General features: G+C 38.5%; 3 protein-coding genes and 3 non-coding genes across 7 annotated transcripts in view; 2 read left to right on the forward strand and 4 right to left on the reverse strand.

The window, feature by feature from the left end:
- Positions 1-5,703: 5,703 nt before the first annotated feature.
- Positions 5,704-99,207, forward strand: TARBP1 (TAR (HIV-1) RNA binding protein 1). The gene is made up of 32 exons (XM_049788091.1): positions 5,704-5,975; positions 9,235-9,293; positions 12,156-13,325; positions 15,889-15,986; positions 18,084-18,153; positions 22,675-22,823; positions 24,256-24,308; positions 32,914-33,011; positions 35,308-35,443; positions 36,857-36,953; positions 37,735-37,824; positions 41,889-42,030; positions 50,193-50,301; positions 50,994-51,166; positions 54,222-54,319; positions 59,325-59,486; positions 62,562-62,749; positions 63,357-63,618; positions 63,910-64,098; positions 66,226-66,416; positions 66,572-66,643; positions 69,121-69,241; positions 75,293-75,403; positions 77,475-77,624; positions 79,589-79,675; positions 84,044-84,240; positions 87,494-87,575; positions 90,765-90,936; positions 96,252-96,443; positions 96,627-96,751; positions 97,623-97,759; positions 98,816-99,207. Exons 1-32 carry the CDS (start codon positions 5,704-5,706, stop codon positions 98,979-98,981), a joined length of 5,418 nt encoding a protein of 1,805 aa, XP_049644048.1. The 3' UTR covers positions 98,982-99,207.
- On the reverse strand, positions 27,321-27,424 carry LOC126031790 (U6 spliceosomal RNA). Its single transcript, XR_007503619.1, has one exon. It is a non-coding gene; the product is annotated as a U6 spliceosomal RNA (small nuclear RNA).
- Positions 42,821-42,953, reverse strand: LOC126031945 (small nucleolar RNA SNORA51). Its single transcript, XR_007503750.1, has one exon. It is a non-coding gene; the product is annotated as a small nucleolar RNA SNORA51 (small nucleolar RNA).
- A 3,384-nt stretch (positions 99,208-102,591) lies between the features above and the next one.
- On the reverse strand, positions 102,592-108,958 carry LOC126030790 (cytochrome c oxidase assembly factor 6 homolog). Of its 2 annotated transcripts, none has more exons than XM_049789031.1 (3): positions 108,811-108,958; positions 107,996-108,152; positions 102,592-102,882 (listed from the first exon to the last, which is right to left on the reverse strand). In XM_049789031.1, exons 2-3 carry the CDS (start codon positions 108,137-108,139, stop codon positions 102,787-102,789), a joined length of 240 nt encoding a protein of 79 aa, XP_049644988.1. In that variant the 5' UTR covers positions 108,140-108,152; positions 108,811-108,958; the 3' UTR covers positions 102,592-102,786. The 2 variants fall into 2 exon arrangements, with proteins under 2 accessions (XP_049644988.1, XP_049644987.1); XM_049789030.1 differs by having other exon boundaries at positions 108,734-108,906.
- Positions 108,959-110,223: 1,265 nt separating this feature from the next.
- Positions 110,224-110,327, forward strand: LOC126031752 (U6 spliceosomal RNA). Its single transcript, XR_007503582.1, has one exon. It is a non-coding gene; the product is annotated as a U6 spliceosomal RNA (small nuclear RNA).
- Positions 110,328-142,475: 32,148 nt separating this feature from the next.
- Positions 142,476-144,179, reverse strand: part of SLC35F3 (solute carrier family 35 member F3) — a 143,528-nt gene continuing 141,824 nt past the window's right edge. Inside the window, exon 7 of the mRNA XM_049789003.1 lies at positions 142,476-143,941. Within this exon, the coding sequence (XP_049644960.1) occupies positions 143,706-143,941 (236 nt within the window). The 3' untranslated portion in view covers positions 142,476-143,705. The remainder of the gene's footprint in view (positions 143,942-144,179) is intronic.

Here is a 144,179-nt window from a genome sequence, read left to right on the forward strand (position 1 = left end):
ATTAACGTTGCTAATTCAACTTTCTGTGCAGACTTATATTTGGTTTCTATTGTTATGTTTATATTTTCTCCGGTTATTCCACCCCGTCCCCCACTTGATCCATCTACATAAAAAACTTTTGCATTGGGAATAGGAGAATCCCTCACAATTGAAGAGATAACAAACTGAGTCTTTTTCAAAAAGTCCCAGGTCTTTCCTTTTGGATAATGAGAAGAAATCTCTCCTGTAAAATCTGAGAGAGCCCTTTGTAGAGATTCATTAAGAGGCAATATTGACTCAATTTCCTTTTTTGGTATTGGCAATACTATTATATCTGGATCAAAACCTAACAAAGATATTGATCTGAGTCTTGCTTTGATAATCAATTCTGAGATTAGTTGCAGGTAAGATATCACAGACTGAGGCTGTTTGTTATGTAAATACACCCATTCCAAAGGACCAGCCTGTTGCATTAAAGCCGCAGTAGGTGTTTCTTTTGTAGGGAAAATTAATAAAAATACCTTCTCTCCAGGGATAAATCTTAAGAGAAATGATTTTTGCAGTCTGTTCAAAAAAATGTCCAATTCATTTTTAGCAGCTTGTGTTAAATTTCTGGGACTATCTAATGCAGGATTACCTTCCAAAGTTTTAAACAGATTAAACAGCTCTGCATTTGAGATTCCTAGTGCTGGGCGGAGCCAATTTACATCACCCAAAAGTTTCTGAAAGTCATTAAGCGTTTTAAGGTTCTCTTTTTTTATGGAAATTTTTTGTGGACGTATTGATGTTCTGTCCAAAATAAAGCCCAAGTATTGATATGGTGGCATGGTCTGTATTTTTTCTAAAGCTATTTTCAGTCCTGCCATTTGCAAACAATTGATCACATAAGCATATAATTTCTGTAAATCTGTTTCATTATTCATTGTAATTAAAATATCATCGGTGTAATGATAAATTATAGCTTGGGGAAATCTTTCACGAGCAGGGCTCAAAATTTTGTCCACAAAATATTGACACATAGTTGGTGAATTTAGCATGCCCTGAGGGAGAACAGTCCACTGAAAACGCCTGCAAGGGTGAGTATTATTAATAGAAGGAACTGAGAATGCAAAACGGTGTTTATCATCTGGGTGAATAGGAATATGATAGAAACAGTCTTTTAGGTCAATTATAATTAGTGGCCATTCCTTAGGGATTACTACAGGTGATGGTAAACCTGTCTGTAATTTTCCCATAGGTACCATAGATAAATTCACAGCTCTCAGATCCATTAACAATCTCCATTTACCAGATTTCTTTTTTATGGTAAATACAGGTGAATTCCATTGAGAAAACGAAGGCTCAATATGTCCTAATTTTAGCTGTTCTTCCACTAATTCTGTCAGCACCTTTAATTTATCAGTTTTAAGGGGCCACTGGCCTATCCAAATTGGTTCATCAGATTTCCATTTTATTTTTATTGGTGCTGGGGTTTTACTAGCAGTGGCCCCTACCAAAAATTTTGGGTTTTTAATTCAGAAGAAGGTTCAGGCTCACCTTGAGCTAATGGAATATGGAATTCTGCCTTCCATTGTTTATGCAAATCACGGCCCCACAGGGATGGTGAGAATGGGCCCACATGAGGTCTGATTATAGCCTTTTGATTTTCTGGGCCATAAAATACCATGGTTCTTGTGCTTAACAAGCAAGAACTCAGGCCTCCTATTCCTTTTAACGAATATGGAATTTCTTGCAGAGACCAATTTTTTGGCCATTCTTTATCAGAAATTACAGTGACCTGAGCACCTGTGTCTATCATGCCATTAAAGACTTGCCCTTCTATATTAAGTTTAATCATTGGATTTTCATCTTTACATTTAGTAATCAAAGCCACTAATGGGTTTTTGGCAGCCCCTGGATCTGTGCTTCCAAAACCTTCAGTTCTTATCTTATCTGAAGTCCCAAATTTAACATAAGGTATTATTACTATTTGGGCAATTGTCTCCCCTTTTTTGAAAGTCCAAGTAACAGGCACATTGATAACTACAATAATTTCTCCCTTTGAGTCTGAATCAATAACACCTGTGATTACTGATATACCTTTTACATTAAGGGAACTTCTGCCCAGAATCAAACCCATTGTATCTGGGGGTGGTGGTCCCACTATGCCTGTGTGTAGCATGTAAGGGCATTCTCCTGGATAAATTGTAATGTCCACTGGGCAAGTTATATCAAGCCCAGCACTGCCCACAGTGGCATGTGTTAATTCACTGATTGAAATTAATCTTCTTGGGCTGGGCTGGGGAGAATTATGGTTTGATGACTTTGCCCCTGATTTGTAAGGGCCTGGGGATGGGCCCTGTAGGAGTTTCCCTGTTTTTTAATTGTAGATCCTGGAGGAACTGAATTTAACAAAAGATGGCAATTCCTTTTAATATGTCCTTGTTTTCCACAATGGTAACAGGCAAATTGTCTCCTAGGGTTTGTATTAAAAGTTCTTCCTATGTTATTACTATGGGGATTTCCAGATCTACAGTCTTTTGCCCAGTGGTAACCCTTATTACATTTTGGGCAGAGACCTGGTTTTCGGGCAAGTTTTTGTCCCCTTTGGTAAAGAGGTATATTTCCTTTAGTAATTGCAAAGGTTTGCACCTGATCTGAATTTGCTAATGAATGGGGTATATCATAAACATTCCTACAGGCATATAAAAATTCATTTAAATCAGCTTTTTCCTGCAACGGAGCCAATACCAATTTGCAAGCTGAATTAGCATTATGATAAGCCAAACATTTTTCTAGAAATTTCCTCACCTCATCATTTTTAACTTGTATTTTTAAAGCATCTTTGAGTTTAGCCACAAATTCTACATAAGGCTCTTGGGGACCTTGGATGATTCTTAAAAAGGTTCCCTCACCAGTACTGTTAGTATCAATTCTTTCCCATGCAGATAATGCAATGTCTTTAATTATTTTTGAGATTTCCTTGGGTAAAGCTGCTTGTGTCTGTATATCTGAATATTGATTTTCTCCCATTAATAATTCATATGAGAGATTAACCCCTGCCACTCGTTTTTTGGTTCCATCTGGACTATATAGTTTGGATTTCACACCCTCTGCATATAACATTTCCCATTCAGTTCGCTGTTTAGATGGCAGGCATATTTCAGCAAGTTTTTTAAAGTCATGCAGAGTCCAAATTGATTTTCGACACCACATGCTTAGCACCTCCTGACAATATGGAGAGGTAGCCCCATATTCTTTACATGCTTTCTTAAACCGTTCTACATCCTCCATTTCAAGAGGTTCATATTTTGAAACATATACTGTTTGAAATGGAGTTGAGGCTGGATTAGCAGAAGTACCTTGCACAGGACTCTGATGTCTGAGGTGTGGAATACTAGAATGTGGTTCATTGTCTGAGTTGGCATTAACATGTGAGTCCATACTGTGAACAGAATCAGGACTCTCTTGTGGACTTAGCACTGGAGGCTGATCATCAGTGTCAAGATCTTGATTTGGATTATGAGTATCTAAATTACGTGTCCGAGTTGATTTTTTACCGGCAAAAATACCTATACTTTTGCTGCCAGTGTTAGATTTATCAGCCTGTATCTTAGTCTGAATTTTCGTAGGAAAAATTTTTTTATTGTCCATACTGGTCATCACTTTACAATTTCCACATTGTCTATTTCCTAACCACCAGCCAATGACTATGCATATGGTAGTCATATTAGCCAACACAGAAATTCCACAAACTATGACTAATGGAGACCACTCAAGCAATGCAAATATTGGAGTAGAAATTTTTGATTGAATTATAAGCAGCAACCATCCAATGACAATGATATTTACTAGTATCAAACCAAGTGGTTTATATCCAAGCAGAGTAATGCACTTGAGTAATGCCGAACCGATGTATTTAATAACAGTTGGCATAGTGAGCGTGAGTATCCATAATAACCAGCCAAGGATCTCCAGAGGTGATTTCCAATAAAACATGTCACTTACAGTTCCAGAGGGTCCAGATTCACCTGTTCCGGGCGCCAAATGTTGGGGGAGGTCAAACCCCTTGTTGATGGTCTCCAAGTCAAAGAATGATTCCCAAAAAGATAAATTGAATCCCATTCTTCTGTCCCCCCTTTTGGGGGAGACTTTGATAATAATATCCGACGTGAATAATCAACGAATGCAAAAGATTAGGGGGCCAAAGGTTCAGCAAGGAAAGTCTTTTGTCAGTTGCAGCCAGCTCCAAAAAGCAAACCGAACCAGCAGTCAGTTCTGGCAAAAGAGCTCCCTATGCCTCCCCAACAAGCTTTTTATTTCATTCCTTAATCACCCCCACCTGGAAAATCCAGGTGGGATGACAGGCAAAAACAATATTACAACAATTATTCAACAAGCAAGAACCACTTAACTTATCACATGTCTAATAATGCTCTGTCCTTGTCCATGGCTTGACCTTGCCTTGCAGAGAAACATGTCTCTCCAGTCCCAGACAATTGCAACTTCCCTTTTTCCAGGCTCTTCCTTTTTTCCAGGGTATTGAGAGGAAGTAGACAGTGGGCACCAGAGGCTCTCCTGGAACTCTGTGCTTTGTGGCAACACACCACTGTTCTGCCACCCTTTCCCATCCCACTAACCCGATCCAAACTAGCTCTCCAAACCCTCCATCGGGGTTCAGGGCATAAGAGTTTGACACTAGGCTCCAGGTCCAAGAAGAGTGACAATTCGGCTTTCCCCTGGGTGTATTCTCTCATTGTGGCCTCCACTGACCTTTCTCAACTACATGTGTGTGCCCTGGGGAGAAAGTTCGTTGTGCCCTTGGGTGCTGAGGCAAGAGCCACTCTCCTAGAGCACCACCAGGAAACGGGTTCCCAGGAGCTTTTCTGAATTGACATCTTCCATGGTGTGGCTGTGCCCACGGTTCCACGCTCCTGTGCGGGCTTTTCTGTGGGTGATTGGCCACAAGATAGGAGCCACCTGACTAGGTTGCATGGCCACAAGATAGGAGCCATCTGTCTAGTTGCATGGGAAGGAGGTCAGGTCAGGGCAGACAGGCCAGGGGCTAGGCTGTGTCGAGGAGTGCGGTGTGAGGCTTCACCAGTGGAAGGCAGGATGGTTCCAGTAGGAGAAGGTTTGCCATGGATTGTGCTCACCCCTTCCTCCAACCAGAAAAGGAGCCCATAGACAGAGTGTGTCTGGGCACTGAAGCCAAACTCTGGGCCCTATCCCCAAATGGCTGCAGGCACCAGTGTTTGCCTGCGAGCATAAACTGCTTTGGCCCACTGCAAGCAATAGGGCTTCACCAAACGCCAACATGTCTTTCTATCTGCAGGAGCCCACCTTGCCGGGAAGCGTATTTTCTGGGTCTCAAATCGCAACTGAGGGCGACAGCGCCAGAAACGGATTGACAACATCACCGTCACCAACCTATGCCGGGTCACCTGCCTGGCCACTTGCACTAGATTCGCGGATCGGTGAGTTGATCTCTGGAGCCGTGTTTCCTAGCATCTCTTCCATTGGTCATAGACTGAGGAAGAGTCATGAGTTCGCTGAGTTCCCAGAGAGGCAATGTCTGATGATGTGCGTTGATGGAGGTAGAAATACCTTGGCCAGCCGCTCAGCCGCAGTGAACTCTAGAGAGGGAAAGGGCAGGTGTCGTAAAGGGCCCAAAGGGTCCCTCTTCAGGAGTGCACCTCCCACAGTGAGAGGCCACCTTGGACAACACACAGATCCATGGGTGCAATGGAGCTTCTGGTATCTAGAGGCACAGACAGGCCCCATGCCGAGAGCTGTTGTCTGAAGAAAGTTGTAAAGCAAGCATCTGGTTTCTTAGGTATATCTAACAATAATAATAAAAAGGGGTCACCAGCTCTGTGTCCAGTCCCTATCCGTCTACAACTGAAACTCCACCAGTCCTCTGGTCAACTGCCGGTCAACTGCCAGTCAACTGCCCCAACAGACCCCAGCTCAGAGCTTCGCCCACTAATTATCTCTCAACAGTTCCCCTACAGGTCGTAGGTGGAACAACAGGCAGACATTTCCTATAGCAATACTTCCTCCTTCTTTCTTAAAGCAACAATACCCTAAAGCAGGGGTCTCAAACTCAATTTACCTGGGGGCCGCAGGAGGCAAAGTCGGGGTGAGGCAGGGCCGCATAAGGAATTTCACAAAAAAAAAAGTCCTCAAACGTCATTATTAACAGTTTTAATTATTTCTTCTGATCATGAATAGAACATTGAGTGAAGATCATGAACAGTTCTTCTGAACATGGCATCTTTTGCCTATTCCTTGCTGCCAGAGACTTGACAGCGCTTCTTCTCACAAATCTGAACCACATTTGGCTTTAGAGAGGAAGCAGTTGAGACCCTCAATATGGCTTGAAGATGATCATCATTATGTCACCAGTGCAACATTCCCATCACCAATGTCCCAAATCTCCCTCCTCCCCAATCAACGCCCCCTGTACTCTAGACAGACTTTCTATTTCCCTCGTACATTCTCTTTATTAGGATAATTCAAAACGTAGTTATTTCTTTAACTAAACTCATCCCTGTTTGTGGTGAGCTTTATGAGGTGAGCTGTAACTTCCAGCTCTTTTCTCTTTTGTGTCTGAAAGTTATTATTGCAAGAATGTCTTTCATTTTTCTTAAAACCCATAGATGAGTGAGACCATTCTGCGTCTTTCTCTCTGACTTATTTCACTCAGCATAATAGATTATATATACATCCATGTCTAGGAAAATTTCATGACTTCATCTCTCCTGATGGCTGCATAATATTCCATTGTGTACCACAGTTTCTTTAGCCATTCATCTGTTGAAGGGTATCTTGGCTGTTTCCAGAGTCTTGCTATGGTAAATAGTGCTGCAATGAATATAGGTGTAAGGAAGGGATTCTTGAAGAAATCTTGTTGCCTCATTAGACATGCTTTAAGACTGGCAACCTGCTTGGCTCTCTCATTTCCTTGATATTTTGCACATTCCTCAGCATGTTTAGTTGAATAATGGCTTTTCAAGTTGTATTCCTTGTACACTGCAACTTTCTCTGAGCAAATAAGACATGTGGGGATGCCCCTGTGCTCAACAAAGAAATACTGCATCTCCCACTTTTCCTGAAATTGTGCTCATCATCAATCTTTCTCTTCACTGCAGGCTTTGATGAAGTCATGACGAAGGTATGACAAAAAAAAAAAAAAAAGAAGAAGAAATGCAAAGGTCCAAAAGGCACATGAAAAGATGCTCAACATCACTAATCGTCAGGGAGATGCAAATCAAAACTACTATGAGGTACCACCTCACGCCACTGAGATTGGCACACATCACAAAGAAGGAAAACAAGCAAGACTGGCGGGGATGTGGAGAGAAAGGAACTCTTTTTCACTGCTGGTGGGAATGCCGTCTAGTCCAACTGTCTAGTGATATGGAGATTCCTCCACAAACTGGAAATTGAGCTCCCATATGATCTAGCTATACCACTCCTAGGAATATACCTGAGGAACCCAAAAATACAATACAAAAATCCCTTCCTCACACCTATATTTATTGCAGCGCTATTTACAATAGCAAGACTCTGGAAACAACCAAGATGCCCTTCAACAGATGAGTGGCTAAAGAAACTGTGGTACATATACACAATGGAATACTATGCAGCCATCAGGAGAGATGAAGTCATGACATTTTCCTATACATGGATGTACATGGAATCTATTATGCTGAGTGAAGTAAGTCAAAGGGAGAAAGAAAGATGCAGAATGCTTTCACTCATCTATGGGTTTTAAGAAAAATGAAAGACATTTTTAACAGTATCTCAGAGACAAGAGAGATGAGGGCTGGTAGGTGCAGCTCATGACATGAAGCTCACCACATAGAGTGATGAGTGCAGTTAGAGAAATAACTACACTGAGAACTATCATAACAATGTGAATGAATGAGGGAAGTAGAAAGCCTGTCTCGAGTACAGGTGTGGGTGGTGTGGGGAGGAAGGAGATCTGGGAAATTGGTGGTGGGAATCTTGCACTGGTGAAGAGGGGTGTTCTTTACATGACTATAATAATACAACTACAATCATATTTGTAATCATGGTGTTTAAATAAAGATAATTTAACAATAAAAATAATAACAACTAATGAATGTATGTTGTATTATATGTGTATAAATTTAAGATAAATTTATCTTTATTTTATTTATCTTTATAATTTATTTATATATATTATTTATGATGTTAAGTGATAAAAACATTCTAGCACCATTTTTATATTTATATTAATAGCAAGAAGTGCAACTGCCTGGTAAATTTTGCTGCCTACTAAGTTGAGATTAAGATTAAAAAAAATTCCTTCTAGTGTTGCAGTTATTGCAATGAACTTTGTTGTTGTCTCTTAACTCTTCTTCTTTGGAAAATTCAGAGTCATTCCTGTAATGTACATTTATCTGTAGATATGACAGCCAGGGACAAATGAACAAACATGTCAGAAACCTCAGACTGAAGTACAGATTGAACTGTCCTTGAAAGAGATAATAAATAATAGACTCATGAGCCTTTTGGTGTTCTTGCCCAGATTGTTCATAATTTTCATTGTCCATAAGGTGTTTAGCTTTATCTGTCATCAAATTTTTAAGCTAATTTTGGTGTAAGCCCTCTATGAGAAACATCAATCATGACTTCATCTCTCCTGATGGCTGCAGAATATTCCAATATGTATATGTACCACAGTTTCTTTAGCCATTCATCTGTTGAAGGGCATCTTGGTTGTTTCCAGAGTCTTTCTATGGTAAAGAGTGCTGCAATGAATATAGGTTTAAGGAAGGGATTTTTGTATTGCATTTTTGTATATTCCTAGGTATACTCCTAGGAGTGGTATAGCTGGATTATATGGGAGCTTGATTTCCAGTTTTTGGAGGAATCTCCATATTGCTTTCCATAAACAACCTACCTACTTCTAAGGTGATTTGAATCTAATGGAAATGTACAGGCAGGAACAGATGTGTATAAAAGTGTACTTGTGATGTTGAATCGTGGCTCAATGGTGAGCTTATTTTGTTTCTGGCATATATTTAAAATGAAATGGGAGTTTAGGAAATTAAAGAATGGTTTCTGTTGCTATTATCTCTAACAAATTTTGGTTCTATTTTGTGAAAATGCCCCACATGCTATATTTCCAACCTTGGGTGAGCGGGTCTAAAGCAGTGTTGTCTTGTGAAATAATATATCAAGACAGTCATGAGGGAGAAAATCATGGAGTCAGGTGGCTCTTGCTTCATGGTTTGTTTCCAGGTCTGCCAAACCTAAACCTCTTTTTATTGACCAGCACAAATCCAACTTGGAGGAGAAGGGTTGAGTGATAGTCAAAAGTACCTATCTAGCTAATCCAATCTAGGTGGATTTTGTCAAAGGGATTGATGAAATGTAAAGAAGCAGTTAGGGTACACTTACTTTTATTTTGAATAAGAACAGTGTTCCAACACTATTTGATTTTTCCCCCCCATGGCAATTACTTCTAATTACTTCTAATGTGCTTTTAGTTTCTAATTACTTCTAATGTGCTTTTAGTTTCTTGATAGGAGTAATCTCAGAAAAAAAATACAGGAGTATTTTGCTTAGAACTAGTTTGAATTGTACTTAAATAAAAATAGCTCTTTGATTTTGTAAGTTTTATTATTTTATTCTTTATTTCCTTTATATTTTTTTGTGGGAAGATTTCTAAGAGCAGAAATGTAGGGGCCAGAGAGAGATAATAGAGGTTAATGCACTCATATGGTTTAAATGCCTGGCACCTGCTCAGGTCTCCTGAGCCCTGCCAAGGGTCACTTCTGAGAACAGATCTGTGAACAGCCTCTGAGAACTTCCAGGTGCGTTTCTAAAATAAAGAAACAAAGAGACCAAATAAAAGTTTTTTTTTAAAACATATCTTTATTTAATAAAAGCTTTTGTTAAAGTAGAAATGTAAACATTTCCTTCTGGAAATATGACTATGAATAGTTTAAGAAGAGAAAGAGAAATTTTTCTTCAACAAGAAGAAGAAATAGCTGGTAAAGAAGGACAAGGAAAAACAAACAGGAAAGAACTATTTGATGAAAACCAGAGAAAGACATTATTTGAAAAACATCTTCAAAGGTGTCAGTCTGATAAAATCCAAGGGAAAACATAAAATCAGATGCAAGAGAGCTCTGCAGTTAAGAGACCACTTCCCTCCTGGCTGAGCCAGGAAAGTGGTAGCTGTGAGAAATATTCAGATAGAAGAAGAAATCTGTGTAGACATGTAGGGAAAAAAAAAAGGGTGGTGTGCCTGGCATACAGGTTAGAGAATAAGAGGAATTAGGTCATGAAACTTGTTGGAATTCACCACATTCTGAGCAACCTCATTGTGCTCTCTCTAACAGGCTTTATTCTCTAGATAAAGGGATCACAATGCACAGGCCAACTATTTTTATAACTATTTTTTAAATGGAAGTAAATGTCACACACCCCGAAAAGCCTAGATCATGAAATTTCAATTTATAGGTGTGAAGTCTGTAAAATTAATACCCTGAAAAAATAAATTATTCCCACCATCTCCTAAATTTCCTTTGTGCCCTAATTGAATCAATCTTCACAGACTACAGACAACTAATATTCTCATTTTAATTCAATAGATTATTTTGTCTATTCTTGACTTACCTAGATATACTCATACAGTATGTATATTTTATCTCTGCCTTCTTTAGAGCCATGTAATGTTTTGCATATATGGTGTTATATGACTTTACATTAAATAAATTTATATAAAACTCAAAATGTGTAAACTACTTTGAACTATATAGACTACCTTCCAATGGTTGAAGCATATGCTCTGCATGTAGGAGTTTGATGTCCTCACACCACATGGTCCCCTGATCACTGCAGGAATTCAAAATACCTGCCACCACCTTAATCACTGCTGGGTGTGATCCTAGAAGAAAGTAGTCTTAAAGTAAATCATACCTTATTTAGGGCTGGAGATAATACAGGCTTTAGGGCACATGCCTTTGGTACTTTTATTTTGGGGGCACACTGCCCGCGGTGCTCAGGGGTTGTTACTCCTGGCTCAGTGTTCAGAAGTCACTCCTGTCAGGCTTGGGGGACCCTATGGGATGTCGGGGATTGAACCTGGGTCCATCCCAGGTCGTCTGTGTGCAAGGCAAATGCCCTACCACAGTGCTATCATTCTGGCCCGACTGTCATACTTCTGACCCAAGTTTGATCCTCTAGCTCGGTTGAACCAGATAGTAGATAAGGTGCTTGCACATGGCTGATCAGTATCTCTAGTTCTGCATGTGGTTCCAGGAGAGATCTCAGAGCCCAAAGCCAAGAAGCAAGATCTGAACACTGCCCAGTGTGACCCAGAAACTCAAAAGACAAGAAGCCAGTAGGAAACTGTGAGCTAGTTTGATTTGGGGCCATCCTGGAAGTGCTCAAGAGTTACTGCTAGCTCTGCACTTCACTTAGGAAGTCACTCTAGGTGAACAGGGGAGAATGAGGGGCATAGGAGGACTATATGGAATGTGAGAAATTGAATGAACACCCATAGGCCACATTCCAGTGGGCCTGGCAGCTCTGGCACAGGAACGGGGTAATCGTTTTTGCTTTTTTTTTTTTTGTTTGTGGTTTTTGGGTCACACCCAGCAGTGCTCAGGGGAAACTCCTGGCTCCATGCTCAGAAATAGCTCCTGGCAGGCACAGGGGACCATATGGGAAGCTGGATTCGAACTGATGACCTTCTGCATGAAAGGCAAACGCCTTACCTCCATGCTATCTCTCCGGCCCCATGTACGAGGGGGGGGAGGGGTAATCGTGATGCACACTTTCTATGTGTACCTTGGGCTCGTGTTCCTAGGTAGGCCTGACTGAGGAAGGAAACCTTGGGGCAGCTAGTCTGCAACTCGACTAGATGAAGTGGTTGACAGCTGAACGTTAGTCAGAGCTATTTTGTGAATTCCTCCATTCTACTCTTTAAAGAAAATTAGAGAAGAGAGAAAAGAAAAGGAGAAGAGAAGAAAAAAAGAGAAGAAATTTCTTGAAAGAAAAGGAAAGAGAAGCAAAGAAAAGAAAAAATGAAAAGAGAACAAAGAGAGAAAAGAAAAGAGAAAAGAAAAGAGAAAAAAGGACTACGAGAAAGAAGCCTACTAGGGTGGTGGAGCCAGTTCAAAGACCGCCCATCAATCAGCAAAACCTCGCAGGCTGGGCGCGCGCCGGGCTAGCCGCGCACGCGCACACGCCGGCGCATTTCTCCGTCTCCCTCGCGCGCGTGCGGACGCGCCGTGGGCGGCCAATGGAGGGGGTGCTGGCCGAGGCGCTGCTCTCGCAGCTCCCGGACCCGCGGGCCCTGCTGGGCTCACTGTGCCGCGGGGAGGCCTCGGCGGCGCGCGTGGAGGCGCTGCAGCTGCTCCTGCGGCGGCTGGAGGAGCGGGAGCCGCGGGGCGGCGCGGTCCGGGAGGCGGCGCGCGAGGTGGCCGCGGGCTACCTGCTGCCGCTGCTGCGGGGCCCGCCGAGCCGCCCGGACGGGGATCCGGGGCCGCCGGCGCGCCCGGGCCGGCGCGTGCTGAGGTCGGCGGGCGCCGCCCTGGCCTCCTGCGCCCGCCTGGCCGGGAGCCCGCAGCTGGTGGCGGGGCTGGCGGAGGAGGCGCTGCGCGAGCTGCTGCAGGCCGGCGGCGGCGCGGAGGCGGCCGCGGAGGTGCTGGCGGCCGTGGCGCCGTGCCTGCGGCCCCGGGAGGACGGCGCGCTGCTGGAGCGCGTGGCGCGGGCCGCCCTCGGCCTGGCCCTGGCCGGCGACGAGGCGGGGCCCGCCGAGGAGGCCTTGGCGACGCTGGCGGCCGGCCGGCTGCTGCCCGCGCTGGGCCGGGGCGGCTGCGCGGCCGTGTGGGCCGGCCTGGTGGCCCCCGGCGCGCCTGCCCCGGGCCCGGAGCGCGTCGGGCCGCGACTGCTGGTGCTGAGCGCCCTGGCCGACGAGCTGCTGCCCGGGCCCGGCTCCGAAGGCGGCGCCGCGGACGCCCGCACCAGCGCGCGCTTCTGGACGACGGTGCAAGCCGGCCTGGCCCGGGCCCCGAGCGCGCTGACGCGCAAGCGAGCGCGGTACCTGCTGCGGCGCGCCCTGGAGGTGTCGGCCCAGCTGGGCGCCGACTGCGCGTCCGGGCCGCCCGAGGGAGGACACGGTACTTGCTGCGCCGGCCCCGGCCCCGTCCCGAGTGGCCTTCTGGGCGGGGGCTCGGCTCCTGCGCCCGCCCCGACCCCGCCCATCGCGGGGCTTCTCTGCCACCTGCAGCCCATTAATTCGGCCACGCCTTTGGCCCGCCCTGGGGTTCTTCCCCCGCGAGGGTGGCACCGGTCTCTTGAATCGCGAGCCCAGGACTGTCTGCATCCCGGCACCTGGCGAGGGGGGATCGGGATGGCTCACTGCACCCCCAGGACTTAATCTGGGAGCCTGATGGAGTCCCAAGGGATGAGGCCCAGTTTGTACTAGAGGGCGGTGGGAAGGGTCTGTCCTGGGAAGGGTCGACAGAACTCTCTCTGTGTCTGTCTGTCTGTCTGTCTGTCTGTCTGTCTGTCTTTTTGTTTTTGGGTCACACCCAGCAGCGCTCAGGGCTTACTCCTGTCTACGCTCAGAAATCGCTCCTGGCAGGCTTGGGGGACCATATGGGATGCTGGGATTCGAACCACTGTCCTTCTGCATGCAAGGCAAACGCCTTACTTCCATGCTATCTCTCAGGACCCTGAAAGGAACTCTTGACCTGATTCAGTTCTCGGAAGTCTGACATGGAAATCTTGCCATTCTCTTGACTTTTCACTTTTCCCATTTCAAGTCCCAGTTGCGCAGTAGTCAGGTCTCTTAGGAGCAGGATTTGCTGATATTCCTAAGACATTCTCAGGACGACCTCCTGAAGGCATTTTTGCCATTGGTTCAGTAGAATATCGGGGTTTAGATCATTGAAAGGTATTTTTGGATCGAATCTGTGCTTCTTGTTAACTGTCAGAACATCAGTCTGTATTGTAACAAGGCCTCTCTAGAGTTGGTTGGTTACTATTAACTGGTTCACAGTAGCGTTGGAAGTACGGATCCTCTGAAGTTCATTTTGGAGCTCAGTCCAAAATGGGATGATTTAAATGGTCATTATTGATAAGAATTTCTTATTCAATTTTAGCCAAAATTTTTGTTTTATTTTTATTTTTATTTTATTTTATTTATTTTTTTTGGTTTTTGGGCCACACCCGGTAACGCTCAGGGGTTACTCCTGGCTATGTGCTCAGAAGTTGCTCCTGGCTTGGGGGATCATATTGGACACCGGGGGATCGAACTGCGGTCCGTCCAAGGCTAGTGCAGGCAAGGCAGGCACCTTACCTTTAGCGCCACCGCCGGGCCCCTTATTTTTATTTTTAATTACTTTTTTGTTCGGTTTGTTTTGGTTTGGTTTGGGGCCACACCCTGCTGTCGCTCTGGGGTTACTTCTGGCTCTGCGCTCAAAATTGCTCCTGGCAGGCTCGGGGGACTATGTCGGATGTTAGGAATCGAACCAGGGTCCATCCCTGGTCTTCCCTGTGCAAGGCAAAAGCCCTACAGCGGTACTATCTCTCCGCCCCTACCCCTTTTTGGTGGGAGGGTATGAAGTAGGGTGTAAATTATTTAAACTCCAGGATTTGGCCATTATTCCATGAGCTGTTTCACTGGGAAATGGCCTAAATTAAACTTTTTCTTGGGGGGTGGTGGTGTTGGTTACACTTGGCAATGCTCAGGGATTATTCCTCGAGGTGTTTGGGGACCATATGGGATGCTGGGAAGTGAAGCCTTTTGCAAGACAAGCGCCCTACTCTCTTGGCCCTAACATTTATTTTAAAGAGTCATTCATTATTCAGTGACTATAATAATAGTGATCTTTTTATGCTTGCTCCTTCCTTCCTTCCTTTCTGATAGTTTTATCTCTTAGCCATTTTTTGGGGGAATTTGTCCCTATGGTTTGAACTAATAGAGTTATAGACATCATTGCCATAGTTACTCATTTAAGAATTATAACAGAATTATGACAGAATTATAACAGAATTATGACAGAATTATAACTTGAAATTTTTTCGCAACTGGTATGTATATTGATTTGTAATTTTCTTTCTGCAAGTTTTCCCTTCCCTACCATTAAGCTCACTTTATAATCTATTTTTAGGAGCTACCTGGGTGTGACTGACACACTCCCACCTATTTTTTGGTGGGGGGCTTGGTTGGTGGTTCTACTTTACATTAATTAGTTCCCAGTTCCTAGCCAGTTGTCTACATATTTCCTGTACGTCATCAGGTCATCTGGTATTTTATGCATTTTTCTCGAGAAGTTTCCCTTAGAGCCCTCTTTCAGGTGCAGTTTTGTGCACAGCTGACGATGTCAGATTGGTTTAGACTTCATCCCATTCTTGGATTCATTCCCTTTACCTGAGTCCTGTATAGGAATGCCTACTTCCTGGAGTTCTTAGCTTTTTCTTCTCATTTACTTTCATCACTAAGTGAATGCAATGTTTCTTAACCTGATTTTGACTCTGGTCCCCTTCCAGCCTTGTTTCCCTCCAGTGGCCCCTGTCCTATCTGTTGGCATTGTGCTGTGGTCCATCATTTATGCAGTTTTCACCCGTGACCCACTTGGAATACTGGTAGACTGTATTTTCCAGTAGTTCATCCTATCATTTCCATCTGACACAGTTTCCATCAACTGAAAATGGCATTTGTTCCTGCATTCTATTTACCTTTTCTGCCAGCTTCTTTATTAATCATAGTTTTGTAACATTCCTCTATGTGGGCAATCTCTAAATCTTGTTTAGTTCTTTGTCTGTATATCTTTGGGATCACTTTTTCTTTTCTGGTGGAAACTGACGTAAAGATGCCTAGAGAAGCTTTATTTTCAAAAGGAGGAACTAATTTTCTGTTTTAAACCATCTCAGGTCCTAGTCTATTTTGGTGGTCTGAGAAGAAAAAAGATAAGCTGTTAAAGTTTTGGGAAAACTACATTTTAATTATGGAAACCTTAGAAGGAAATCAGGTAAGTGTTTTCTTATCTTAACAGACCCTTTTTGGTGCAGTTCTAATTTTTTTCAAGCAAGCATTCTGTAATAGCAGTTCTAAAAGACATATCTCAATAAATATAATGCAGGTATGCAATTATCCTTGACCAGCTGGAGCTGATCACAGATCCCTCTACTTGGCCCCAGATTCATTTTTCTTTTTTGCCCTCTATTTGTGGTTGGGTATCCTTGGATTCAACCAATCTACTTCTAAGGTGTTTGAATCTAAATGGAAATGTACAGGTAGAAACAGATGTGTGTAAAAGTGTACTTGTGATGTTGAATCATGGCTCAATGGTGAGCTTATTTTGTTTCTGAAATATATTTAAAATGGAATGGGAGTTTAGGAAATTAGAAAATGGTTTCAGTTGTTATTATCTCTAAAAAATTTTGGTTCTATTTTGTGAAAATGCCCTACATGCCATATTTCCAACCCTGGGTGAGCAGGTCTGAAGCAGTGTCATGTTGTGAAATAATATTCTGGTTATACCCTTAGAGAATCTCTATGGTACTGTTCTGGGGTTGCACTTGGAAAATCCCTAGGATGAGGTTGCCTGCCTGTAAGCTGCATGTCCCTAAGGAATTGACCATCTATACTGAGTTATTTTTGAGTTGTTTTTGATTTTGCGCCACACCTCAAAGGTATGGCTTACTTAGGTTTCTTCTTGGCTCTGTGCTTAGGGATCACTCCTGGTAGTGTTGGGGCACTGTGGGTGGTGTTTAAGGTCAAGTAAGGCTCAGCTGTGCAAGGCAAGCGTTTTAACCGCTGTATTGTTTCTTTGGTCCATATGATAGTGAGTTTTGAATGCATTGAGTTTTTATGAAGTATCATTCTAAATGTGTATCAAACATTGTGAACTAAAATAATTACTCCTTGCAAGCACAAAGAATAAAGAAAAAGCATTTCTAAATTCAAATCAGTTTTAATGATTTTCTTTAATGAGCACTATTTCTTTTTTTTTTTTTCTTTTTTTTTTTTTTTTTGGTTTTTGGGTCACACCCAGTGGTGCTCAGGGGTTACTCCTGGCTGTCTGCTCAGAAATAGCTCCTGGCAGGCACAGGGGACCATATGGGACACCGGGATTCGAACCAACCACCTTTGGTCCTGGATCAGCTGCTTGCAAGGCAAATGCTGCTGTACTATCTCTCCGGGCCTGAGCACTATTTCTTTAGAAACAAAAAGGAAAAGGAAAACTCTGCTTTACGTATATTGTGAGGTATAATAATGCCAGAGGTATCTGCAACATAGTCAACGTTGTATTAACTTTGAACTGACTCTATTTCTAAATGTGCAGTTCTGATAATGGGAGTTATTTAAGGAAATATTTGTTATGTTTTTTTCCTATAGAAACGGATATTATTTGTTGCATTGGTGAAGGGTGTGTGTGTTCTCTTTTGGAACTAAAACCCAACCACAAACATGTTTAACCAAGGTGCTTAAATAAAGATATTTAAAAATACATATATAAACAAAAATGAATTATTATACATATATATATTTGTTTTGGTTTATGGGTCACACCTAGCAGTGCTCAGGGGTTACTCCTGACTCTCTGTTCAGAAATCGCTCTTGGCAGGCATGGGGGACCATATTGGATGCTGGGCTTCGAACCATCCTCCATCCTGGGTCGGCTGCATGTAAGGCAAATGGTCGTCCGCTGCGATATATCTCTGTCCCTATTTTTTTGGTTTTTGGGCCACACCCAGTGACGCTCAGGGGTTAATCCTGGCCATGCATTCAGAAATTGCTCCTGCCAGGGGATCGAACCGAACTGCGGTCCTAGGTTAGAGTGCGCAAGGCACACGCCTTAAGGCTTGCGCCTTAAGGCTTGCGCCGCCGCTCTGGCCCCTAATTATTATATATTTTAATAAAATTTATACATTAAAATTTCTTTAACTGGAAAAATCAAGGCATTTTAAACAAATTTTTTAGATGGGGAAATGAAAAGCTATTATGAGATATATATACACACACATATACATATATACATATACATATATATATAAATAGATGAAAAATTCCCAGTATTTAAAAGTGAATTTTTATTTCTTTGTTTTTCTGTTCTTATTTTCAGATACATGTTATAAAACCGGTTTTACCAAAGCTAAACAATTTGTTCGAATATGCAGTGTCAGAGGAAAATGGTAACAATTACTTTGATTTCGATATTTTTTAAATATCACTTTCAGTTCCCCTTTCTTGATTTGTAACTTGTTTATTTTATAGAATTTTGAGGGAATATGAAAGCCTTGAGAAGAATTTCTAAACCTGTTGCCAATAAGAAGTGCCTTTGAACATTTAATATGTATACCTTTTGGAGTGATATCCACTTATCTATATCTTTAAATGGTCTTTGAAGATAACATTTTGAATAGCTACAGAGTTTTCTTTAATACTTTAGATGCAGGGGTCTCAAACTCAATTAACCTGGGGGCCACAGGAGGCAAAGTCGGGGTGATCCTTGAGTGCAAAGTCAGTAGTAAGCCTTGAACATGGGGATGTGTGTGTGTGTGACCCAAACAACTAAAACAAAACAAAACAAAAATGATTCCTCTAGGGAAGGGCCACAAAATGTTGTACGGAGGGCTGTTTGCGGCCTGTTCGAGTTTGACACCCCTGCTTTAGAGGTATGATTAATTTTTATACACTATTTATTATGAAAGATTAAAAAATTGTAGAAGAATTATATCATCCAACCATACCCGTGATTGACTTGTAGCCAGCCTGTTTTGAGATGTAGCTTCTTCCCTAGTAGGTAATTTTAGCATATCCCTAAACAGCATAACATTTCCTCTAATTGGGCCCGGAGAGATAGCACAGCGGCGTTTGCCTTGCAAGCAGCCGATCCAGGACCAAAGGTGGTTGGTTTGAATCCCGGTGTCCCATATGGTCCCCCATGCCTGCCAGGAGCTATTTCTGAGCAGACAGCCAGGAGTAACCCCTGAGCATTGCCGGGTGTGGCCCAAAAAAAAAACAAAAAAAAACAACAAACATTTCCTCTAATTACTTTAGCATCTATCCTTAAAGGGTAAGGATTTCGGTACTATTCAAGTGATGATTTAGTCTGTCTTTTTATAATAGTATAAGTATATATATATATATATATATAAGTATTTTAACTGCTCTCAATTTTTTCTACTGTTACTTTCATTTGTTTGTTTGTTTGATTGTATGTTTTGTCATACCTGGCAGCGCTCAGCGTTTACTTCTGGTTCTGTGCTCAGAAATCGCCCCTGGCAGGCATATAGGATGCTGGGATTCGAACCATTCTCCATCCTGGGTCGGCTGCATGCAAGGCAAATGCGCACTGCTGTGCTATATCTCTGGCCCCATTTTTTACTATTACTTTTGATGTTGTTCTGTTTCTTGGACTTTGCAGGAGAAAATTCCAATATATGATTTTTTTTACTTATTTTTATTTTTGGCTTTGGGCAAAATACCTGGCAGTGTTCCCAAGTAATTTCTGGCTCTGCTCTTAGGAATTATTCTTGGTGAACTCTGGACCATATGTGGTGCTAGGAATCAAAACTGGGTTGACTGTGTGCAAGGCAAACACCCTCTTCACTCTGTGATTTCACTATTCACTCTGTACCATCACTCTGGCCCCCATCAAGAAATAAATTTTTTTTTGTCTTTTTTTGGGTCATACCCATTTGATGCTCAGGGATTACTCCTGGCTACGTACGTACTCAGAAATCGCCCCTGGCTTGGGGGGACCACATGGGATGCCAGGGGATCGAACCGGGGGGATCGAACCATGGTCCATCCTAGGTAAGGCAGATGCCTTACCTCTAGCTTTACCTCTCTGGCCCCATCAAGATATAATTTAAAATAAGGAAGGGCTTGGGCTGAAGAGATAGCACAGGGGTAGGGCATTTGCCTTACATGGGGCTGACCCGGGATGGACCTGAGTTTGATTACTGGCATCCCATTTGGTCCCCTGAGCCTGCCAGGAACAATTTCTGAGTGCAGAACCAGGAGTAACCCTTGAGTGTTGCCTAGTGTGGCCCAAAATGCCAGAACAAAACAAAAAAATCATGAATCAGTATTTTATTATAAGACTATTTTTGGATAAATAAAATGATGCTTTCTAACATTACTTTATGAAATTAAGTTTAAATCAGTGTCATGGGTATATGTAGCACGTTCATATGAATGATAAAATACTATAGTAGCATATATAGTAGTATGTTTACACACGAGAATTAACCGAGATAAATGAGTTTTAGTGTCTTTTCTAGATAATTATGCTTCAAAATTTTGACACCTTAAGAATTGACGTTTATTCAACTGATTGCTGTAGTTATTTTGATACATTGAAAATTTTTCACAGATCATAATAATCTATAGTTCTACCTGGAGCAAGAATTTAAATCCTCTTGTGACTTTACTTTTGCATTTACTTTTAAAAATGATTCTCTTAGGGGCCAGAGTGGTGGTGCTAGAGGTGAGGTTTCTGCCTTGCAAGCATTAGCCTAGGATGGACCCCATATGGTCCCCCAAGCCAGGAGCGATTTCTGAGCTCATAGCCAGGAGTAACCCATGAGCGTCAACAGGTGTGCCCCCCCAAAAAAACAAAAACAAAAATGATTCTCTTAGTAGATTTTGCCCTCAACTCTTAGCAAACCCAAATATGGTGACAGAATTTTGGGAAAAAATTGCCCTTGCTAAAGATTTGATTAAGTATATTTCTACATATTATAAAAAAGTACAATAAATAAACTACAAATTTCTACATATTACAAATGTTATGGGTTATTCATAGAGTGTCAGGAATTAAAAATGCTGACTCTAATAGAAATGAAAGGCATTTGAAAAGACTTAATCTCAAAAGGATAGTTTTTATGGTTAGTGAGGGGAGGGATAGGTTTGGGCCAAATCTGGCAGTGCTAGAGAGTGCTCTGGGCTCTGGTCATTTCTAGTGACACTTGGGACTGCAGTGTTGGGGATCAGCTCAGCCTAGGTTTCCATTCAGCCCTTTGAGCAGTGTTTTACCATAGTTACTTGATGCCTCTATTGTACAATATATGTTAAGAATCAGGCATCAAATGATGAGGCATATCCTACTTCTTTGCTTTGAGGCCACACTCAGTGACATATATATATATATATATATATATATATATATATACACACATATATATATGTATATATGTGTATATATATGTGTATATGTATATATATATAAATACATATAAATATATACACACACACACACACATATACACACAGAGCTTCCTTTTGACTCTTATGTTTAGGGATCACCCTTGGCTGGTAGACCATTTGTTGGGCTGGAGATCTAATCACAGTTGGCAGCTTCTAAGACAAGTGCACCATCTCATTGACCTTTGATAAATACTGTTTTTCACTTCTTTCTTTTTGTATGCTTTCTATGGAAAAAAAGAAAGTTTTGATTCTAAGTTTATGAGGACAACTAATAGGCAACTGAAATGGAGTATATAGTGAATGGGGTCATACCTGAGAGCAGGGCGGCTTACACTTTTTCCACTTGGCACCTCTTCTACCTGAGAAATACAACATGGATTAATGCAGCCAGAACTACCTTGGATTTGTGACAGTGTTTGATTTTTGAGTTTGTGGTTATTGAACATTTGGAAATATATTGCCAACATGTTTGCAACCCCACAGTTTAAGGAACTATTAGTCAGGGAAGGAGTTAGGGAATATCTGCTTTAGAGAACTGAGAACTGAGAAGATAGCATCTGAGAAGGGAACAGCATGGTGAGATAGAGGATCAAAAGGACCTGTATGGTACAGGGGATTCCTACCAGAGTAGGATATTATCTATGAGAATTCATTCAAGGGTTCTTTTTTTTTTTTTTTGGTCACACAGGCAGCACTCAGGGCTCTATGCTTATACTCCTGGCTCTATGCTTAGAAATCGCTTGGAGGACCACATGGGATGCTGGGATTTGAACCACCGTCCTGCATGCAAGGCAAATGCCCTACTTCTATGCTATCTCTCTGGCCCCATTCAAGGGGTTTAAGTAGAACAGTGAGGGTTTGAGATTTCTGTGTGAAAAATGGAATGAAGTAGAGTGAGAGAAGAATTTGCTGAAATCCAAGATTTCAACCTGTGGGGCTGGAGTGACTAGGGTGTTTGCTTTGCATGTGGCTGATGCAGGTTCGATCCCCGACATCCCATATGGTCCCCTGAACATGTTAAGAGTGGTTCCTGAGCACAGAACCAGGAGTAACTGCTGCGAACAGTTGGGTGTTCCCCCAAACCAAAACTAAAACAAACAACAAATTTCAACCTGCAGGAATTTAATTTATTTAGTTTTTAATTTCCCCCCTTCCCCAGCTAATTTATGTAATTTTTGTACATTATAGCACTTGCTTGTGGCAGGCTTGGGAGACAGTATGAATGTATGCAGAGTATTGAACTTGGGTTTGCCAGTTGGAAGGCAGATGCATTACCTCTGTACTCTCTGATGTCATGCTTGTGGTCTTTCTTAAAAAAATTCTGAATATGGAATACTGAAAACCAATAATATTTTGCGCATTCAATAATCAAATATTCTTATGTGATTAAAAACAAACTTTTGTAGTGTAATGTTATTTTTGTGTTTTTGAAAATAAAGTTTTCGTGAATTACTATAATGTCAGAATCAGCTGCCCACTTTGCACATTTATTTCCATAGGATGTTGGCTATTTCACCCATCCTGGCTTATGTGTATTTATAAAAGAATGTTTGAAAGTGAAAACAAAATCCTGACCAAGGAAGGCGTTATCCATTTTCTGGAGCTGTATGAAACAAAAGTGCTTCCATTTTCACAAGAGTTTTCTGAGGTAAAAACAGCCTTTTCTTTTCCTCCCTTTATTAAAAGATGAACTTTAAAGGAATTTATTGTATAATATGTAAGTTAAAAAATGATTGAGTGGATTTTCATACTATAAAAGCACTTTCTCTGTACCACACTGTCATATTTGAAAAAAGCTTACTGAAATGTGGTCTGTCAATAAGCTAACCAAATTTTGAAGTTCTTCTCTGGTACCAGTATCATAAACAACATGAGACAAGAATATAAAAAGTGTGGTGCAGAAGCTTGTTAGTAAAACTGTTTCCTTAATCTCTGAACTTATTCTCCAGCGGCCAGTGGTCCTCAAACTATGGCCCGTGGGCCACATATTGTATTTGTATCTGTTTTGTTTTTTCATTGCAAAATAAGATATATGCAGTGTGCATAAGAATTAGTTCATAAGTTTTGTTTTTACTATAGTCAAACCCTCCAGTGGTCTGAGGGACAGTGAACTGACCCCCTGTTTAAAAAGTTTGAGGACCCCTGCTCCAGCCCAATAGCTTTCTGTGGTTTTACTTCCATAGTGCCAGATGTGTCACGTGATTAGACAGTAGTTTTTCATTCAATTAGAGGTGACCTGAGTAAACATCTTAATTGTCTTCTATTGTGTTCTGTTGCACAGAATTTTCTACATTTTTCTACCTTTCTTGTATTTCCTGTAAGCTTCAACCTCTAGTAATATTTTTGGCTCCAGTTTTCTTCTAGGCATAGGGTCTTACATTTTAATTTTTCTCTTGGTTTTATATATATATATATTTGTGACTATCTTTATTTTCTATATTTGTTCTTTCTTTGGGTTCTTTTTTTGTTTTTGTTTTGTTTTGTTTTTGGGCCACACCCGGTGGCGCTCAGGGATTACTCCTGTTGCTCCTGGCTTGGGGGACCATATGGGATACCAGGGGATCGAACCACGGTCCGAGGCTAGTGCAGGCAAGGCAGATGCCTTACCACTTGCGCCACTGCTCCGGCCCCTCTTTTGGGTCATTCTTGACCTCAATATTAACTCTCTTCTTTGAATACTGTAAATTTTTTAGTTTTATCATATGGAAAAATTATGGTCATTTTGGTGGAATTAAGTTCCTTCCAAAACCTGAATTAGCTTATTGTGTAAGAGGTTAGCTTTACTTAAAATTCTTCTGTAGCGGGGCCGGCGAGGTGGCGTTAGAGGCAAGGTGTCTGCCTTGCAAGCGCTAGCCAAGGAAGGACAGCGGTTCGATCCCCAGCGTCCCATATGGTCCCCCTAAGCCTGGGGCAATTTCTGAGCGCTTAGCCAGGAGTAACCCCTGAGCATCAAACAAGTGTGGCCTGAAAAACCAGAAAAAAATTATTCTGCAGCTCTGTGGAGGATGTGTTGTTAGGGCAAAGTGACTTTCCAGTTTTGCTTACAGCTCAACATCATATACATGTATTTCTTTTTTTAGTTTATTATTGGACCCTTAATGGATGCCCTTTCTGAAAGTTCATTATATAGCAGGTAAGCAGATATTATATTTTAAAAACCATGTCATTTAGCATTTGTTATATAAATTTCACATTTATGAAATGTGAGCAGATTTGATATGTTTGGTATATGATCACATGTTGCTTAATAGATATTAAACTTTCCTTTATGTAGCTCCTATGTTTAACTTTTAAAATATGCATTACTTTATTTAAAGACCATAAATCACATAGTTGATCATAATACATTTGGTTCCAGGTAAATGACAGTGAAATTAGTAAAAAAAAAAAAAAAGAAAAAAAGAAAAGAAAAGAAGAAAACAGTATGATAGCAAAAAAAAAAAAAAAAAAAAAAAAAAAAAAAGAAAATTATTGTATCTCACATTGAGGTCATTAAATTATTGTCCAAAGGTTTAATTAATAAGCACTTAACTGCTAATTGATCATTTTGTTACTTCTCTTTTCTTTCTGAACATTAAGTGGCTTCAGAAACATCCAGATTGGTGTCCAAATTGATGTGTTTCTTTGCAGTTGACAGTAATAAAAAAAAAAGTTTACGGTTGTTGTGTGCAGCATTTGTTGTCATGTCATCCAGAATTCTAAGCACTAATTCTGATACTGCAGCTATTATGGGGTGTGTTTTGACTACCAGGTGTTCTAGAAGTATGAGAAGATGGGGATGGATTTAGGAAGAGGGAGAAGGTACTACACTCACTCAAAGTCGTGGCGATATTAGTCCAAATACTGGCTTACCTGGAGTTTTATTCAAATTGTTGTCTATAGAGGGCCATTAGAGGAGTGCTGAAGCAGAACCATTGGCAAAGTGGTGATTGTGGGTGGTAGGTGCAGCAGATGTGGCTTTGGAGGAGTGGGGCCTTGGCCTGCCCTTTTCTCCTGAGATTGTCAGCTCTCAGTTGCATGGCTGGTGTACCTATCATTTTCATGGTTTGGTATACATCTCTTTTGAGAACAGAGTGAATCTGTGTAGCTGTCAGAATGCACACATGGTAACTACATTTGCTACATTTGTGGGTGTGGTTTTTGGCTGCTAAGGACTTCTGAGGGTGGTGCCCGCAATAACCCCCAAAAAGTCCTGGTTGATATCAAGTCCAAATACTGGCATACCTGGAGTTTTGGTCATATTGGTGTTTGCAGAGAGCTATAGAGAAGTGGTGAAGCAGGGCCATAGATGAAGTAAGTGGTGATTGGTGCAGCAGACTGTTCATTAACTTTGTACAGAATTCTTTTTTTTTTTTAAGCTTTCTCTCTTGTACTATCTTGTACTGTTATAAATAGCAGTTTTTATTTGGAAGTCCTGAGAAAGGGGAGGGAGAAAGTAAGACAGGGAAAGAGTAAACTGCTCAAGGGCGAGTGCAGGCTTCTCCGAAGGTGATGAGAATCCAGTGTAGGATTTTACTCCCATGACCTTCTGCCATAGCCTCTCTTCTTCCTTTAATTGAAGTCTGTTAGTTAATGGACTTCCCCTAACAGTAAACTGCCTTCTTGGGGCAGTTGGACCTAGCCTATAATAGGCCCAGGTGAAGAGTTCTAAATAGAACCTGCCTGCTGATCTGGGGGAGCCTGCTGGCCTGGGTGCCCAGAGGGCCTGCTGGCCTTGTACTATTTTGTACTGTTATAAATAACAGTATTATTTTCTATTATATTATTTATTATTATCTATCATCTATTATCCTGCTGGCCTGGGTGCCCAGAGGGCCTGGCTGGCCTGTCCTCTTGCCAGCCTGATGCTGCAGTGGATCAAATCCAGAGAGAGCCTGCCTTCCAGTTTACCTGACTTTGTGCTTAGCTGTGCTCTTCTGTTGCTGTTGTTCTGTGCCCCAGATTTGTATGGTATCTTGTTTGCTTTCTCTGGCTCTCTGTGTGTTTCTTGCTCTAGACTCATTAAATGTTTAAATGTGGATAATCCTGCCCAGATCCCTTTACTTGAGGATTACTTAGCCCCAACATTTGTTGGGACTTCCTGGAAACATGAGAATGAAGAGATGAATTATCAGAATTTGTGTGACACAGCAAAAGTGGTAGTATGAGGAAAATTTACACCGTATTTGCTGGCGTATAAGACGACTGGGCATATAAGTTAAAACATAGGTTTGCATTTAAAACATAGGTTTAGGCCTATATTTGCTGTAACAGCAGAACGTTCCTGTGCTGCAACTGTATGTAGCACAGTGAGCCAACCACAACAAGCAAAGGTTCAAAGGTTATACTGGAATAGACTTCCTCTCTGACTCTGGCCAATCTGAGCAGTGTAGATTTGGGTCCAGAACATTGTCTAATTTGCATGCATAAAAAGCCTGCTTGCATTGGCTGAGTCAGAGAGGCGGTCAGAGCAGCCTTCCAATGATTGGTGCAGAACAGTGTCTAATTTGCATGCATAAAAAGCCTGCTTGGATTGGCTGAGTTCTAGAGGCGGTCAGAGCAGCCTGGCAGTGATTGGTGCAGGATCGAGTTGGAAAATTCGTTTTGTGGCAATATTCAGACAATTTTCGTTTAGCGGGATATACGTATAAGATGACCTCCGATTTTCGGTTGGCTTTTTTTTTTTGTTTCAAAAGTCGTCTTATACGCCAGAAAATACGGTAGCTTTGCAGGTATTCATCAGGAGGGAAAAACGGCCTACATAAATAACTTAATGGCACAGTTTTGGAAATTGGAAAATGATCAACAAGAGAGCCAAAAGAGGCAGGAGGAAGGAAATAATAAAATGTTCAGAGCAGAAATTGCTAAACTGAAAACAATATAAGACATTGTTCAAAAGATCAATGAAAGTAAGAGCTGGTTCTTTTTAAAATTAAACAAGCTGAAAAAACCAAACAAACTGGGTGGAGCAGTGGCTCAAGCAGTAGCGCGTCTGCCTTGCGTGCGGTAACCTAAGATAGACTACGGAGTCCCATATGGTCCCACAAGCCAGGAGCGATTTCTGAGTTCATAGCCAGGAGTAACCCCCGAGTGTCACTGGGTGTGACCCAAAAAGCCCTCCCCCCCAATTTTCTTTTTTACATATTTTTCAAATTTTCAAAATTTACAAATTTTACAAATTTTCACAAATTTGCATGTCATCCTTGCACCAGGGCCATGCTAATCTCTGTATCGTTCCAATTTTAGTATATGTGCTGCCGAAGTGAGCACCCAAAAATTTTTTTAAACAAGCTCCATATACAATTATCTAGAATTGCAAAAAGAGAGAGCTCTAATCAACTGAATTAGAAATGAAAGGCTGGATGTCACAACAGATGCTATAGAGATTAAGGGTTAATCAGAGATTAATTTGAGAATCTTCATGTTACAAAACGAGATGAATTGGAAAAATGGATAAATTATGTTTTGTTTTGTTTCTGTTTTTTGGGGCCACATCTGGTAGCACTCAGGGCTTACTACTGGCTCCGTGCTCAGAAGTCGTTCTTGGCTCAGGGAACATATGGGATGCTGGGGATTGAACCCACATTTGTTTTTAAGGCAAATGCCTTACCACTGTGCTACCACTCTGGCCCCAGAAATGGATTAATTCTTCTTTATTTTTTAATTAATTCTTGAGTTCATCTAAACTCCCAGGTTTGAACAAGATGATAATAGAATACCTGGACAGACTTATCATTATTGAGTAAATAGTAATGGTAACACAAGTCTTTCAAAAACCAAAGCCTAGGGGCCTGAGAGGTGGCTCAAGCAGTAGGGCATTTACTTTGCATGTGGCTGATTAAGGAAGGACCGTGGTTTGATCACCCGGCATCCCATACGGTCCCCAAGCCAGGAGTAATTTCTGAGTGCATAACCACTGAGAATCACCGGGTATGGCCCCAAAAGAACAAAACAAAACAAAACAAAACAAAAAAATATAGACCTAGATGGATTCACTTGTAAATTCTTTCAAATTTTTTTTTTTTGTTTGTTTTTTGGGTCACACCTGGTAGCGCTCAGGGATTACTCCTGGCTCTACACTCAGAAATTGCTTCTGGCAGGCCTGAGGGACCACCATATGGAATGCTGGGATTCGAACCAACGTCCTTCTGCATGCAAGGCAAATGCTCTACCTCCATACTATTTCTCCAGCCCCAATTCTTTCAAACTTTTAACAAGTACCCATTACCAGTTTTTCCATGCTCTTCTAGAAATTTAAAATCCAGAAACACTCCCAGTTTCTGTGAAGCTATCATCATCCTGATATCCAAAGCAGACAGACACCACAAAACAAACAGAAACAAAAAAATAATTACAGGACGATATTCTTGATGAACACAGGTACAAACAAAGATCCTTAACAAAATACTAGCAGATATACAGTTCATCAATTGGTTAAATTAGTCATCCAATTCAACAATTCATCAAGCCAACATTTTTTTTTGGGGGGGGGAGGGTCACACTTGGCAGTGCTCAGGGTTTACTCCTGGCTCTACGCTCAGAAATCACTCCTTGCAGGCTCAGGGGACCATATGGGATGTCGGAATTCGAACAACTGTCCTTCTGCATGTAAGGCAAATAAATGCTTACCTCCTTGCTATTTCTCTGGCCCCCATTCCAATGTTTTATCAAAAAGTTCATACTGTATAACCAAGTAGGATTTATTTGAAAAATGAAAGAATGGTTTAATATATACAGGCCAATCATCATCATGCGTTGATTAGAGGAAGCCTTATACCCCAATCCTGGGGGATTGGGGAACACGAGTTTGGAAGCAGTGCTAACACAGGAAATAATCCTCACCAGGTTAGGGAGATGAAACAATTTCAGGAACTTCTACCACAGGTTAGCTGCAAACAGGCGAAAGGGCACTGGCAGGCAGACAGGCAAGCTGCAGAACCAAAACTGCAGAAAATCTCTCTGACCTGAAGTATTTATTGAGAAGACTAGGACCAACAACAACAAAAAAATACAGTGACTACTTAGTGCAAGGGTCTCAAACTCAATTTACCTGGTGGCCGCAGGAGGCAAAGTCGGGGTGATCCTTGAGTGCAAAATAAGTAGTAATCCTTGAACATTGGGGGGTGTGACCCAAACAACTAAAACAAAGCAAAACAAAAAAAGATTCCTCTAGGGCAGGGCCACAAAGTGTTGTACGGAGAGTTTGAGACCCCTGACTTAGAGTAATACCAGAATGACTAATATACAAAATACCATTCCTATATAGGGTATTGTGAATGTTGGAGAAAAGAAGGTGGCAAGATATGTGAAGAGGGTCGAGGGTCCCTTGATTCACATGATCATAGCCTTGAGCTAATTAGGAACTAGATATTTTTAGCCAAGGTGAAATTATCCACTTTAGTAACCACAGAATCTACCCAGGAAACATCTCACCCATTGTTGAAGAGATCCTTAATTGGGTGCAAGATGTAGAGGAAGCCTCTTACCCCAATCCTGAGGGAGATTGGGGAACATGGATGCAACACCAACACAGGAAATAATCCATAGCAGGTTAGGGAGCTGGAAACAGGTTCAGTAATTTCCACCACAAGCTAGTTGCAAGCAGACAAGAGGATATCGGCAGGTAGACAGGCAAACTGTGGAACCAAAACCGAAGGAAGTCTCTCTGACCTGAAGTCTTTTTGGGAAGAGTAGGCCCATCTCCATGGGTGGAGAACAGGTTGGGGTAGGGGGCCAATCTAGAGGTATTTCCTGCACATTTGGGACAAGCACATGCATATGCAAAGAAGAAATATCCTGAAGGATGTTTTTTAAAGCGTTCTATCTTGTATTTACTTCAATAATGTCATATTGAGAGGCAAAATAAAATCATGATCATATCAGTAGATGCAGAGAAAGCAATTGACAAGATCCAGTACATGTTCATGATAAAAACTCAACAAATGGGCTTTGAAGGAACTCTACTCAATATAATTCCAGTCATTTACCACAAGCCCACTGCAAACATCATGCTCAATGGGGGAACACTAAAACTTTCCTCTTAGATCTGGTACAAAATTAGGTTGCCCACTCTTATCCCTTCTATTTTCAATATAGTACTGGAAGAACTGGCCTTAGAATTTAGCAAGAAAAGATATCAAGTGCACCCATATAGGAAAGAAAGAAGTCAAGCTCTGTTTGTCGATGGCATGATACTATATTTAGAAAATTCTGAAGTCTACAATAAAAGGTTCTGGAAACAATTATAAAGTGACAGTCTATAAAATTATATGCAAAATCCCATGGCTTTTCTATCTACAACTATTGAAAGACAAGAAAGATATTAAAAACAGCCATCCCATTCACAGTTGTGTCTCAAAATCAACTATCTTGGAATCAAATTAGGAGGTGAAAGACCTATACTACAAAACATTGCTTCAAGAAATAAAAGAGGATATAAGAAAATGGGAACATATCCTCTACTCATAGATAAGGGGGATTAACATCATTAAAATGGTAATATTTCCCAAAGCATCGTAGAGATTCAATGAAGTGTCTATTAGGATACTCATGACATTTTTCAAAAAAATAGATCAATATTTTTGAAATTTATATGTAACAATAAACTGAATAGTTAAAGCAATCCTTGGTAAAATGAAGATGTGAAATCTCACTTTTCCAATTTCAAACTGTACTATATAAGGTAACATGATATTAAAACACCATGGTATATGAATAAAAAGAGACCCTCAGATCAATGGAATATCCTGAGACTTGAATATCCTGAGACTGACTCTCATGATTTGAAACCATAGGTATATAGAAGAAATCTTAGGCAGTTTCCACTTCATGTCATTGAAGCTAACGACATCTTCAAGGGTGAAACACCACTGTCCAGGCAAGTGGAAGCAAATATAAATAGGACTACATCAAACTGAAAAGCTTTTGCACTTCAAAGAAAACAGTGACTAGGATACAAAGACTACCCATAGAATGGGAGAAACTATTCACCCAGTAACCATCAGATAAGGGATTTATATCTAAGATATATAAAGCAAGGTTTAGCAAGAAAAAAAATCTAAGCCCATCCAAAAATGGGAAGAAAGATGAACACATATATCCTTGAAGAAATACAGATGGCCAAAGGCACGTGAAGAGATGTTCTACATCATTAATCATCAGGGTGATGCAAATTAAAACAACTAGAGATATCTCACACCATAAAGACTGGCACACATCACAAAAAGCAAGAACAACCAGTGCTGGTATGGATGTGTGGAGAAAGGAACTCTCGTTCACTGCTTGTGGGAATGTTGGGTGGTCCAATCTTTTTTGGGAAAAAAATATGGATATTCCTTAAAAATCTGGAAATTGTCTTCCACATGACTCAGCAATACTATAGGAGCCCAATAATCAGTAATATGACCCAGCAATACTACTAGGAGCCAAATAATATACCCTAGGAGCCCAAAACACGATGCAGAAAAGGTATCTGCACTCTTGTTATCTACAGAACTGTTAACAAGAGCCTCTGGAAACGAGTAACTCAAGTGCCCAAGAACAGATTAGTGATTTGCAAAAAAGGTACATCTATATAATGAAGTATTATGCAACTGTTAGGAAAAATGAAGTCATGAAATATGTACATGGATGAATATGGAGAGTATTATGCTGAAAGAAGTTAGAGGTTGGGAGATAGATATGTAATGATCATTTATCAAAATAGAGTATGGTATTAATATCCAGAGAAAATAGAAATGAGGGCCAGGAGGACCATTTCGTGGTGGGACACTTGCCACAAAAGGGGAGTGCAGTTAGATTTCTTCTCTACAGAAGGAATCACTATGACAATGATAGTTGGAAATGGTCACTCTGTATAATAACTGGCTGTTGAAAGAAGATGAAGTGATATCCATGACACCCTTCAATAACAGTATTGTAAATCAGTGTCTGAGAGAGAGAGAGAGAGGAGAGAGAGAGAGAGAGAGAGAGAGAGAGAGAGAGAGAGAGAGAGAGAGAGAGAGAGAGAGAGAGAGAGAGAGAGAGAGAGAAAGGAAGGAAAATTGTCAGCTACAGTGGTAGACTGGGCAGAGAATGGCAGGAGGTCAATTGGGGACATTGTTGGCAGGAAATGTACATTGGTGAATGAATGAGTTTTGGACATTGTATGATTGAAACTCATTCATGAACAACATTGTAACTGTATCTCATGGTGATTTAATTAAAAATTACTAAAAAGGACCGGAGAGATAGCATGGAGGTAAGGTGTTTGCCTTGCATGCCGAAGGACAGTGGTTTGAATCCTGGTATCCCATATGCCAGTATCGATTTCTGAGCGTAAAGCCAGGAGTAACCCCTGAGCAGTGCTGGGTGTGATCCAAAAACCAAATAAATAAATAAATAAAAAAAGACAAAAAGTGCTGTTTCAAGATTCATATATGTGTATCTGAGAAAGTATCATGAAAAGGAAGTCCATGCCTACATAGTGTAGTATGCTACTAACACATGTATGTTTTCCTACATCACCCTGACATCTTGTAGTTAGAAAGAAGGCTTTTCATAATTTCTTCTGAAAAATAAAATGTAGGGTGCCAGAACAATAGCACAGTGGATAACCAGCCAGAAGTATTTTCTGAGTGCAGAGCTAGAAAAACAAACAAAACAAATAAAATGTAGGTTCAGATAAGTATTAAAATTTTTTATTGTTTAAAAATTTAAATATAGTTAGTTTGGTAATAGATTATAAATGTTCATTTTTTTCCCTGTTCTCCTTTTTGTAGGTTCCCAGGCCAGCAGATAGGAAGTGGTTCTCCATTGGGGCTGAAATTACAGAAGTTTTTAGTTACCTACACTTCTCTTCTTACAGAAGAAATAAAGAGTATGTATCATAGAATTTTTTTGGTTATTTTTTTTTTGATTTTGGGTCACACCCGGCAGCGCTCAGGGGTTCCTCCTGGCTCTGCACTCAGAAATCACTCCTGGCAGGCTCGGGGGACCATATGGGATGCCGGGATTCGAACTACCATCCTGCATGCAAAGCAAACATACTACTACCTCCATGCTATCTCTCCGACCTCCTCATAGAGTTTTTTTTTTTTTTAAGAATTATTAGCTTAATTTTTAAAATTTTTAATTTATAGTTATAAACAACACCATCCTTTTAAAAATTTTTATAATCAGTATTTTAAATTAATTTCCTTTTTTCCAGTATAAGAATATTTTTTCCAATATCAAATAAATAGGGCTTCTTTATAATCTAGTGTATACCTTTGCAATTTTTTGTAATACCATATCAGTATTGATTAAAATATTGTGGAAAAAGTTTTATACTGTGTGCTATAAATTACTAATATCTCATTGTTTAATTTTAAGAATTAGTAAAATCTTTTGATGAAAGATAACATGAATGTAGAGAAAAGTTGTAAACAAAATATTTTGGTTCTGAAGAGATTGTATAGGGAGTAAGGCACTTGCTTTTTATGTGGCCAACCCCAGTTCATCCCAGTATCTCCACCAGGCCCCACCCACTGCAGAGGAAGCCACGCCCACCCGTCCCACTGCCCCCTCCATCCCAGTTTTTCCTATGTTCCCTTGTATCTGACAGGAGTGATTTCCTGAACAGTGTTGGGTATGGCGCAAGTGTTCTCTCTCTCTCTCTCTCTCTCTCTCTCTCTCTCTCTCTCTCTCTCTCTGGCGCAAGCGTTCTCTCTCTCTCTCTCTCTCTCTCCCTCTCTCTCTCCCTCCCTCTCTCTCTCTCTTTCTCTCTCTCTCACTCTCTCTGTCTGTCTCTCTCACACACTCTCTCACTTTCTCTCTCACTCTTTCTTGTGGCAGTTATCTCTATAGAAATTGATAAGAAAAACATGTTTAGTTTAATACTTTGTGTCTTAGAGACATTCCTTAGGTCTTCAGATAAGGATTTATTTCATGCAATAACTTGCTAAGAAACTTACACTAAAAAAAAAAAAAGAAACTTGTACTAAAAACTTGTGATATTTTGTTTGCTGATTAGCAGGAGGATTTTTCTTTTTTTTTTTTGTTTGTTTTTTGGTTTTTGGGCCACACCCGGCAGTGCTCAGGGGTTACTCCTGGCTGTCTGCTCAGAAATAGCTCCTGGCAGGCACGGGGGACCATATGGGACACCGGGATTCGAACCAATCACCTTTGGCCCTGGATCAGCTGCTTGCAAGGCAAATGCCGCTGTGCTAGCTCTCCGGGCCCAGGAGGATTTTTCATTCCTGGCTTAGAGCAGCAATGGATGTGAAGTATAAATTTTTCTTTTGTATTTAATATCCAAGTAGGATGAGATAATTACAAAAGTTTACTCAAAATTTACTAAAAATTATTCAAAAGTTAGAAAAGAAAGGGAAAAGATGACCTATATTTTACAACCCTAGATTTATAGAAAGTTGTTTAAGTTACCTTAAAAATTAATGAAGAAGACAACTGTCGTCATTCTTTAGTTTACTGGAATTCAGTGGTTTGAACAGTATGAGTTAATTTATTGACTGCTTTCCCTGTGTCTCTTCAGAGGTACGCTTTGAGTGGAGATGATAACATCTGTCCCTGTTAAATCTTGTGCCTTGCTTGAAGCCCAGTGTTAGACAGTCTATAATTGTATTGAATGAATGTGCACTGCAAACTTGGCTGTTGCCATTTTTCTTTTCATGATCTGAGGCATCAGGAAAAGATAGACACTTAATTGGTCCAACAGAAGAAAGGACAAGTAAAATACGTTTTTAAAAATAGTTTTTCAGTCAACAGTTTTCAGTGCGTGTCTTAATTTATCTGATTTTGTTCAAAGTACTTTGGAAGATATGAAATATAAGCTCCTTTCTGATATTTCTAAGGATACCTTAAAAATAATTGTGTTGTAATACTCTGAGTATACACTTAGACCTTATCACTCACTTAGGGTCCTTAAGAAATCATCCCTCCTTCCCTCCCTCCCTCCCTCCCTCCCTCCCTCCCTCCCTCCCTCCCTCCCTCCCTCCCTCCCTCCCTCCCTCCCTCCTTCCTTCCTTCCTTCCTTCCTTCCTTCCTTCCTTCCTTCCTTCCTTCCTTCCTGCTATTTTTATGGTTTTTGATTTGTATTTACTCAAATAAAATGTCAGTGATGGTATTTTTTCTCATGTGTATTGGCAACAATTACATCTAAAGTTCTTTTCTTCCAGGTAGTTTCCTTTTAAAGTTTATTCAGAAGATGACAAGTAGACAGTGGTGTGCTATTCCTATTTTGTTTATATCTAAAGCTTTGGCAGGTGTCCTAAGATGTAAAGTTCTGGGTCTAGAAGGACTTCTTGCTCTCAGGTAATTTACTATGTTATGTTCACATATAGTTATTTTGTGTAATTCTCTATTGATTTTGTTTTGTTCTACATCTTACTTTTTAGTGTGTCGTTTAGTTATATTGGCACTGGGAATTTTAAGCTCTTAAGCTTTTGTAAAAAAAAGCTAATAAAAATCTATTCCTAAATATGAGCATATTTTCTTTTTTGAGTTACTTATTTGAATTTGAATTGTATTATGTAGTATTATTGGATTTTGACTACTTTAAATCAATGCTAATTTTTTTACATTGATATGTAGAAAATTGGAGATAAAATATCAAACAGAAATACTGACTAAAGATTCTTTTGATGGGGTCACACCTGGCAGTGCTCAGAGTTTATTCCTGTCTCTCTGCTCAGGAATACTCCTGTTGGGAATTAGAAGAAACACATAGGATGCCAGGGATTGAACCTGGGTCAGCCACATGCAAGACATGCTTTACTATCTCTTTAACTCCTAAAGAATTATTTAAGAATGTAAAATTATTACTTGCATTGATCTTTATTTATGGTCATTATTATTTTTCCTGTCATTAAATTGTCCAGGGCCCTCTCCCAGTAATACCTGGTCAGCAGGACTGTTGGTTCAATGCTAGGATCTGAGCATATGAAGTTGCTTGGATTTATGCTACTGGAAAAGAAACTGGTTTCAAATTATAATTTACCTCTACTGGAGGTTTTAATGAAAGATAATTACTTTGAAATTCTATTGACGGACCTAAGAGGTAGTACAGGATTTACTTACTTCTCTTCCATGTATGGTTCAATTTCCAGCCCTATATATAGTCCCCTGATCACCACCAGGTATATATAGGGTGTGATCCATACACCTTCGCCCACAAAAATACACCTTCCCCCACAAAAATAAACATGTTACTGACAGTGATGCTCCATTAGAAATTGTAGTGTTGTAGATCAATATCAGTTAAAACTTTTTTTTTTTTTTTTTTTTTTTTTGTGTTTTTTGGGTCACACTCGGCAGTGCTCAGGGGTTATTTCTGGCTCCAGGCTCAGAAATTGCTCCTGGCAGGCACAGGGGACCATATGGGGCGCCGGGATTCGAACCGATGACCTCCTGCATGAAAGGCAAACGCCTTACCTCCATGCTATCTCTCCGGCCCCTAAAACTTTTTTTAAAATATCAAAGTTAGAGGCTGGAGTGATCGCACAGCAGTAGGGCATTTGCCTTGCATGCGGCTAACCCAGGACAGACCTGGGTTTGATCCCCGGCATCCCATATGGTCCCCCAAGCCAGGAGCGATTCCGGAGTGCATAGGCAGGAGTTGTAACCCCTGAGCATCATTGGGTGTGACCCAAAAATAAAAAAAAATTTTTATATCAAAGTTAACAGAATTTTGTAACATGTGAATGATGTTTTGTATTTTAATGTCAGGGGTGTTCTTCAGTGTACCATGATCACACATCAGATTCTATTGAGAGGGGCAGCTCAATGCTATCTTCTTCAAACAGCTATGAATCTGGTTGATGTGGTAAGTTTACTCAGCCTACTTTTCATTTTACCTATCTAATTTAGGAGGAGCAAGTGTGCAAAAAGCATAACATAGAGGCTTGCCCTGTAATTCAAAAGCCTTGCTTGCAGGATTGGTGCAGACTGGTATCTGGAAGCTACATTGACTACTAAGATAGTCTTATTGTGTCTACTTACTGTGTCTTAAGTATTTATACAGAAAATGTGGTTTATAGTGAACACTTCTTTTCTCCAGGGAGTTTGGAATTTTAGTACGTGCCATGCAGAGTGTGTGTGTCTGACCAGCTTGTAATAAGAATGCTGTGTGGTGAATCTGGTGACTGTCTCTCATACATATATTTCACAAAGGTTGTCACAGGTCCTTCCTGGAGAAATTAGGCATATTCTGACTGACCTTGTAAGGAGTGGATTCTTGGAAGTTTTTGCTGCTTTTCCTTTGCCTTTTTTGGCATTTCTTTCCAAAAATTGACATCCAAGGAACATGTATTATTTTTGTTCATCTTTTTTAAATATTGAAGTTCAAGTAGTATTAGTGTTAAGAGAAGGAGCTGCAAACATTTTCTGTAAAAATGTGCACATTAATGCATATTTTAGACTCTGACCACTGTGACTTTGAGTGCTTTTGACTTTGACTGTCTAACCTTAATCGTTAGCTGCTGGGTCGATAAAAATACAACTTCATTTAAACTAACAGCATTTTATTTTAAATAGTATACTTTTCTTTCACAGAGATTTTATTTTTTTCAATTTAAAACTAAAAAAATATAAACTTTTATCCCCAGGAAAAAGTGTCACTTTCTGATGTCTCAACGTTTCTCATGTCTCTGAAACAAGAGGAGTCCTTAGCACGAGGAACTTCATTGTGGACAGAGGTGAGATAGAAAGCAGCTTATTGATAATGATAAGGGCTTTGAAAACTTTATTTAAAACAATATCTAGTTGATTATTTAGATATGTAAATATAATGATTACTTTGTTATCTACCAACAGAAATTTTAAGTATATTTGAATATATTTGCTATGAGTGGACCTACACTGCTAATAAGAATCTTATAGGGGTAGTGGGAGTTGGGAAAATATTTGGAATAGAGAGATAGACGTATTTAGAAGAGAAGATAGTGCTAGTAGACAGATATCAATTCTGAATGACACGTATTAGGAGTAGTAGTGATGTTAGACTCAAAAAAGTAAGTTACATATTCCTTCTCTTTGTCTTTATCCTGTCAGTAATTGCCAGTTTTCATTTACAGAGTTGCCCAAACCTTATATTTTAATATTTTGTGATTCTTTTTTTTTGGTTTTTCGGGCCACACTCGTTTAATGTTACTTCTGGCTAAGTGCTCAGAAATTGCCCCTGGCTTGGGGAGACCATGTGGGACGCTGGGGGATCGAACCGTGGTCCTTCCTTGGCTAGAGCTTGCAAGGCAGACACCTTACCTCTAGTGCCACCTCGCCGGCCCCATACTTTGTGATTCTTATTGTCTGCTTCTAATTTATCCTGAAAACCTAAACATTTCTTCTTTTCATTACTCTAGTGGAGATTTTTCATTAATTCTTGCTTCTACTGTGATGATTCTTATTGCTTTCTGGTGTTTCTGTTACATGCTTTAGGGCTTTTCAGTCCAACTATGTCTGATGGCTCTACTCTTCTCTGTGAGGGACCTTTATGGTTTGATTCTTTTTCCACACATATGTGTGTGTGTGTGTGTGTGTGTATAATTTTTTTTTCTGTTAATTCTGGGAGTCAGGTCTGATTATAGACCTTTTCCATTATATAGTAGTTGACTTTTAATCTGTATTCTTTAAGGTTTTTTTTGGAGGTCAGGGACTAATTAAAAAAATATTTTTACTGTGATTTTTTTTGTTTGTTTGTTTGTTTGTTTTTGGATCACAGCCGGCAGCGCTCAGGGGTTAATCCTGGCTCTACACTCAGAAAGTGCTCCTGATGGTTTTTAAACGTTATTAATGCTAAGGGTGTAACTTTTTCTTTTCTATCTTTTCTCTCTGTTTTTCTTTTTTCTTGGTTTTTGGGCCATACCCAGTGATGCTCAGGGGTTACTCCTGGCTATGTGCTCAGAAATTGCTTCTGGCTTGGGGGACCATATGGGACACCAAGGGATGGAACAGTGGTCCATCCTAGGCTAGCACGGGCAAGGCAGACACCTTACTGCGTGTGACACCGCTCCAGTCCCAAGGGTGTAACTTTTATTTTTATAAAATCTTCTGGTTATGTATATTTTTGTGTAGATAGGGAAATGAGAAATCACCTTGAACTGATTAAAAATTAGAAGTTCATTTATATTTTTTTTTGAGGAAATGTCTGTTCCTTTCTTCTCCCCATTTTTGGATGGGGTTATATGTTTTTTCTTGCTAAGTTCTATCAGTGCCTTTTATATCTAAGATATTAATCCCTTGTCTAATGGGTATTGGGTGAATAGTTTCTCCCATTCTATGGATAGTCTTTGTATCCTGGTCACTGTTACCTTTGAGGTGCAGAAGCTTCTCAGTTTAATGTAGTCCCACATGTTTATCTTGTTTCCACTTGCTTGGCCAAGTGGTGGTTCATCCTCGAAGATGACTTTAACTTAAATGCCATGCGCCCATGTTTTCCTCTATTTACCTTATGGTTTCAGGTCTGATATCAAGGTCTCTTTAATCCATTTTGATTTGACTTTAGTGTATGGCATTAAAGAGAGGTCTGAGTTCATTTTTTAAGTAGCTGGCCAGTTTTCCCAGCACCACTTGTTGAAGATGCTTTTCTTGCTCCCCTTTGCATTTCTTACTTAATTGATTATAAACCTGTGGGTACATCTCTGAATATTCAAGTCTATTCTATTGATCTGAGGATCTTTTTTATTTCAGTACCATGCTGTTTTAATATTACTGTTTTATAGTATAGTTTAAAGTTTGACAAAGTGATTTTTACTAGTTTCTTTTTGCCAAGGATTGCTTTAGCTATTTGTGGATGCTTATTGCTCTATTTGAATTTCAGGAGTTGTCTGATCCACTTTGAAATATGTCACGGTGTTCTTTGGGGGTTTGCATTAAATCTGTACAATGATTTTGGAAGTATTGGACATTTTAATGATGTTAATCCTCCCAACCCACGAGCAGGGTTTATGTTTTCATTTCTTCCTGTCCTCTTTTATGACTTGAAGCAGTGTTTTGTAGTTTTCTTTGTATGTATTTCACCTCTTTATTTAAATTGACTCCAGGAAACTTGATTTTCTGAAGCACTATCTTTTTTTTTTTTTTTTTTTTTTTGGTCACACCGGGCAGTGCTCAGGGGTTACTCCTGGCTCTATGCTCAGAAATCTCCCCTGGCAGGCACAGGGGACCATATGGGATGCCGGAATTCAAACCACTGTCCTTCTGCATGAAAGGCAAATGCCTTACCTTCATGCTATCTCTCCGGCCCCTGAAGCACTATTCTGATTGGTATTACTTTTTATCCTTTTCTTTCATTATTTGTGTATAGAAAAGCCATGGATTTTTGTTCATTAATTTTTTTAGCCTGTCACTTCACTGTACAAATCTGTTGCTGCTAGAAGCTTTTTTGTAGACGCTCAGATTTTCTAGTTACAATATCATGTCATCTGCAGATAGTTAGAGCATGACTTCTTCCTTTCCTATATAGATGCCCTTTGTATCTTTTTCTTGCCTAATTGCTATGGCAAGAACTTCTAGTACTAGATTGAGTAGAATTGGTGAGAGGAACAATTTTGACTTGTGCCAGATTGTAGAGAAAAGACTTTTAGTTAGATTGATTCATACGTCAGTTTTCTATTTTAATACATAATTTTGAACTATCTTGGTAAATGTGATATTTTTAGTAATATTCTTATATTTTAGAACAGTTTATTTCATAATTACTTGGTATTTAAATTCATGTGTTGATGGGGCTGGAGTGACAGCACAGTTGGTAAGTCACTTGCATTGCATTTGTTTGACCTAGGGTCAGTACCTGGTCCCTAAGCCAGCCAGGGATGATCCTAGAAGAGTATAGTGCTGAAAGAAAGTTCTGAGCACAGCTGTGTGTGGCCCCAAAACCCAATAAAGCCACGCTTTTCATTTTCATGTTAAAAGAAAAAAATGAAAATAGGATTTCAAAGCAAAATTCTCATTACTTATGATCAGTCTGAAATTCTGACTTTATTGTACATACTTAGAAGAATAGGAACTTTATAACATTTTTCAAATTATTCTAAAAAATAGAAATGCTTATTTAATATATGAAGCTAGTGTTCTTTTTTAAGGTGATAGCTTTTGTTTAATGTGTTAGTTTTTATGAAGATGTTCTTTAGAATACCTTATCAAAATTAGCAGTTAAAATTTATGCTTAATAAAGTATATAATTTTTTTTGATTAAATATAATATCTGTTGATAACTAGGTGACTCTGTCTTTTTGTTTGTTTGGTTTTAGTTTTTAGGCCACACCTGGCAATGCGTAGGAGTTGCTTCTGGCTCTGCACTTAGGCTTGCTACTGGCAGTGCTTGGGGAACGATATGATATGCCTGGAATGGAACCCAGGTCAGCCACATGCAAAGCAAGCGCCCTACCCACTTACTAGCTTTCCAGTGATGTTGTCTTTCATTTTTTTTTGAGACACTTTGATTTACATTCTGTTAATGATAGATTTTCATGTATGTCCTGTTCTAGTACCATCTGACCACTAGTTTTCCCTTCTCTCTATTAGTATTTTCATGTACCCTATCTCCAGCTGCTGGTGTTTATAAATTCTGGAAAGAGATTAGAAAACATACACATGTTTGTGTTATGCATTTTCTTTACTGTCTGCATTGTGGAAGCAGTCTTGGCAACCAATTTTTTTTTGTGTTTAGTTTATTGTGAAAGAAAGAAAATTGATTATGGAAAATTAGAAACCCTTTGTTCAGTTAGGCTTTTAAAATAAAGTCATTATTTTTCTTTTCCAGCTCTGTGATTGGTTATGTGTTAATGAAAGCAATTTTAGGCAATCTTCATCTTCTAGCTCCATTGAACTTCATGAGACATCTTATTTAAATACTTACGTAAAAAACCTAGTTCAAGAATATATTAAGTCACCTGCTTGGGAAGGTAAGTAAAATAAATTTTATGAATATTTCTTTTATTCTTTTGGTTTTTGGGTCACACTGGGTGGCACTCAGGGATTACTCCTGGCTCTACGCTCAGAAATCACTCCCGGCAGGCTCAGGGAACCATATGGTATGCCGGAATTCGAACCACTGCCCTTCCACATGCAAGGCAAACACCTTACCTCCATGCTATTTCTCCAGCTCCAAATTTTATGAATTTTTCAAGATAAGCAAGATATTTCAAAATAACTTCCAACCAGTGTTTCAGGTCAAGATAAAGACTTAATGCCAGCTTATTGATGTGAAACTTGTATTTCAATTAAATAATATGAATAACACTTTTAAATAATTTTATGTTTTAAGAAAGCAAGATTAGACACAAATTAATAGTTTATCCTATAGTTCCTGAATCTTGTGGAATAAATAAGAACATATGAATATTCTTTTTGCGTGTGTTTTTTTTGTTTTTGTTTTTGTTTTTGTTTTTGATGACGCTAACGGGTTACTCTTGCTAGGCGCTCAGAAATTGCTTCTGGCTTGGGGGACCGTCAGGGACACTGGGGATTGAACTGAGGTCTGTCCTGTATCAGCACGTGAAAGACAAACGTGCTACTGCCACACTATTGCTCTTGCCCATGAAGAGCATATGAATATTCTATAGTGAAAATGAGTAGATAAATCTATTCATCTTCTGTTTGCATTCAAACTACTATTACAATTAGTGTGAACTAATTATGAAAAGTGCTTAAAATATTTTATTGAATGGATGATTTATATATATATATATTTTTTTTTGTCCCCCAATTCACAATACATACCCGGCAAGGGGCCTGTGTTGAGGTGTATATGGGGTGCCTTTACTGTACCTCCTCTTTCTATACAGCCAGTGTAAAGAACACAGCCTGTGGTAAGAATTGGGAGGCCTTATTTTATCTTTTATTTTTTTTTTTCCTTCAGGGCAAACTAAAGTTGTTTTTTTTTTTTTTTTTTAAGTAAGAATTCATTTAAAGGACAAAATTGATTAACATAATAAGGTAAACTAATATAACATAATATAGTGACATAACATAACATATAATATAATTAATATAATAATAATACATGTAAGTCAAAGAAAATTTCTGATTAAAAACACAATTTTTTTTTTTTCCATAATGGCTTACATATCTTTCACTGTAGTATTTTGGGTACATATTCACATTAAATCAGGGGAATACCCATCACCTAATATGTCCTCTTCTCAATCAAAAATCAATTATACTGAAAAATAGGCAGAGTCCTGTCTAGAGGCTTCCAAACTCAGTTTGAGAGAGGATGTGAAAAAAGTAATTAAAATACCACAACAATACACACACACACACAAAAAAAATATCGAATTAAATAACCGATAAGCACCACAACAATAAAGACAGGCACCACACAATAATCTCGGTTCTGAAATCAAATCATACTCAAGTGCAAAAAGAAAGAGAAAGACAAAACAAAATAAAATAAAATAATATTGGAGACATCAACCGTAATCTCCACACCAAAATAAAGATGTCAAAAAAATAGATCATTTATTCTCCTCTTGCTGCTTTCGTGGTATGTGGAAGACTTCTACTTTATCTTGGATGGTAAAATCCTGTTTCTAGAGATCTTGGTGGCTGTGAGGATCAGGGAATGGAATTTATGAAGTCTTTCTTTGTGGTTCTAGCAGTTATGCTTCTTCAATGTCCTTTTTTTGTTTTTTATGTATTCTAGGTGTTTCAGAATAGTGCTACCATTCTGTGTTTTTCTTTTGTCTTCTGACTTACTTCGTTTAACATAACATGATCTAGGTCCATCCACGTTGCTGCAAAGTCTGTGATTGTATCATTTCTAACTGCCATGTAATATTCCATTGTATATATGTACCACATTTTAATGATCCATTCATCTGTTGTTGGACATCGAGGTTGGTTCCAAGATTTGGCTATTATACTGAGTGCTGCAATAAATAGTGGGGTGCATACATATTTTGGAATGAATGTCCTTCCATCTTGGGGATATATGCCTAGGAGAGCAATTGCTGGGTCAAATGGCAGCTCAATTCTGAGTTCTTTGAGCACTCTCCAGACTTTTCTCCATAGATGTTGGACCAAAGGGCATTCCCACCAGCAATGAATGAGAGTTCCTTTCATACCACATCCTCTCCAACAAAGGTTGTTCCCATTATTTTTGATGTGAGCCAACCTCACTGGTGTGAGGTGGTATCTCATTGTTGTCTTGATTTGGATCTCCCTTATGATGAGTGAAGGTGAGCATGTTTTCATGTGTTTGTTGGCCATCCTTCTCTCTTCCTCAGAGAAATGTCTATTCATTTCGTCTCCCCATTTTTTTATGGCTTCGTTTGGTTTTGAAGGACTCAGGTTTCTGAGCGCTTTGTATGTTCTAGATATCAGCCCTTTATCTGATATATCAAGTGAAAAGATTTTTTCCCATTCTGTTAGCTGTCTTCTTGCATTAAGTAGGGTTTCTTTTGCCATGCAGAAGCTTTTTAGTTTGATATAGTCCCATTTGTTTATAGTTGATGCTAACGTTTTTGCCATTGGTGCTCCATTCTCAAAGACCCTTTTAATATAAAGGTCTTCGAGTGTTCTGCCTATTTTATTCTCGATAAACTTTATAGATTCAGGTCTGATTTCCAGATCTTTGATCCATTTTGAGTTGACTTTTGTATAAGGAGTGAGATATGGGTCGATTTTCACTTTCGTGCATATGAGTTTCCAGTTGTACCAACACCATTTGTTGAATAGGCTTTCTTTGTTCCATTTCATATTCTTGCCTCTTTTATCAAATATTAGTTGGCTATATATCTGGGGGTTTATGTCTGGGAATTCTGTTCTAATCCACTGGTCTGAGGTCCTGTCTCTGTTCCAGTACCATGCTGTTTTTATTACTATGGCTTTATAGTATAGTTTCAAGTTAGGTAAGGAGATACCTCCCAACTTCTCATTTTTCAGAATGTGTTTAGCTATCCTGGGTCTTCTATGGTTCCAAATGAATTTTATAATTGATTGTTCTATTTCTTTAAAGAATTGTGTCTGGATTTGGATACGGATTGCATTAAATCTATATAGCAATTTGGGTAAAATAGTCATTTTGACTATGTTAATTCTACCTATCCATGAGGATGGGATGTTCTTCCATTTCTTTAGATCGTCTTCAATTTCTTTCTGAAGTGTTTTGAAGTTTCCCTGGTATAGATCTTTCACTTCTCTTGTAAGGTTGATTCCTAGGTATTTGATATTTTTTGATACTATCTTAAATGGAATTGTATTTTTAATCTCTCTCTCCTCAACTTCATTGTTTGTATATAAAAATGCTACTGTCTTTTGTGTATTGACTTTGTATCCAGCCACTTTACTGTATTGGTTGATTGTTTCTAGGAGTTTTTCTGTGGATTCTTTAGGGTTTTTGATGTATATCATCATATCATCAGCAAATAGAGCTAGCTTGTGTTCCTCTTTCCCTACTTGAATTCCTTTGATTCCCTTCTCTTGCTAATAGACTTATATAGAACCCTCCATCCCCAGAAAGTAGAATACACATTCTTCTCAAACCCACATGGAACCTTCTCCAGAATAGATCATGTCTTAGGATACAAAGCCAACCTATATAAGACCACAAAGGTAAGGATCATTAGAAGTACCCTTTCAGATCACTATGCAACAGAGCTTATAATTGATGTCAAGAAGAAGCAATGGAGGAAAACTAATACCTGGAGATTGAACAACATACTGCTTAACAACAGCTGGATCAAAGAACAACTCAAGGAGGAAATAAAAAGATTCCTTGAGACGAATGACAATGAAGAGACAACATGTCAGAATTTATGGGATACAGCAAAAGCAGTACTTAGGGGGAAACTCATAGCATTACAGGCCTATGTTAAGAAACAGGAAAATAACAAAACCAACAGTTTAAAAGATCACCTCAAAGAATTGGAACAACAGCAACAGAGAAATCCAACCACAACCAGAAGGCAAGAAATCATAAAAACCAGAGCAGAAATAAACAACATAGAGACTAAGAAAACAATACAAAAAATCAATGAGACCAGTAGTTGGTTTTTCGAAAAAATAAATAAGATAGACAAACCATTGGCAAAACTTACCAAAAAAAAGAGGGAAAACACCCAAATCACTAGGATCATGAATGAAAGGGGAGAGATTACAACAGAACCCCAAGAAATACAACATATCATGAGAACATATTATGAACAACTATATTCAACTAGACTAGAGAACCCACCAGAAATCGACAGATTCTTGGACAAACACCCTCTTCCAAGACTGGAAAAGGAAGACCTAGAAACTCTAAACAGTCCAATCACTTCAGAGGAAATTGAAGACGTAATTAAAAGACTCCCTAAGAACAAATGCCCAGGCCCAGATGGATATACAGGTGAATTCTATCAAACATTTCAAGAAGACTTATTACCACTGTTCCATAGGCTTTTCAAAACCATAGAAAAAACAGGAATCCTCCCCAACTCCTTTTATGAGGCTAATATCACACTCATTCCTAAAGAAGGCAAAGACACCACCAAAAAAGAAAACTATAGACCAATCTCACTAATGAACATTGATGCAAAGATACTTAACAAAATCTTAGCAAACCGAATCCAACACCTCATTAAAAAGATCATACATCATGATCAAGTGGGATTCATCCCAGGAATGCAAGGTTGGTTCAACATACGCAAATCAATCAACATTATACACCACATCAACAACATGAAGGACAAAAACCACATGATCATATCAATCGATGCAGAGAAGGTGTTTGACAAAATCCAACATCCGTTCATGTTAAAGACACTCAGCAAAATAGGGTTAGAAGGCACCTTCCTTAAGATAGTTACAGCTATTTATGAAAAGCCTACAGCCAACATTATACTTAATGGCGAGAAGCTAGAAGCATTCCCACTAAGGTCAGGAACTAGGCAAGGCTGTCCACTCTCTCCACTCTTATTCAATATAACCTTAGAAGTCCTAGCAATAGCAATCCGACAAGAGAAGGGAATCAAAGGATGATTTATATTTTAATTTTTTTCAACTAGCACAGATCTGTTTTGCAACTTCTTTCGATAAATTGTAATATTGCATGAAGGAATTATATTTATTAATTAGAATTCTTTTACATTTCTAATGCTTCTTCTTCTTAAAGTCATTAATGATGGGCCGGAGCAGTGTCGCAGGTGGTTGGGCATTTGCCTTGCAGGTGCTAAACTAGGACAAACCGTGGTTCGATCTCCTGACATGCCATATGTTTCCTCAAGCCAGGGGCGATTTCTGAGAGCATAGCTGGGAGTAACCCCTGAGTGTCACTGGGTATGACCCCCCAAAACAAAAAAATATTCATTAATGATAATTTGGGTAAATTGCTTCCCTGAACTTGATATACCCTAGCACTGTCACAGATTATGTGGTTTTCATCTTTTGATTTATCTGATTAAGGAATGGGTTGAAATGATCAGATAATTATCTCCCCCAAATACATGCATTTATCTGCTATCCTCAGAACATTTCTCTTTTGTATTTATTCTATTGTCCAGTACATTGTGTAATTACTTGGAAGGTTCTGTGAAACTTGTTTCTATAATTCAGAGCATATAACAGCAGCAGATATGATTAAAATTCAAAATGAGATTATATAAGAATTTAACATATCTAGCTTAGAAACTAGTAAATACAGGCCTGGAGAGATAGCACAGCGGCGTTTGCCTTGCAAGCAGCCAATTCAGGACCAAAGGTGGTTGGTTCGAATCCCGGTGTCCCATATGGTCCCCCGTGCCTGCCAGGAGCTATTTCTGAGCAGACAGCCAGGAGTAACCCCTGAGCACTGCCGGGTGTGGTGTGGCCCAAAAAAAAAAAAAAAAAAAAAAAAAAGATAAATAAATAAATAAATAAAATAAATTTCAAGTACATAGGGGCCAGAGTGGTGGTGCAGCGGTAGGGCATTTGCCTTGCACGTGACTGACCTATGATAGATTGTGGTTTGATCTCTGGCATCCCATGTGGTCCCCTGAGCCAGGAGTGATTTCTGAGCTTATAGCCAGGAGTAACCCCTGAGTGTCAAAGGGTGTGGCCCAAAAAGCAAAAAAAAAAATAAAATAAAAAAAAAAATTCGAGTATAATGGAGATTTTATTTAAATTCTTGTTTGACTAGCTTTATGCCTTTTTTTTTTAAATTTCACTATCAATTAACTGGCAGTTTTAAGAACAAACTAATTCTAAAGCAAAGAGTCTTTAGTTTGAAATTTTAAAGCCTAAAAACATTTAATAATCAAGACATTTTTAATATAAAGATGAATTTGCCAAAATAATATTTTTCATTATATTTTTCCTCTACAGTGGACTTTTGGGGTTTTGATATAGCTTTATTTTTTAAAGCAAATATTTTTCTAAGTCTTTTCTAAGTGTCAGACAGTGAAATTACAGAAATACTAAATATCTTGAGGTCAGAGAGATAGTACAGCAGTAGGGCGTTTGCCTGGCACGTGGCCGATCTAGGATGAACCTCGGTTAGATTCTCGGCATCCTATATGGTCCCCCAAGCCTGCCAGGAGCAATTTCTGAGCATAGAGCCAGGATTAACCCCTGAATGTTGCCGGGTGTAAACCAAAAACCAAAAACTTTTTTAAAAAAATGCAAATTTTAATCTTACAAATTTCTCCTCTCCTTTGTTTACACTGTAGCTTTCAGTGGCTTTCTTTTGCCTTTTCATAAAGATAGAAATTTCTTACATGATCTAAAAAGTCTCCTGGTATTTATTTCTTTTTGTTTGTGTAGTCTCATCTTTGTTGCTCTGACTTGTATACTCCAGTAATATAGGCATGCTTCCATTTCTGGAATATGAAATATTCTCTTCCCCTGACATTCTCTTTTTGCCTTCTTTTTTTTTCTCAGCATAATTGTCTTTTCTTCAGGGTGAGTTTTTTTTACTCCTCATATCAGGGTGTATTAGTATATATGTATATCTATGTATTCCCCTAGCATCATTTATAACACTCAATCATCATTTAATCTGCCTTTATATATTGCTTGATGAGTGCTTTCATCATCTTTGTACTTCAAATTCAGATTCAGACACAGAAAACATTGGATCTGTAGACCTATCCTGGTACATGACTTGTAACTGGCATGCAATGATTTGTATTTATATTTAACTGTGTTAACAGTAAGCTATAGATGATCTACTAAATCATCCTAGCTGTATTTATTTATTTTTGATTTTTTGGACCCTCCCAGTGACACTCAGGGGTTACTCCTGGCTATATGTTCAGAAATCGTTCCTGGCTTGGGGAACCATATGGGATGCCAGGGGATCGAATTGCAGTCTGTCCTACGTCAGCTGTGTGCAAGGCAAATGCCCTACCACTGTGCCACTGCTTCCGCCCCAGCTGTATTTATTTTTATTGAATCACTGTGAATTACAAAATTATTCAGGATCAAGTTTCAGACATACAATGTTCCAACACCAAATCCTTCATCAGTGTTCACCTCCTTTCACCATTGGCCCCTTTTTATTTATTCCTTCCTTTTAAGTTTTTTAATGTCCCCTTTTTCTTTCTCACCTCCATTCCTGCTTCAATGTCAGAAAAAATTCTTTATTCCCTTTTAAGCATTATGGTATACACTACTGTTACTGATAGGGTATCATACTTATCACCTTGCTCTTTTTTTTAGCAATTCATCCAGTGACAGCTTCCATCTATCATTGTTGTAGTGTGTTTCCTTCCTTACCCCTTCTCAACAGTAACCATCTTTATTCTAAGGGTCAGTTCTGTTCTTTGTTTTTATTGTCTTTGGCATTATTATTTACCTACTATTTTTTTATATTTCTCATAAATGAGATTCATTTTGTCCGTACCTCTCCCTCCTACTTACTTTTGTATTAGCAAATTCCATAACTTCATCTTTTACAGCTGAGTATTATTCAATTGTGTATATATGTACCACAGCTTCATTATCCATTAATCTGTACTTGGGCACTTAGATTGTTTCCAGATTTTGTCTATTGTGAATTGTATCATTTAATTATATTTTTCTAGTAGTATGATATTTAGTAGTTTTCTTGAAACATTCTTTTTGAAGGACTGTGTTAATAGTTTGAAAACCTTTATTATTACTTAAGCAGGAGAAAACTGCTTAATGCCTGATTGGTTTGAAGCCAAGCTTGTTGCTATGATGGTCTTATTGGCAGTTGATGTGGATAAAATGAAAATGAAAATGATTCAGCACAGGTGAGTATTTCGAGAGAGAAAAAATATTTTAAAGTAAAAGAATTTAGAGAGTAAAAACTAATGTATTAATCAGTTGGTTTTATCTAATAATACTAGAGGGATGAGTTTTTTGTTTTTAAATTATTTTTGGACAAGACCTGGTAGTGCTCAGGGTTTGCTTCTGGTACCTGGCGGGCTCAGGAGCAATATCGGGTGCCTGGGATTGAACCCAGGCAATTCACTTGCCCTGTCAGCTATACTATCGCTCCAGCCCTTAAATAATGAGTTTTAAGATCTGACATTGATTAGGTAAAAATATTTACTAGATTTGAATTATATATCAGTTCTCAGCAGTTTAAATGTTTCCAGAAGCAGCTTCCTTTAAATAATATATCTTCATAATGTATAGTTATGGCATCAGATCTTAGTATCTTAATGCATGAATATATTAGATACAGACTTTGCTCCATATTTGTCAGAGTTGAATACAGTTATTTTTCTTGGTGATTTCTTCCCTAGTGAATCACTATACTCACTGAGAAAGCATAACCTGAATAGTTAGTATGAAGATTGCAGTGAATAGGTGCTAGGTTTTTGAGCCATAAGAATAATTTATATTGGTATCCATGAGCTAATCACTTCCACAAATTATAAATAGAAAATTTCTTTATGCTTTTGAAATATTTAATTTGATCATGTCTTTTAATATCTAGTGAAAAGCAGAGAACACAGAATATTTTGAAGATATTCTTAGATCCTCTATTGGATGCCCTTATGAAGTTTGGTACAAATGCCTACATGCCCTTACTGAAAACTGACAGATGCCTCCAGTTGCTATTGAAGCTACTGCATACTTGCTTGTTGAAAGGTTCCGGAACCCGAGATGGTGAGAAAAAGCAGTTTCTATCGGTATTGTGGTATATCTTTTGCATTTAGACTGAGAAAATTCCTGACCTTTGCAAATAGAAAGACTACTTCATGGATTCAGCAAGAATTTGCTGCGTAAATCCTTGTGTTGCTGAGAGTATGCAGAGAAGGAACTATGGAATTTGTTTCATTAGTTACTCTCGACTTTATAATGTGATTTTGTTACATACATGCATAGATTTTGGCATGCATGATGTCTTGTTTTCTAAACCATTAAAACTGATCGGGTTCGAATCCCGGTGTCCCATATGGTCCCCCGTGCCTGCCAGGAGCTATTTCTGAGCAGACAGCCAGGAGTAACCCCTGAGCACCGCCGGGAGTGGCCCAAAAACCAAAACAAAAAAAAAAAACTGATCGGTTTCATATGTCTTAATCAAGCGCCATTTCTAACTATGACTTGATAGATGTTGCATAAGGTAAGTTAGCATGGGAATGGCAGTATTTGTATGACTTGTTTTAAATTTCTGAACAAATGTTAAGTAGAAAATTTTTCATACAGTTAGAAATAAGTAGAAAGTAGAAGCATTGAGCTTTTTTCTCCTTAAGATATATTTACACAGGGGCCGGAGAGATAGCATGGAGGTAAGGTGTTTGCCTTTCATGCAGGAGGTCATCGGTTCAAATCCCGGCGTCCCATATGGTCCCCCGTGCCTGCCAGGAGCAATTTCTGAGCCTGGAGCCAGGAATAACCCCTGAGCACTGCCGGGTGTGATCCAAAAACCACAAAAAAAAACCAAACAAGATATATTTACACAGCAGTTGAAAATAGATGTGATTAGACATGAAACTATTAGTAGTTAAGCCTTATTTATCAATCCTGATCAGTTCCACTTGGAATTAAAAAGATAATGAAATTTTTGTTGTTTTTACATACTTTTTTAACCACATGCAAAAAGAAGAAACATGCAAGTAAATTATTATATAATGTTTTGAAATTATAAGAATTAGAACCCAGATCATGCCTACATGCTCTAGATCTTGTTTTAGTTGGAGAATGTTCTTATTTTTGTTTAGCTGTTAACCAGCCTGTTTAGATTTAGACCTTAGTTCAAATACAGCTTTTGTGGGGTCAGAGCAATAGCATAGCAGCAGGGTGTTTGCCTTGCACATGGCTGATCCTGGACGGACCTTGGTTCGATCTCAGTCTCTGGAATCCCATATGGTCCCCCAACCCAGAAGTGATTTCTGAGTGCATAGCTAGGAGTAACCCCTGAGTGGGTATGGCCCCAAAACAAAAACAAACAAACAAAAAATACAAATTTTGTTGTGGTGGCTGCATTTAACAGCTTGTTTCCCAGTCCTTTGCAAGAGTCATCTTTTATCTATATTAAATGTATTTGCTCCATTCAGTGACCAGTCTAGGTTTTGGGCAGTTGTTCAGTTCAAAAAGTTTTTTTTTGCGGGGGGTGGCGCGGAGCAGTGGTACAAGCGGTAGGGCGTTTGCCTTGCACACACTAACCTAAGATGGACTGCAGTTCAGTTACTGATGTCCTATATAGTCCCCCAAGCCAGGAATGATTTCTGAATGCATAGCCAGGAGTAACTCCTGAGCGGCAGTGGGTGTGGCCCAAAAACCCCAAAGAATTGTTTTTGGTATGTTTATTTCTTCATTGTAAAAGTTTGTAAAGGTGAACTGAAGGGTTTATAAACCATTTTTTGTTTTTTGCTTGCTTGCTTGTTTGTTTTCTGAGCTATGTGCTCAGAAGTCACTTCTTTTTGGGGGGACCATATAGGATGCAGGGGGATCGAAACTGCGGTCTGTCCTAGGCTAGCACTGACAAGGCAGATGACTTACTGCTCTGCACCAATACTCTGGCCCCTGTCCCCTCACTGAGACTCTGAATAAAATATTTATTAGAAGCTTTTCTTTTTGCCCATCCCTATCTCTGGGAGCAGAAGTTAGGGGCTTTCTGATACCCTTTTCTTGAGTACTGCTGTATGTGGTTCCCATCTGCAAGGATAATCAGAGTAAACTCACTGCTATTCAGTATCACTTTTTTTTAATTATCTTTATTTAAACACTGTGATTACAAATATGATTGTAGTTGTATGATTTCAGTCATGTAAAGAGCACCCCCCTTCACCAGTGCAACATTTCTACCACCAATGTCCCAGATCTCCCTCCTCCCCACCTCACCCACACCTGTACTGGAGACAGGCTTTCTACTTCCCTCATTCATTCACATTGTTAGGATAGTTCTCAATGTAGTTATTTCTCTAACTGCACTCATCACTCTTTGTGGTGAGCTTCATGTCATGAGCTTCACCTTCCAGCCCTCAAGTATCACTTTTTTTCCTTTCCTGAAACTACTGCTTCGAATTTTGCTGAGTTTATTCAGTTTAGGTTTTCTGTCAGTGATTAATTAGGTTATTCAGTCATGTAATGAGAGCATCTGGCTTAGCCTTATTCTACATTTCCCAAATCTAGAAATCCTAAATGAATGTTCAGAATTATAGATTTCTTCATGCTTTGGACATGTATTTGTTTGTTTGTTTGTTTGTTTTGGGGTCACACTCAGCAGCGCTCAGGGGTTACACCTGACTCTGCTCAAAAATCGCTCCTGGCAGGATCAGGGGACCATATGGGATGCCGGGATTCGAACCATTGTCCTGCATGCAAGGCAAACGCGCTACCTCCATGCTATCCCTCTGGCCCCAGACATGCATTATTGTTTAGAATTTGTTTTTGGTAAATGGTTCACTCATCTGTATAATTATCAGAGTTGTACTGTAATAGAATATTTGGTTTTTGTTTGTTAATTTGTTTGGTTTGAATTTTGGGCCAAAAATGCTCAAGGGTTACTCCTGGCTCTGCATACAGAGATCACTCCTGGCACTGTTCTGGAGACCATATGGGATGCTGGTATAGAATTCAGATTGTATGTCTAAGGCAAGATCTTGGCTTTAAGGAAGCCATAGTACTATCTTTTTAGCCTCAAATGTCGTATTACTTTGTACTGAAGAACTTCTGTCATTTAGCTTCATGTGTTACTTCATGTATTTACCCTATACAGATGAAATATATACTGTTCTTCGGAATTTTGTCTTGTCTACTTCAGAGAGTGTTTCTCTATTTATACTAAGAAGACTTACTATGAAAGAACTAACTAGTGTAAGTATTCTTTGAAGTAACTTCATTAATATTTGAGTAATTTTAAAGACTGTTAGGAATTGTGTTATAAGAAAATTACTTTTTACTTAATCTATGGAGTTTCCTAGTTCCACTTCCAGACTGATATGACCCGAGATTTTGATTTAGCAGATGTGAAATGAAATCAGGTGTCAGTAAAAATAAAATTTTAAAGCTTCATAAGAGATTTTTGAAATCAGTTATTGTTATAAACAAATATGTCTGAGGCAAAGCAGGTGCTCTGTATGTACCTAACTTTGTTACTTTATTTTAGATTGTTTGTTCTTTGTGTCATTGTTAAAAACCTTCACCCTTCAGTAATATTTTAAAACTAGCAAAATTTATTAAGTTCTTTTTTGTTGTTGTTTTGTTTTTTGGGCTACACCTGTGGCACTCAGGAGTCAGTCCTGGCTGTGTGCTCAGAAATTGCTCCCGGCTTGGGGGACCATATGGATCGAATCATGGTCCGTCCTAGGTTAGCGTGGGCAAGGCAGACGCCTTACCACTATCGGCACTGTTCTGTCCCCAAGTTCTTTAAGTATTACTATTTTTGTTATTTTGGGAATTCTGTACAAGAGATATTGAAGGTTTTAGAATCATTAAATTGGCAGAAAAGTGAGAAAGATAAATGTTTGCTAGTTAGCTGACAAGTTATAAAAAGTTATGAGAAGACTTGATAGAATAGGAGGGTATGGAAATAGAAAGGAAAAGCCCTCTGGAGTAAGCCTTTTGCTTTTTATTTTATTTTATTTTTATTCTTTTTTTGTTTTGTTTTGGGGCCACACCTAGCAGCAGTGCTTGGGTTATTCCTGGCTCTGTGCTCAGAAATTGCTCCTTATAGGCTTGGAGGACCATGTGGGATGCTAGGGCTCAAACCTGGGTCAGTTACTTGCAAGGCAGATGCCCTACCCAATGTGCTATCACTCTAGCCCTAGCTTTTAGATTTGGGGTGTGTGTGGTCACACTTGGCAGCGCTCAGGGGTTACTCCTGGTTCTACGCTCAAAAATTGCTGCTGGCAGGCTCGGGAAACCATATGGGATGCCGGGATTTGAACCACCGTCCTTCTGTATGCAAGGCACCTCCATGATACTTCTCAGGCCCCATAGCTTTTAGATTTTTGCCTTTTTTTTTTTTTTTGGTTTTTTTTTGGGCCACACCCGTTTGATGCTCAGGGGTTACTCCTGGCTAAGGCACTCAGAAATTGTCCCTGGCTTGGTGGGGGGGGGGGGGACCATATGGGATGCTGGGGGATTGAACTGCGGTCCTTCCTTGGCTAGCACTTGCAAAGCAGACACCTTATCTCACGGGCCCCAGCTTTTAGATTTTTTTTTTTCTTCTTGTGGGGCATGTGACCAGGGGTAGGTGTGAACTAAAAGGAGAGGAGCGAGCACTCAGAGAGGGCCCAGGGCTGTCTTCCTGGTGGGCAGGGAAAGAGGAGTCTGAAACCTAACTGCAGTCATATTTGTAATCAAGGTACTTAAATAAAGATATAATAAAAAAGCAACCAAAGTGAATGGAAGGAAAGGAAGGAAAGGAAGGAAGGAAGGAAGGAAGGAAGGAAGGAAGGAGGGAGGGAGGGAGGGAGGGAGGGAGGGAGGGAGGGAGGGAGGGAGGGAGGGAGGGAGGAAGGAAGGAAGGAAGGAAGGAAGGAAGGAAGGAAGGAAGGAAGGAAGGAAGGAAGGAAGGAAAGCTTTTAGATTTTAAACAAGTAACTGTTAACACTATTTCTGCTAGTGCCTAAATATTTTTTCTTGGTATTTGGTTTTTGGGTCACACTTGGTGACGTTCAGGGGTTACTCCTTGGCTATGCACTTAGAAATTGCTCCTGGCTTGGGGGACCATATGGGATGCTTGGGAATTGAACCGAGGTCCATCCTGGGTCAGCCGTGTCCAAGGCATATGCCTTATAGTTGCGTTATTACTCTGGCCCCATAGTGTGTAAATTTGTAAGAAACATTTATTTGTTTTGTATTAATATCATTTTATTATCATCAGTTTTATTTTTGTTATTTTTTTTATTTTTTGTGGTTTTTAGGTCATACCCGGCAGCACTTAGGGGTTACTCCTGGCTTTTACGCTTAGAAATCGCTCGTGGCAGGCTCGGGGGACCATATGGGATGCTGGGATTCGAACCACAATCCTTCTGCATGAAAGGCAAATGCCTTTCCTCCATGCTATCTCTCCGGCCCCAGTTTTATTTTTTTTAATCTTTTATATTTGGAGGTTTTCAGACATACACAAATGCATAGTAACTTTTTATATACATATTATAAAACAAATGATTTTGGTTTGGGCAGTAAGAGCTACTTGTAGCTTAAGAAAAGAAAAGGTTATAGAAAAAATATAAAACTATAGATAAAATCCATACAAATAATAGGTTATTTTATATGGTTTTTTTGTTTTGTATTGTGGTTATATTTAGTAGTACTTAGGGTCTACTCCTGACTCTGTAATTTTGTATATTTATTTTGAAACATTTATTTTTACTGAGTTCAGTATAAAATTCACAACTAAATACATCTACTTGGTAGTTCAAAGTTTAATAATTTTTTCCTATATTTTATCTCACTTCAAGCAGTGTAATGATGATTTAATAGTTTGCTTTGGTTGGGGAGTGATTTTTAGTATTCATCAATTTTGCATGCGTGATTTTAGTAACCAACAAGAGGCCACTGAGTTAGGGAGAGGAACTCTCATCCTTGCAGTTCTGTTTGGCTTCAGCATCCTGCTGCCTCTCACTTTACAGAGTAACTAGCTGCTTGTATAAAATTGCCAATTGCTGAATAATTAGAGCTTACCTATACCTGAATTTATCCTCCTTCTCTCTGTTACAGATCAAGTAGTCTGGATTTCATTTTCTTTCATTTGCTAAAGTACTTTTCACTTTCTTATATTTGCAACGTCTCTTTTCTTCAGACATTTCAACAGTCTAATTGCTTTTAGAATTTCTATTATAAAATACCCCTTTTTAATTTTCTTTTTTTAGCACCCTATTTCTTTCATTTTATAGACAAATCTTTAAAGGCCTCCAGCACCATTTAATCTGCTTTCTACCTCTATCTGAACACAGATGGCTTTCTCTGAAGATGACAGTGACCCCTGGTCATAAACCTAATGGTTTAAAACCATATTTTCTTAACCCCTTTTCCTTTGAATATTCATTCTCTACTATCTAGCCTTTGAAGTGGGAATTTTTATAATTGTTTTGTTTTGCAGTTTGAATTCAGAGCTTTATACATGTGAGGCAGTCTTTAGCACTGAGCTGCATTTCTGGCCCCACACTTGATTGGTCTTCTTTGGTGCCTTTCTCATTCTGTTCTCTTTCAGTGATCTTATCTGCAGCTTCAGAATCAGTTATGCCAGAGATCATCATATTTTTGTCTTTATCTCATATCAGTAGTCTGAGTTGAAATTTATCTCTTTAGTTGCTACTTGAAAAATTGTGTTGAATCTATCACACATAAACACAGCATTCTTACAGGAGGTTCTCCTGGTTTCCTACTTAGTGAATATACCACCATTTAATCAGTTTCTCAAGTTCCAATTTAGGAATCCTCCCTGACATCTTTTTTTTTTTTTTTTTTTTTTTTTTTTAGTTTTTGGGCCACTCCCAGCGTTGCTAAGGGGTTACTCCTGGCTGTCTGCTCAGAAATAGCTCCTGGCAGGCATGGGGGACCATATGGGACACCGGGATTCGAACCAACCACCTTTGGTCCTGGATTGGCTGCTTGCAAGGCAAACACCGCTGTGCTATCTCTCCGGGCCCCTCCCTGACATCTTTATTCCTCAATATCAACCTTTTTATTATAAACTTTGATCCATATGGGATGCTGGGCATGGAACCCAGGTTGGCCACCTACAGGGTAAACGCCCTACCTGCTGTGGTTTTGCTCCAGCCCAAAATATGTACATATATCTTCTTTTTATTTATTTATTTTTTTTTATGGCCACACAAAATGACACTCAGGGGTTACTCATGGCTATGCATTCAGAAATCACTCCTGGCTTGGGGGACCATATGAGACTCTAGGGAATTCAACTGTGGTCCATCCTAGGCTAGCGTGTGCAAGGCAGATGCCTTACCGCTTGTGCCACTGCTCTGGCCCCTACATGTATCTTCTATATCTGTGTGTACTCTTTTTAGTTTTTTTTTTTTTTTTTTTTTGGTTTTTGGGTCACATCTGGTGACACTCAGGAGTTACTCCTGGCTATGTGCTCAGAAGTTGCTCCTGGCTTGGGGGATCATATGGGACGCCAGGGGATTGAACCGTGGTCTATCCTAGGCTAGCGCTGGCAAGGCAGATACCTTACCTCTAGTGCCACCATGCTGGCCCCAATCTTTTTTTTTTATTTTTTAATGTCTTTATTTAAACACCTTGATTACAAATATGATTGTAGTTGGGTTTCAGTCATGTAAGGAATGTGAAGCATTCCCATCATCAGTGTCCCAAATCTCCCTCCTCCCCACCCCACCCCTGCCTGTACTCTAGACAGGCTTTCTACTTCCCTCATTCATTCACATTGTTATGATAGTTCTCTATGTAGTTATTTCTCTAACTGCACTCATTACTCTTTGTGGTGAGCTTTATGTCGTGAACTGGACCTTCCAGCCCTCCTCTCTTTTGACTGAGAATTATTGCAAGAATGTCTTTTATTTTTCTTAAAACCCATAGATGAGTGAGACTTTTCTGTGTGTCTCTCTCTCCCCCTCTGACTTATTTCACTCAGCATAATAGATTCCATGTACAACCATGTATAGAAAGATTTCATGACTTCATCTCTCCTATAACTGCTAAATACAAACTCAGTGTAAACAGAAAAAAAAATCCTTCTCTTCTCATGGGGACATTATGGAAGGCTTCTTGAAACAGATGACTTTATCAGCATATTTTTAGGGCTTTTAAATACATTTATTTTCTATCTGACTCTTAGTTTTATAAAAATCATGAACCTTGCTCGTTAAGTGTTTCTTGTTGTTTGTCTTAGGTTTCAGATCTGGATCGTTGTCATTTATACCTGATGATACTAACTGAGCTTCTAAATCTCCACTTCAAGGCTGGGTGGAAAGGAGATAACCCCATTTGGAGAGTTATTTCTCCTTTGAAAAATATATCTATTCAACATCTTCAAGAGATGGATAGTGGACAGGTAATTTTTCTTTCAGGGTTGAATGTATTTTGAATAAGTTTATTCAAAATAAACTTATTTTGAATAAGTATATGTGGAATAGATACAGTTGATTATTACAATTTTTGATATAAGCATCTGCTAAGGGGCTGAAGAAATTGTAAGGTACTTGGCTTTGCGTTTGACTGACCTCATTTCAATCTCTAGAACCACATACAGGCCATCTCTGAGTAAAGAGACAAGAGTAAGGCCTGTGCACTTCCACGTGTGCCTTTCCCCAGACACTCCCCCTCCCCAATCTGCTGAAATTTAACTTTTAAAATAATGGTCTGTATCTATATTTGCTAAATGTGGGAGTTCTTATGCTATTAATTGTATTACAAAAATGCTTAAATATTAAAATTATTTACACTTTTATCCATGGACCAGTACAGGACACTTTAATATGTCCAGATTCATCTGTCAGACTTCTCATAACCCTCAATTCATAACTTTCTGTCTCATTTTGTTTCCTACTTATTTACTTCCTTTACCACAGTATCCCTCTCTATGTTCCATTCCCATAAGATTGATGCTCACAGTTATACAGATTATAAGTGTATGTCACCTTTCCCATCTAAGTCTTTCCTTTGATAATATCCTGTTTCCAAAAAAAAAAAAAAAAAAGAGAAAAATACCTGCCAGTGTCTGGGTGTCCCTTCTAGTGACTTTCTGAAAACTGGGCCAGCAAGTCAATGTAAAGGCCAGAGGATGCATTAGTCTTGGACTCTGTGCTGACAAAGGATTATTTAAGCTACCTTGACAGTGCTCACAGGCCTCTAGGACTGCAATTGGTGATACTTGGGGGATTATGTGGTGTAAGAAATCAAATTTAGAGTCAGCTGCATGCAAGGCATGAGCATTACTCCTATACTATTCTCTTTAGCTGCTTTGGGGTGCTCATCATCTGCAAATCACATTTTCTTCCAATGTGAGATCAGTGGTTCATTCTTTCCTTAATTTTCCTATTGCTCTTTTAGTTTCTGTTGTAATGTTTATTTCCATTTTACTTTGTTTTGGAGTGATTATTTTCTCCATTAAACTTTAGCATTTTGAGGTGCTAGGACATGATACAAAAGAGATAGCACAGTAACTTCAGGCACTGTCTGGCACTCCCAAGCTTGTGAGTTCAAACCCTGGTGCCATCTGCAATAACTGAGGTAGTCCTAACAACTTTGTGGTTGTCAGCAAAGAAAGGGCCTGAACTTTGGCTTAGTGTCCTGAGTTTAATCCTTGTTATCATACTATGGGAAGGCAATTTATCTGTCCCATGCTCTTGAGTTTTTTGAAAGGAGGAAAATTAGCATGACAATAAAATGTATTGTCTAAACACAAAGTCTTTAGAGCTAGACTATGTGAGTATGAGTGCTGATTTTATCCTTGCTACCTGTGTGAGAAATTACTGTATCTTGACAGTAAAAATAAGCGCTTTCATGTTAAAACTAAAACAGTGTCTAAATAAATTGGAAACAATGAGCTCTCAAGTGTTACCAGTTTTCACTTACACATGGAAAAATATTTGATAAAGTTGAACTGAGCTGTAATTTAGTCTAGGCCAAATAAAGCCATATGATTGCCTTCATAGTCTAATTTGTAGGGAGCAGGGATATAGCTCAGTGGTAGAGCACATGTGTGAGGCTCTGAGTTCAGTCCCTGATACTAATACAAAAATCTGAATTTTTAAAATGGTTACTATAGATCAAACTAAAAGAAGACAAAAGGGACTGATAAATAGCTTAGCATTCTCTCATTCTCTCTGGTTCATATTCGTCTTTTAGTATTCTGAAAATATGGTGAGTCTTAAATGTAGAATAAAATTTAGCCATAGTATTTCTTCTCTCCCTCCCTCCCTCCCACCCCTGTCCATTCTCCTCATTTCCTCCCAGTCTCTTCCTCCCTCTCCCCCTTGTGCTGCTGGGGACTGAACTAGGTTGGTTACCTGCAAGGCAAGCACCATACCCACTGTATTATCTCTCTGGTCAGGTCATAGTAATTCTTAAAGATTATTCCCCCTGCCCCCTTTTTTAAGAAACTCATTGAATTAATTAGTTAACTGGGATCATATTGGCTAAAAATACAAACACTAAAGTTTACTTCATGTATTGGCGGTCTTTCAATATGAAATTTATTTGTAGAGTTACAATATCTATTTTGTTGGTTAGGGGATGGCAAGAAATATAATAGAAAGTTACTTTCTGATAGGGAGGATTGATAGTATTTGAGAAACATACTTTTTTTTAGTGTAGCTATTTTCTATGATTAGCTTCTTGGTTAGAGATGGTTGATCTTTCTAAGTATGAAACCAGCCTTTCCTATTTTTCCTTCCTTTGTGCTCCTACATTTAGAGTTCATAGTACTTTATATGAACTGTCCATTTAATCATTTCAGTAACCTTGTGAGGTAGATTCTGTTATGCTTCACAGAGGAGTTACTAAAGCACAGTGTGTCCACACTGTAAATGCAGCAATGCCAGAATTCTGGGTATGGGTAACGAACAGTTCTTAAGTGCTACACTGTGTTACTTCTCCAAAAGGAGCTTTTAATTGATTTAATTTTATATCTTCCTGAAAACCTATCTTCTTTTTCTTTTTTCCTACTCCCCCCCCCCTTTTTTTTTCCCCACAGTCCTATTTTAAACATTCTTTACCCAGCACGTAAAATAAGAAGGACCTACAGGAATGTTGTATCCAGTTGCATATGCAAGTAGGAAAAATTGAGAAGTGCTGATTGGTGTGCATCTTTGGGTTCTCTGTCTAGCTAGTTTATTGTGTACTACTTCTAGACATCCACCTGCATAATGAAGATATTAAACTGTTTTCTCAGTTTGAAATGTGTGCTGACTTTTTCTCACTAGTTGATACATTTGTTGCCAGTATGCAGAGAAATGATAAAAAAAATAGTATGCATTGATTTATCTTTTAGTTCCTCTGATGTTTCTTAGCCTTCAGAAAAAGAAAGGTATGAGATTTTCATAGATGATGGCTAAGGCCCTTACTGTGTATTTTGGCTTTTAATGCAGACTTGCTTCTGTTAAAGATTGTCCTGTCTCCTCCTTAGGAGCCAACCCTTGATAGACAGATTCAGAGAGTCATTAGTATGTCTTCCTTGGCCATGTTGTGTGAGGCCATTGAGCAGAAGCCTGACCTGCAGCCAGAATCTCTTGATCCAGGACCCACTGAGAGGTTCCTTTCTTCTCTTCAGTTCAATCAGACACTGCAAAAGCCGCTTAGAGAGGAACAAAGCAGGTTTGTTTGTACCCTTTTGTGCACAGCATAGACATGAAAGGCAGCTTATTATTAATGCTTTAAGATACATTTTTGTGTCAGTAATTGGATTGTTTAGTATTGATCTAACATTACTTCTAGGGCTATGGATATTTGATAAAGTGTTATGACATTACTCACTTTTAACTATTAAACGCATTAACTTTTTTTGTTTAGGCTTCACCATTTAAATTGAGTGAAAATAACTTATTAGAGTAATTAGAAAATTGAATTATTTTTCTTTCTTGATTTTTTTTTTGTGTGCGTATGTTGTGCTGGAATCTTGACTAATAATGATTCTCTTTTAAAAGATAGTTCAAAAGAAATTAAGAATACTTACAGAACAATGTCAATGAGTGAGAGAAGTGCAAGGCCTTTCTTGAATACAGGCAGGGGGATGGGAGATGGGGGGTATTGTCGGTGGGAATGTTGCACTGGTGAAGTTCTTTATATAACTGATACCCAACTACAATTATGTCTGTAATCAAGGTGCTTAAATAAAAATATTATTTAAAAAATAAAGTATTAAACTTAAAAGAAAAAAGAATACTTATGGAAACTAGGGTAGTGACTTTCTTGTTTGTTCCAGTTTTTTTGAAGAATCATCACCTTCCCGAGGATGGGGGAAAATAGTTTCACAGTATATGCATGATCAGTGGGTCTGCCTCTCTTTTCTGTTGAAAAGATACCACACCCTTATTCCAACAACAGAAGGTGAAATTGTGGAACCCATTTTACCTGCTGTTCAAATGCCAGTAAGGACTTTGCAATCTGCACTAGAAGCCCTCACAGTTCTTCGTCATGATCAAGTTTTACCTGTGTTCCAGTGCATGAAAATTTTGGTTCCCAAGGTAAGATAAAATTAGATAAAAATTGAAGAGAGGTTGGAGTACAGCAGGCAGGTTGCTTGCCTTGTATATGCCAACCCAGGTTCAATGTCTGGGACCACATATAGTCACTAAGGCTTTAGGAGTGATCCTTGATCTCTGAGTGAGGAGTAAGCCTTGAGAACTGCAGTGTCTCCCTAAAGGAGAAAGGGAAGGAGGGAGGGAGTGAGGGAAGATGGGGAAGGAGGAAGGGACGGAGAGAGGAAAAAGAAAGACATCTCAGAAGTTAAATGGATTTTCTTCTCCCCCTGCTAGCTTCTGGCCTCCTCTGAATCACTCTGCATAGAATCTTTTGACATGGCTTGGAAAATTTTATCTTCTTCAAGCAACACTCAGTTGATATTCTGGTCTAATTTAAAAGCTTTTGTTGAGTTTGTTTTTGATGCCCAAATCCTTACCATCGCTGCAAAAATAAAGGGCCAGGCATATTTCAAATTAAAAGAGGTAACTTTTAACATTGGGGGGAAAACATAATGTGAAATTTATTATCTCTGCCAATTTTTTGTGTGCACTCATATTAATTTTTATGTTTATTTTTATTAAAGCGTTATGATTTACAAAGCTATTCATAGTTGGTTTTAAACATACTATGTTCTAGCACCAATCCCAGCAACAGTGTCTTCTCCCTTTATCAGGGTTCCCAGATTCTCTCCCACTTATTCCCTGCTTCCCAGCCTTTCCCCTTGACGGGCACGTTTTTTCATTTTGGCAGTTGAAACTTGGTTCTCAGTGATGTTGACTATGATTTGTATAGAGTATTACTCCTCTACACCACCAATATACTCAGATCCCCTGAACTGCTCACTGTTACTTCCCATCTATTCCTTCTTACCCCCTCATTAAGCATTTTTAGTATACATTTCAATAGTGTAAATATATTCACTTTGTTGTAACAGAGTGCCAGAACCTTTTATTTTTCAGAATTGAAACTGATTACCCCATCAAAAAAAAAATTTCCCCTTTACATCCTAGCATCCTAAAAAAAAAAAAAAACTCATTCCCCAGTCCCTGTTAACTATCATTTTTCTTTCTCTTTCTGAGTTTGAATTTGGACATGAAATTTGGACCCCTGAGATATGGTGGAGGAATGCTGACATGAGAGTGGAGTGGTGGTGTTAGAACTTTGCGTGTGAAACTATTATTAAATATATTATAAATGACCATGCTTATATAAAAATTAGGGGGAAAAGTTGCAACTAATAACTATAATCTATAGTTAATCTAGTTATATGCTAAATTGATTATTCCTTAGTCAATACATGTTTTTGAATCTTCTTCAATACTAGGCATTAGAAAATTTGTTAAACTACACAAGTAGATGCATATCCATAAACCATGAGACACAAATGCCTTAAAAACTTATTTGGTTTTGGGGCTGGAGAGATAACATGGAGGTAGGGTGTTTGCCTTGCATGCAGAAGGATGGTGGCATTCGAATCCCGGCATTCCCTATGGTCCCCGAGCCTGCCAGGAGCGATTTCTGAGTGTAGAGCCAGGAGTAACCCCTGAGTGCTGCCAGGTGTGACCCAAAAACAAAACAAAACAAAAATCTTATTTGGTTTAAAGTGGTTAAAAAAATTTAATTAGTTGTTAGTTTTAAAGAATTGGGAAATCTTCATGAAAACATGGAACATGGGACAGCACTAGCCATTCCTATGTAAGAACCCTGTATGGCGAGACTTTAAGTAGGAGCTGGCCTACCTATATAGGACATGTCCTCTCCACTCCACAAATATTGTGATTTCTCCTGGATACTGAAGGCACATGTCACCTGTTGTTGCAATTGTACTTTTCTAGAAAAACATTTCTCTGAATATAACTTTACTAAAAGGTCTTTATCATTTTTGGAGACATTGTCAAGTGATCTACCTTTACAGCAATTGATATATATGTATATTTCAGCATGATATATGCTGAAGTAATATGCTTAGAAATTTCTATGTGCTTTGTTACCCAAAGAGGAGATGGAAAGTAAATCCCCTTATTTTGTTGTCTGCACTACTTGCAATTTTATCCTGCCTCATAGTGCATACCAGAAACTGGTCTTTGTTGCCTCTGGAAAAGGAGGGCATTGGCAAAATGCAGAGAAAGCTGAAAATATAAAGGGTGAGACATTTTCTTTCCCTTTCATTCTCTTAAGTGGTACAGTTCTTTCTCTTAGAGTTTTCAAAATATTACTGGGCAAATATCACTGTCATTAAAATCTTATTCTTGAGGGCCGGAGTGATAGCACAGGGTAGGGCATTTGCCTTGCACACTGCCAACCTGGGACAGACCCTGGTTTGAACCCATATGGTCCCCCGAGCCCACAGGAGTGATTTTTGAGGGCAGAGTCAGAAGTTATCCCAGAGCAACACTGGGTGTGGCCCCCTCCCAAAAATCTTATTCTTGAGAAATGAAAAATTAGCATTCTTCACTTTGCAACATTCTAGCAATATTTTTATTTTTAAAAATTACTCACTCATGACTATGTTGAAAATAATTTAAATCTCCTTATACATTTTAGTAATACTTTTTTACTTTTTAAACAATCTGGCCAAAGAATAAAATGACCATTGCTTTTCATTACAGATTATGCTCAATTTAATTGAAATGTCTGCTATAAAAACTGGAGTCTTCAACATACTGATAAATTATTGTTGCCAGTCTTGGATAGTTTCTGCTTCTAATGTGTCTCAAGTATCGTTATCAGTTGCTACAAATTATAGTGAACTTGTCCTTGAGGCTTGTTTATTTGGAACTGTGTTTAGACGTGATCAAAGGTAAAATAAAAAGATACTGTTATTTCAGCCTGTTATAACTTAATTAAACCTTTCAATTAGCAGATTATTAAGTATTAGTTAGCTTTAAACTGAAAACTAATTATTTAAACTGAAAACTCATACCTATTCTTTGTCAAATGCTTTCTTATGGACAGGCTCATTCAGGATATACAGACCTTCATAGAAAATTTTGGATATGAATGTGCAGCTAATGTTGTTATTGAAAAGTAAGTATTACAGCTTTTCCATGTCTTAACATCAAGAAATATATAAAATCTAACAACTTGTGAGACATTTAACTATAAGAAGTGCTTATAAGTGATACCTAAGATATTGAATGAACTTTGAATATTATCTTAGAAATTAGATTCTCGAGCTAGTAAAATTTTTTCAGATTTATCACTACTAATATTTGTTAACCTTTATATAAACTGCATCACCATTGTAAAAACTTTAACTATAATAAATTAAAAATTAATCTTTGTAAGAAGGAATATTAATTCAAATTCCAGCATAAATAAGGACATAGCAAAGGGTATATAATCTTTGGAGTGATGAGATGATTGTCAGCACACTTTTTTCCCCTAAAATTCACCTTATAGTTGGTATACTACATACAAAAATTAAACCACTGTAAGAACAGACCCTGAAGTTATGCTGTCCAAAATAAAACTAATCTCTAAATTTATTTGGTGTTTGCTGTCATTTTTCATGTACCTTTAAAAAATTGTGTACACGTTTATAGAGATGTTTTAGTTTGATATTAAACTTTAGTACAAGTGATAATTGTATATAGTTATCAAGGTATATTATTTTGAATCTTAGCTATCATTTTATATCACCTGCCACCCCACTTAATATATCCATATTTCTGTTGTTGGCGGGTTTTTTTGGGGGGGATTTTGGGCCACACCCAATGATGCTCAAGGGTTGCTCCTGGCTATGCACTCAGAAATTGCTCCTGGCTTGGGGGACCTTATGGGGTGCTGAGGGATCCAACAGTGGTCTGTCCTGGGTCAACTGCATGCAAGGCAAATGCCCTACCACTGCGCCTTTACTCCAGCCCCTATTTCAGTTGTTTTAATTGGAATTTTATTTATTTATTTATTTGGTTTTGGGTCACACCTGACAGCATTCAGAGGTTACTCCTGGCTCTGTGCTCAGAACTCACTTCTGGCAGGCTTGGGGACCATATGGGATGCCGGGATTTGAACCACTGTCCTTCTGCATGCAAGGCAAATGCCTTACCTCCATGCTGTCTCTCTGGCCCTGGGATTTTATTTTTTGACTGTTTTGTTGTAACAGTCAATGTGATATTACTTGATAGTTTCTAAATTCTAATATTTCTGTAGACAGATATTCTGTTGTTAAAATTATATTCGCATGCACTTGGAAATGGTTTGTAACAATTTGACCTAATTTATCTTTTCACATTTGGATATTGATAATGCTAGAAGAAATAGAACATCCTATGTTTTTGAGTTTGCCCTTCTCTCTTTCTCTCTCTCTCCCTTCTCCCCTTTCTCCCTTTTCTCTCTCTCTCCTTCCCTCCCCCATCTCCATCTCCTTTCTTCCAAATCTCCAGTATTTCACCATCTCTCTTTTCTCTACTTCCCAATCTTTCCTTCCTTCCCTTCCACTATTATTCTCATCTCTTTCTCTCCTCCCTTCTTCCCCTCCTCTCCTTTTCCTTTCTCTGTTGTTGGAATGACCAGGCTTTGCATACACATTTGACTTGCACTTGCTCATTTTTTCAGCCAAGTTGCACACTGGGGGTTGGTTGCACATCAGATTGCATCACACTTAGCCAAAGTGCTCTCAGAGGTTTGCACTTCTTTAATCGTGCAATCATGTGTTTACTAGGATTGCACTTAGTTGAGGCATACGAATTATGGCTTTACCTGATCGTGCTTGCCACAGCTCAACCTATGTTCTGCACATTGTTTTTATTTTTATTTTTATTCTTTGGTTTTTGGGCCACTCTCAGTGACGCTCAGGGGTTATCCCTGGCTATGTGCTCAGAAATCGCTTCTGGCTTGGGGGACCATATGGGACACCGGGGGATCAAACTGAACCGAGGTCTGCCCGCTGTATGCAAGACAAACACTACTAACTGTGCTATCATTCCAGCCCCATGTTCTGCACATCTTTTAAATTTTTAAAATTTATTATTTCTTTTGTTTGTACTTTTTTTTTAAAGTTATGTACTTTTTTTTTTGGGGGGGGGAGTGTCATACTCGGCAGTGCTCCAGAGTTGCTTGTGGCTCTGTGCTCAGAAATTGCTCCTGGCAGGCACAGGGGAATCATATGAGATGCCTGGATTTGAACTACCATCCTGGATAGGCTTTTTGCAAGGCAAGTGCCCTACTGCTGTGCTATCTCTCCGGCCAAGTTATGTACATTTTAAAAGTTATTTAAGTTGTGATGCTTGGGATCACAAGAAAGCTGCCAGGATAACTCATTGCATGTAGAAAACAACAGGGATTTGAGCTTGCAAGAGTAAGTTTGTAAGGCAGGCACCCTAAGCCACTGCACTGTTCCTCTGAGCCAGGGATTCTCTCTTCATCACCTTTGTCTATCCATAGTATAAACCCATTTAACTTTAAACCCGTGAAAGGTTTTGATATTTCTGTACTTAAAATCTAACAATGAATATTTTTTTTGTTTTGAAAACATTAACACAGCCATATTCTTTATTTTTTAGCACTAAAAGAGAGGACCATTATGTGAGAATTTGTGCTGTCAAATTCCTGTGTTTATTGGATGGCTCAAATATGTCTCATAAATTGTTTATGGAAGATCTTGCAATCAAGCTCTTAGATAAAGTAAATATGCTTTTATTTTCAAGTGTCTTTGCTTTTATATAGTTAACAAGTCAAACTCCAATACTTGTTTTTCACATTGACAAAATTTGTATTTCTAATTTTTGCTAGGAACAAACATGAGGGGCCGGAGAGATAGCATGGAGGTAAGGCATTTATTTGCCTTGCATACAGAAGGACAGTGGTTTGAATCCTGGCATCTCCTATAGTCCCCTGATCCAGCTAGGAGTGATTTCTGAACATAGAGCCAGGAGTCACTCCTGAGCACTGCTGGGTGTGACCCAAAAACCAAAGAAAAAAAAAAAAAAGAAAGAAAGAAAAGAAATATGAGGGGGCAGGAGCAATAGCACAGTGGATAGGGCATTTGCCTTGCATGTATCTAATCCGGGTTTGATGCCCGGCATCCCATATGGTTCCCTGAGCCTGTCAGAAGTGATTCTTGAGCCAGGAATCACACCAGAGCGCCACCAAGTGTGACCCCAAAACAAAACAAAAACAAACAAAAAAAACAAGCCTGAGGCTTATGTTCCACATTGTATGGGCCCGATGAGACAGTACTTAATGATCAGGCCTTGTGGTATTAGAGGTTACCAGGAAATACCAGGGTGGCCATTTATTCCTTGGGGATTGAATCCAGTTTATGGGACAGTACTGGACATCAATTTTCTTACCTCATACTTGGAAAGAAGGTATAAATAACCTGAGTGGTATAACCCTTATAATAATCCCATTTCCCCCAACACACATTATTGTGAAGCAAAACCCAGACACCAGTTTCATTTGTAAATATTTCTGTAAGTACTGTATCTTAAAAATGATAAGGACTAAGTAGTTTTTGTTTTAGCTTTTATTTTTTTTTTGAGGCTGTGAAGTGGTTTGGGCCACACCTGGAGGGTTTGGAGACCTCTTCCAGGATCTGTGCTCTGGGGAGTAATCCTGAATTGCTCTCATTGCAAGGAAAGTGCTTTAATCCATTGTTCTCTCCTGACAGTCATTCCTTAGTTTTATCAGTTATTGAGACAATATTTAAACTTGTCTAGTTGTCTTTCTTTGAAATATGGCCCTAGTAAGATGCATATACAACAATTGCTTGAGATGTCTCTTACATCTCTTCAGTCTGTAGATTCACTCTGCCATTTAAAAAAAATTCTGTTTTGGTGCATGGGGAACATATGGTCCCTGGCCTCCTACCTACAAAGCTTGCACTTCATTCCTATAAGCTCTCTCCCCAAGCCTTTCACCCATATTTTAAAACTTGAAACATGAGGTTTTAAGAAAAGCAGATTTTTAATCTTACAGATATTCACATCTGAGTTATGCTCTTTGAATTCCTGTATCATTCAGTATATTCATCTGAACTGATTTATTTTGTCATTTTGTGACATTGAAAAGATAGTTTCATTTATTTTTTAGAACTTACAAAATGATGCTAATTCTAATACCATTAGTCCTTTTTTGTTTTGTTTTAGCTCGAGGCTCAATGGAGCATATCAGGTGCCAGGGATTAAACCTGGATCATCCACATTCAAGGCAGGTGCCTTAACCCCTTCTATTATCTCTCAAGTCCCTCCATTTTTATTTATGTATTTATTTTTTGGCCACATCTGGTGATGCTCAGGGGTTACTCCTGACTCTGCACTCAGAAATCACTCCTGGCTCGGGGGACCATATGGGAGACTGGGGGATTGAACCGTGGTCCATCCTTGATTAGCACATGCAAGGCAGATGTCCTACTGCTTGTGCCACTGCTCTGGCCCCCTTTTTAATTTTTTTAAATGAAATACTTTGACATTTAAATATAAAATATTTTATTGTCCTGAGTTAATTTTCCTTTAGGAAAGACAGTATAAGGGATTGTTCTTTTTCTGTTAATAGTTATTATAATAGTGAATTGGCATTTTAAATGTAGTCAGTGAATTTTTTGATTTTCATTTTGGCATAGGTATATTGTATTTCAGTCCATTGTACTTATTATAATCAATGCTAAAAATTTATCAGCTTTCACCAGGTGAAAGAGAAAATTGGCCAAACATTATTTAATTTTATATATATTAAATGTGATTTTTTTGTGGACTGTTAATATGGTATTTAGGAAAGATGGATGGCATCATACCCAGTGGTAGTTGAAACCATGAATGTGAACAAGATCCTAGAAAGAGACCATTAATGGGCATTTCAGAAGTAACTGATAGAAAAAGAACCAAATAATAATTAAAAGGAGTTGTTAGTGAAGTGGTGACAGAACCAAAATTGGAGGGTGATAGGGCAAAAATGTCTGATATTGATAATTGTACCACTTGTTTTATTACGTAAACTTGATTAGAATATTTGGCATCAATACCATTACTAGTTTATTCATTGTTTCAAGTTCAACTCTCATTATAAATTTTTTACTGAGATTCTATTTTCTATCATAAACTCCCTTTTAAATGGGAGAGAGATTTACCGTTGCTGTTAGTTGTAGTAGGAAATCAATGGAGAACCAGCTCATAGAACTGGCTTCAGATAATATATTCTGAAGTAAGGTTAGTTCACAGTAATAATGGCAAAATGTGGAGGTACTTGGCCACACCTGGCAGCGGTGCTGTTGGGGCAGGTGTTTTTCTTTGCTTTATCAGTGCCTATCAATTTAAAGGTAGAACAGACAACACAAGGTTGATTCAGAAGTAGGGAATTTGCAAATGGGTTTGCATTTTATTTCTAAAAAAGTACATTTGAAGATATTGTAGAGATTCTAGAGGCCATAAGGTACACAACGCTAAAAAGTGCTGATACACTTGTAGTGAAAAAGTACCTTTCTAAATTAACGAGTACATTGAGTGTAACAAGTGAAAGGACAAGTTTGAGTTGGAAAGGAATTTTACACATCTGCTCATGAATTCGAAGCTTAGCATAATTAAAATAGCAATACTTCCCAAAGCATTATACGGGTTTTATGTAATCCCTATAAAGATACTTATGGCTTTTTTCAAAGAAGTATATCAAGCACTCCTGAAATTCCTATGGAACAATAAATTTCCTTGAATAGTTAAAGTGATGGGAGGCATCAATTTCCCCAACATCAGTGTGTACTATAAAACAGCATGGTATTAGAATAAAGGCACATCTTCAGATTAGTGGAATAGACTTGAATATACTGCGACTGACCCTCAGATATACCATCAGTTAATCTTTGATAAAGGAGCAAAGAAATTCAAAGCGAGCAAGGAAAGTCTTTTCAACAAGTGGTTTTGGGAACACTGATCAATTACTTTGCAAAAAAGTGAATTCAGACCTCTCTGGAATGCCATTCGCAAAAGTCAAATCAAAATAGATTAAAGATCCTGATACCAGACTTGAAATCATAGGTATATAGTGGAAAATGTAGGCAAAACACCCCATGATATTGAAGCTAAAGGCATCTTCAAGGATAAAATACTACTGACCAAGCAGATGGAAGCAAAGATTAAAAAAAGGGACTTCATTAAACTAAGAAGCTTCTGCACCTCAAATGAGTTGGTGACTAGGAAACAAATCCCTCAGAATGGGAGAAACTATTCACCCAATACCATCTGATAAGTTAATATCCAAAATACACCAGGTACTGGTAGAGTTTAACAAGAAAAGTACATCTAACCCCATCCAAAAATGGAAAGAAGAGATGAACCAACATTTCCTGAAAGAAGAAATACATATGGCTAAGAAACATAGGAAAAAATGCTCCTCATTATTAATCATCTAGTAAATGCAAATTAAACAACATTGAGATGCCACCTCATACCACAGAGACAGGCACACATCATAAGAATAGCCTATGCTGGCGTGAATGCAGGGAGAAAATTCACTGCTATTGGAAATTATGACATTTCAAGCCTTTTTAGAAAACTATATGGATACTCCTCAAAAAATTAGAAAGATTCCATATGACCCAGCAATACCACTCCTAGGAATATACTCTAAGGGGGGCTGGAAGGATAGCATTGTATGTAAGGTGTTTGCCTTGCACGCAGCTGACCTGGGTCTGATCCTTGGCATCCCATATGGTCCCATGAACCTGCCAGGAGTGATTCCTGACTGTCAGGAGAAACTCCTGAATGCTACCAGATGTGACCCCCAAACCAAGGGAAAATAAAAAGGAATATACACTAGGAACCCATAAATAACAATGTAGAAAAGCCTCTGCATTCATATATTCATCACAATACTATTCACAATAGCCTGAATCTGGAAACAACCCAAGTGCTCAAGAACAGATGAGTGGCTAAAGAAACTGGTATATCTACACAATGTAATACTATGCAGCTATTAGGAAAAATGAAGTCATGAAATTTGCATATACATGGATGGATATGGAGAGTATTATGATGAGTAAAATGAGTCAGAGGGATATAGAATGATAACTCATTTGTTGTGCATATATAAATATATATGAATATATGAATCTAATATGAATCTATATGAATAAATATATTATGATAATAATATCTAGCAACACTAGAGATGAGGGCCAAGAGGACCAGTCCATGGTAGGAAGCTTGCCACAAATAGGGGAGGAGTGCAGTAAGGGCAGAGAAAAAACATGACATCGATAGTTGAGAATGGTCACTTTGAACAGGAATTGGGTGCTGAAAGGAGATAGTGATAGGCATGCTACCCCTCAGCAAAAATATTAGAAAATGTATAGTGTTTAAAAGTTGGGTCGGGAGGAAGAGAGAGTGTGAGAAAAAGCAACTATTTGCCCTAGATGGCAGATAAGGGGAGGGAGGAACTGGAGACACTGATGAAGTGTATTGTACATTGGATGATTCAAATCCATTCATGGTCAACTTTGTATCTGTGGAGGGAAAAAATACCCACTGTATTATGAACAGCCTTGTAACCATGGCATTTAAATAAATAATTAAAAAATAACAAAAACAAAAGAATAGCAACTTAATTGAAACCCTAGTGTACATATATTGTGGTGAAGAGGCTTCTCCTCGATATTTGTATGATCTTCCCTGAAGCAAAGTAGAAATTTGAAAAGATCTATGTTAAAAGATATTTCTTCCCATAATTATTATATTATGATCAAAATGGTCATTATTACGTGTTATTTAAATCAATAATAATCTAGCTATTCATAGCATTCTTATACGCATTTAAATGCATGGAATGGGATTACAGAGATGATTCCTTAGTTTAAAAAGTAAGTAAAGATCTGTATTACATAAAAAACCCAGTTTTCAAGATGTTGAATGACATCTTTATTTTTAAGACATCTAAAAATGTTGATAAACTCTTTAGCATAATCTTAACACCTAAAGCACTGGCCACATAACAAATAATTAAGTAGTTGGTGGAATCTAGGCAGCCCAACTCAGTACTGCCATTTTCTTGTGATGACATTGCAGTGTTTCTGTGGTGTTCCTACCTATCTTCACATTTATATCACTTTGTAGATTCCATTATTCTAGACTTACACAAGTCAAAGAAGCATAAAATAAAAAGTGACTGTATTGGTACAGTGATACATATGTCTAAAGTCCAGTCACCCCATGACTGTTTCTCCCCCATTGACCATGAAGAAATAAACTGGATTTCCAAATACTTTTTGTACTCAATACAGGTTTATATTATTGGCTTTTATAATCCTAAAAGCACGTAAGTTAAAAACAGCTAACATTTTAAACCTATTTGATAATGGTTTGAAACATTAAATAGGAAAGGAAATGAAAATAGTGTTCCGGGGGCCGGAGAGATGGCATGGAGGTAAGGCGTTTGCCTTTCATGCAGGAGGTCATCGGTTCAAATCCCGGCGCCCCATATGGTCCCCTGTGCCTGCCAGGAGCAATTTCTGAGCCCGGAGCCAGGAATAACCCCTGAGCACTGCCAGGTGTGACCCAAAAACCAAAAAAAAAAAAAAAAAAGAAAATAGTGTTCCAAGAAAGTCTCTTCTCTTTTCTACCTTTTGCAGAAAGCCAGTTATTATGACATGTTGAAGCTTTGAAACTTAAAATTGTGACTGGTTTTGTTATTAATCATAAATTCAGTTTGTGATTTCATATTGATTTACTCTTCTACCCCCACTCCCAGGATGAATTGGTATCTAAGTCTAGAACACGATACTATATAAACTCTCAGCAGCATCGAGTGAAAAATCGAATTTGGCAGACTCTGCTAGTACTTTTCTCGAGATTTGATCAGGTATGATATTTATTATAGTTTTAAGCAGAATTTTTAAAATTTCAGTGCTTTATATTTTTCTCTTTTTTTGAAGCAAGAAACTTATATTTTTATTAGAACTTAGGTAGAAAGATGTGAGGAGAGGAGATAGGAAGGAAGGAAGGTAAGAAGGTAGGAAGGAAGGAAGGAAGGTAGGCAGGCAGGCTGGCTTTACTCATTTACTTGTAATAGTAGCTTTTTCCTGGAAATAGAGTGCAAGAAAGGAATAACAATGTGAGGAAAGGATGTGGTGGTGGGAAATGTCTAGAACAGGGGTCTCAAACTCAATTTACCTGTGGGCCGCAGGAGGCAAAGTCGGGGTGATCCTTGAGTGCAAAGTCAGTAGTAAGCCTTGAACATTGGGGTGGTGACCCAAACGACTAAAACAAAAGAAAACAAAAGAGATTCCTCTAGGGCAGGGCCACAAAATGTTGTACGGAGGGCCGTTTGCAGCCCGCAAGTTTGAGACCCCCCGGTCTAGAAGAAAGAAAAAGAAAAAACATGGGCTAACTCGTGGCTTCATGCTCAGGGATCACTTCTGGTGTGGTTTGGGGGACCACATCTATGCTGGAGAAAGAACCAAGGTCAATGGAATGCAAGACAAATGCCCTACCTACTATACTATTGCTCCGGCCTATGATATATAGTTTTGGAAAGAAAATTTGAGGCAATTATTTTTAGAGCTTATGAAAACACTACAGGGCAGGAGGAAAAGCAGTCTATATTGAATTAGCATCTGTTGTCCTTTTAAGTCCATGGCATCTTGGCTCATTTTGTTTTGAATCTAAAATATGTCACTTATGGGGCCAGAGCGGTGGTGCCAGTGGTAAGGCGTCTGCCTTGCATGAGCTAACCTGGAACAGATCGCAGTTCCATCCCCAGGTGTCCATCTGGTCCCCCTAGCCAGGAGCGATTTCTGAGTGCATAGCCAGGAGTAACCCCTGAGTGTCATCGGGTGTGGCTCAAAAAGAAAAATAAAAATAAAATATGTCACTCAGTATGCATATACTTTTGAGAGAGCTATAAAAATACAGTGACTGGGAGGGAGGTAGGGAGGGACGGAACGGTGTGTGGGCAAAAAAGGAAAAATAAAGTTAAATAAAAAAACAGGCTGTAATCCTTCCACATAGAATTGATGTCAAAGTAAAATGTAAAGTACCCACTAATAGCACTTATATCACTAGCTTTCAATCAATAATTTTACTTGTTTTGGGGTCACACCTGGCAGTGCTCAGGATTTATTCCTGGCTCTGCACTCAAGACTCACTCCTGACAGTGCTCAGGGAACCATGTGAGATGCAAGAAATTAAACCCAGTCACCTGCATGCATTCCCTGGCATTCTGTCATCTCTAGAGAACCACCAAGTGTAATTCCTGAGCACAGAGCCAGGAGTAACCCACAAACACTGCTGAATATGGCCTAAAATCAAGAAAAGAAAAAGAGAGAAAGAAAAGAAGGAAAGAAAGACAGAAAAAGAAAGAAGGAAGGAAGGAAGGAAGGAAGGAAGGAAGGAAGGAAGGAAGGAAGGAAGGAAGGAAGGAAGGAAGGAAGGAAGGAAGGAAAGAAGGGAGGGAGGGAGGGAGGGAGGGAGGGGGAGGAAGGAAGGAAGGAAGGAAAGAGAGAGAAAAGGAAGAAGGAAGGAAGGAAGGAAGGAAGAAAGGAAGAAGGAAAGCTTGCTTTATTATCAGTACTTTTTAAATTTGACTCTTCAACAACCGCTTAAAATTATTGATTGAGGGACCGGGAGAGATAGCACAGCGGCGTTTGCCTTGCAAGCAGCTGATCCAGGACCAAAGGTGGTTGGTTCAAATCCCGGTGTCCCATATGGTCCCCCGTGCCTGCCAGGAGCTATTTCTGAGCAGACAGCCAGGAGTAACCCCTGAGCACCGCTGGGTGTGGCCCAAAAACCAAAAAAAAAAAAAAATTGAGGGGCTAGAGTGATGGTACAGCAGGTAGGGTACCTGTCATACCTTACACAATGTTATAAATCTATTATAATCCAAATATGTTTAAATATAATTATAATAATTTAATTGTGAACTTTATCCTCAGAATTTCTTGAATGTAATTATTGACAAGATCTTGGAGGCTGGTTTCATCAATAATCAAGCATCCATAAAATATTTTATAGAATGGATTATTATATTGATTCTTCATAAATTTCCTCATTTTCTTCCAAAGTTCTGGAATTGCTTTTCATATGTAAGTAAAAGAAATATTTTATTTATTTTTAAGCTAAGAAATTATTTTAGACAATACTGAAAGATTTACTTCATGTTAGTAGGTTTGTTTTTTTTTTTTGGTTTGTTTGTTTTGACTAGCAATTTCCCCTTCCCTAATGCTGACAGCCTAAATTTGTTTCCCAAGATTTGAACTATTTAGAAAAAAGAAATTTGGGGCGAGGTGGCGCTAGAGATAAGGTGTTTGCCTTGCAAGCACTAGCCAAGGAAGGACCGTGTTTCGATCCCCGGGTGCGTCCCATATGGTCCCCCCAAGCCAGGGGCAATTTCTGAGTGCTTAGTCAGGAGTAACCCCTGAGCATCAAACGAAAAACCAAAAAAAAAAAAAAAAAAAAAAAAAAAAAGGAAAAGAAAAGAAAACAAATTTTTGGCATTTATCATGAATATATAATAGATTTTACTTAAGAGAATGTATGTTGGGGCCGGACGGTGGCGCTGGAGGTAAGGTGCCTGCCTTGCCTGCGCTAGCCTAGGACGGACCGCGGTTCGATCCCCCGGCGTCCCATATGGTCCCCCAAGAAGCCAGGAGCAACTTCTGAGCGCATAGCCAGGAGTAACCCCTGAGCGTCACAGGGTGTGGCCCAAAAACCAAAAAAAAAAAAGAGAATGTATGTTGCAACAAAATAAAGATGAAAAAGCTTAAAGAAAAATGATGGTTTCCACATTCACATTTACTAAGCAAATCTCCTATAAATATGAATGATGAAAAATTAAAAATTTATTTACATTTTAAAGCATATATTCTATGGAAATTTCAAACTTAATAGTTTCTCCTCAAAGTGGGGAGATGATAAAACATCTGTTTGCATTCTTTCTCATATAAGCCCTCATCTATATCCCAAGGTCCATCCTTCCTCTTAAACTTTTTTTAAATCTTATTGAAAATGATGAGTTTGTCATTGCAGATTTCCTGACTGACAAATACTTGTCTTTGAACTTTGATTCTAGATACTTGCCTAAAATATTTTCTGTTGGTTCCCACTTCCTTTTTTTGTGTGTGTTTTTTGTTTTTGTTTTTGTTTTTGTTTTGGGTCACATCCAGCAGCGCTCAGGGATTACTCCTAGCTCTATGCTCAGAAATCGCTCCTGGCAGGCTCAGGGGACCATATGGGATTCTGGGATTCGAACCACCATCCTTCTGCATGAAAGGCAAACGCCTTACCTCCCTGCTATCTCTCCGGCCCCACATAGTAGAAATTTTAACACTACTAGTTAAATTAAAAGAGTTGAGCATTTTTCTAAAATAAATAAATAAATAAAGAGTTGAGCATTTGAGCTACTTTCTGAGTACTTTCTGAATTAGTGTTCCAGTTTAGTATTCATTAGTTTACTATCATGAATGTGATCTGCCATTCCAAATCACTGTTATTGATTTAATACTTTTGTGCCCTTTCATCATGACTATTCAAAATTGTTTACTTTAACGAGTCTTCTGTAACTCCCCTGCCCTACTCCTAAGGTCACACTTGACAGTGCTCATGAGCCACACCTAGTATAGGCTTAGGGGTTTGCTCCCAAGGGTGCTTAGGAAGCTATGTAATGCTGAGAAGGAAACCTGGAGCTCCTATATGCAAAGTATTTGTTCTAATCCTTTGTCCCTGTTTTGTCCCTGGTACCTGTTTTCTTCCTTGCTAGCTCTTTACTCTCCTTCTATTATAAAGGCCTGGTTTCTTCTGAAGGACTGTGACTCTTCCACTTTCTATTTAAATTTGTGTCTTATACTCTCTGATAATTGTTAGGTATTAACATTTGGCTCCTGGGGATTCCTGCCCTTTCCTTTCTTAATTCTATTTTTGTATATGGCTGTGTGGGAAAAGAAACCACTTCCCTATCTGCATCACACAAAGTCTCATCCACTGATTTTCTTATTGGGAACACAATAAATCTTGAGTAAGTCTCGAATAATTTTTAATCTTTGTTTTTCAGGGTGAAGAACACCTTAAAATAAGCATTTGCACATTTTTATCTGTTTTGTCACATTTGGACATCATTACTGAAAATATTCCAGAAAAGGTGAGTTAAAATATCTAAGGAGAAGTTGGGTAGGATGATTGCCTTGCACGCAGCCAACCCAGGTTCAATTTTTGGCATCCCATTTGGTTCAAATCTTTGGTAAACTAGAGGATCCACTGAGCAAGTACAGAGGCTGGAATAGTCCCTGAGCAGCACCTTTGGGTCAGTCAGTCAGTCAGCTAACTTTTAGCAGCATAAAACGTTCTGAGTAACAGGAAAGCTGCTGTTTTTGTGTTTGTGAGCAAATGTTGTATATAGTGAAAAAGCTGACAGGATAGTACAAGATTATGAGCATAGTTAAGGGATTTTTTTTAAAAATTTTCATTTTTCTTTGTTTTGGGTCACCACTTGGTGGTGCTCAAGACTTACTCCTGACTCTGCTCAGGGACTACTCTAGGGAGGATTCAGGGAAGTCTGTGGTGATGGAGATCAAATTTCAGGTGAGCAAATGGCAAGCTTCCTACCTACTGTACAAAGATTTCTGATACTACAAACATCCATAAAACACTTAGAGCTCTAATTTATTTCCTATTTGACAATAGTTTTGATTGCCATCTTACTACATAAGCACAAATCTCATAATTTTAACATACATGTTACAATTCAGTATTAGCATTCAAAGTAATTTTATGAAGCAAATACTTGTGAAGTGAAAATTATAAGGAAAATAAAGTTTTTTGGGTTGTTTTGGTCACACCTGGTTGTGCACAGGGTTAACTTCTGGCTCTACACTCAGAACCCAGGGGACCATATGGGATCCAGGATTGCACCCACGTCAGTCACTTTGCAAGGCAAGGGCTGTGCTATACTCCATCCCCAGCAAATTAAGTCTTTGTGATTGTTTTTAAGGTTTTTTGTTTGTTTTGTTTTATTTTTGGCTTTTGGGCCACATCTGATGGTGCTCAGGGGTTACTCCTGGCTCTGTGCTCAGAAGTCACTCCTGGCAGGTTCAGGGGACCCTGTGGGATGCTGGGGATTATACCCAGGTTGGCCATGTGCAAGGCAAATGCCCTACCTGCTATGCTATCACTCTGGCCCTGTTTCTAAGTTTTTAAATAGAAATACATTTATTAAAGAACAATGAACTTTCAATAAGCAGAAATAGAGAGACTAAAAGGAAATTAGTTTGAGCCTAGGTATCTGAATTTAGGTTTATTTCCCCCAGAATATACTGACATTAGTATTATTCTATTCTATAGTATTTCTTTTCTTTTTTCCCTAAAACATGTTTAAAATAAAATGAAACCTAGTATAGTTCATATTCAGCAAGTGACAAATGGTCTTAATGGAAAGAATGACTAAGTAAATATTTTTATGTATATATTAATTTAAAAGCATGATAACATTTGATGTTATCTAACACTAGAGTTTCTTCATTTTATCAGAGGACATTAACACAAGATTTCACATAACTGTAACCAGTAAATTATCGTCTGATGGAAAAGACTGTGGAAGACACTATCAATTTTATAGTATTATTTTAGTAATTAAATGTGGTAAGAAAGAGGACTATCTTCAGATGAATGATATAAACAATAAATTAGATGGTTATCAACATACCTTTTGAAAAATCTGGGAAACCTTTCATTCTGTTTATTTTCAAAACTAAACAACATGAATATAATATAGGAATATTCTAGGTTTTTTCCTCCATAGATTTGTTTTTGTTTTTATTATTTTTGGGTCACACCATGCAGCGCTCAGGGGTTACTCCTGGGTCTACGCTCAGAAATCGCTCCTGGCAGGCTCGGGGGACCATATGGGATGCCGGGATTCAAACCAATGACCTTCTCCATGAAAGGCAAACGCCTTACCTTCATGCTATCTCTCCGGCCCCAGATTTGATAATATGGGATCTCATTTTCATTCTTATGGAAGGTCTAAATTCTACACAGTTACTATAGAAACCATATGATAACAAGAATTAACTAAGATCGCTGCCTGTCTGGGATGTAAAAACTACAAGGGGAAATTGCTCTAAACCTGAAAAAGATGTAAAAATTGAAATTCATTCTCCAAATGATGTTGGTCATTGTATGCCTCCAAACACTCAGTTACTAAGTATTCTGTTTTTTTTTTTTTTTTTTTTTTTGGTTTTTGGGCCACACCTGGCGATGCTCAGGGGTTACTCCTGGCTGTCTGCTCAGAAATAGCTCCTGGCAGGCATGGGGGGCCATATGGGACACCGGGATTCGAACCAACCACCTTTGGTCCTGGATCAGCTGCTTGCAAAGCAAACGCCGCTGTGCTATCTCTCCGGGCCCAGTATTCTTAACTAAGTATTCTTTGCACTGGTCAAATAGCTACTTTACTTAAGGAACAGTTAAATGTAGTAAGAACAATAACTTGGGAAACATTTCTAGATGACTTTTGCAGGAGAGTCAAGATAACTATTGTTTTTTTTTTATATATTATATATATTTTGGTTTTTGGATTACACAGGGTGGCACTCAGGAGTTATTCCTGGCTCTACGCTCAGAAATCGCTCCTGGCAGACTCAGGGAACCATATGGGATGCCCGGACTTGAACCACTATCCTTTGGCATGCAAGGCAAATGTCTTACCTCCATCCTATCTTTCCGGCTCAACTCCTGATTTTTAAGCCTTTTTTTTTTCATTATTTTATTTTATTTTATTTTTTTATTTTTATTTTTTTTTTTGGTTTTTGGGCCACACCTGGCGATGCTCAGGGGTTACTCCTGGCTGTCTGCTCAGAAATAGCTCCTGGCAGGCACGGGGGACCATATGGGACACCTGGATTCGAACCAACCACCTTTGGTCCTGGATTGGCTGCTTGCAAGGCAAACGCCACTGTGCTATCTCTCCTGGCTCTCAACTCCTGATTTTTAATTAAAAATGTGATTTCAGGGGCCAGAGCGGTAGCACAAGTGGAAAAAGGCATCATCTACCTTGTGCGCATTAGCCTAGGATGGACCGTAGTTTGATCCCCCAGCGTCCCATATGGTCCCCCAAGCCAGGAGCTATTTCTGAGGTCATAGCCAGGAGTAACTCCTGAGTGTCACTGAGTGTGGCCCAAAATAAACAAAACAAAACAAAACACAAATGTGATTTCACAATGCCGGGGTTGGTAGGAGGGAATTCTAAGAACGAAGTAGACATTCCAGTGGATGTTGTGAGATTAGAAGATTGAATGAAACCCTATTATCTTATCATTAAATCAAATTAAATATAAATTAGAAAGAAGTGTGATTGCAAACTGGCTAGAAAACTCACAGGACTAGGTGTATGCTTTGTAATCCAGAGACACTAGCACCACAGGGTCTCTTGTACCCTGCCATGAGTGACCCTTGGGGACTGAGCTAGGATTAGCACCTGAGTATCATGGGTGTGCCTCTAAACTGAAATAAAAATGATTTTAAATAAAAAATTTGATTGTCTGGTGTCCACTTTAAGAAATTGTCATTTCTTTTGCCTTTTAATAGCTGTTAAAAGTGTGTGTTTTTAGGGGCCGGAGAGATAGCATGGAGGTAAGGCGTTTGCCTTTCATGCAGAAGGTCGGTGGTTCGAATCCTGGCATCCCATATGGTTCCTGAGCCTGCCAGGAGCGATTTCTGAGCATAGAGCCAGGAGGAACCAAAAACAAAAAAAAAAAAAAGATAATTTTTGGGCTGGTGAGGTGGCATTAGAGGTAAGGTGTCTGTCTGCCTTGCAAATGCTAGCCAAGGAAAGATCACAACCGCAGTTCCATCCCCCGGTGTCCTATACGGTTCCCCCAAGCCAGGGGCAATTTCTGAGCGCTTAGCAGGGAGTAACCCCTAAGCATCAAACGGGTGTGGGCCAAAAAACCAAAAAAAAAAAAAAGTGTGTGTTTTTAAAAATTGGGGCCTATCACTACAAGTCTCCAGATTATACTGATGAAATAGTTGTGAATTCAAAGAAGAAGTCTATAGGGATGTTTAAACTGTTTATGTAATCTTCCCTTTTATTTTCCTGCTCCATTCAATATGGATCCAAGATTACCAGTAGAAAAAACAGTAGCTCAAAATAGCACTCTGAGATTCCTTGCTTAAACATACTTTCTTGTTCACTAAACATGGTGCTTTTAAGATTTTTTAACTTTTTTCATATAAAGTAAGTTAATAAACAATGGGTGCACTTTTTTAAATGTGGTTACATAATGAGGGCAGTGCACTGCAGCTTTTCAAATGAAAACTAAACAGCTGGGAGATATTCTTGCTTGAGGAAATAGCTAATGACAAAGTACCTCCTTTGAGAAGGAAAAATAAGAAGAGCTGCCACAGCAAAGCCAGTGAAACATTTTTAGCATTTATGTGCCTTGTTTTGGTCATAAGATCAAGGGCAAAAATAATGCATATTTACATTTGAAAAATGTTTTCTCTTTTTCAGAAACCAGTTCTGAAGCAAGCCCTTCTTATTACACTGAAGTGGTGTTTCAACCACAATTTTAGTGTTCGATTGTATGCATTAGTAGCTCTTAAGAAAATCTGGAGCATGTGTAAAATGTTGTGCATTGAAGAATTAGATGTTTTGACTTCTGTTATTGAGTCGAGTCTTAATCAGGTGGAGAACATGCATGGAGCAGGGTAAGTGAACCTTGTATCCATCAGTTTCTCTATTAGAGCACAGAAGATGCAACAAGTACTTTTCATTGTCCCATTGTGCTAGAGAACATGTTGCTTGGATAAAGCACTAACTATATGAGGTAAAGAATGATCATTCTTATTCTTGTCAGCTTTATCTCCTCTTTTGGTTGCTTATTTAATATGTGATACTTTTAAAATAAGGTCTGGGACGGAGTGGTAATATAGTTAGTAAGACACTTGTCATGCACATTGTTGACCTGGGTTCAATCCCTAGCACTTCGTTTAGTTCCACTAGCATTGCTGGGTGTGAAGCAAAATTAAAAACAAAAAAGGAACTAGAACTTCTCAGGTGCACTAAAATAGCTGGACTTTTGTTTTTGATTTTATTTTCCTTTTGAGAATTCTGTTCCCCAAGTGAAGTATGTGGTGAAAACCTCTATATCGAAAATAAAATACTGCAACTGTGGAGGAAGTGTAAACTGGGCAGTAACCTAATATTTTGTTGATTGACCTTTGTCCACATCTATTCTGAGTGAAAATCACCATGCATAAAATATACTAACAGGTTCAAAGCAATTGGGGTACTTGCTTTGCACAGGGTTGACTCAAGTTCAATACCAGGCACCTATGTAGTCTCCTCAAACCACCAGGAGTGACCTCTGAGTGTAGATCCAGGATAAATTCTGAGTATGGCCAAATATGGCCCCCCCAAAAAGCAACTAAACAAAGCAAAGCAAGTTAACATGTCCTAGTTGTCCCCAGATACCTGAATTTCTGTTACTATATTATTTACAACATTGTTCATTTTTATTATGATTATTACAGAAAGCTAGGCAGTACTAATATAAAAAGTTTTAGAATCTGGAAAAACAATTTTATATAAATGAATTGATAAAGGTTGGCAGTAATTATTAGACATGTGAAATAATGCAAATAGGGAAAAACCTGGAACTGTTAGGATCTTTGCCTTGACCATCAAGTTAGCACATGGTATTAAGATCAGATTGAGTCTATACAAAGTTTCATGTAGTGCCAGGTCTGAAGAACTTTCTTTGTTCCAGACAATATGGTAGTTCTTTATCTAAATTTTTCTTTTTTTGTTTGTTTGCTTTTGTTTTTGTTTGGGTCACACCTGGCAGTGCTCAAGGGTTACTACTCCTGGCTCTGCACTCAGAAATCGCTCCTGGCAGGCTTGGGGTACCATATGGCAGTGTTTTTCAACCTGTTTGTGCGAAGACACACTTTTTTCATGAAAAAAAAATCACGAGACACACTACCATTAGAAAATGTTAAAAGAAAATTGAACTCTGGGCCTATATTGACTATATTTAAAGTAATTCTCTTGAATAGGAATCAAATAAGCACAAAGAAATTATTTTATAATTACTTTATTATGAAATAATCTAACGATTGGTCTATTTGTGAGTCAAAGCCACATGTTACGATGAAATTGGAATTTTTCCCACGGCATACCATACAATATCTCACGGCACACTAGTGTGCCACAGCCCAGTGGTTAAAAAAACGCTATGGGATACCGGGAATTGAACCATCGTCAGTCCTGGGTCAGCTGTGTGCAAGGCAAACGCCCTACAGCTGTGCTATTACTCAACCCCATATCTAAATTTTTCTCAGAGTTGTTGAAAAAGGCATTTGAGTACTTAAATTTAACAAGGGTACTCTGGGTATTGTAGAAGAATATTTAATCCAGTAAATATAAAGACCATGATATAATTACATGAGATAGAAGCAGAAAAGAGAGTAAGAAGAAACTTTGTTGGGTAGATAGGTTGGATATTATATATAAAGGACACATGGACAAAAAGGAGTGAAAACCTCATATCTATTTGAGCTTGATGATTTGGTAGGACTAGTATCTTTGGCTACCAGAGCTTGTGTCTTCATTGTTTTTAAAGATTTGTGAGCACTATGGTTTGAGAGTTTTATTCTCAGATATCTGAGATCTGAACAATTTTTTTTTCTTTGTGAACAAATTTTTTATGTTTCAGCACAATGTTACTCTCTACAATCTATTAATTTAACATTGTTAGTGCCCTAACATGCGATTTCAGTGTTCATACAGAAAAGTAACTAGTGATCCTGTTTGCCTAGAGGGCAGTTGTTGAGTTATTTGAGGCAAGATATCAAAACCAGAAACACTTGGTATTAGGTGTGAAAGTATTACAGATGTTAGTGAAGCACAGATGTATGTGGTTTTGTGTTTGAGAGGTGGGCAGCGGTGCTGCTGCTTCCTGGTGCAGGACATGGAGAATGTGGAGTGGGTGGAAATCGGAGCCCTAGATGCACCTAGATGACTAGAGAGGTTGGCATCTGCATTATGGGTCAAGAGTGTCCTGGATTCCCAAGCTGTGAAGGGGGAGGGAAGTTTGTGGAGCACAGCAGCCAGGGAGGAATCAAGACTGCATTTTACTGTGTTCATCCACTTATTTTGTTTGTTTTCATTTTTATTTAAACTCTGAGGTTACAAGGTTGTTCATAATGCAGTTTTTTTTTATAGATAAGTTGTTCATATAGTCATACAATGTATAACAACCTTCACCATGCACATTTTCCCCCACTAATGTCCCCAGTTTCCTCTCACTCTTCCCATGCCCTCTCCCCTAAATGTCTCCTAGCATCCACACACACCCCCTTTTTTTGATACTGTTATACACATTCATTTTTTTTTCTTTTTCTTTTTGGACCACACCCTGTGGCGTGCGGGTTATTCCTGGCTCTGTGCTCAGAAATGGCTCCTTCAGGCTCAGGGTCCATATGGGATGCTGGTGATCAAACACAGATCTGTCCTGGATCAGCTGCATGCAAGACAAAAACCCTATCATCGTGCTATCACTCTGGCCCCATGGCATCCACATTCTTTTAATAACTTTTAGGAGATGTTTATTAGCATACAAATTCTTTTTTTTTTTTTTTTTTTGGTTTTTGGGTCACACCCGGTGGTGCTCAGGGGTTACTCCTGGCTGTCTGCTCAGAAATAGCTCCTGGCAGGCACGGGGGACCATATGGGACACCGGGATTCAAATCAACCACCTTTGGTCCTGGATCGGCTGCTTGCAAGGCAAACGCCGCTGTGCTATCTCTCCGGGCCCCTGCATACAAATTCTTAGGATAAATTTTTTTAAAATAGTTTTTCATTCTGAATTTTGAAGAACTTTTAAAAAATATATAATTACATATTCCCCTTGGAGTTTGTTTCAGTTTCCATGCCTCATACCATATTTTTAATTTTTAGGAATGCCAAGAAGAATTGGCAGCGCATCCAAGAACATTTCTTTTTTGCAACATTTCACCCTCTTAAGGATTATTGTCTGGAGGTGAGATTCTCACTTATAAATTCTTTGTTATTTTTTGTATATTCAGTCCTCCTCCTTTTGTGCTGTAGTTATTGAAGGGCTATGATCAGGTTAATTTTTTTCTCCCTAATTACAGACATTATCATAGCACTGTAAATCTCCAAGCTTAAGTTTGTAACTTTATGTAGATGACTTGCTTGCATTTCACTCTTAAGCAGTGAAAATTGGCTTGTCATTTTCATTTTCTATTTCTCAGGCAGTGTCTGGCTTGTAAACACTGGAAGGGGGAATATTAAATCTAATCAGAAATCTATTCTGACATGTAAAAGGAATGAGTAAGAACATTTGTGCAGGTGAGATTTTGTTGTAATAAACCCATTTTAAATGAAAGACCAAAAAGATCTTCTGTTAATTACATTTTGTAGATTCTGAAATAAAGCAAATATATAACCTGATTGATTGTAAAAGAATGTGTGTATTTAATTTTAAGAATCATAGCATACTTATTACAATTAGCATGTGAATTGATTTAATATATGAATCATAAGTTATAATTTTTCTTCAGTGATAAGGATGATTTTCCATTGAATTTAACACATTGATACTAGTGCACAAATTTGTGTTAATTAAACTATATTCAAGTGTGAACCACTAATGGTATGTACCTACATCAACATGCTTACACATAACATGAATTTTTCTTTAAAAAAGACCTAGTGGGGCTGGTGAGGTGGCGCTAGAGGTAAGGTGTCTGCCTTTCAAATGCTAGCCAAGTAAAGATCACGACCGCGGTTCAATCCCCGGCATCCCATATGGTCCCCCCAAGCCAGGCGCAATTTCTGAGTGCTTAGCCAGGAGTAACGCCTGAGCATCAAACGGGTGTGGCTCAAAAAAAAAAAAAAAAAACCAACAAAAGACCTAGTGGGAGCCGGAGTGATAGCACAGCGGTAAGACATTTGCCTTGAATGCGGCCAACCTGGAATGGACCCAGGTTCGATCCCTAGCATCCCATATGGTCCCCTGAGCCTGCCAGGAGCAACTTCTGAGCATAGAAAAGTAACCCTTGAGTGCCAGAGTGTGAACAAAACAAACAAACAAACAAATAAATAATTAAATAATTAAAATATCTAGATATTAGTAACTTTAGTTTTGGTATATAATGAGAAGAGAGGTTTCTTTGGTTCATCACTATTAAATTTTCCTTTAAAAATATGGATTTATGGGGCTGGAGAGATAGCATGGAGGTAAGGCGTTTACCTTTCATGCAGAAGGTCATCGGTTCAAATCCCGGCATCCCATATGGTACCCCGTGCCTGCCAGGAAAAATTTCTGAGCACGGAGCCAGGAAAAACTCCTGAGCATTGCCGGGTGTGACCCAAAATCCACAAAAAAAAAAAAAAAAATATGGATTTATATTGTAAGATTACCATCATAGAAAATTAATTTGTATTTTTAACATGTTCTGTCTGTGTTCTTTAGCACCCAGAATGTTTTGTTTGATATCTCTCTGAATAACACTTTTAATAACTCTAGTGTTAAGTCAACATTTCTGTTCAGTTTTTCAGCAGGACTAAGTCCTTTGCTTCCCACTTCTCCTTATCCTACCTTTGATTGCCTTTTTTATTTCCCCATTCACTATCTGAATCAGAACTGTGTGTAGAAATAAAATAGTGGCTTACAAGAACTTTGCATTTGGAAGTATACTAAGTATATATTTTATAAACATGTTATTGTAATATTATGTCTGTTAAGTTTTTTACAAATAATTTTAGTATAAAGATAACCAGGGGCCTGTGCAATAAATACAGCTTGCCTTGCACTTGCCTGACCTGAGTTCTGTCCTTGGCATCTCACATGGTCCCCTGAACACCCTCAGGAGAAATTCAGAATGTTGGTGATATGGCCAACAACAAAAGAAAACTACATTGATTTGTAAGATGTTTTGGTGGGGGGGCACTGGAGATACTCTGGGGTTATTCCTGACTATGTGCTCAGAAATCGCTCCTGGCTGGGGGGAACCACATGGAACGCTGAGGGATAGAATCGTGTGGTCTGTCCTTGGTCAGCCATGTACAAGGTAAACGTCCTACTGCTGCGCCATCACTCAGCACCAGATTTGTAAGATTTTTGTTAGGACTTTCACATTATTATAAGCTACACAGTTTAAAGTTGCTTATTTGTTGTCACATATTTATATGCCTTTTACCTTTGATAATGTTCCTTAGAAAGACATTGAAACATTGTCCATGTAATGACTGGGCTTTTACTACTGACAATGGTATCACTGTGCAATTTATGAAATACCATGATGTGCTATTTAATTTAACTTTCTTCACTGAATAAATGAAGAAACTGATGCTATTCAGTACTAAGTAGCTGTCTAACATCATATGGTTGATATGTAGTCAGAGCAAAATTTAGATTCTAAATTTGTTTTATGTCAAAGGAGGTTAAACTTGGTTCTTTACAGAGGTTTTTAGGTTAACAGTAAATAATAATCTTCTAAATGTTATATAACACTGATAATGATTAATTCCAAGCACTTTTTACCCTTATTCAAAGTTTAATTAATAGGACATATTACATAGAGTTGGAAATAACAGCATGGAAGACCAACCTGCCCTCAAAGATTTCCTAGATTTTTCTATTCCTTAAAATAAAAAAACTATATGTAGATGATTTCTGTGTGCTATAAATGAAAGTATGTAATTTTATTATTATATAGTCTGAGACTCAGTAATAATAAATTATAATTTAAACATGTTATATTTGTTACTTTTGAGGGACAGTTAGTTGGGCCATACCTACAGTGCTCAGGGGTTATTCTTGGCTCTGCACTCAGAAGTCACTCCTATCAGGTTAAGGGAACCATATGGGGTGCTGGGGATCAAATATGGGTCAGTCCTGGGTTGGCCACATGGAAGGCAAACGCCCTACCCCAATGTGGTAGTCTCTGGCCCATATATTTGTTACTTTTTTTTTGAAGCGGCGGGGGTTGGGGGGGTCACACCTAGCAGCTCTCAGGGGTTACTCCTGACTTTGCACTCAGAAATTGCCCCTGGCAGGCTTGGGGGATCATATGGGATGCCGGAATTGGAACCACCAACTGTCTGCATGAAAGGCAAACACTTTACTGCTGTGCTATCTCTCCGGCTCCTATATTTATTACTTTTAAGGGAAAATATTTAAAATTTACCATTCTCTTTTCAGACTATCTTTTATATCCTTCCACGCCTTTCAGGCCTTATTGAAGATGAATGGATCACCATTAGTAAATTTACCAAATTCACTGACATTCCTTTAGATGAAGGATTTCAGTGGTACCTTTCTTCAACTCAACTTCGTGAAATGACACCAAGTGACTGGTCTCAACAGGACATAGGTAAAAAGAAATTTTTATTTTCCCATTGACTTGCTTAGACTTATTTACTTTCATAATAATACTTTTTCATTAATGTGGTACCCCTTGCCTGCTCCACAAGAGAAGACATTGGGAAAATTGTGATATATTTTTTAACTAGTGCTTTTAGTTGTAGCTAAATTTGTTATAATTTTTTTTAAAGAAAACTGCTTTATTATTTAAGTAGGGGCTTCTCTTTACATTTTAAAATATTGCTAGTCATTCACTATATATTTCTGTAAAAATATTTTAGAAGGGCTGAGTGATGAAATCTTCTTTTGTCCCATTTAGGGAAATAACGTATTTAGGAAGCAGATTTCCTTATTGTGGTTCCTTCTTGCTCTTATTGGACATAGCTCATCTCCTATCCCTTCATCTCTCTTGTTTTCAACTCCTTTCAATTTATTCCATCCCTTCAGTTTTCATTGGGACCCACATTTCCTTTGATTTTTCACCTCTTCTTTCTCCTACCCTTTCTTAGTTCTAAAAACAGTAAGATTTAGATTAAATCACCTGTTTTCAAAGTCACAGGTAAACATCAGTCATTGGGAGTGGTAGTTTGCATTTTTAACATTTCTGCCACCAAATTCTGTCCTTATTCTTGCTTTATTTAACCCATAATCATCATTGGAAGTTCTTTTAGAAAATCAAAGTTTTTACATAGATGTTCTTCTCCTACTATACCTGATCTTCAAGTAAATTAGCATTTATTTGTTAGATATTGCTTTTCTGATTTCTTCCTAAATCTGACTTTTCTCACTGTTATATTTTTAGTTTTCCAAAATCAAACAAACAAAGACACCTTGGACATCTTACTAAAAGTGTAAATGCTACACTGCAGTGATAGTACAAAGGATAGGGCTCTTGCCTTAAGTGCAGATAACCTATGTTCAATTTCCAGCACCAGTATGGTTCTTGAACTTGCTAGGAGTGGTCCCTAAGCTCAAAGCCAGGAATAAGTCCTGTTGTGGCTTAAAGCAACAACATAAATAAATAAATAAATAAATAAAAGTAAAGTTCCCACCCTTAGATTTTTAGATCAATATGTTTAGTGTAGAGTTTTTGGAAAGCTGTGTGTTTGGTTGGTTTTTGTTTGTTTACTTTTTAGTCTAATTGTAAATATTCACAAATATTTTATTCACAAATAATTCACAAATTATTAGATTGCTTTACCTTAAAGTTTTTTTGTTTACTCAACAAGTATTTGTTGATTGTTTTCTATGTACCAACAGAGAGTCCTAGCTCTTAATGGAATTCACATGCCCTATATAGGAGACAACCCTAAACAATTTTAAATCATATCCCTAGGAAGGACAATGTTAGGTAGTAAAAGTTATTATAAAATACATAAAGCAAGGTAAAAGATAGTGACAAAGGATTAAATAGTACTTTCTGGGTGATAGTGCAACATGTAAGATCCTTGCCTTGAATGTGCAATACCTGGGTTCTATCCTGGGCATATATGGTCCTCCAAACTCTGAGTGATCCATCAGCAAAGAGACAGGAGTAAGCCCTGAACATTACATTGCTGGGTGTGGTCCCCCCCAAAAATGAACAAGAGCCAGTTTAAGGATAAACCTACAGGAATTAGGAATAAGTGTAACTCTGAAAGGGTTCACAAAATAAAGAATGGCAGATGTAAAGCTCTAGGAGTAGAAGATGATGGCAAAAAGCCATTTTTTTTTATCTCTGTGGTGGGAATATCCTAGTAGGGCTGAGTTAAGAAGGGTTGGGAAGTGAAGAAAGAGAGACAGAAAGAATGGATTTGAACACTGAAATAGAATGGAACAAAGAAATGTCATGTTATTTGCATAGGGAGAACATAAAAGAGGTCTCTCGAATGTTGCTTTCCCTGAAATATTTATTGTCCCTTTTTTCTCATTTTCTATTCTTTTCCTAAACATATTTTATTAATTTTCACAACTAGTATTTCCATAAATTACTAGTTGTTCATTTTTTGCTGTCCTGAGTTTCCTCTTAAACCTGACTCTTCTTGATCTTTTATATATTTTTAGTTCACCCTAATTAAAATTTGGGGGCTGAGTGATAGTAAAGTGGATAGGGCACTTGCTTTACATGTAGCCAACCTGGATTCAAATTTGAGCACCCTGTACGGTCCTGGTCCTCTGAGAAATGATAGGAGTGATTTCTGACTGCTGAGCCAGGAATAACTCCTAAGCATATTAGATGTGGCCATAAAATAAAACCAAAATAAGAAAATTAAATATCTTGGATTTCTTATTAAAATTTTAGGTCTTCATTTCCAGTTAGGATTTTAAATCACTATGTCTAGTATATAGTTCTGGGAAAGTGATTCCTTATGTTTGTTTTATTTATTTAAGTTCACTAAGGCTATATAATTAACTTTCACTAGATGACTAACATTGATGTCTATCTCCTCCCATCCTCTTTCTTGAAATTACTGGATATTTTTTTTAAATTTTAATTGAGGCACCTTCATTTACAAGTCCATAAGTTCTTTAAAAAATTATTTTTGTAACACCATATTTACGAAGTTGTTCATAGTACAGCTATTTCAGGCATTAAATATTTAAACACTAATCCCACCAGTGTTACTTTCCCTTTATCTTTACCTTTGTCTCCAGCTTTCCTATCCACCACCCTGGCCTGCTCCCTTCTAGGTACAAATAAATTTACTTTATATTGTTTGTTACAATACAAAGGCATGGGATTATCAAAATTTATATCAGGGGCTGTGGAGATAGCATGAAGGTAAGGCGTTTGCCTTGGATGCAAAAGGTCAGTGGTTCAAATCCCAGCACCCCATATGGTCCCTTGAGCCTGCCGGGGGTGATTTCTGAGCGTAGAGCCAGGAGTAACCCCTGAGCACTGCCGGGTGTGACCCCAAAAAAACAAAACAAAACAAAATTTATATCAAGAGTTAATTTTAAATAATTATGTCTCTCCATGGTGCTATTAAAGTCATTGTCTATGGATTATTGGGATACTATTTGAGCCTTCAGTGTTACTGTTTAGGCTCACTGAGCTTGGTAGATTTCTATGTACCTTTTCCATTAGATTTCCTGTGATAACTGTTGAGCTCACACTACTATGAAATGTTGAGGTGTCCAGAAACTACAGAGCTGACACATATATGGTGGCTTGCCGGTTTGGTAAGGGGAAGTTGCAGAGCTGGGCTGTTTCTGACAGAGTGTGGCTCTGGGCTGCTGTGGCTTCTGGAATAAAGGAGAATCTACCCCCACTCGTTTTGAGAGCTCCCCAGAGGTATCAGTGTTAAACCGACTACCTGGGAAGAATTGGTAGCACATGAACACCATGTATGACTCCAAAATTAAAACAATAAAGCATCACTGCTGTTCGTTTCTTTCATATACTGTTATATGTGCTTATCTACAGTCTGTACTACCCATGTTTTTTGTTTTTGTTTTTGCTTTGGCAACTGTTTAGTCTTTTGAACCCTTTAGGTCGTACTCTTAGGTATGCTTTCTGTTGGGACATACGTCACTGTAATACTGCCATTTTAGTTATTTGCTTGTCTCTTACATCCCTGGTGGGCTAAATGCTCCTGGATTGATCATTCACTACTCCAGAATGGAACATAGTAGGAGCCCAAAAAAACTTCATTCTAGAGTCTACCCTGTGCTAAGCTAGAAATAAAAACACTTGGGGCTGGAGCAGTCCCATAGCAGTAGGGTGCTTGCCTTGCACGCAGCTAACCCAGGACAGACCTCAGTTCAATCCCCAGCATTCCATATGGTCCTCCAAGCTAGGAGTGATCTCTGAGCGAATAGCCAGAAATAACCCATGAGCGACACTGAGTGTGGCCCAAAAAACAAACAAACAAACAAAAAAAGAAATCAAAACACTTAAGCTAGACAAGTTTAATAACCTTCTGAGTGCTCATCAGGTTAATTGAGGTACCACTGTTTCAGAGACTATCTTTAACTTCAGAAGTTCTACCAAATACTTGTATAATAGTTTAAGATAAAGACTATAGAAATTTAATATTTCTACATAAAATTCTAATGTAGTACATTATTTGAACAGCATTTTTAATGCAAGGCCAGAGAGATAGCACAGCAGGTAGGGCATTTGCCTTGCTTAAGGTTGACCAGGTTTAATCCCTGAAATCTCATATGGTCCTCCAAGCCTTCGGGAAGTGATTTAATTTATATGTCATATTTATGAATTCTAGCTAAGATGTTTTTCAGTTTGGGATATGCTCAAGTATTTTTTAAAATCTTAATTTTGTTTTTTTGTTTTTTGTTTTTGGGTCACACCTGGCAGTGCTCAGGGGTTACTTCTGGCTATGCTCAGAAATCGCTCCTGGCAGGCTCAGGGGACCATATGGGATGCCGAGATTAGAACCACTGACCTTCTGCATGCAAAGCAAACACCTTACCTTCATGCTATCTCTCCGGCCCCAATTTTTTTGTTTGTTTGTTTTATTGTTTTGAGTCACATTTGGCAACCCTCGGGTTACTTCTGGCTCTGTGCTCAGAAATTGCTTCTGGCTGGCTCAGGGGACCATGTGGGATACCAGGATTTGAACCATGACAATGACTTTAATAGCACCATGGAGAGACATAATTATTTAAAATTAACCAATCGTCCTGGATTGGTTTGTGCAAGGCATATGCCCTACCGCTATGCTATCTCTCCATGTGGACATAGGAGCCGGAGCAGTGGCGCAGCAGTAGGGTGCTTGCCTTGCATGTGGCTGACCTAGGACAAACCTCGCGGTTCTATCACCTGCCATCCTATGATTTTCCAAAGCCGGGAGTGATTTCTGAGCGCAGAGCCAGGAGTAACCCCAGAGCATCATTGGTGTGCCCCCCCAAATAATTTCCTTATGGATATAAAATTGAATTTGAAAATTCAAAATCATTATTGTAAATGCAAATTGACCATGTCCATAGTATAGTTAATATATAGTTTTATATATACATATATAAGTTGAAGTATAGTTATATATATGTCCAAGTATAGTTAATATTTTTCTAAACTTTTTAAAATACTTAAAGTATTTTAAGTATATATATATATATAAATAGCTTTACTTTTTTTTTTGTTTTTGGTTTTTTCTTTTTAGGTTTTTGAGCCACATTTTGTGATGTTCAAGTTGTATACCTTGTATGCTCAGGAAGTAGTCCTTGAAAACCCAAGGGACCACAACAGGTTTTAGGAATTGGACTGCATGCAAGACAAGCAGTTCAATCAGACTGCTGGTTTCATGCAAGACAGCTGCCTGACCCTCTGACTTATAGATTTTCTATCCCTTTAACCCATAGATTTTTGTTTTATTTTCTTCCCAGGTTCTAACTCAGGAGAAGTAGATAACCAAGCAGATTGGACTGATGTTCAGAAGAAGATTATCCCAGGGAAAAAATATGTTCCAGATTTAGACTTGGAGCTAGTTCTTCAGGATCGTGCTGCCAAACTTGGAAAGTCGATTAATAGACTGATTGTAGTAGCCTCACTCATAGATAAGCCAACCAATTTAGGAGGTAATACTGTAGTCCATTTGGTTCCTGGCTTAAAATCCTTTGATCCTGAAAGTTGTTACTCCATCAGTTGTTATGTTGTTGTTGTTTTTCATATGTAGCCCTCTTTGTACCTTCAGAGAAACATATAGGACCCACTGAACATATTGTTTACTAGGAACAGTAATTCCAATTTGTTCTGTTTAGGACTGTGCCGGACCTGTGAGGTATTTGGGGCCTCAGTCCTTGTTGTTGGCAGTCTGCACTATATCAAAGACAAACAGTTTCAGCATCTCAGCATTTCAGCAGAACAATGGCTTCCTTTAGTGGAGGTGTGTTCATGTGATTTATTGTTTCTTATGTTTGTTTTTTGGGACCACTCTCGTTGACATTGAGGGGTAACTCCTGGCTATGCACTCAGAAATCGTTCCTGGTTTGGGGGGACCATATGGGACACCGGGGATCAAACCACAGTCCGTCCTAGGCTAGCGCTTACAAGGCAGACGCTTTATCTCTAGCGCCACCACTCTGGCCCCAAGTGTGATTTATTATTAAAATCTTTTGGAATATTCTATCTCATGTATCAGTATTTTTTGTAGAATTTATACATAATAGTTTTTTATATATATGTAATACATAATAAACTATTATATATAATAGTCCTTTGATAATTTTAAAATGATAAAATAATTCATATCTTTGTTATTTTATTATCTTTCACATTGTGTATCCTTAGAAATATAAGTAACAAGAATTATTTTCAGTTAAATATGTACCATTGTATCTGACTTATAAATTTGGAATTAATTCCATTATTATGATGGGAGGTGGTTTTTCGTTTTTGGGTCACACCTGGCGGCGCTCAGGGATTACTCCTTGCTCTGTGCTTAGAAATCGTCCCTGGTGTTATTGTCAACAATATGTAAGACACTATGATCAAAATAAAAATTATATATATTATAAAAAAAAAAAAAAAAAAAAAGAAATCGTCCCTGGTAGGTACAGGGGACTTGGTCGCGTGCAAGGCAAACGCCTTACCGCTGTGCTATTGCTCCAGCCCCATAATTGGAGGTTTAATTTAACATTTGTGTCCTTATTCTTGTTTCCCCCTTTTCCTCCTCAAAAAGACAATGAGTTTAGTTTAATTTTGTTCTAAGCAGGGCTATAATTGAATGAGTAACCTACTCTATTTAAATGGTTAAGGTAAAACCACCTCAGCTGCTCAATTATCTACAGCAGAAAAAAACAGAAGGTTATACTATCATTGGTGTGGAACAAACTGCCAGAAGTTTAGACCTGACTCAATACTGCTTTCCTGAGAAATCTCTACTTTTACTGGGGTAAGAAAATGTTCTTGATGAGAATATATATTTTGTAAGTGTTATACTAGAAAGATTTTCAGAAATCCTATAGTTTACTAAGGTCAATATACACACTACACCTTTACTAAAAAATATTTTTATTATAACACCATGATTTACCAATTCATAGTACAGTCATTTCAGACATTAAATATTCAAACACCAATCCCACCACCAGTGTTACCTTCCCTTCATCTGTGTCTTCAACTTTCCTACCCACCACCCTGGCCTGCTCCCTTATAGGCACAAACAAATATACTTTATATTGTTTATTGTAATACAAAGGCATGGAATTATATAAATTTATATCAAAAGAGTTAATTTTAAATAATTATTATCTCTCCATGGTGCTATTAAAGTCATTGTCTATGGATTATTGGGATACTATTTGAGCCTTCAGTGTTACTGTTTAGGTTCACTGAGTTTGGTAGATTTCTGTGTACCTTTTCTATTAGATTTCCTGTGATAGTACTGAGCTCACACTACTATGAAATGTTGAGGTGTCCAGGATCTATATAGCTGACACAAATATGGTGGCTTGCCAGTTTGATAAGGCGAAGTTGCAGAGCTGGGCCGTTTTTGTCAGAGTGTATAGGATGTAGTTCTGGGCTGCTGGCAATTCAAGAATAAAAGGGGAATCTGCCCATTCATCTGAGAATTCCCCAGAAGTATCAGTGTGAAACCAGACTACCTGGGAAGTATCGGTGCCTATTTTTTTCTTTTGGAGCTTGGTAAAGAGGAGAGGAGCTGGATCTTTTAGTGCGGGGAAGATAGCAGGTGTGGGTGGAAGTTGCTAAGTTTTCCAATGGTGGGATGGGCGTCTATCTTTACTTTTGGTTCGTAAAGTCGATTAAAAGCCTATCTAGTTTTTTTTTTAAAAGACATTTTGTGTATTTGAAATTTGTGTATGTAGAATTGACCTATAAATCTTTTTGTTATACTAATTTTCCTGGTACCACAGACATTCAGAATCTGAGAAGAAAAGTACAATGATGAATTATGAGAAAAATAACCTCTTTCCATTTTCTTTATCAGAAATGAGCATGAAGGAATTCCAGCAAATCTGATCCAACAATTGGATGTCTGTGTGGAAATTCCTCAGCTGGGTATCATCCGCTCACTTAATGTCCATGTCAGTGGAGCTCTGCTGATTTGGGAATATACCAGGCAACAACTGCTTAAGCCTGGGAACAATGTATGAAGTTTGTGCCTTATGAGATGAATTGTTGGTGCTATTGAAACCTTTTCTTTGACATGGCTTTGGAGCAATGATAATGAAATTTTATAGAAAAAACTTGTTTTTATTTTTTGCGATGTGATGCCAAAACTTTTTCATGTGCCTTCAGTATAAGATGTCCCATTTAATAAACATTTATTTAGTTAAGCTGTGTATTATTACTTGAATAAAATATTTTAAATTACAGAAATTCAACATATTGAAAGGTAATTTCTTTCTTAGCAACTAATATTGTGAGAGATGCAGAGTACTATAGGAGTAAAGCAAAATTAAGAGATTTTTATCTATGAATACTGTGCCAGTAAGCCAAAAAAAAAATCATGGAGCGATAAAAAGCTTTTATGCGGAAAGGTGTTATTAGCTTCCTAAAGTCTATTTTCTGTTATATTTCCTGCTGATAGCCTCTTAATTTTAGGAGGGAGCATGCTTGGCAAGATGCTGAACTAACTTGGAAAAATTTTATAGTAGTCTCAGATTTTTTATTTTGTGGAAGTATTAGACCACGCATTGGTAGTGCTCAGGGCATATTCCTGACTCAGAGCTCTGTGCTCTGGCACATAGGTTTTAATGATTATAGGTTTTCATTTAAAACCATGCAGAACTTCATAATTATGCAAGTGGAGTGTTTGTGTAGATTTTTCATGTACCACCTTTGCTCATACAACCCAGTAGTAGTTTAGAAGTCTATATTCAGGGACTAGATAGATAGTAGGAGGTAAAGCACTTGCCTTACATGTACCCAACCCTGATTCTTTCCCTGGTAGCCAGGAGGGTCCACACTACTTGAGCACACTAAAGTGAACCCTGAGCACACAGACAGGAGTAAGCCCTGATCAGTTAGGTTTGGTCCCAAATAAACAACAACAAATAAGTCTGTATCTAGACATGAAACCAAAAGAGGTTATGGCATTACTGAAAGTGTGTCTGTTATTCAGAAGGGTTGATTTACTGTTCATTCCCATTATTTAGTGGTAATCATTTATCACCGTCTTGTAATAGACTTCAGTTATATCTAAAATTATACATTTAGATTTCAGTCTAGTGCTTATATGTTTGTTTTTTTTTCTGGTTTTTGGGTCACACCCGGCGGCACTCAAGGGTTACTCCTGGCTCTGCACTCAGAAATCACTCCTGGCAGGCTCAGGAGATCGTATGGGATGCCAGGAATTGAACCGGGATCTGTCCTGTGTTGGCCACATGTAAGGCAAACACCCTGCCACTGTGCTACTGCTCTATCCCCAACTATATGTATTTTTTTTATTTGTAGTATTATTGAGCTTATTTTTTAATTAGAGGTGATGTCTGTATTAATGGCTACAATGAGAGCACATTTTGCAATGCATAGCTTTTCAAAGCGGGGTTTGAAGCAGGACACAACAACTCTCGGCTCCAGGGACATACAGAGACATAAACACGAGGCTTAGCCTGTTATGATGGTGTTTGCCAAGGTCAATCGCGACCCCCCTTTATGCCCTGGGAGGCGTACCCCACTATTTGAGAAGCACTGCTCTAAAGTAAGAAAATAAGCTTCCACTTTTGGAGGGTGGACTGTCAAAGAATCTTGTTGCTTCTTTATAAAAAATTTCTTTTCTAGGTACCATGATCTACAATACTGCATGGTTCTTAAAGAAAAATGCATTAAGGCTCATCCATGTTGTGTGAATCCATTCATATTGCTGAGTGGCACTGTATTGTATATATGTATAGTTTATCTATTTTTCTATTGTAGGCACCTGAATTAATTCCAGGCTTTGGCAGTTATAACTTAAACAGCAGTAAACATTCAAGTCATTTTGTGAAATATCTAGAGGTAGAACTGTTGGATCAAAAGTAAGCATATTTAACTTTGTAAGAAACTTCCACAACTGTTTTCCAAGGGGGTTTATTTTGCATTCATCTTTTCGTAGTATCTTTCATATAGCAACATGTTTTCATTTTTATAAAGTCTAACAAGCCTAATTTTTATTTTATGAAGTGTGTTTTGGTGGTATTTTCAAGCTCTAACTCAAAGAATCATCATTTTCTATTCTGTTTGTTTTTCTGTGCCACACCTGGTGGTACTAAGGACTTCTTCCTGCTAGGATCACTTGTGGCAATGCTTGTGATGGCATATGGGGTGTCAAGGATCAAATCTGGTTTGGCTACCTGCAAGGCAAGCATCGTAACTGCTATACTATTATTGCTCTTGTCCAAAATACATAGTTTCTTTTTATTCTAAAAACTCTATAATTTTACTATTTATATTTAGTTCAACGATCTATTTTAAGTTATTATTTTTTTAAGAAGTGGGTATGATGCATATGTAAGGGCTCACTATTTAGAGGAATCCACTTTTTTCAGCATCATTTTACCAGATTTTATATATATATATATATATATTTTTTTTTTTTTTTTTTTTTTTTTTGGTTTTGGGGCCACACCTGGCGGTGCTCAGGGTTACTCCTGGCTGTCTGCTCAGAAATAGCTCCTGGCAGGCACGGGGGACCATATGGAATACCGGAATTCGAACCAACCACCTTTGGTCCTGGATTGGCTGCTTGCAAGGCAAATGCCGCTGTGCTATCTCTCCGGGCCCACCAGATTATATTTTTAACTATATGTCTGTCCTTTGCCACTTTAACTTTTGCTTGTTTTTGTTTTTGGGTCACACCCGGCAGCGCTCAGGGGTTGCTCCTGGCTCTACGCTTAGAGATCGCTCCTGGCAGGCTTGGGGGACCATATGGGATGCCAGGATTCAAACCACTGACCTTCTGCATGAAAGGCAAACACCTTACCTCCATGCTATCTCTCCGGCCCTTGCCATTTTAACTTTATGAAACACTTAAATATTCTAACAAAATCTTTAAGGTTTTCTTTTTTCAAAACATATATATATTTTTTTTCGTTTTGCTTTTTTGTTTTTGGGGCCATACCTGGCAGCACTCCGGTTGCTCCTGACTCTGTGTTCAGAAATCACTGTTGGCAGGCTTGAGGTACCATATGGGATGCCTGCAATTGAATCTAGGTTGGCTGCATGCAAGGCAAACGACCTATCGCTGTGCTATCGCTCCAGTCACCACTCAATATTTCTAAAACGCTTTTGGCAGTGATTTGGGATTTTTTTCCATAGAGAAAAATCACATATCATTTACTAGAGCCAGTTTTGTTTCTTCCTTCACAATTTGTATTCTTTTTATTCTTTTAATGAAAGTAGCTAGGAATCCAGTACAGTGTATTAAATAGGAAAAATTAGAGGTCATTTTTATCTTGTCAATAATTTTTAGGGAAGAAGTATTATTTCATATTAGTGTGTGATTTTTTTTTTATTTTTTGCAGATGGTTTTCACTTTACCTGTACATTTAAATTCAGCTTTCCTCTGATCCTTATTCTTTGGAGCCTGTGTTACAATGCTAACTCTCAGGATACTTATTGAAAAAAATGTATATTTTCAGCACCTACATTTATCACCTACCTTCCAAATAAATGAGGATGTATTTTCATAATACTCTTTAATTTTATTAAAATACATATTTTAATGAAAAATTAATTAATACATATTTTTAATTGAAAAATAACCACATATATTCCATTGTATTTCTGTTCTTCATACTTTGAATGATAAGACTCTTTTGTTAATTGGTCACTTTTAATAATTAAGAGCATATTAAGAGGTCTTTATGATTATGGAACCAGAGTACCATGATTCAACTTAATTTCCCAGAGTCAGTGGAATATTTTTGAATGTCCAGAAAAAATAGTTCCAACCTTTCTGAAAAGTTCAGCAATAGTCTAGGACTTGGTAGTTGTTTTTGAAGGGATGAATTCTCCTGCTTCAAATTTTTCTTTGAATTTTAAGTAGTCTCTTCTTTTATCAAAGTATTTTATCTGTTGAAAAAATGTTTGAAATATAGAAAGTTATGCATCTTAGATAAATCATTTAATTAATTCAATATAAATGATATAAATGACGATTTATATTCTAGAACTATTCTAAGTCTGCATTAGTATAAACATTTTTTAGTAGGTATATAGTAGAGATTTCCAGTTTATTTTTCTACAGCCCTCTTAAATTACTCAGAAGCCCCTGGAAATCTTCCTCCTTTAAGAAACAACAGAAAAGGTCTCCCGATTGGCCTCTGAAACATCTATTCCTTACATCCCCGGGCAGTATTGTCTACTTTGGGAAATAAGTGGTGTAGACTTTTGGGCTACATTATCCTCTTGAGAACTTAAGAAAATTATGAACCTTCCTAAGAAATATATCTATGAAACATGCCATGCAAGTTAAGAGAGAGTTCATAGAGCTGTTAGGTCTTGTGACATTATGATTGTAAAGACACTGTACACATTTTTGTCATTAAAGTGCTCACGTGGAACACTCTGGACACCAAGAAGCCTAAAATAGCAATTCCTCAGAAAGTTTGCTTTTTGATGTTATAGCATGTCATTACAAGAATTTAAGAAACCTGGATGCAGAGAAGCAGCCCTGCTTCCTAATCCAAGTGTGGGACTTAAAATATGAGATTCTGGGGGCCAGAGAGATAGCACAGTGGCGTTTGCCTTGCAAGCAGCCAACCCAGGACCTAAGGTGTTTGGTTTGAATCCCAGCGTCCCAAATGGTCCCCCGTGCCTGCCAGGAGCTCTTCCTGAGCAGATAGCCAGGAGTAACCTCTGAGCACTGCCAGGTGTGACCCAAAAGCAAAAAAAAACAAACAAAAAAAAATGAGATTCAGAACATGATCTTCAGTATTGCTGTAGAAATAAGACTTGAATTCATTTCTCATTCCAGAGCCTTTTTGTTCATCCTTTCAAAGCAACATTTAGTTTCAATTTTGTTTAAACTCCAGCCTTCATAATTCCTTCCCTTTGATGAGATGCTCACAGATCCCCTCTTTTACAGTTGCCTTATTAATTAATTTGCTGAAGTATAGATTTATCTCTAAGTGGTCTTAGCCATCTGGGTTGGCTGGCACAGGTATATAAAAGCAGACAAAAGTAAACAATTTTCTCAACATTTTTGTGAAAAATTAATAGGATATTGGTTCTCATGTTATTTCTCTGCCTAATGGACAATTTTCTTGTAGAAACCCTATTGACATTTCAGTTCCACCTTGTCAAATTTTGCTCCTTGCTAATTTTCTTCTATAGTATCTATTTCAATGATTGTAACTATTCAGACAATCTTTTTTCCACCTGTGGACTAGTACTACCACATAGGCCCTTATTTTTACATATTATTCTAATAGCTTTTAAACTGTTTTTTCTGTTACACTATTACCAAATATAATCCTTGTTGTATTTTGATTTTTTTGTTTTGGGGCCATGTTAGATTATACCTTGTTTTACCCAAAATAAAGGTCATCCCTGGTTTCCTTGTTTGTTTACAACTTGGTTTTACCCAAAATAAAAATTGTTATCTGTAAATATGGGTGAGACAGGTTCTAGATAGCCTGAGCTATTTTCCCTTACTTTGTTCTCTGGGGGGTGGTCTCTGTACTCAATAAAAATGGCGGGCCCGGAGAGAGAGCACAGCGGCGTTTGCCTTGCAAGCAGCCGATTCAGGACCAAAGGTGGTTGGTTTGAATCCTGGTGTCCCATATGGTCCCCCGTGCCTGCCAGGAGCTATTTCTGAGCAGACAGCCAGCCAGGAGTAACCCCTGAGCACCGCCGGGTGTGGCCCCAAAACCAAAATAAACAAATAAACAAATAAATAATAAATAAATAAAAATGGCGACAGTTCTGGCAGGCAGCTTGCTCTCATACTAGGTAGAAGATTGCCATACTACACGTGTTTCATCCCTGTACAATCCTGACTCTTTCACCGGGGGTTGGGAATACAGTACTAGGGTGATTTTACTGGGCCATACCCGGTGGCACTTGGGTTACTCCTGGTTTTGCACTCGGAAATTATTCCTGGCAAGGGACTGAAGAAATAGCACAGTGGGTAAGTCATTTGCTTTGTATGTAGCCAACCTGGGTTCTATCCCTAGCATCCCATATGGTCCTACAAGCCTGCCAAAGGTAATCTCTTGAGTGCAGAGCCAGGAGTAACCTAAGAGTGGCCCAAAAATAAAACAAAAAGAAAAGAAATTACTCCTTGGAGACTCAGGGGACCATTTGATATAACATGTCCAATTTGATCATTATTTGGGCCAGGTAAGATCTGAACAAATCTTGGATGTGTGAAGCCCTGGGTTCTCCCCAGCACTATATTCCCTGGCTCTACCAGTGGTCCTCATGACAGTAATTTGGGGGGTTGGGGTGGTTGGGCTATTCCTGGTGAGGCTCAGGGGTTACTCCTGCTTATGCGCTCAGAAATCGCTCCTGGCTTGGGGGACCATATGGGATGCCAGGGATCAAGCCCAGGTCCATCCTGGGTCAGCCACGTGCAAAGCAACCACCCTACCACTGTGCTGTCGCTTGGCCCAATTTTTTTAAAACTATCCAAGTTAGCCTGATGAGTGCTATAAAGGAAATTAAGTGCTAAATAATACATCCTTTTTGTGATATTGTATTATGTCAAAAATATTTTAAATGCTTTATGATTCAAGTATTATATATCTCAGTGATTTTATTTATAGCTTTATTCTTTGTGACTTCAGTTATATAAAAGAACAAACTTGGAATCATAGATATTTAGATGCAAAACTCTACTACAATGCTGCTTAATTAATCTTGAACAAATTATTTTACCTTTCTAAGCTTTAGTCCCTATTGTGTGAAGCACATACAGTAGAACCTCAGAAGAACCAATGGAAATCAAAGCAAATTAAAAGGTCTGGGGCCGGTGCGATAGCACAGTAGTAAGGTGTTTTGCCTTGCACGCAGCCAACCCAGAACATACCCTAGTTTGAATCCTGGTATTCCATATGATCCCCTGAGTGCAGAGCCAGGAGTTACCTCTGAGTGCCGCCAGGTGTGATCCAACATACACTCTCTCTCTCTCTCTCTCTCTCTCTCTCTCTCTCTCTCTCTCTCTCTCTCTCTCTCTCTCTCTCTCTCTCTCTCTCTCTCTCTCACACACACACACACACACACACACACACAGATCTATGGAAAAATCCATTTTCATTCTATAACTGGGTAAGACTTCAATAAGTAACACTTGAATATAGATCGTAGGTGAAGAAGAAGCCAAAATATAAAGGAATGACCCTTAGAAAGAACCCAACTATGGACTAATATAATTCTGCTGAAGAAAATAGTTTTAAAATTGAAAGTGTCTATCACCAATACTACAGAAGTAAAAGATTATTTGTTGCACTACCCACTGACCCTTTGTTGGACTCATTCATAACTTTGCTAGTTGCCATTTTTCCGGAAGTACCCATAAGTCTTGGATATACTCAATCAATGTAATGTACTAAACCCTCATATTACTCTGTTCGCCCAGTTTCCCAGCAAGAAAGTCACTTTACTTCAGGAGTCTTGTCTTCAAACCAACCTTATGCGCAAGAGCAAAGCCTTAATTTTGTATTTGCCAACAATTAGTTATTTTATAATCATAATTCTGAAGTCTGTATTTCAATCACCACTTCTTCACTTTTCCCTTTTTGTTCCTTTGAATACAGAAACTCAGTACAATGTCTCAACTGTCTGTCACCCTCTCATATCACTTGTCTTACTTCCAAAATCAAGAGCTGGTGAGTACAGCCAGTAAGTCATTTGACTTGCTTGTGGCCAACTCCTTTCGCCCCGCCAGGAGTGGTCCCTAAATGTAGAGCCAGGAGTAGCCCTGAGCACTTCCCAATGTGGCCCCCAAGCCAACAGCAAAAATCAAAGCTCTCAAATGGCTTTCCAGTATCTCTCCAAAGGCTGGAGCATGTACTGGATTCTATTTCAGCACCACATGGTCCTTGTAAGTACATCAGGTCCCCAACCATTAAGCTGGAGAACCTCTGAACATCATCAGGTGTGCCCAATAGACAACAACAAAACCCAAAAAAAGTCACCATTAAGTAAAAGCCACTATCCCTGACCTATCACTTCTCTAACTACTACTCTTTCTGTTCCTTAAATATATATAGAGCCTGTCACTGTTTCAGGGCTATTATATCAGCCCCTATAGACCCTGTCATAAGTAATTCTTGCTAAAGAACTATTCTGAAGAAGGAAGCTAGATGTGCTGATGTTTTCTGTAAGGGAACATGGAAAGAAATTCCTGTTGGTTTACACAGGAGATGGAAAAGAGTTCACCGTTATATATATAGATGTCAAAGTTGGTCCTGTGAACACCTAAGGGTTTTTTGTTTTGTTTTATTTGGGGGGGGGCCACACCTGGAGATACTCAGGGGTTACTCCTGGCTATGCGCTCAGAAATCGCCCCTGGCTTAGGGAACCATATGGGACACGGGGATCGAACCACAGTCTGTCCTAGGTTAGCGCGTGTAAGGCAAACACCCTACTGCTGCGCCACCGCTCTGGCCCCATACCTAAGTATATTTTTTGTTTTGGGTCCACATCCGTTGACGCTCAGGGGTTAGTCCTGGCTATGCGCTCAGAAATCTCTTCTGGCTTGGGGGGACCTTATGGACGCCAGGGATCGAACCGCGGTCTGTCTTAGGCTAGTGCCAGCAAGGCAGATGCCTAACCTCTAGCACCAACACACCTAAGGATTTTTTAATAGGTATTTCTGAAGTCATAGGAAGGTCCTGCTGGAGATGCCAACTAGGAGTAAGCAAAAGTTCAAGGGATTGCGAGAAACAGGATTAGAGACACACCATGGATGTGTGTGTAGTACAGGAAAACAAAACAAAACACAAACTGGCACTTACATTTGACAAAATTAGGGTATCATTCCAAAACAGCAGTAGCTGCTAGACATGAATTATAATGGCATGCAAAGAGAAAGCGCTTTTGTATTAAATATATTTATGATTAAGTTTCTAGTACAACAATGAGGGTGGCAACATAGGACCACAAGTCCGTATTTACATGACAGACAAAAGTATGTGGAGGAGCATGGATTCTGGTGGACCACAGTACTGTCCAGACTTACCCACTGTTGGGGACAACTGGATTCAAAGGAGCTTCTTAATTTCTTGCATTTAGAAGGATCTTCTAGATTCTCATCTAAACACTTCCAGTACTCATCCCGAGCTCCCCAGCAAACCTGCCTTTCTTTCATAGAAGGGGCTGCCATGCCTGCGATCAAGCTGTTGACCAAAATGACATTTGCCATTAACAGGGCACTTGAAAGGGGGAGTTTCAAATCTCCCTTCCGACTATTCTTTTTTTTTTTTTTTTTTTTTTTTTTTTTTTTTTTTTTTTTTTTTTTTTGGTTTTTGGGTCACACCCGGCTGCGCTCAGGGGTTACTCCTGGCTGTCTGCTCAGAAATAGCTCCTGGCAGGCACGGGGGACCATATGGGCCACCGGGATTCGAACCAACCACCTTTGGTCCTGGATCGGCTGCTTGCAAGGCAAACACCTCTGTGCTATCTCTCCGGGCCCTGGACTATTCTTTTTTAAAGTTAGATTCCGGACCTTCAATTATGTTAACCGAAATAAGTTAACAATAAAAAAAGATTTGCAGCTAACATCCTACACCATATGAATAAAACACGGAAAGCCTCCGTTAGAATGAAGGCGCTGCTCCTTCCTGGCCTGTCACTTGGGGGTAATTCTTTTGAAAGCCTATTTCCCTATCAATAAAACAGGAGGACGGCCCCCCTCTTCACAAAGTTGCTGCCTGAAACCCAAGTAGTAATTTAAAAGAATGCCTAGGGTTAAAGGTACCGAAAGAGCAGGGAAAAGAGCGCTCCCCAGTTTTGCCAGAGAAAGGCCTGGGCGGGCCGAAGAGTGAACGACCTGACCTGTCCAGCCTCTCCCGGTCACGCAGTCCAACCAACGAGAAGCGAGGGGACAGTGCAGACTGCCAGAGCTGGAGGGTCGCCTCCTAGTCCTGGGGCTCGTAAACTAACACACCGAATACGGCTTCGCCGGCCCCGGGATGAGCCTTACGGGCTACCGTCGTTATGCCAAGGGGCAGGACTTCCGGTTCCAGCCAGGTCACCGAGGGATAACTTCCGGGTCAGCTCTGGAGCGGAGACGACGAGGGCCTGGCCCTGCCCCTCCGTGGATTTTGACGTCTCGGGATCAGACTTACCTCTTTGTTTTTGTTTTTACGACTTTGACGAATTGTGCCCGATGAGGTGAATTTGCATTCTGTGTTTTTTTTACCCAGTGCCGCCCGGAAAATAAAATAGGCCCTTCAAGGTGGCTTCGGGAGTTTTCGGTCAAGGAGACTGGACCACACTGGAGGTCGTGAACGTTCGCTTAGAAAAGAACTAAAGAGGGGGCCGGAGCGGTGGCGCAAGCAGTAGGGCGTCTGCCTTGCACGCGCTGATCTAGGACGGGCCGGGTTCGATTCCCTGGCATTCCCTATGGTCTCCCAAGCCAGGAGCGATTTCTGAACGCGTCACCGGTTTCCTCCCCCCTAAAAACAAAACAAAACAATTAAAATTAAAAGAAAAGAAAATCAGGCATCAGGTAGGAAAGGAACCCCCAGGGCAATGATTTCTTGAGGTGTAAGAAAACCAAAGGACTGGATCGAACAATCAAAGGTATGGCACCAAAAAAAAAAAAAAAAAAAAAAAAATTAAAAAGAAAAAGGAATAAAAAGAAAAGAAAAGCAGGCATCAGATAAGAAAGGAACCTCCAGGACAATAGTTTCTTGAGATGTAAGAAAACCAAAGGACAGGATCGAACAGTCAAAGGTGAGACATTTTGAGCATTTCTCACTAATGAAAACTGTTCGATTGGAACAGTTGTCCATTGTGGATCGGCTGTATGCAAGGCAAACGCTCTACCTCTGCTATCACCCCGGCCCCCAAACAAGCAATTTTTAAATGCAAAAATCGAGATGAATCTACAAATAACAAGGGTCCGGGAAAACGTAGCTAATTTGACAGTAGAAAATAAGGGGCCGGCGAGGTGGCGCTAGAGGTAAGGTGTTTGCCTTGCAAGCGCTAGCCAAGGAAGGGCTGCGGTTTAATCCCCCGGCATCCCATATGGTCCCCCCAAGCCAGGGGCAATTTCTGAGGGCTTAGCCAGAAGTAATCCCTGAGCCTCAAACGGGTGTGGCCTGAAAAATCAAATATATATATAAGCAGTCCTAAGCCATTTATTCAAATTATTTAACTTGCATCAGTAGTAAAGAATCTTTATACACATTTACAGCTCCAGGCTTTACTACAGTAAGTTCTTCCTAACTTTGAAGCAATACCGTGCTTGCTTTGGCGGCACATATACTAAAATTGGAACGATACAGAGATTAGCATGGCCTCTGCGCAAGGATGACACGCAAATTCATGACGCTTTCCATATTTAAAAAAAAAAAAGAAATAATACCTTTGGTATACTGATACCAATATGAATTTATAATATATATAATATGTTTACTAATTAAAAAATCCCTACACCTCTGAAGCACCAATGTTAGTTCTCATCTGTTAAAAAAATGAATTTAGTAAAGAGTTATTTACATATCATATGACTAGATAGATGTTTTACTACAGTACTAATGTATGGTGCTGGGAACTTTCCCATTTCTTTTTTTTTGGTTTTTGGGTCACACCCGGCAGCGCTCAGGGGTTACTCTTGGTTCTAGACTCAGAAATCACCCCTGGCAGGCACAGGGGACCATCTGGGATGCCGGGATTCAAACCATCGTCCTTCTGCATGAAAGGCAAATGCCTTACCTCCATGCTATCTCTCTGGCCCCAATTTCTTGAGAGTGTTAGAGAATATATGTTGTGTTTTCTACAATAACTTTTCAGTATTTAAAAGTAATCTTCCAAAATCTGGCTGGTTTTATGGATTTCAATTCAGTTTGAGAAACATAAAGAATTGATACCTCAGATATATAAAGAGTTCCTGCAGTCAATAAGTGAAAAACCTTATTTTAAAACTAAGCAAGATTTAAATTACACCAAAGGAGAAGTACCCTGGCCAGTGTTAGAAAATATACACATCCAAACTAGTAAGCACAGAAAAGAATATGAAAATCACTATCCAAAATAACTAGATACCTACTCAAGAAAAGAATAATGAAAAAGTCTCAAAGTAATAAGAGTAATAACAAAAATAAAGTTTCAATTTCTTTAGAAAATAATGGGGAAATCTAGTAAAATAATCTTGTAAAATTAAAGCTACATACTATGAGCCAGTGATACTGCTCTAAAAATTTCTTGTATATTATGTAGAATTACTGATCTATATCTCTGCAATAACTATAAAACATAAAGCAACTTGAACTCCTAAAAATAGAATGGAAGTGCAGAGGGATAACACAGCAGATAGGGTGATTGCCTTGTACACGGCCAACCTAGATTTGATCCTCAGCTTCCTCCTTACGGTCCCTGCCAGGAATGACCTCTGAACTCAGAGCCAGGATAACTCCTGAACATCACTAGGGATGTCCCAAACACCAAAAAGAAAAAAAGAAAAGAATAGGGGCTAGAGTGATAGCACAGTGGGTATGGCTTTTGTTTTACTTGCAATGGCCCACATTTGATCCCTGGTATCCTATATGGTCCCCTGAGGCTTCCAGGAGTAACCTTTGGACCAGGCCAGGTGCAACTTTCAAAAACAAAAGAATGGGCACATTATATATAACCATACTGTGAAATATGATGTAGCAATCACCAAAAGCTAAGTATAGCCATGTTACATATATGGTGAGTCTTAATATGGAATGAAAGAAGCATTTCAACCAAAGAGTAGATACCATATATTTCCACTCCTGTAAGTTTAAAACTGAAAAACTGACAAAACTCAAAAGATCTATAAACTATAAAAATGGTACACACCTAGGTAATCAAAATGTTAAGAAAAGAAAAATAGTATATGATTAGGGAAATTTTTTCAGACTTCTATTTTTGTTTTGTTTTTGCTTTTTGTTTTGTTTTGGGGCCATATTAGGCAATACTCTAGGGTTACCTATTTCTGTGCTCAGGAATCACACCTGTCATAGTGCTCAGGGGATCATATAGAATGCCAGGGATTGAACCCAGGTTGACCATGTACAAGGCAAGTGCTCTTTCCATTGTACTATCTCTTCAGCTCCAGTTACTCAGACTTCTGAAGTACAGTTGCTTTGGTTCTAAGGGTATTTATTTTCATAATTATTCTTTAAATGAACTGTACAAATCTTTTTTACTGTTTTGTATGAATGGTTTTGTTAATATTTTTAAAAGTAAAGTAATTTGAGAAAGGTCATTGTTAATATATTTAATTTATGGGAAAATAAAAATCATGGTTATACAGAACATTCATAGAATTATTATTAGATATTTAATAAATTTTATATGTTAGGAAATGTTTGAGGTTACAAATTAGTAGTCTCCAGTGCTTACTGCTAAATGTGCAGCTCAGGGTAGGCCCAAATTATAGGTGAGAATAGTATAACCTATAGGGCTCAATGAATTACATTAATTCACCCCACACTTACGCCCGAGGGAATCTGTGGTTCACGGAGAAACACTGATTTAACCAACAGAAAAAAATTAAAAGAAAATTTGAGGTTAATAATAAAATTTTGGGTAAGAAATGTAAAGACCAAATTCACCTTACAAAATTCTGAAGATTGTGGGCAAATAAAAGAAAGTGGGTGCCATAAGACAATTTCAATGTGCTGTCTTGACACAGAGAGGGTGGAATCTCCCAGCCTATGTTTGGAGGAGAGTGGAGGCGAAGAGAAGTCAGCATGAAGAGGTGGAAGATGTGCTGGCAGTTGCCATCCAGAGGAAATTTTGTGTGGGTGTTCTGTAGTCTGAACTAAGTAGATCCCCAAACCACTGGTGGGCAGGGCCAGACTCAGTACCACAAAAAAACCTATGTGTTGTTTTTCTGTTGCTGCCCACAGACTTTTATTTATAAGCTGCACTGTTTTACAAAGCAATTATCACAGACACCTACCTACTCAGGGACACAAACAGGAGAAATTCCTTTGACTTCAATGTCACAGCAGAGATCCTCTGGATTTCTTTTAGATTGCTCCTCTGGCTCCTTGCCTTTTTCCTTTCATTAACTTTAGTTATAGAGCTCTCTGTCTCTCTCTCTTTGTCTCTCTCTGACTCTGTCTATCTGTCTGTCTATCTCTCCTCTTTCTGCCTTTATTGCTCTCTTTCTCTCATCTCCTTTCTTTGACTATTTCTTTCTTTTCCACTGCATTTGTATTTTGGTAAGTTAATATACTGTCAGAGCTTCAGCTAGTACTTAAATTAGAAAGATAAGTTAATGATAAGTCCCAAACTAACCTTTGTGTCAGAAATTTGTTATAAGCCCCCAGTGGGTCTCCACTTGTTTGCATTCCCGTATTCCAATAACTTAAATAAATAAATAAAACCCTGAATAATACTTTGCTCCAGAACAGATTTATTTTCTAAGCTTTTCCTTTTCACCTGCTTAACAAGTTTTTCTGCTAGTTAGAATCCAATTTCATGCTTCCTGCTTTTTATTTCACTTGATCTTAAAGGAATCAATTTAAAACAAATACTGCTATATTAATGAATGCATAGATTATAATTTGCATCTGTGTTTTATGAACCATTAATAAAGGAAAGAGCTGCCAATTAAACCGTAAGACATTACCTGGGATTGCCATATTAAGACTGATTAAAACACTTAGTCATGGATTTTGTTTTGTTTTGTTCTGTTTTGTTTTTGGGTCATTCCCAGCAGCAATTGGGTTACTCCTGGCTCTGCACTTAGAAATCCCTCCTGGCAGTGCTCAGGAGATCACAGGGGGTGCCAGGAATCAAACCTGGGTAGGTCACATGCATTGCTACGGCCTTAACTGCTCTATTATTGTTCCACCCCCTTAGACATGAATTTTTAATTAATTTATTTATATCTTTATTTAAACACCTTGATTACAAACATGATTGTAATTGGGTTTCAGTCATATAAAGAACACCCACCTTCACCAGTGCAACATTCCCATCACCAAGGCCCCAAATCTCCCTCCTCCCACAACTTTCCTGTCTGTATTTGAGATAGGCTTCTACTTCCCTCATTCATTCACATTGTTATGATAGTTGTCAGTGTAGTTATTTTTCTAACTACACTCACCACTCTTTGTGGTGAGTTTCATAGCGTGAGCTGGACCTTCCCTCCCTCATCTCTCTTGAGAATTCTCTTTGAGAATTATTACAAAAATGTCTTTTATTTTTCTTAAAACCCATAGATGAGTGATACTATTCTGTGTCCTTAGACATGAATTTTTAAATCACATACTTATATCATAAGGAAAAGTAGAAATTAAGAGATATTAAAGACTTCTTGAACTTTTGAGTTCCGGTTTCCAGTATCACTTTTGATTTAGTCACCAATGTCTGTTTATTGTACAGAAATCTTATGTTACTAAATAATTAGAGCTTCCCCTTTCTCCCTTTCTTCCTCATGTGCTTTGTCTGCTAGCTCTCTCTTGTTCATTCTTTCTCACTCTCCTCTCTCTCTCTGTGACAAAAGCCAAAAGCCATTAGTACCAGGCAATCTCTCTCTCTCTCTCTCTCTCTCTCTCTCTCTCTCTCTCTCTTTGACAAAAGCCACTGGTATTGAACAATTATTCCAGCTTTTTAAAGATCCCACTTTATTATAAAGAAAAATGCAGATAAATAGATCTGAGTTTGATTCCTAAAGGTTCTTCTAATCTATAATTTTTCTTGGTCACAGGCATACTGCAAGATTGGATGCTAGAGCTTTTGGTGTCTGTGCACAGATGGAAAGTGACAGTTGCACATGATCCAGGCAATAGCAACTATTTGACACTATCAACTGCAGAATGTACTCAAATGTCCAAGATGTGAGAAATAGGGACAACATTAGAGATGTCAACAATAAAGAAACACTATTAAAAGACCTGGGAAATTTTTTTGTTTGTTTATTTTTTGGGCTACATCTAGTGATGCTCAGTGGTTACTCTTGGCTATGCGCTCAGAAATTGCTCCTGGCTTGGGGGGACCATATGGGATGCCAGGGGATTGAACTGCAGTCTGTCCTAGGTTAGCACATGCAAGGCAAGCCCTACTGCTTGCACCATTGCTTCGGCCCCTAGGAGATTTTTTTTAATGAATATCTGTTCTTTATTAGGCAGCATGTTAAATATGATTTCATTTTTTCCTTAAAGTAAGCCATTAAAATAGATGTCACATTACCATTTTATGAAGTGATGTTATACAACATTACAAGACCATCCACACCTGTTTCTAGTAACTTACAGCAAATGGGAGGCCATGTTCCACATGCCTAGTAATTAAGTTATTTTTATAGTAACATTAATAATAATATTTATAATATACTTAGGGTATGGGGATATGGTTTAAATAATAGAATGTATGCCTTTCATAAGCCTTGTTCTGAAGTTCAAGCTCCAGTACAACTTGGTGTGACTTCCACATCACTAAATATAATTTATGCTTAAAATAGAATTTTGTTTGCTTGGGGGCCATACCCCCAAATAGGCTTATTCCTTTCCCTGCACTCTAAAAAATTGGCAGTGCTTTGGAGACCATACAGGGTACCAGGAATCCAACCCACGCATCTGTATGCAAGAAAAGCATCTTACCAATTGTACTATCTTTGACACAAAATGTAATTTTAAAATTAGCCAAGCAAGAAAGGTCTCAAGAGATGGTTCATAGCTAGGAAATTCCAAGGCAAGAATGAGGTGATTATCTAACTCATTGTCACTGCTATACACTGAGATGATCCTGACAATCTCACAAGCTGGTGTCTCCTTAATTTAAAGACATTACGAGCTGGAGTCTCTTTTAAAAAGTTTAAAATATTTTTAATGGATAAATTTAATTATTTTACATATATCTGGTTACCCTTTTAGATGTTTTAGTGTCTTTTATTTTGTGATATGATAATTGAATGCTGGCTGTAACCACGCCCACAAATGGAGTCTCCCTATTTGAACTGGGCCAGCTCATCACTCTTCTAGAATGAGATGTAAATCAAGGCCTGAAAGATTATGGCTACAGCCCATACAGCACAAAGCTGACCATCTCAGGAGGAGAAGGTGGGCTAAACCTCTATCCTGCCGAAGCCATACTTGCTACCTCCATCATCCAGAATCACGGTATACCCAGTGGCCTGATGAATCCCTGTAGGGATACCCATCTGACCACACTTCAGGTACACCCGTTGTTGGGTTGATATCACCAGGGCTTTTTTGGAGCGAGTGTAGTCATCCTCTCCTGTATCTTTCTTGTTCCTGGAAATGCTGGCACCTGTAATAAAGCCTATAAATGTAGTGCCATTTTCAAACAAGGTCTTCCAGGTGGCTCTACAGCTGAGTATATGTCCCTAAAATTCATAATATTTCAGCTTTGAATTTCTGGACAACTTCATTATTTTGATGCTGTCATCCCTAAAAGAACACTCCAATTTAACAGGCTGTACATACAACAATAAGAACTTAGTAAAACTTCTGCCTTTGTATTAATGACTCATTGGTGGTACAATAATCTTCATAAATGAGCTTACTACTGTACTTTGTATTTTTTATTTCCTTTATTTTTCTTTTTGCTTCCATTTTATTATTTTTATTCAATTTTCCAATAACTTTACTTTCACTTATTTAGAAACATATATTATGATCAACTATGTCAACTATGTGATGAATTTTCTTAAATACGTTTAAGAAACTGATTGCTGTTGGGGCCAGAGTGATAGAACAGCAAGTGAGGCACTTACTTTGCTTGCAGCCAACCCACACTAGATTCTTTGTACCTCATATGGTCCACAAAACCCACCAGGAGTGAGTCCTATATGTAGAGCCAAGAGTAAGCACTTATCATTACTAGGTGTGGCCCCAAAACACACACAAAAGAATTGATTGCAATTAGATTATGTCAGAAGAAGTTCATTAAAAGTTATTTTTTCCTCTTACCTAAGCAATTCTTTTAATGGCAGAACAGGCTAAAATTCAGGTCTTTGTGAAAAGTATGCATAAATAGTATGTTAGGCAGCAGTTGTCTTCAGTTACAATTTTTACTTAATAGATCTTTTTTTTTTTTGGCTACACCTGGCGTTGCTCAGAGGTTACTCCTGGCTGTCTGCTCAGAAATAGCTCCTGGCAGGCACGGGGGACCATATGGGACACCGGGATTCGAACCAACCAGCTTAGGTCCTGGATCGGCTGCTTGCAAGGCAAACACCGCTGTGCTATCTCTCCGGTCCACTTAATAGATCTTTTAAATACTGCATGCATCTCTGTGAACTATGGAAGCCACAGAAACTAGAACTCTGTGTCTAGGACAGAAAGTCAATTGCCATTTTTATTTCTCTTTTACCTCGTTGTTATGTCTCTCCATTACTCCACTGGTCACACTGAAAACAGTGCCATCTGTCATTTACCTTTTATTGGTTATAAGTTTCCTGCTCTCGATAACTCAATGCTGGTCACTAATAACCTGTTTATTTTCTTCTTATCATCTCCATAGTTAATTGATCTGATCTGAATACTTTTCTGCAATATCTATTGAGCTGAGACATTTTCTTTTCCCATCAGTCAATTCTGTCTGCATGCCTCTCATCTATTCATGTCATCTGTTGAGCGTCAACCTGATCTTTGATGCCTGTTACATATATAGGCATATTACTTAGCTCCACCCTTATCGATTTATGTTATCTGACTGGTTAAACCTCATATAAGCAATATTTAAAATGACCAATCAGGGGCCGGAGAGATAGCATGGAGGTAAGGCGTTTGCCTTTCATGCAGGAGGTCATCAGTTCGAATCCCGGCATCCCATATGGTCCCCCGTGCCTGCCAGGAGCAATTTCTGAGCATGGAGCCAGGAATAACCCCTGAGCACTGCCGGGTGTGACCCAAAAACCACAAAAAAATAAAATGACCAATCAAATAATTTAGATAATCTAGTTTTTCTTCCCGCATATTCCCCACTCTAGGAGTGGAAGCCATAAGTACTTTTAGTAGTATGGTGGTAAATATCACTCTTCTAAAGCTGTTTCCTGATGGAAAAGAGGCACAAGTTTCTTTTAGGGAAGCTAGAGAATCCCTCTTTTATCACTGATGGGGTGGCAATAGAAACATTAAGGGTTTTATGGATGTGATGCTTTTGATATGGTAAAATGGATCTTGGCACAGAAGATTATAGTTAGCAACTAGGTTAAAAGAGAATTTCTTAGATTCTAGGGAGACAAGTTCAGTTAGGAGACCATGGGAAATATTACAAGTATTCCAAGAATAGTAGTAAACTAGTGTAGGATGTATCTCCATCAATAGGATTCTTTTATACAGAGTATACATAGATTAAAAACAGAGATATGGATGATTTTTTAAAAATCATAAGATGTGATCACTGCTTATTTGCTTAATCTAAAGTTTTAAAGAGGTAGGTACTTTAGGCCTTTCAGATGTTGGTATTAGTATTCCTTTTTTTTTGTTTTTTTTGTTTTTTGTTTTTTGGGCCACACCCGGCGGTGCTCAGGGGTTACTCCTGGCTATCTGCTCAGAAATAGCTCCTGGCAGGCACGGGGGACCATATGGGATGCTGGGATTCGAACGAACCACCTTAGGTCCTGGGTCAGCTGCTTCCAAGGCAAACGCTGCTGTGCTATCTCTCCGGTCCCTGGTATTAGAATTCTATGTTGTCCTGCTTGAACTAGAAATCTAAGTTTGTACGATTAATCAGTTTGAAGGTCCTATCCATGTTCACCTAAAGTTAACTGTTGGGTAAACTGCTAGTTAACTATTGAGTTAACTAGCCTTCACCCTAAATTGTTTTGGCATATCACCCTTCACCTTTAATAATGATGGCTTCCTCTTTTACATGTCAAAGACCTACCTTGGTGGGAAGAACTTCTAGATAGATTAATTGCTTTAGTTCCCCTCTCCCACTTGCCCATGGGGGTGGTCCTAACTTCCCCAAAAATATTGTGGTCCAGACTACCTTCTGGCTCTTGCTCCACATAGTGGAGCAAAAAGATCCCTGGATCCATGTTTCATCTCAGCCTCCTTTGGATTATTTCCTGTAGTGTCCTTGCTCCAGACCCACTTCTGCCTTATCCCCTGGGATAACAGTGTAAGAATTTATTCACAGCTTTGGATTCAGTTTATGATCCCTGGAAACTTAAAGAGTGTTAGGAGTAGAGAGAAGGACCTGAATGGAATCTCCAAGAATGTTTGTATTTTTGTTTATCTCCACTTCCACTGTTTGGAGAATGTTTCCTTGAAGATGCCTTTAGTCTCAATGTCATGGAGTGTTTTACCTACATGTTGTTCTATATATCTTATGACTTTGAGTTTGATATCAAGGTATTTAATTCATTTAGATTTAACCTTTGTGCATGGTGTTAGATGGAGGTATGAGTTTGCTTTTTTTGCATGTAGAGAATGTTTGTGTTTCTGGTGAATCTAGTTCACCCCAGTAGACATATGCTGCTGGTCCAAGAATATCACACCAAACACAAGATATCTTCAGTGTTGTAACTATTTTATTTAACAGCACATACTGGTATATCTCTGTATTCTAGTAGCTTCAAATGGGAACCTCTGTTTCTGGGACAACGCTGTCACTCTTCATCATCATTCATTGCTTTGCCTCTCTGTTGTTCAGTTTGCTTGCCAGTCCCATCTGCAACTCACCTCTCACAGCTCGTTAGTTACTAGTCAATAGTTTCTGATGGGTTACTGGTCATTGGTCTATGTTGTATTCTTCCTCTCCTCATTTTTTGTTTCTATCATCAGCTTATCTGAATGTTTGCTTGTGTCATCCATTCATTGAGCTGAATATTTTCTTTTGCTATCACTGATATTGTGTTGTCCATTATCATTGCTGATCTTTAGCCTGGTCTCTTATGCAGTGGTCCATTTTACATATATTACCTATGCCCATCTTTAGTTATTTTTGTTATCTTGACTTGCTATGTCCCATGATAAATTATATTTAAAATGATCAATTGAATTGTCTAGATAATCTGTCCCTCTCTTTCTTTCCCTGTAGCACTTATGCCATGTAAATCCTACTTTATACCCAAACATTTACATGCTGATAACATTAGTAATACAGCACAAAATTCTCACGGTACTTTAGTTCAGTCATAATCTGTCTCAGGACTTAGGCTCAGACAAGAAGAGCTTATATTTATGATTACGTGTCAGAGCTGAAGGCTGGCTTCTGCATGACAAAAACCTGTTTTTGTTGTATGCAACTTTCTGAAAATATTAATCATATTTTATTTTATGCATGAATACATACTTAGTCTGGGCATCAGATACCACAGTCATCTTGGTACATACATTTCAGGGAATTCTAGGGCTTTCCAGGAAACTGGGCTCAGGGTTCGGCAAATGATAAAGCCACAATCAGTTGTGGAGGTGAATCTGAATTGTTTTGTTTATTGAATGCTAAGCAATGTATTTAAACATGAATTTCATGCAAGATTAAAAAATTCTTACTTTCTTGTTAGCAAAAAGCTTATCAGTACATACTGTTTGTTCTATAAGTTTCTTATAATAGACAATTCACAGGCCTTTAGAGTGGGTTACAAACCTTCTGAATGATATGCTCCAATTAAAAGACAGGAGAGTTGAGCCAGAAGCTTCTCTGGGATCAAAAGAGCAAATCTTATCATCCCAAAGTTTTTTACTTTCTGGCCAGACCCTAGATGTCAATACTGATAGAAATTAAAAAGATTGGTGTTTGTCAGTTGTCCCTATGAAGGGTTCCTTTCATCTGAGTGAGCAGACTGCTTAAAGATACAGAACATCTCTTAAAAGACTAACTTTAAGGGCCGGAGCAGTGGTAGGGCATTTGCCTTGCACGTGGCTGACCCAGATGGACTGCATTTCGATGTCTGCTGTCCCATATGGTCCCCCGAGCCAGGTGTGAGCGCACAACCAGGAGTAACCCCTGAATGTCACTGGCTGTGGCCCAAAAACCAAAAAAAAAAAAAAAAAAAAAAAGACTAACTTCACTTTGAGGATTACAAAGTTATTTTTATGTTCCACTTAATGCTGATTTTCCCAGGTAAAGGGATATTTAATCAAGGCCATATTTATGTGTACTCATTTTTTTTCAGCTAGAGGTAAATGCTCAACTATATATATATGTATATATATATATATATATATATATATATATATTTCGCACAGCAGTAGGGAGTTTATTAGGCCAAATACATGTTTGCAACTATTACTAAGTTTGAGAAATACCACCCTCATTTTTCAAGGAAGCAACCTCTCTTTGACGTCTTTTCTCAGCCATCTATGCTGGGAGAGCCCAGTGAGCCCTCTGATTTTAACTTTCTTTAAATTGCAGTGGCAGTATTAGTCAATATAAAAAAAATATTCTCATATAAACTACTAGAGCATCCCATTTGAAGCTTCCCTTCATGCCATTTCTTAAAATTCTTTTGATCTCACAACTGTCAGCATAACATCACTGTGAGTGATATTCCTCTAATAAGTTATATACATGACAGTATGTCAGCATGGACCTTATACCTGGATTATGTTGCAGGTGGAAGAAGTTATTACCACCAAAAGCAGAGATTACCAAATTGTTGTGTATGTAAATATTTTGGGGGATTACTATGTTACTCACCCTAAACTGATTGGTGATTGTGCCCTACCCTAGGGTGTGACCTGGCATTCTGCCCCACCCTAGGGTAGGACCTGATTCTGCTTCCACCATTGGTTGGTATCTGATCCCACCATTGGGTGGTACCTGACTCTGGGGTATAAAAACAAGGATCTGTGGAAGGCTTGGGCTTTTTGGCTGGAACTGAAACTGAGTCTTTGGACTTCAGTTTTGTCCTCCGAATAGAGCGAATATTTCCACGAGCCTGACTGTCTGTGAGCTGTTTACCCGCCGTTTCACCTCAGAACCTTGGGCTAGACAGGGTGGCAGACGTGTACTTCGAGCTGGAAGAAAAAGGCCTCATCCTCCATCCCACCATCAGTCAACCTCTTCAGGGGCTGAATTGCTACACCAAATTATGTTGCTTATACCAAATTTGTTATATCAAAATTGCATGCCATCTGACTTAGTTATCACTTCCAATAGTTGTAGATGACTTGGGTGAAATGAGAAGCAAGAAAAAAAAAGTGCTTCTGTTTTTCTCTATTCACCTTACCCATATGAGAGAATGCCTGGTATGGCTTAGTAATGGTAAAGTCTGCTGTGAGAACCTATATGACATGGAAGCTAGCATCCTAACAACCCCATGAGGCATCTATTAAGCCAGACCTGAAGTATACTTGTTCCCACAGTGTGGGAACTGGAGAGACCAGGACAAACAGTAAGGGTAGCAAGTTAGGCTTTGCAAAAATGAGATGTCTGTAGTAACTTTTATAACTTCTTGTATTAGAGGGTGAGCCCAGGCTGTGGCATGAATCCCAGCCTTTTAAGCTTTGTTCTTATAAGTTGAGCTGGCGAGAAGAAATGATTAAGATTCATAGTATTGGAGAAAGCTACAGTTTGGAAAACTGGTGTAGAGAAATAAAATGGCTTTTTATAAGCCTAGCTCTGTGACATAATTCATATCTTACAGAGCAAGGGTAATTGAGAACATTTTCCCCTTCTTCTAGTTGCCACACATCCTTAAAATACAGAACTTGATCTAATACAGGATTTTTTTTTTAGCTTTTCCCATTTGCTCCTCCTTTACATCTATGACATGAAAATGTATTGCCAGTAACACTTTAAAGTTATGAAGATTTTAAAATAATATTTTACCATATATATTCAGAAACATCTTAACTATTGCAAAAACAATTTTATATGGCTTGCGCTTTCAATTTAAAAAGCTGGGTCTGGGAGCTGAAGAGATAGCATGAAGGTAAGGAGTTTTTGCCTTGCATGCAGAAGGTTGATGGTTTGAATTCTGACATCCCCATATGGTTCCCTGAGCCTGCCAGGAGCGATTTCTGAGCATAGAGCCAGGAGTAACCTCTGAGCACTGCTGGGTGTGACCCCCTGTACCCCCCAAAAGCTGGGTCTAATATTTAAGTTTTCAGTTCAAACACTATAGTGTTTAGTCTATTGTCTTATTTTTGATTTAAAGCCACACCCATGCTTAGAGTTTTTTTCTGGCTCTGTACTCGGGCTTATTCTGTGCACAGGGGTCTCTCTGATGTATTTGGTGCCTAGAGGACCATATCTGGTCTGTCCCCTGAAATAAAACTATTGTAATTATAAAAGATGCCAGAAGAAATATAGTACAGAGGTTAAGGTGCTTGTTTTGCATGCTACCGAGCCTGGTTAGATTGTGGTAACATATATGGTCCCCTGAGCACCATCAGTGATCACCCCTGAGCACAGCTGGATGTTATTAAAAATCCCACAGAGAAAGAGTTTTATTTTTGAAATACAAGAGAAAACGAGAAAAGAAAAAAAATGCCATAAAGTAAATTACAGAAATTGCACCTTCTAAGATGCAGGCAGTTTAAGTGGAATGCATCTAATTCATGATTATCAGTTATTTCTCAAAGCTCCAACATCTTCATTTTTCATAAAAGGAAGAAACTATTATTTTTTTGACAAATATGTCTCCTTAAATCAAGGTCAGAGACATAGGAATTCAAGTTTTTTTAAAAATATTTAAATCTAAGAGATTTAAGTGTGTGTGTGTGTGTGTGTGTGTGTGTGTGTGTGTTTCAGGGAAAATAACGTGTGGTTATATGCAAAGTAAATGAAAATTAATCATTCTGCAGGAGAAACCCCTTTTGGCAATATTTTAAATATTCAGTAATCAGCACCTGTGTAACAATAATTCTCTATATTTATAATTCAAGTATGCTCTTTTGTGGACAGTGGAGCGAGCTATGTTTACACTAGCATTTTAGAACACTGACAATTACTGCCATATTCTCCTTATTGTCAGTAAACCCTAAAGATTTACTTTTTGATTTTTGGGCCACAGCAAATAATTCTTGGGAGATTACTTCTAGCTGGAGGATTACTCTTGGTTTATTGTTTGTTTGTTTGTTTGTTTTTTGGTTTTTTTGGCCACACACGTTTGATGCTCAGGGATTATTTGCTCAGAAATCGCCCCTGGCTTGGGGATCGAACCGAGGTCCGTTCCTTAGCTAGCGCTTGCAAGGCAGACACCTTACCTCTAGCACCACCTCACAGGCCCCGAGGATTACTCTTATATGTGCACAGGGGACCATACAATGCCTTGGATTGAAGCCAGAGCTATTACATATAAGACATGTGTTTTAACCTTTTGAGCCAATTTCTCTGCTCTTGACTACTAAGATTTAATGAGATATTTATTCCATACTATTTTCCTGTAATTTGTTTTGGACATTTTTGTTTTGTTTTGAAATTATCGAATATATTTATTCCCTATATATAATAATGAAACTTAAATAATTGAAAAAGTTCTTGTCTTTAGAAATTAAAAGGATATCGATCAAGGTCATCAAGACCTCAAATAACAGGCAATATTAGGTTATTGCAAACAGCTTTTGCACTGTTTTGATCCGAAGGTATTAGTCAGTACTTCATAGAGGAAAAAATTTAAATTGTATCTAAGGAATTGATAGGATTTTTGGAAACAGATTAATTATGGGGAGGTTCAGATAATAAGAAACAGAAACATACATAATACTAGGGGAAATACCTAGGGACAGAAGATATCTCAGATAAAATGCTGGGCATCTGTAGGGAAGTGGTAGAAAAAAGAATCATAAAATATAAAAATCTTCAGTGCTTTGCTGAGATTAAGTCATTTATAGGTAGTAGTAAAAAGATGACAAAAGTGATAAAGCAAAAACTTAAATAAATATTATCTTATTCATTCATTACACCAGTCTGTTAAGATAATTTTCATCATTATCATGTACAACAGTCTGTTAAACTTCTATAGAAAGTTTTCCATAAAATTATGAGTTCAATTCCCCTAAATATAAAACTCCCCGAAGACATGCAAAGCATTTTAAATATGTTTTTCCTATTTGACTAGAAAAAAGGTCCAAAAGTCCTTGGAATTCCTAAGACTAGAACCTAAAAGTAACCTCCATCCAGGTTGATAATCATGCTTATTAAATTCCATAATACCAGAGTCTAATTGTTGTCAATGATAGTACTATATGTCATCATTGATTTTTATCAGTACGTATGACTTATATTCATGATCATATACCAACTCTTTGAGATAAGGTTATTGACACAAATGTAGCATTTCTTTATTCTGAAACATCTTTCCAGTTTCCAACACATTAAATGTCAGTTCCATTCCTTGGGGCTTGACCAAAAATTAAAAAAAAATATGGGTTTTTATCAAATATACTGTTCATAAAACCTTTGGGCAACTGTAACTTTTAATAGTTAACATAAGAGTTGTAGAATTCAGTAGAAAAATATTTGGGGGACTTATTTATGTTAAGTGATGTTAGAAATATCTGTTACAGGGCTGGAGTGATAACACAGCGGTAGGGCATTTGTCTTGCATGCTGCCGAACCGGGATGGACCCAGGTTCTATCCTGGCATCCCATATGGTCCCCTGAGCCTGCCAGGAGCGATTTCTGAGCGCAGAGTTAGAAGTAACTCCTGAGCACCACTGGGTGTGGCCCCAAAACAACCTCCCCAAAAGCACAACCCCCCAAAAGAAATATCTGCTACAGATGAATGACAATTTTAACTTAGCCAAGTAGGTTGATTTTTCTTTTTCTCTGAATAGATATGAATTTAAAAAAAATTAAAATAATCAAATAGTGCCAGCATGAACCTTAGAAGCCTTGGTTTCCTAGGAAACCCATGAGTCTGAATCAGAGAAATACCTTGAATTTTAGTGATACATGAAAGTATAACATAAAACATTTCAAAAAGTTGTTACTAAAGGGGCCGGAGCAATAGTGCAGCGGTATGGCATTTGCCTTCACGAGGCTGACCCAGAATGAACCATGGTTCGATCCCCGACATCCCAGATGGTCCCCCAAGCCAGGAGCTATTTCTGAGCACATAGCCAGGAGTAACCCCTGAGCATCACTGGGTGTGACCCAAAAATAAAAAACAAACAAACAAAAAGTTACCACTAAAATACTATTACTGATAATCATTGTCTTTTATGTTCCTATCTGCTCTTTATTGGAGTTGAGTTTTTTTCTCCAGGAAATAACCTTTAGATGTGAAAATAATTTTAACAGCTACTATTCTACATAGTTTCATGCACCAGAGTTTCAACCCCAGATATATTTTGACTTTTACTATAGAAAAACAAAAGCTTTGACTCCTAATTATGATAAACTTTGTATTAAGTGTGATGAGTTAAGTTTTGAAACTTTTTTTTTGGGGGGGGTCACACCGGGCAGTGCTCAGGGGTTACTCCTGGCTCTATGCTCAGAAATCGCTCCTGGCACACTTGGGGGAACATATGGGATGCCAGGATTTGAACCACCATCCTTCTGCATGGAAGGCAAATGCCCTACCTCCATGCTATATCTCCAGCCCCAAGTTTTGAAACTTTTATAATCATTTATTTTTCAAGTGAGAATAGTAAGTGCATCCACCGTTAGGCTAGCACCTATTATCTTTCATTGAAACATATGGCTCACACATTTAAATGGCACAAAATATAAGAAAGTTTTTAAGTTGTTTGTTGGTTTTTTGGGCCACACCCATTTGATGCTCAGGGGTTACTCCTGGCTAAGTGCTCAGAAATTGCCCCTGGCTTGGGGGGACCAAATGGGACGCCAGTGGATCGAATCATGGTCCTGATCCTTGGCTAGCACTTGCAAGGCAGACACCTTACCTCTAGCGCCACCTCTACAGCCCCCCCCTTTTTGGGGGGGGCATTAGGTATTCTTTAAAGGTTTGAAAAAAATCACTTGTGAATCCATCTGGGTCTGTGCTTTAGTTTTTTTGGGAAGCCTTTTGATTATTATTTCAGTCTCTTAAATCATGATAGATCTATTCAACTTGGTTGAAACTTGGGAGGCTATAGGAGTCTACACATTTATCCATTTCTTTCTTTCTTTCTTTCTTTCTTTCTTTCTTTCTTTCTTTCTTTCTTTCTTTCTTTCTTTTTTGTTTATTTTCTTTTTTCTTTCTTTCTTCTTTCTTTTTCTTTCTTTCTTTCTTTCTCTATCTATCTTTCTTTCTTTCTTTCTTTCTTTCTTTCTTTCTCTATCTTTCTTTCTTTCTCTCTTTCTTTTTCTCTTTCTTTCTTTCTTTCTCTCTTTCTTTCTTTCTCTCTTTCTCTCTCTCTCTTTCTTTCTTTCTTTCTCTCTCTTTCATCTCTTTTTCTTTTCTTTCTTTCTTTCTTTCTTTCTTTCTTTCTTTCTTTTTCTTTTTCTTTCTTTCTTTCTTTCTTTCTTTCTTTCTTTCTTTCTTTCTTTCTTTCTTTCTTTCTTTCTTTCTTTCTTTCTTTCTTTCTTTCTTTCTTTCTTTCTTTTCTTTCCTTCCTTCCTTCCTTCCTTCCTTCCTTCCTTCCTTCCTTCCTTCCTTCCTTCCTTCCTTCCTTCCTCCTTCCTTCCTTCCTTCCTTCCTTCCTTCCTTCCTTCCTTCCTTCCTTCCTTCCTTCCTTCCTTCCTTCCTTCCTTCCTTCCTTCCTTCCTTCCTTCCTTCCTTCCTTCCTTCCTTCCTTCCTTCCTTCCTTCCTTCCTTCCTTCCTTCCTTCCTTCCTTCCTTCCTTCCTTCCTTCCTTCCTTCCTTCCTTCCTTCCTTCCTTTCTTTCTTTCTTTTGTTTTTTTGGCCCCCATTTATCCATTTCTTCTAGGTTCTATTGTTTTGTGCCATAAAGATTCTCAAAGTAATTTCTTATTAACCTTTGAAATTCTAGAGTTTCTATAGCAACCTCTCCCCTTCATTTCTGATTGGGTTTATCAAGTTTCTCTCTTTCTTTGTGAGTCTTGCTAGTGGCTTATTAATCATGTTTATTTTTAAAAAGAACAAACTGATCTTTTGGATATATTTTTGGCTAAAAGAAAATGGAAAGAATCACATTCCCTAACTTTAAACTGTACTATAAAGTTGTAGTCATCAAAACAGCATGGTGTTGGAATAAAGACAGACCCTCAGATCAATGGAATTGACTTGAGTATAGTGAAACTGAGCCCCAGATATACAATCAAGCATCAAGAAATACAAATTTGATGGCCAGAGAGATAGCCCAGCAGTAAGGTAATTGCCTTGCATGCTGCCAACACAGGACAGACCCCAGTTTGAATTTAGGTATCCTATATAATCTCCTGAGCCTGCCAGGAGTGACTTCTGAATGCAGAGTCAGGAGTAACTCCTGAGCACCACTGAGTGTGACCCCCTCAAAAAAAAAAAAAAAAAAGAACCAAAAAACACCAACAAATTGGAGCAAGTCTTGCTTTTAAAAAGTGGTGCTGAGAAAACTATTCAAATACATGTGAAATAATGAATTTAGACCTCTCTTTTACAACATGCACATAGGTCAATTTAAAATGTATTAAAGACCTTGATATCATAAGGCACATAGAGGAAAATGTAGGCATAATGCTCCATGACATTGAAGCTAAAGGATTCTTCAGAGATAAAATACCACTGTCCAAGCAAGTGAAAAGAAAAATAAACAAATTAAACTCAAAAGCATCTTCACTTCAAAGAAAACAGTGGCAAGGATACAAAGACAACCCATGTAATGAGAGACACTATTCACTCAATACCCGTCAGTTAAAGATATACAAGGCACTGATAGAACTTAGCAAGAAAAAACATCTAACCCCATCTAAAAATGGAGAGAAAAATAAACAGAAAATTCCTCAAAGAAGAAATACAGATGGTCAAAAGGCACATGAAAAATGCTCCATAGTCAGGGTGATGCAAATCAAAATAAGATATAATCTCACACCATAGAGATTGGCACTCATCACAAAGAACAAGAACAACCAGTGCTTGTGTGAATGCAGGGATAAAAGGACTCTCATTCATTGCTGGTGGGAATGTAGACTGGTCCAGACTTTTTGGGGAAAAAGTATGAATATTCCTCTGAAAAATATAAATTGAGCTTCCATATGATCCAGCAATATCATTCCTAGGAATATACCCTAGGTCCCAAAAGCACCATGCTGCAAAGCCTTCTGCATTCCTATGTTTGTTGCAGCACTATTTACAATAAACAGAATCTGAAAACAACCCAAATGCCCAAGAATAAATGAGTGACCAAAGAAACTGTGGGAATATAATTTTCTTTTTTTTTTTTTTTTGGTTTTTGGGCCACACCCGGTGACGCTCAGGGGTTACTCCTGGCTATGCGCTCAGAAGTCGCTCCTGGCTTGGGGGACCATATGGGACGCCGGGGGATCGAACCGCGGTCCGTCTCCTAGGCTAGCGCAGGTAAGGCAGGCACCTTACCTCGAGCGCCACCGCCCGGCCCCGGGAATATAATTTTCACTCACTGAGATAGTGCTTGAACTGGATATATCAAAACATTCACTGTACAAACCAATGTTTCATGCCATAGCTTTGAAATATAGGCTGAAGGGCTATGGTGAAGGTATCTAGCAACTTATTTCCACTATGTAAAAGATAATTTTCTGTTTTCTCCACCCTTTCTCCCATATGTTCTTCTCTCTTAACAGCAGAGTATCTTAAGCTATTTTCAGAAATCCCTTTCTAGTTTGCTTATTACCTTATAGGAAACTAAATGTTCTAAAAACCTGTTTCCTACTGTTAAGGTCTTTTCACTGAGGAATTAAATAAATAAAGTTGAATTTTCTAAGATGGTTAAATATGGGAATCATAGGTGTAGTAAGAAATAGGAGTTTGATTATAGAAATTTTCTTGAGATAATGGCTTATGGGAACAGTAGGACCAATAGATACTATATAATATGTAAACTGACCTCTGTATTTATAAAGTAAACGTTTTCCTATTTAGTAAAACAACATGACTCTTCTACCATGTTCCAAATTTCAGTACAATATACCAAAAACAATCCAGAGATGGTAGTATAAGTTGTGAATCTTATCTATAAAGCTGTTTGCAAACGAAGAAAACAATTTATGCTACAAAAGAAAAATATGAGTTTTGTAGTTATTATATCTCTCTTCAATAATAATAATAATAATAATAATGAGTATTAGGTGAATTATTTCTTTGTGATATTCTAAGGCAACAAAAGAGCATATTTTACGTAAAAAGTCTTTGTACTGCTCCTCAAAGTTCTCACGAGTGTAAGATGATACCTGGCAATTAACCCAAAACAAAGGCATTCTCCCATCTTCCTCTTTCCAATAAAGTTCTTTTTTGATATATAAAAGCCCACCTGGATTCTCCACCTTACCCCTCCTGTTGTATTTTGTACTGGGTTGAATAAAGAAAGAATAGTTCTGACTTTGGGCATGGAGAGACCATGGAAAGCTATTACTGATCCTTAATTTTTTTACTGGCTGGCTTGGTTAATTAACCCTTTGCCGCAACCCTGCTTCTTCACACTCGTCTGCCTGGGGGTAGAAATACAGTGCATCTCACAACCGTGGGATTTATTTTACACATCATGTAAGAACTTGTACTAGTTCCTCTTTTTCCAATTCCAGGCACACATGATGGTATATTGTTAAGCAACAATTCACTTACTACTACTATACCTTTGAAAGCATGGACCTTTGAACTTGGCCAATGGCATGTGAGAAACTGTCTGTACAGGGAAGCTTTACATGTACTTGCACAGTTTAGAATATTTTTGTGCTCGGTGACCCACCATGAGACTAGTACTCATAGAGCCTCTGCCTATAAGCCTGGGTTATAGAACAAACACATTACAAAGTTCTTGAACTCACTGTCAGTTTCTTGCTGAAGATATACATATATTCAGCTACAGTAAAATTTCTTGTCTGAATGAAGCCTAAGTTGAAGTAGGGACCTGCAGACAGCCCAGGCAAAAAAAATTCTAGCTGCCAGGTATCCTGTTATCTCAAGGATTAGATGACTTATACAGGCTAAGCACCTGAAGTGAATATTAAAATGAAATCAAGTTCAGGATTTAGAGCTCAATGGACAAGTCTTTCCAGATACTGATTTTAATTTCATAAAGAACCTTGTGGAGATGGTATATTATGTCTCAGAAAAGAGACTGCATGGGGTTTTTCCAGTGGCAATAGTTAATACACTAATATATACATGGTATTTATAGATACATGCTTAAAGCTTCAAGTTGATTTTTTTTGGGGGGGCCACACCCGGCAGTGTCAGGGGTTACTCCTGGCTGTCTGCTCAGAAATAGCTCCTGGCAGGCATGGGGGACCATATGGAACACCGGGATTCGAACCAACCACCTTTGGTCCTGGATCGGCTGCTTGCAAGGCAAACACCGCTGTGCTATCTCTCTGGGCCCTTCAAGTTGATTTTTACTGTTAAGACACAAGGGTTCCAGAGCTCTGGTATACACTGTGTTGGAAAGGAAAGCCAATTGAGTAATAGTAATTGCTATTCTGTTTTTATAAATTTTATAAATGATAATTGAACTTTATTAGTGGAACACCAAAATTAATGCATTACAGCAAAATTTAAATGCTTTAAAATGTTTTTGTTTTGTTTGTTTGTTTTTGGGCCACACCCAGTGGTGCTCAGGAGTTATTCCGGCTATGTGCTCAGAAATTGCTCCTGGCTCGGGGGACCATATGGGGTGTGGGGGGAATGGAACCGTGATTTGTTCTAGGCTAGCATGCACAAGGCAGACTCCTTACCGCTTGCACCACCACTCTGGTCCTTTTAAAAAGTTTTTAATATTTTGTTTTTAGTTTTTTTGTATTAGTGTTTTGAATAATCCCCACAATCATATTGAGAGTGGCAGACAAGAACAGGTTAAAAGGTAAATATCTAGGGTTTTACCATTACATTTCAAATCCAAAGATTTATTTTTTTCATTAGAAGAGAAGTGTAGAATAAACAGATTTTATTTTACATCTAAGGCAATAGCTTAAAGGAGTTTTAGGATTCCCTATGATTGAGCTTGAAATTGCAGTATTTCCTACAAACATCTGTTACTAATTCTAATGTCAATAAAATCATTCATATGGTATACACTTCTGAGTTACCTTAACAGTGAAGAATTCCTACTTACAGTTGTGACTTTTTAACTTGATAACTGTATCAGAAATCCACACAAATGGAGTGGAAGAGATAGTACAGCTGACCGGGTTTATTCTTGGCACCTTACATGGTTCTCTAAACCCCACCAGGAGTAATTCTTGAGTGTAAAGATAGTCGCAACCCCTGAGAATTTCTGAGTAACCCCAAACCTAAATAAAACAAAGTAGAAATCCATACAGATTTTTTTTGTTATACTGACTAGGAACTGAAATTTCTTCATTGATTCTCTTTGTGTTATTGCTTGTCATATCTCTATATGCAAAATAGGACATTTTCCATAGTCTAATATAAACTGTAGCACCTATGTAACACTCTTGGATGGCATTCTAGGAATAGCTGCCCACCTGCTCTGAATTTTGGAAAAATATTTTAAACATAAGTCTGCTGCTTTCTCCCTCCTAGATTTCAAATAGAATACTTCTTAAACAAGGGACATTTCCCCCAATGAAATGTTTAACTTATACTGGTTTAATTAAAGATGGATCAATAAGAAAAATATGAAGGGCAGAGAAATAGCACAGCACTAGGGCATTTGCCTTGCATGTGGCCAAACCGGGAGGGACCCGGTTCAATTCCTGACATCTCATATGGTCCCCCAGCCTGCCAGGGGTGACTTCTGAGTGCAGAGCCAGGAGTGACCCATGAGTTCCACTGGATGTGGCCCAGAAACCAATCAATCAATGAATCAATCAATAAATAAAGTTTTTTTTTTTTAAAGAAAAAATAACCATGGAACTGGAGCCATAATACAGTGAGTAGGGGTGCTTGCTTGCCTTGGATGTGGCTGATCTAGCTTTGACTGGGTGACCAAATATGGTCATGGGATGATGACGGAGTGAGATAGACTGGTTATAGGCTTAATATATACTCAGTTTCTTACATTTATTTTATTTTTTTTTTCTTTTAGTTTTTGGGCAACACATGGCAGTGCTACCGGCTTAATTCTGGCAAGTGTGTTACCTGCTGTACTATCTCTCTGATTCTTTAGTTTCACATTTACATGAGATGACTAACTAAGAACAAGCCTTTGGAAAAATGACCCCCAAAGCTCCCTTAAATTTCCTTAATGTCTACCATGGATTTTATCTCATTTATACTTTACCTCTTCTACAACACTCCTACAACCCTTTGAACTTTTAGATGTCAGTTTCCTCTCCAGTGCCAAGAACTTCTTTAAGGTTCTTTACTCTACCCCACTTTCACATACTGGTCATTGTGGATGGTGACAACCATGAAAGACTATCAGTTACTTATAGTACCTTACTTTTTCACTATGATTTTTTCCCCCAGATCCCATTTATCTCACTATGTTCTACTATTTATACTTTCCTTTCATTCTTATTTTTTCAATACTCTTATGTTTCTTGTTACAGAAAGACTAATCCCTTCCTCTCCTTGATAAGACTATATTGTAACTGTTTTCTCCACCTAATCTGTAATTGGGGACTCTAGCATAAAGAGAAAGACCAGTGTCTCTATCAGAAAATAAAGAAGTGATATGTAAGAATCAGTTAATACATTTTAGCAAACTGCCTTGAATAAAAGTGACTGAAACAATACAGGCCCCAAACCTGTCCCAGAGTTCTTTTGGGTCTGATTCATCTGTGACCCTGTTTCTCCATCCTGTATCTTTGGATTCAAGAATTTTGCTGGGTATTTTTCTACCCTTAAGAAATTTCTTCTTCAAGAAGTGAGAGGGAAACCTTCAGTGTGATCCAGTGTGATTAAAGTTTTGAACATGAACCTTTCTTTGAGTCTGTTCCTATATAGGGATATATAGGTATATGTACTATATATACCTATATGCTAGCATGTGCTGGTAACTAAGTTAAAAGAAAGGATCAAGAACTTTCCCAGATGATAGTATCAGGTGATTTTATAATAAATATTTCTGAAAAGCACTCTCTATAACTGTGATTCAATGTTCATGAGGGAATTCTTCAAGTCTTTATTACCATGAAAATGGGAACACAGAAGAAATGGATAAATTTTTGAATTCCTATAATATTTTAAAGTTGAATAATAACAAAATAACACCTGAACAGTCAAGTTACTAGCAAGAAAATAAAAATGGAATATAAGTCTCTCCAAACACAAAACCTAGATCCATGTGTGTTTTTTAGTGAATTCTTCTAAACCTTTCAAGACCTACTTTCAATCCTTTTAAAGCTCTTTCAGAAAGTTGAAGAGCTGGAATCTCCTAAATAATTTCTATAAAACAAACATTACTCTGATAATAAAAGCAGAGACATCACAGGAAAGAATTATAGACCTATATTCCTAATGAACACAGATGCAAAGATCCTTAACAAAATGTGAGAAATCCCAACCCAGTAATATATCTAAAAGATTATTCACTTCGAACAGTAGGATGCATCCTGGGATGCAAAAATAAAGCAAGTCAATCAATATATTACACCATAGTAACACAGGGAAAGTAAAAATGATATGGCCATATTGGTAAAGACAAAGCATTTGACAATATCCAAAACCTATTATAAATTTAAAAAAATGCTCAATAAACTGGAAGTTAAATGACCTTTACTCATCATAGTTAAAGACATTAATATAAGCCTATATGCTATCATAAGTAACTATCATACTTGATTGTTATAAACTGGAAGCTTTCTCTCTGAGGTTAGGCCGACCTCTCTCACCAATAATTTTGCCCACTCACACCTACTGTTTATTATAGGATTAGAAGTTCTTGCCATAGAAACTAACTACGAAAGAGATATTTAAGGCATCAGGTTGGAAAAATGTAAAAATACCATTAATTGCAAATGATATGCAAATACATAGAAAAGTACAGATACATAGAAAATCCTAAAGATTCACACAAAGCTTCTAGAAAAAAATAAAATGTGTCAGGCTACAAAATCAATGTGTAGAAATGGATCACTTTTCTACATGCAAATAATGAAATAAAAGAGACAGAAAAATATCCCTTGTACTTACTCACCTGAAAATAGCTTAAAAAAGAGGTGAAAGATTTATATTAAAAAATCTATTACTGAAAGAAATAAAAGAGCATACAAAGAAGTGGAAACACATAATTTGTTTATAATTAGAAAGACTCAATTGTGAAATGGTAATCCAATCCCTGTAAAAATACCTGTGATATTTTTAAAAAAGCCATTCAAATAATATTGAAAATTATAGGAGTAATAACACAATTCTAGGGAAAAAAGATGGAAAGCTTCTCTTTCCCCAAATTTAAACTATGATATAAATCTGTAGTAGTCTAAACATTGTAGGACTGAAATAAGGACAGATACTCAGATAGTAGAATAGAATTACAAATCTGGATAGAGATCCTCAGGTTTATGGGTAGTTAATCTTTCATAATAAAGCAAAAGGTGTAAGATGGAGCAAGGAAAGCCTCTTCAATAGTTTTGGGAAAACTGGTCAGTCACATGTAAAACCACGTGCAAAAAGTAAAATCAAAATTGTGTAAATACTACTAAATCAGGTCTAAATTCATCGATGATTTAAACAAAATGTAGATAGAATACTTTCTTAAATTGATCCTATAGGTCATTTCAGTGATTCAATGCTATTAGTCAAACAAATAAAACAAAGATTTAAAAAATATGAGACTATACCAAACTAATAAACTTCTTTTCTGCTTGAGAAGTGATACAAGAATTTTTTTTTAAACCACTCTACAGACTGGTAGAAAATATTTGTCCTTAACTAATCTGGCAAGGATTCATGTCCAGGATATATAAAAGACTTTACAAGAAAAAAGCCCCAACTAATTTGATAAAAGCAATTGGGGAAAAATTAACAGAAATTTCCTCAAAGAATATATACAAAGCAGTATATGAAAAATATTCTGTATCACTTGTCATCAAGTAAATGCAAATCAGTACAACAATGAGATATCTTATACCTATGAGTTTGACAAACAAAACAAAGAATAAAACAAAAAACATCCCATATGGTTGTTTGTGGCTGTGGGAATAACGGACTTTCATTAACTGCTGGTGGGAATGTCAACTGGTTCAATTTTTTTTTAGGAAAACAATATGGACTCTTCTCAAAAAAACTAGTAATTGAACTTCCATAAGAACCAGCAATTCAGGGCCGGGAAGGTGGCGCTAGAGGTAAGGTGTCTGCCTTGCAAACGCTAGCATAAGACGGACTGCGGTTCGATCCCCCCGGTGTCCCATATGGTCCCCCCAAGCCAGGGGCGATTTCTGACCGCATAGCCAGGAGTAACCCCTGAGTGTCAAACGGGTGTGGCCCAAAAACAAAAAACAAACAAACAAAAAAAAGAACCAGCAATTCCACGTTTTGGCATTTACCCTAAGGGCCCCAAAACAGTATTTAGAAATACTGTTTAGTAGTATCTTCATTACTATGTTCATTGAGGCATTATTCACAATAGCCCAAATCTGGAAACAAACCAAATGTCCTAGAACAGATGACTGCATAAAGAAAACATATGCCAGATGGAATGCTACTTGAATATAAGACAAGATAAAATCCTGAAAACTGCTGTTACATGGAGGCATGCGGAGAGTATTAAGCTGAATGTAGTTCATCAGAAGAAGAGGGAAAGACAGAAAATGTTATACTTGAGCTATAAAGAAACATAGTAGGGAAAAGATAAAGACCCAAAGGGAATAGAAATGAGAACTGGTCTTCAGTAGGAAGCTTATCTCAGTACGGGAGGGTGGGTATTGGGGTCTCACTGGGCCATAGGTGGAGGTAAGTAGATACTCTGGTAAGAGTGTTTGGTGCTTGAAATGTTTCATGCATGAAACCTTACAATTAACAGGCTGTTTGTTTAAAGAAGCAAGGTATTTTTTTTGTTGAAACTTACTGAGAAAGATGTGAGGGGTGAGAAAGAAAACAGCATATGTTTGAGAGAACACAGGCTTTTCCAGAGTGAAATAAGCAAAGAAACAGAGATAAGCAAGCTGTATTATGAATTTCAGGCTTTAAGAGCAAGCCCTGAGCGATTTTAAGGAAGAGAATTTATATAATTCTTCCAAATGGTTTTTTATCCAAGAGTTTCCATCTAAAAAGTTATTTTGGGTGTACATTGTGATGTTATGGGTTTATCTACAGGAAATGTATTTTTGTTCATTTGATTTTGAGCCACACCCAGTGGTGCTCAGGGGTTACTCCTGGCTCTGTGCTCAGAAATTACTCCTGGCAGGCTTGGGAAACTTATGAGATGTTGGAGGTTGAACCCATGTCAGTCATGTTCATGGCAAATGCCTTAACCATTGTACTGTCACTTTGGTACTTTTAGCTTTCCTATAGAAGAGAAATTTGTAATTTGTTATCAACTTTCACTCACAACATATTACATTGAAAGTATGTAAAATATCATCTTTAATTTTAGTAAATATTTTTGATAGTTTCTTTTTCTTTTCTTTTCTTTTTTTTTTGGTTTTTGGGTCACACCGGCAGGGCTCAGGGATTACTCCTGGCTCTACGCTCAGAAATCGCTCCTGGCAGTCTTGTGGGACCATATGGGATGCTGGGATTCGAACTACCGTTCTTCTGCATGCAAGGCAAACACCCTACCTTGTGCTATCTCTCTGGCCCCATTTTTGATAGTTTCTTAAACTGAAACTTACACTATTTAATTAAAAAATATTTTATTAAAAATTCATGTTGTGGGGCCAGAGAGATACCACAGAGGAAGGGTGTTTGCCTTGCATGCATAAGGATGGTGGTTTGAATCCCGGCATCCTATATGGTCCCTGAGCCTGCCAGGAGCAATTTCTGAGCGTAAAGCCAGGAGAAACCCTTGAGCGCTGCCGGGTGTATCCCAAAAATCATAAACAAAACAAAACAAAAAAAGAATTCATGTTGTAGGAATGTCAGTGAGTGAGGGATGTCTTGAATACAGGTGGGGATGTGGGGGAGAGGAGATGGAGGCATGGGTGATAGGAAGGTTGCACTGGTGAAGAGGGGTGTTCTTTTTATGACTGAAACCCAACTATGATCATGTTTGTAATTATGGTGTTTAAATAAAAATATCATTATTAAAAAAAAAAGAATTCATGTTGTGGGGCCAGAGTGATAGCACAGTGTATAAGGTGTTTGCCTAGCATGCAGCTGATCCAGGATTCTATCCCCGGCATTCCATGTGGTCCCTTAAGCTTGCCAGGAGTAATTTCTGAGCACAAAACCAGGAATAACTCCTGATCACCACTGGGTGTGGCTCAACCCTCCTCCCCCCAAAAAAAAACCTGAACTCATATTGAATACATGAAAAAATATGTCAGGTAAAGTGTTTAAAATTTCTTTAAAATTATCTTAAAAACCAAGAAGAATTTTTTTTCGGGCCACACCCATTTGATGCTCAGGGGTTACTCCTGGCTAAGTGCTCAGAAATCGCCCCTGGCTTGGGGGGACCATATGAGACCATATGGGATGCCATGGTCCTTCCTTGGCTAGCGCTCGCAAGGCAGATACCTTACCTCTAGCATCACCTCACCGGCCCCGAAGAATTTTTATCTCCTTTATATAAATATGATATACTTATCCCTTAATCTTGCCCTGGTAGGCCTTAGTGAGTTTAGTTTTAAGAAATGAAAACAGATGAATCGCAAATAAATAAAAGTTCAAGTTTTCTTTGAATATTCGAATTTTTTTTTACATACAGGGCATATTGCTTTATAAACAAAAGAATTTATTGGATGAATTGTTGGGACTGTGGGAGTTTGAAGGATCTGTTTGGAAAAGGGCAGGAGTCATGGAACTCCAGATGGTAGGAAGAACAATGAGCCATATCCAGAACTTTGGGGACTGAGTGATGAACAACCTTTCTGGGTTGTTCCTTGGAGCTGATGTTTCTCAGTTCAAAGCCAAAATGTAAGGAGAACTGCAGCCCTTGGCCAAATCCAGTTCAACTCTTCGCTCCTGGCATTGGTCCAAGATGGAAAATCCATTACTTAGCAATAACAAGATGTTATTTCAAATAAAAATCAGATAAATAATTTAAATAATTTTGTGGAACACCTATTCATTAAACCAGTGTGTACTAATATATATTTCATATACCATAGTTGCCCACTTAAAGTATACAATTCATAGAATTCTAGAATACTCACACCATTACTATGTTCTCATATTGGGGAAAATTTACTTAATTTAAGAATGGATAACAAGGGGCCTGTGAGGTGGCGCTAGAGGTAAGGTGTCTGCCTTGCCAGGCGCTAGCCCAGGAAGGACCGCGGTTCGATCCCCCGGTGTCCCATATGGTCCCCCCAAGCCAGGGGCAATTTCTGAGCACTTAGCCAGGAGTAACCCCTGAACATCAAACGGGTGTGGACCAAAAACCAAAAAAAAAAAAAAAAAAGAATGGATAACGGGGCCGGTGAGGTGGCGCTAGAAGTAAGGTGTCTGCCTTGCCAGCGCTAGCCTAGGACGGACCGCGGTTCGATCCCCCGGCATCCCATATGGTCCCCCAAGCCAGAAGCGACTTCTGAGCATCACCGGGTGTGGCCCAAAAACCAAAAAAAAAAAAAAAAAAAGGATAACAGGGGACAGAGTGATAGAACAACGGGTAGGGTGTTTGCCTTGAATGCTGCTGATCCAGGTTCAATCTCTGACATTCCATAGGGTGCCCCAAGCCTGCCAGGACTGATTTCTGAGTGCAGATCCAGAAGTAATCCCTGAATGCTTCTGGGTGTGGCCAATACAAAACAAACAAACAAACAAACAAAAAGAATGGACATCGAATGTTATGCATACTAGTGTAGCTTTGGAAAAAAACACCTGTGCTTCAAGGTAATAAGATTCAATGATCTCTCTTTGATTCTCTTTGTTTTGAATGGCTCTGGAAAAGAATTGAGGGTTGAACAGAGTGGATGGGTCAGAGACAGCTTTGACTGGTGGCAAAGAGGGTATAGTGATCACTTAATGCCCACTTGCCCCCAGTGATCATAATCTGATAAAACTGGGCTATAGAGATTGTTGAGTCATTAAGCAGCAGTCTTTAAGTCTGTAGTAGCAGAGGCCCAGTTATCCTCTTGTACCTTCATCCTTTGCTTTTCTATGGGAACAGCTAGCCTTCACTTTCAAGGAGCCTACCCTCTAGAGGGAAAACAGTCCCCGAAAAGAGTAGTAATTTCTACTCAAAGTCATTCACCAAAAGAAAAACCTTTCTGAGATTTTTCTGTTTTTGATAAATTCTTGTCAAATTTGCTACAGCTCATCCAAGTCATTGAAATATCTTTGGCAGTAGGGAAGATGCTTGCATCCTTTTCTCAAAGAAATTTCTCAACTGTCTCCTCCCTCACTTCAACTCATGTGGATATTAAAAACTCTTTTAAGAGTTTTAACCTTTAAAAAAAAAACAAAGCAAACAAACAAAAACACTCTTTACCCTTATAGATATTTTGCCACAATAACAAGTATAAACTTTACCATTTAAAGAATTTTAAGGATAGAGTTTAGTAACATTAAGTGCATTCACAGTGTTTTCAAAATAATTACCATCGAAGGAGGGGGAAATAAAATAATTATAATCATCTAAAATAATTTCTTTGTTTTATAGAATGTTTTAATCCTACTAGACTAAAACTCTTAGTTTCATTGGATAACAACTCCTTATAAACTTTACCATTTAAACAACCTTCAGAATAGAGTTTAGTAACATTAAGTATATTCCCAGTGTTTTTAAATAATTGTCATCATTCGAAATTTTATCTTTGCCTTATAGGCTTTTTTAAACCTACTAAACTTAAACTCTGATTCATTAGATAACAACTCCTCATGTCTGTTTCAGTAACCATCATGCCACTTTCTATCTCTATGAAGATGATTATTCTAAGTACCTTGTAATTGAAATCACTTTTTTCTGTCTTATTGAAACATGCTTATTTCATGGGCAAGATTTATCCATATTTTAGGATAAATAAGAATTGTTTTTCAAGATGGACTCGTCCATTGTAATCATATACCCCATTCATCTACTAATTAATATTTTGTTTACTTACCTTTGCTACTTCACACCTATAATCAGGACAGCACTATTAACGAACATTACATAGTTACTGCTTTGATTTTTCATTAATTTAGTCAGTTTTATACCCAATGGGAGAATAAAGTAATTGGTGTGTTTAGTGTTTTACAACGTTTTTTGTATTGTGATTTACAAAGGGAATCTTTTTTGGGGGGCTTCTAGGGATAACTAAAAGGGTATGGAACTTAAGATAAAATAGTAGAAATGGTTGGTTCAGGCTCCAGTAGGGATTAAAGTGTTCCACATCATAGGATACACCTAACTAATCAAAAAGGAAGCTATTTGCTTTTGATGGGTACTTAGAAGTCTGATCCCGTATATCAAGTGTGCTTTAAATGTGGTGACAGGATGAGTTGTCTTTTTAATAAAGGCTACTTATTTTCTTTTGTTCACATCCTGCTTTAGAAAACCCAATTATTTGAGGCCAGAACGTGGCACAAGTGGTAGGGCATTTGCCTTGCATGTGCTAACCTGGGACGGACTGCAGTTTTATCCCCTGGTGTCCCATATGGTCCCCCAAGCCAGGAGTGATTTCTGAGCACATAGCTAGGAATAACCCCTGAGCATCACTGGGTGTGCTCCCAACCCCACAAAAAAAAGAAAACCCAATTATTTGCAGTTGAAGAATGAAAGATGTTGGATATAGTTCTGGCCACTGCTGCTAGAACAGTGATAATACACAGTACTCAAGACAGGAATATTAAATGCTACCTAGAACTTAATTAGTCAGCCCTCAAGGAAGAAGTTCCATGGAAAGCTGAACTGGAAAATTATTGTTAAGGGACTATAGTGTGCTGCTTGGAGGAGCTTTGAGTTTAACACCAGCTGAGTAGAGAACTCAAGAGGAATAAGAAAGGAAGAAAGAAGGAGGGGCCGGGCGGTGGCGCTGGAGGTAAGGTGCCTGCCTTGCCCGCTAGCCTAGGACGGACCGCGGTTCGATCCCCCGGCGTACCAGCTAGCCTAGGACGGACTGCGGTTCGATCCCCTGGCGTCCCAGCTAGCCTAGGACGGACCGCGGTTCGATCCCCCGGCATCCCATATGGTCCCCCAAGCCAGGAGCAACTTCTGAGCGCATAGCCAGGAGTAACCCCTGAGCGTCACAGGGTGTGGCCCAAAAACCAAAAAAAAAAAAAAAAAAAAAATAAGGAACACTCAGATTTAAGCAAAAAGCTGGAATCTACAGGAGAAGGAAAAAGAGTGGGGGAAACATGGTCTCCAAACTTACTGAGAGGATGTTGACTTTTATACATGCAAAATGCCAAGTAACCAACCTGACCTCATAGAAAATGTTCCCTTGAAGAGGTTGGTCTGGTATAAAGTTGTAGGAAAATGGGGATTGCCAGAAGTCAGGTTGAGGAAGAAGGCAAGGTTGTGATCTATAGCAAAAAGAACTTGTGCAATGAAGAAGTAACAAAGGGATCATCAAGACACTGCCAATTGCTTTTTAACATTGTTTATTAATCTGTTTGGGCAAACAGGTAATGGAAACAGAACAATTTGCTAAAAAGTTCAGGTCATGAGTGCCTCTTTGCCCTATGAAACAAAAGACTCCACGGTTACAGAGTGAACCCTTGTGTTATGACATTTCAAAATAATGTTTCCATTTCTTATGTAACAATGTAAACTTCAAAAATAGTAAACTCTACCCGCCTTGTCCCTCTTTACAGATCTATCACAGATAGAATTTTCTGGCAGACCTAAAGTGTATAAGTAAACAGCCCATTGCTTTAAAAGTTTCATAAAAAGGTTTGCAGGTTCATTAAATCACTTCCCCTTCTTAGTCAGGAAGTAAAAGCAACCAGCATTCATCTTCTGTGTAGTTTACCTTCTATGCAACATTGCATATCACCAACCATGTTCTGTTACACTGGTCATCAGCCTTGTCATTTTTTGTACATACACACATATAATTTTATTTTTTCTAAATATTTCTACATCTAAATTATAAGACGGCGCCAGTGACTTACAATGTCACCTAGCTTCACATAGATAAAGACAAAAATCTGTAGAAGGCACTGTAATTTCTCTTGCATGATCGTACACAGAAAAACATGTAAGAGCAAACTGGGGCTTGCCTTATCTTTTTTCTCTGTACCTGGCGCAGGCCTATCCTCTTCCAATCAATGATCAGCCCCCAGATTAGTCATAGCAGATGGTTTTTGATGTCCATTATTTCTATCTATTTCTTCTCTTCACATATCAGCCATTCACTTTCCAAATTAACCCAGTTATCTTTTGGTTCAGTAAAATTCCATAAAATTAAGAGTACAGCTCTGGTCTAAAACAAAATATGGCCTATCATAGCTGAAAAATAATCACAGTGTGCAATGTAATTTTCAGTTGCTAAGATTCCAAACATTTGCCTCGCCTTGTCAAGAATGTCTGTCACCCTCAAACAATCTCTGCAAGGATCATTTTCACCTGATTTACATTCATTTGCAAAGAGCTGAGAGGTTCTTCTTCTCTTCTTTCAGTTGGAATTGGTACCCTTAAGTGGCTGTAGTAGAAAAAGTGCAAGCAGTTGGACATGCCAATAAATACCGTGTAACTTACCGCGGGTTACCAGAACTGTACAAGTATGAACACCTTACCGAACTGAGGTTTCCCCTGGCAGGAATAGACCTCTAAATCTTTGATCATGAGTGTTCACCACAGAGTTCTAGGCCCTCAGCGGGCAAAGGAAGGTCGGCCTCTTCTGTTCTTGTTCTGAGGTCCAGAGCCCACGTCTGCTCCGCCTTCAATCGTCTCCTCCTTCTTCCTCACCTTGAGGCGGGTGAGGAGCTTAATCAACCAGACATCCCACTCCTCAGGCAAGAGCAAGAGGAGAAAGCCCAGGCCGATTATGACAATGGCGATGACTCGGACCCCATTGAAGACAATTTTACTGGTGTAGTGATCTACAACTGTATGAGACAGAGAGCTGGGTTACTCAGGGGCAAGTTACTGCTGAGCTCTGCATCTAGGCTCCTTCTAGGCAAAGAACCAAACTTTAAGCATCCCTTTCTGCCAGATAGAGGATCTGGCTTTCCTTTGCCCCAGAATTCTCATCAGCTTGACTTTATTCCACAGGATAAGAGGTTGCCTAGAGTAACTCACCTTTAATTTAGGAACCTCTCTGGGTTAAGACCTTGTTATTTACTT

Source organism: Suncus etruscus, chromosome 15 (assembly GCF_024139225.1).
Source record: "Suncus etruscus isolate mSunEtr1 chromosome 15, mSunEtr1.pri.cur, whole genome shotgun sequence".
NCBI lineage: Eukaryota > Metazoa > Chordata > Mammalia > Eulipotyphla > Soricidae > Suncus > Suncus etruscus.

Coding starts and splice junctions, on each gene's coding strand:
- TARBP1 (XM_049788091.1), top strand. CDS start 5,704: ATGGAGCTTCTGGTATCTAGAGGCACAGACAGGCCCCATGCCGAGAGC. Junction 18,154..22,674: donor TGCAGTGTCAGAGGAAAATG/GTAACAATTACT, acceptor TTATTTCCATAG/GATGTTGGCTATTTCACCCA. Junction 54,320..59,324: donor CTATGAAAGAACTAACTAGT/GTAAGTATTCTT, acceptor TGTTTGTCTTAG/GTTTCAGATCTGGATCGTTG.
- LOC126030790 (XM_049789031.1), bottom strand. CDS start 108,139: ATGGCAGCCCCTTCTATGAAAGAAAGGCAGGTTTGCTGGGGAGCTCGG. Junction 102,883..107,995: donor CCAGTTGTCCCCAACAGTGG/GTAAGTCTGGAC, acceptor TTTTTTCAACAG/ATAAAATACTTTGATAAAAG.